General features: G+C 40.6%; 7 protein-coding genes across 16 annotated transcripts in view; 5 read left to right on the forward strand and 2 right to left on the reverse strand.

The window, feature by feature from the left end:
- The first annotated feature begins 1,193 nt into the window (after window positions 1-1,193).
- On the forward strand, window positions 1,194-11,019 carry exosc10 (exosome component 10). The gene is made up of 25 exons (XM_020089533.2): window positions 1,194-1,394; window positions 2,150-2,286; window positions 2,898-3,021; window positions 3,107-3,211; window positions 3,368-3,527; window positions 3,638-3,746; window positions 3,825-3,900; window positions 3,983-4,093; window positions 4,303-4,446; window positions 5,489-5,679; window positions 6,207-6,363; window positions 6,564-6,712; window positions 6,877-6,927; window positions 7,035-7,146; window positions 7,273-7,320; window positions 7,427-7,502; window positions 7,593-7,702; window positions 7,794-7,886; window positions 7,973-8,041; window positions 8,125-8,230; window positions 8,309-8,382; window positions 10,189-10,369; window positions 10,471-10,535; window positions 10,624-10,700; window positions 10,792-11,019. The coding sequence occupies exons 1-25, from the start codon at window positions 1,272-1,274 to the stop codon at window positions 10,820-10,822; spliced, it is 2,679 nt and encodes an 892-aa protein (XP_019945092.2). The 5' UTR covers window positions 1,194-1,271; the 3' UTR covers window positions 10,823-11,019.
- A 1,591-nt stretch (window positions 11,020-12,610) lies between these two features.
- srm (spermidine synthase) lies at window positions 12,611-18,055 on the forward strand. The gene is made up of 8 exons (XM_020089471.2): window positions 12,611-12,829; window positions 14,193-14,313; window positions 14,427-14,519; window positions 14,628-14,781; window positions 14,870-14,953; window positions 15,107-15,252; window positions 15,808-15,930; window positions 16,233-18,055. Exons 1-8 carry the CDS (start codon window positions 12,699-12,701, stop codon window positions 16,248-16,250), a joined length of 870 nt encoding a protein of 289 aa, XP_019945030.1. The 5' UTR covers window positions 12,611-12,698; the 3' UTR covers window positions 16,251-18,055.
- A 1,783-nt stretch (window positions 18,056-19,838) lies between these two features.
- Window positions 19,839-24,102, forward strand: LOC109630681 (somatostatin-1B-like). The gene is made up of 2 exons (XM_020088999.2): window positions 19,839-20,785; window positions 21,101-24,102. The coding sequence occupies exons 1-2, from the start codon at window positions 20,681-20,683 to the stop codon at window positions 21,326-21,328; spliced, it is 333 nt and encodes a 110-aa protein (XP_019944558.1). The 5' UTR covers window positions 19,839-20,680; the 3' UTR covers window positions 21,329-24,102.
- A 140-nt stretch (window positions 24,103-24,242) lies between these two features.
- On the forward strand, window positions 24,243-43,140 carry masp2 (MBL associated serine protease 2). 2 transcript variants are annotated; one of them, XM_020088977.2, is made up of 7 exons: window positions 24,243-25,119; window positions 35,863-35,953; window positions 36,027-36,249; window positions 36,336-36,513; window positions 37,253-37,384; window positions 38,449-38,645; window positions 38,891-43,140. In XM_020088977.2, the coding sequence occupies exons 2-7, from the start codon at window positions 35,946-35,948 to the stop codon at window positions 39,053-39,055; spliced, it is 903 nt and encodes a 300-aa protein (XP_019944536.2). In that variant the 5' UTR covers window positions 24,243-25,119; window positions 35,863-35,945; the 3' UTR covers window positions 39,056-43,140. The 2 variants fall into 2 exon arrangements, with proteins under 2 accessions (XP_019944536.2, XP_019944535.2); XM_020088976.2 differs by having other exon boundaries at window positions 35,867-35,953.
- dffa (DNA fragmentation factor, alpha polypeptide) lies at window positions 41,917-49,590 on the reverse strand. The gene is made up of 6 exons (XM_020089568.2): window positions 49,215-49,590; window positions 47,694-47,849; window positions 47,424-47,578; window positions 46,749-46,953; window positions 45,272-45,399; window positions 41,917-44,455 (listed from the first exon to the last, which is right to left on the reverse strand). Exons 1-6 carry the CDS (start codon window positions 49,306-49,308, stop codon window positions 44,258-44,260), a joined length of 936 nt encoding a protein of 311 aa, XP_019945127.2. The 5' UTR covers window positions 49,309-49,590; the 3' UTR covers window positions 41,917-44,257.
- A 445-nt stretch (window positions 49,591-50,035) lies between these two features.
- On the forward strand, window positions 50,036-93,387 carry pex14 (peroxisomal biogenesis factor 14). 2 transcript variants are annotated; one of them, XM_020089451.2, is made up of 10 exons: window positions 50,036-50,173; window positions 51,312-51,362; window positions 68,267-68,351; window positions 75,015-75,146; window positions 77,369-77,454; window positions 79,538-79,640; window positions 83,771-83,868; window positions 88,891-88,982; window positions 90,806-91,268; window positions 92,621-93,387. In XM_020089451.2, the coding sequence occupies exons 1-10, from the start codon at window positions 50,138-50,140 to the stop codon at window positions 92,642-92,644; spliced, it is 1,170 nt and encodes a 389-aa protein (XP_019945010.2). In that variant the 5' UTR covers window positions 50,036-50,137; the 3' UTR covers window positions 92,645-93,387. The 2 variants fall into 2 exon arrangements, with proteins under 2 accessions (XP_019945010.2, XP_069382346.1); XM_069526245.1 differs by having other exon boundaries at window positions 90,806-93,387.
- Window positions 93,388-105,730: 12,343 nt separating this feature from the next.
- The window catches only part of casz1 (castor zinc finger 1), a 163,360-nt gene continuing 132,715 nt past the window's right edge, over window positions 105,731-136,375 (reverse strand). For 3 of the 8 annotated variants that reach the window (XM_069526243.1, XM_020089429.2, XM_020089426.2), the window contains 17 exons: window positions 132,967-133,867; window positions 131,049-131,114; window positions 128,354-128,450; window positions 125,677-125,841; window positions 123,851-124,023; window positions 122,435-123,300; window positions 118,927-119,059; window positions 118,505-118,568; window positions 117,361-117,524; window positions 116,980-117,102; window positions 116,552-116,872; window positions 116,251-116,449; window positions 115,314-115,485; window positions 113,661-113,809; window positions 112,695-112,914; window positions 111,548-111,889; window positions 105,731-110,806 (listed from right to left, as the gene is read on the reverse strand). In XM_069526243.1, coding sequence (XP_069382344.1) covers window positions 109,533-110,806; window positions 111,548-111,889; window positions 112,695-112,914; window positions 113,661-113,809; window positions 115,314-115,485; window positions 116,251-116,449; window positions 116,552-116,872; window positions 116,980-117,102; window positions 117,361-117,524; window positions 118,505-118,568; window positions 118,927-119,059; window positions 122,435-123,300; window positions 123,851-124,023; window positions 125,677-125,841; window positions 128,354-128,450; window positions 131,049-131,114; window positions 132,967-133,867 — 5,429 coding nt within the window. In that variant the 3' untranslated portion in view covers window positions 105,731-109,532. The remainder of the gene's footprint in view (window positions 110,807-111,547; window positions 111,890-112,694; window positions 112,915-113,660; window positions 113,810-115,313; window positions 115,486-116,250; window positions 116,450-116,551; window positions 116,873-116,979; window positions 117,103-117,360; window positions 117,525-118,504; window positions 118,569-118,926; window positions 119,060-122,434; window positions 123,301-123,850; window positions 124,024-125,676; window positions 125,842-128,353; window positions 128,451-131,048; window positions 131,115-132,966; window positions 133,868-136,375) is intronic. The other 5 variants (XM_069526242.1, XM_020089427.2, XM_069526244.1 and 2 more) reach the window with 3 other exon arrangements.

Here is a 136,375-nt window from a genome sequence, read left to right on the forward strand (position 1 = left end):
AAATGCAAAAGAATACACTGCCTTTGCAAAATAATACTGATTCATTTCTTTGGCTAATTGGTGCATGTATTCTGCTGAACTTGAATAACATGGGAGGGTTACTGTGAAATATTGATTAAACCAGTGTTGCAGAGATGCTTTTAAGATAATAAGAGGGAGAGGACCCTGTGAGGGGATCAATAGGGAGGGGAAGTGAAGAAAAGAGAGATTTCTCCCTATACACCACAGATCATCCGTAATGAGTTGCTGTGTCAATACTTAGGCATTGGCTCTTCACATGCTATTGACCAGTCGATCACGACAGCAGACCACTGTAACTTCTCTCCACACCAAATGCACACCAAAGGGAGTATGACTAGTAAACCCACAGTGTCACATCTTTCGCCATTAACTGTAAAAAGGAAGGAGTTGAGATATTATTTAGATAGCTCTTCATACTGAGGCAGAAACTAAGGCATGACTGGTGCAGATTTCTCATCTCCTCAATGCAGTGCAAATACTGTAGCTTTGTTGATGCAGATTGCAAGTGTCAATACTGCCCCCTCATGGTGCTAGTCTTCCAGTGCAACTCTTTGGTCAGGCTGCATGGGTGAGGCACCTCAGGGGGGAGATCAGGCTGTGTCTGCAGTGTGCCTGCAATGAATGAGCACACTGATGAACAGAGCTTCATGACCTGCAGTCAACACATTAAACACAATAAATCTGGAATGGTATTGATACCTTCAATCCTGAATTTCTAAGGATGTTTCCAACCACAATATTACACATTTTACTGGATTTAAAGGTTCAGTGTGTAAGATTTAGGTGAAAGGGATCTATTGGCAGAAACTGGATATAAAATAATCCTAGTGGTGGTTTCACAATGTGTAATCATCTGAACTGTACAGATTGTTGTTTTGTTTACCCCAGAATGAGCCTTTATATTAAAATACTTTACATCGGGATAGGGTCCTCTCTGCGGAGGCCGCCATGTTTTTTACATTAGTCCAGACTGGACAAACTAAACATCTTTTGAGTTTGTGAGATGATGGGTATTCAGCTGCAACAAGCAACTTCACCACTAGATGTCACTAAATTATATTCCCTGAACCTTTAAACGTTTCCAAACAATTAAAAAAACACAATCCACTCTTTTGCCACGCGGCCTCCGGGCCATCGTGTGGCGCTGTGTCCCCCCGCAGCGTCCCTGTCTACCAGCGCAGGAGAAAGCAGAGAGTACAGCGGCTGCTTCCGGTCGCTCACATGTACACACTTATCCCCAGATTAAAATAATGTCTTCTTCAAAGACTAACGCCTCCGCAAAGAGCGACCCTCAAGACAGCAATGCAGAAAACAACGACGAGGAAAAGGACGAGCTGTGTCCCGGGTTTAAAGACGTGGACGCCTTCGTGAAAGTGGGTGAACGAAGTGGAGTTTGTAGCTCAGGCTAACAGACGGTGTAGCAACGTGGGGAGGACGAGCTGTGTTTGAGTGTCACTGTCGTGGCTCTTTTTATTTCGCTATTTGAGTTCGTGCAGATTTGTCAATATGTCGTCTTAAATGTTTATCCCGTGTTTGACTTGAGTACATTTGCACATTCGTGTATTCGTTGTTTCGTCTGTAAAATGGTCACGTTTAAATATCTCATCTAACTTAAAGCTAGCTATCTTAGCCAGCTGAAGGGGAATTCGTCAAATGGTGAAAATTAAATATTTAAATGTAAGAAGGTCAATGGTTGGGTTCATTCATTATTGGCTTTACCCAAAGTGTCCATCTTGAAGTCCTCTCCCCAAAAGGACATTATCGACACTGACAATTGCAAAGATGACTTTATAAAATATCAATCTTATCCTTGGGAAATGTTATTCTCACAAATCCAAGCACATTCAATCAAAACCAAGATTTAATGGGTTTCTGTCATTAATATAGTTAGAATATGATTTAAAAACATTTGCTTGTGATCAGCAGATTTGATCTTTGTACAAGATTAACATTATACTTCTTGTTTTGAAAACCCCAACATTAGACTAAAAAGCAAAAAAAAATATTGAACAAATGTTACATTTCACTTTGTCCCCGCTCCTGGCATTTTTTACTTGTGCTCACTCAATCATATGAAAAACTTTTATCAACGTACTGTCGAACTGCTCGTCCTCTCTCTCCTCTGCAGTATGGATTGGGTGCTGTACTATCAGCCACCAAAGCCTCCGCCGGCTTGCCTCAGACTGGAGATGACTACGATTTCTACCGGAGCTTCCCGGGCTTCCAGGAGTTCTGTGAGAGTCAAGGCGATAAGCTCCTGCAATGGTGAGTATGTTGTTGCTTCCTGTGACTCTAGGTTCAGTCAGACTTCCATCTGTCCACTAGTATTTGCTGGAACATGAACCCATTGAACTCATGTGTTTAAGTCAATGTTTACTCTTTCATCAGCAGGTTTTGGCATCCAGCACATTTGCTCTTGAGACTCTTGTCTCTCCTTTTGAAAATTAACTAAAGATTGATCCATCTACTTTGTGCAATAGTACAACAGTAGATTTCAAACTGCAATAACATTCTTGTGATGCACAAGTGGTCAGCTTTAAGCTCATCTGTTCACACCTGGCATTAACAACCATCCTGAATCTTTCTCCTGTGACCACTTGTAATTGGATCTCGCTTTCCTGCCTTATATGCGCACACATCATTTCGGATTGGAGCCAGAGGGATGAGGAAATTAATGTATATAGCTTTACAATAAAACAAGATTTTATTCATGGTGGTACCTGTACTTAGTGCTTTCCACTTGTGATTGGATCACTCGGGATGGATGTTAATACCAGGTCTGAAGGGAGCCTTAGACGTCCAAACAGAAGTGCTGGTGTCATGATGAATCTGGCTTTTGATCTGGCATAATTCTATTCTCCGTGTCCCTGTTTTAGCATGAGTCAGATAATGCAGCACCATGGCTGCAGATCTCACGTAAGAGACCAGAGCAAGCTGACAGGGCTGGAGGAGAGATTTGACTTGGTTGTGGACTCAAATGACGTCATCCTCGAAAGAGCGGTATGAGCCAGAGTTCTTGTGTTTTACACGTTTCTGAATGGAAAGGTCTTGGCAAACCAACTAACCTCTTGTATCTGATCTCCAGGGGATTCTTCTTGATGAAGCTGATGGGCTGAATAGGAGCCAGCAGCCTGTCATGCCTGCAGGGTTCCAGACTCCTAAGATTGTTGTTTCCAGCTGGAATCGCAAGGTTGGCTAATTAACCTTTTAGCTCTCGCACTGCAGATCCCAGTCTCTGTTTTGGGCTGCTTCAAGCTGAAATATTGTGTGCCAGTTCTGGTTTTTCTTATTATTTTGGGGAATGGTGCTTCACACTTTTTGGTCAACTTTGTTTTTTATTGGTTAGGGTTCAGGCTCTGGCAGTCGTTCCGAGACATTCCGACTGCTCCACGCCAAGAACGTTGCGAGGCCGCAGCTGAAATTCAAGGAAAAAGTAGATAACAGCAACACGCCATTTACTCCCAAGATCTTCATCAAGCCCAATGCAATAAAGCCCCTTCCATCTTGTAAGACACACGTCTCACTGTCATGTTCTTTGCACTTGTTGTTGTTTTTATGGTATTACTTTGACTTTTAATCTTTACTCTTATTTTACTCCCTAAATCTCCAATGGTAGATTTTACCGACAAACAAATCCAAAAAGAGAGACCTGAGGATCTTGATGTGCCAGCTGCCCTGGCTGATTTCATTCACCAGCAAAGAACTCAGAAACATGTTGAAGACATGTAAGAATTTTTTCAAGATTTTGTCTTTTCCTAGTTTCCATTGCTGTCCATCTAAATGTAAGTTTTTCATCCATACAGGTTTGCACACCCATACCAGTATGAATTGGATCACCTTACAACTCCAGAGAGCCTCCTGTCTAAGCAAGAACCACAGGCAAGTTATAGTAATCCTATAATATGATCCTCTCATTGTTGGTTAGGCCTCGACCTAATCTGTTTCTGTGGATTCTTTTTAGATGTACAAACCAATCACTGAGACCAAGTGTTCCTTCATTGACACCCTGGAGGATCTGGTGGCACTGAATGAGAAGCTGTGCAGATTGACTGAATTTGCCGTTGACCTCGAGGTACAAGGATCATATTTGTGACATAATCTAATATGAAGTGTTAGATAAAAAATGAATGTGAGGACTATAATTATAAAACAAATATTTAATTTATTGATACGGTAACTTTTTGGGCTCTTGTTTTTGTCACTGTAAACCTGTTCTGTCCTGCTCTTCTGTATAACCACGTGGATGTGGACACATTTTGTTAACACTGTTCTCTGTTGCAGCACCATTCCTACAGGAGTTTCCTCGGCCTCACCTGTCTGATGCAGATCTCCACCAGGGATGAGGATTTCATCATCGACACCTTGGAGCTCCGTGGCGAGATGTACATCCTGAACGAAGCGTTCACTGATCCGTCTATTGTCAAGGTAATGGAAGCATTTCCCATTGTCCCTGTACCCTGTTCTATAACGTAAACACCCTAAAGAGAATATGAGAGTACATGGGTCCATAGATTTGTTATTGTAATAAGCCTTTGTAATGTTTTTAATTGATGTTTCTATTCTTTTGCTTTTGTTATTCAACCTCGGTTAATCTCCAGTTTATGCAAACATTTCTGTTATTAGTGAACAATTTTCATTTAAAACTAAGGACATGGCGACTCTGCCCAAACAACTTTACAACAAAATGCAAAGAGTAACCACATTTTTAGAATTGAAGTTTTTCGTGTTGCTTTTGAAAATCCAATAGATCTCGCAGAGCTACTTCCAGATTCAACCTTGACATAAAGTGAATACAGTAGTTGTGCACACAAGTACTTTCATAATGCAATGGACAGTTATGAGAGATATTTCTTGTGCATACCTCTGGGTTTATATTAAATCATGACTAAATAGTTCAACTGGGGATATTTTGAGAATAGCTGTCTCGTTTGCTGACCTTGTGTCGCTGTGTCATCTCATTCCCAAATCTCAGCAATGAAAATGACCTCAAGGGAATATATTTTTATATTTTTAGGCACATGTATGTGAAGATGCTCAGGCAACGTTATAAACGGTTTGCAACTCTGTCACATTGATATTTGATAGAAAACCTGGGGAAGAAACTCTTCACATCATCTGTAATGTGAACTTTCTAAAGGTTTAATCTTGAAACCCCTTAGTCTGAATTTGTTTGAGGCATCTCAGAGCCCCATTGCCTTGAGAGACATTTAAAGTTGGTGTTTGTCCTGTGGAGCGTGGGAGCCACCATGACTCACACACTGTAGGACACCTGTGAAAAGAAGTGGTACGTGGGTTGAAACTACACAAAGATCCTGTGAAAATTAGCGGGATGGAAGAATGTCACATGATGTCCCCAGTTTTTTTTTCTGTTTAAATGTTTTCTGTATCTGTACTTTTTAAAAAAAATAATAAGTTGGTTCCTCGTCACATAGGTTTCATCCGAATGGGTTTTGTTTCCTGTTCTCAGGTGTTTCATGGCTCAGACTCTGACATCGACTGGCTCCAGAGAGACTTTGGCGTGTATGTTGTCAACCTTTTCGACACGCATCAGGCCAGCAGAGCTTTAAACCTGGCCAGACATTCCCTTGACCATCTGCTCAAACACTTCTGCAATGTGGACTCAGACAAACGCTACCAGCTGGCCGACTGGAGGATTCGGTATGGACACGACCAAGCCATTAGATGCTTAAAGGTCCAGTGTGTAAGATTTAGGTGAAAGGGTTCCATTGGCAGAAATTTTATGTAAAATAATCCTCATGATGTTTTCACTGGTTCATTTCATTCAAATTGTATGAATTGTAGTTTTCTTTACCCTAGAAAAAGTCCTTTATATTTACATAACATATTTATATCGAGGAGACCCTCTCTACGGAGGCCGCCAGGTTATTTTACATTAGTCCAGACTGGACAAACTAAACACCTTTTGAGTTTTTATGACAACTGAAGACTGCCAAAGGTTTTTTTTCATGTTTGGAAGGAGAAGGTGATGGGTGTTCAGCTGCAACATGCAATTTCAACACACTCGATATCACTAAATTCTACATACTGTACCTTTAATCTTAATTTTGGTTTGGCTTATCTATGATGTAGAGTTCTTTTTTTATTGGGAAAAACACTCAACACATATTTAACATTTACATTTGTCTTATAACATTGTCTTCTTTTTTTTGATCCATGACTCGTAGCCCCTTGCCAGATGAGATGGTTCAGTACGCCCGGACAGACACCCACTACCTCCTTTATATCTATGACTGTGTTAGGGCACAGCTCTTGGACTTTAACCACGGGCAGCCTGGCTTGTTGCAGAGTGTCTGGAACAAGAGCAAGGACATTTCTCTAAAGGTTTGCACAAACCTCACTTCATACACCAACCAAGATGGAATTGACACTTCAAAATCTGCCTCTATACTCCTATTAAACTACCATCTATCCAATAGTTGCACTGTTTCGTTTTTACTTTCATATTTTTAAATTTCCACACCAGAATCTCTAACATTTTCTGACATTTGTCATGGCTTGTGTGCTCCCCCTCTTCCACACAGAAATATGTGAAACCTATATTCACAGAGGAGTCGTATTTGGAGCTGCAGAGGAAGCAGAAAAAGTCGTTTAACACCCAGCAGCTCACTGCCTTCAGACTGCTTTTTGCCTGGAGGAACAAGCTGGCCAGGCAGGAAGATGAAAGCACTGGGTAGGCTGTTTGGAAATGGATGGACTCGCTGTTCTGGAAATCTGCTCGAGCTGTTATCTATTTATAGTTTCTGCCCAGCCAGATTTTGCAACCATCTTAATTTTCTCCTAGCTTACAGGTTCAGCTCCTAACATTTTTTAAACTACTGTTATTTGTGTGTTAAGATACGTCCTCCCCACCCACATGATGATCAAGATATCCGAAGAGCTGCCCAAGTAAGTTAATAAGATTTATTGGGTTGGTTCTTCTCACTTCAATGTGGATTCATTTGGTATTTTTATTGAGAACCTACAGCACAGTATTTTGTATTTTTTCTACTCAGGGAGCCCCAGGGCATCATTGCCTGTTGTAACCCTGTACCCCCAGTGGTGAGGCAGCAGATCAATGAGCTCCATTTGTTAGTGCAGCAAGCACGAGAAATGCCCCTCCTTAAGGTGAGAACTGATTGGGTGTCAGCAGTGGTTTTATAATGTGTTTTATCTTTTATGTAACTTGAGTGTTGTCAACTTACTTGTGAATTAAGATATCTGTCTTTACATTTTTTTCTACACCCCACACAGGCTGAGATTGCTGCTCAAAAGAACAAGGGACTCACACCCATAAAAAAGGTTTGTTAAGAACTGATTAAGATTGAATTTTTAAAATTTGTGTTTGATTTTTTTTGAAAAAGCCACAACTATATTAAAGTATGTGTGATCTTGTAAAAATCTCCAGTCAGAGGTCACATTGTTTGGACCCCACGATACCTCCAGGGTCTCCGAAAGCGACCTCCCCCAATTTTCTCCCAATGGTGAGCTTAATGCGTCTATGTGTTGTGCATTTTCCAAGTTGATTTCATATTTTAGCCCATTAGGCCTCAAACATTCGCATTTCTTTTCAGAACTGCCTGTTAAAAAGGGAATGCTCTTCTCAGAAGATGAGCACAAAATGGATGAGGATGATCAGAGCACATGTGGTCTCATGGCATCAGCTAAAATCACACTGTTTGAGGTAGAGCTCTTCTTCTAGCTCATTCAACCTAAGTTCATTGCTTTGTACATAATTATAGAAAATAATGTGAGGACTGTGCTTCTTTTTCAAGGAGCTGGAAACAAAGAATGACCAAGAGTCTCTTTCTGCTGCTCACGTAAAAGCCAGACGCATCATTGAGTCTTTTGAAAACCCTTTCAGAATGGTAAGAGATGACCAGTGAATAATCTTCAGTGTTATTTGTATTTTAACCAGACACACAGTGTTCATTTATCTTCTTTGGGATTTCAGTATTTACCCACCAGTGATGTGCACATCAGCAAGAATGCCAAGTTTGACCCTTCTTCAAAAATATTTGAGGTAATCGAAAAGCTCCAGACTTATCTTTTTCCTATTTACTTACATTTTTGGATGTTTAAAGCGATACCATTTCACATATCCAGATTAGTAAAAGATGGAAACTGCAGAGCATCGAACAGCAACAGAAGGAGTTGGAGGCCAAGAGGAAAGACAAGGAAGAAGCGAGGGAACATGCAAAGAAAGTGAAAGGTAATGTGGTCTAACTTTCTCCAAGTGTAAACTTAGTAAAGTAATGCTCCACACTGAATTTAATGTTTATTTCCACAGAGGAAAGGAACAAGGAGAAACAAAGCTACCAGGAGTCTCTCGCGAAAGTTGTCACTGTTCGCCAGCAAGCAGCAGTGAGTCATTTTGCTTCTGCGTCCTCACATTTCCTCTCTTCCACTTCACATGACCTTAGTTGTCAACTTCACTGTTGATGTCCCTTTGGGGTAAAGTACAAATCCATGAAAAACACGAGTTGCATTTTCTCAAGAGCCGGGCACAACCTATTAAAGATAGAGCGTTAATAGTCAGTTTAACCCTCTGCAATGCCCCCCATTTTCTCAAGAAGTGGTTGATATTTCTGCACATAAGTATGATGACTCACAAGCCAGTAACCCATCGCTGCCTTCCTGCAGCACCGGTATGTTACTGGCTTTTTAATATTTATATCTGTCCCACGATGTGTCTGGGGAAGAAGAACACAGCGTGGGCCTGGAGCATGAGAGACATGTCTTCCTCTTCTTTCCTCCCAGGGATCAACAGTAGCTGCTTTTTGCCCAAAACCCCACTTCTTGTTATCTCTGTCTCTCTGCAGAATTGTTTGGCACCCTTCTGCTTGGTTACTCATTCGTGCTCTTGCCACCATATGGTGTTTTCTGTGTTTTAAATGCTCAGTTAGATAAAACTCACAATATAGAATTACCATTTGATTCTTGTTTTTATGTCCTTTGTGGTGACACCACCTCCCCTCAGCCCTTCACTGTCAGCCTTAAGCCATCAATTTCTAGTACACACAGTAATAGCATGCACCACAGTAACCCATTATGTGATGATTGGCTTTAGTGAAAAGTTTGTTCAAGGCTGCTCCCTGCTGAAACAGCGCCTTCAAATATGCACGTTGGCAGGCATCATAGTCGTAAGTGTTGGCAGTAGCACTTGAAAGTAGCACTCGTCAACCTGCCAACTGCAGGCAAATATTGGCTGTCTGTTGGCACGCTGTTAGTTTCAGCCGGCACTTCGGCACTAAAGATTCGTTGGTTAATTTTAGTTTGAAAGAAAGTTTCATGGGTTACCTGCATTGCTATTAAAATGCATATTAAGAAAGGTGGGTGCTGTGATCAGAGTCCAGCATCTGAATAAAAATAAATTCAAATGTATTTTCAAAAGTTACAGACACTTGATGATGCTGTCCATGTCTAGCTGAGCCAATGACCAGCATTTCATTTTTAACTGAATTTAAGAGCAGGGAATTTCCAGACGTCTAGCTTTTAGCAGCAGACAAACAGACCTCTAATTTCATAATTTGAGAAAAATTGCCTGCCTAATAGGCACATACAGCTGGATATCATCAGTGTAGCAGTGAAAGTCAATTCCATGACTGCGAATAATTTGTGGCTTTATCTTAAGCCACACAGCAGCCACCTTGCATGTGTTAACTCCTTTTAATGTTGCAGAGATTGTCATTTCAGTCTCATCCCTTCTGTAAATGTCTCACGACACCACACACTGTGGTCTGTAGGATTCTGTCAACCGAAATTTCACAAGTTAGTGTTGCAGAGTATAAAGCAAAGGAAACTTAGAATTGTAGATGGCAGCAGAAGCAACATTTGAGATTGCTGCAGCACCTGTGTGTCGATATAATGTTGGCTTCAGAGGTCACGGCAATATACTTGCTTCTAGGAAATTGATCAGTTTTTGTCGATCTCTTTATAATCCACTTTAGTTCCACAAGGATCCTTTGATGAATGTTATTTTATGCAATTTAAATGTGTAGCATAGATCTAAATCTTTTAAGATATCAAAACATTATCATAACAGAGCTCTGATTACTTGTACAGCAAAACTGCTCACAAATACTGCTTGTCCATTGTATGGAACAGTAAACACTGTTCATTATTGTCAAGTATTGTCAAGAGTATAATGTTGTTGATCAATTTCATTAGGAATCCGGTAAAAGTGGCGGAAAGAAAAGAGAGAGGGTTGCCAGTGAGGTTGGACAGTCGACTCCCAGACCGACGAAGAAACTGATGAAATCTGCAGAGAAGACAGAAAAGACAGAAAAGCCTCAACAAGATGTCTTCACACCCTTCGACTACAGTCAGTCAGACCTCAAAGTCTTTGCCGGTATGTTTCTTTCATTTTGATTTTCATTAGATTAAATAAGTTACCAATTACTGCACATTCCCTTACAGTTGCAGTAACATTCAGATCCCTTTGTTTTGCAGACCCCAAATCAAAGGACAACACACAGTTTGATCCAAACCGGCAAAGCCATGATTACAAGAAAAAGGTATTGTCAAAGATTTTTTTTGATTACTTTTTATTGAACCATGTGTAATTTATTTATAAGTGATAAACTTAAATCTATTGTTCAACAGAGAACCCCCAAGGGACAAAAATCTAATTTTGGACCTGGAAACAGAAGCATGTCGTACCTGACTGGAAGATCTGAAAGGTAAACATACAATATACAGTCCAATATTGTTTTCCTCTGCAAGTTCAACCATCTCAGCATGTTACCCATTCTGTGTTTTCACTCTCTGCAGGGGATTCCGGCATAACTGGCCCAAAAGATAAGACCGTTCATGGTCTGTTTTTTTTATTTTTATTTTTTCATCCTGAGGAAACGATGACCCCACCTTGCCTTCCTGAAAATGAAATTCAGTATTTCAATATATGATGAATTTGTATTGTTTTTCCATCTTTGGAACAGTGTATCCTGTAAATATGTGGAAACACAGGCCTCTTCATTAAAGATGATTTTCGAGGAAAAAGTTCATCTTCATTTTTTAACTAAACTGTTTCATTTTGTGAGTATCAACGTATTTTTACAACCATTGCCACTGATATTAATAGTTATCAATTTAATTGTCTGTTCGAAGAACATGAAATTACCTGTATGTGACACATCAGCAACACACCCATGTGTAACAGCTTAATGTTACATTCCTGCTCCTTGAACAAGCCTCACTCTTCTCAAAAGGCTTCACACACACACCCCCACACATAAAATAATTTTATAACCTGCCCGCAGGGACCTGGCATTATTCAGTAAGTGTTGTGCCACAGGTTAGTTGGGGCCAAATCAGATTTGAAACCCAAAGCTGAAAGAATACTATTGTCTTAAATATCATTGTACGCTGTCTCATTAAGATTTGCCTTGAGCAAAGTGATCATGTCCAAACTAGAAGAAACCACCAGCATGCTGGGAACATGGGCATGTGAGACTTTTGAATGTACATTTGGGAAGTAACTGAAACTGCCCTGGCCTCGATTACCTCTGCCAAGGAGGATTTGTTTTTACCCCGTCCCTGTTAGTTGGTATGATAGGGTGTATGTAAGCAAGATAATGTCAAAATGACTGGATGGATTTCTGCAAAAGTTGGTGATAGGATGCGGTATGTGTCAGGAACAAATCCATTAAATGTTGGTGCAGATCCAGGAAGTTTTCTCTTATCATTTTGAGATGGGACATTCAACATTTTTATTCATCACAGAATAATAAATTGACCTTTCTGAAAAATCTGGATGTAATGAATTTAAATTAAACATAAGGGAGCTCTGCACTTTCCTGTTTGGTTCTGCTCTATTAGGTTATCTTCATGTTTTCTTTACAACCTACATTTGCAACCACACCCTTCACTCACACACATCCTCCACCACTGACTTTACTGACTTCCACATTTCATATGTTCACTTTTAATTTGGCTCAAGAATTTTATTTGATTTGGGTAATAAAATATATTTGTATTGGTGTACCGGTGTCTCCCTTTTGTTGGTGCCACTTGAGCCAGATCATGACAAATGTTTAAAGTCTCAATGATTGATGGGTGCACCCATACTGTTTCTATGAATTAGATATAAGTAAATAAATACATATAAAGAAGTGATGGCAGGGGTTATGCTACACGCACGCTGTAGTTGCTCTGGACTTCAAGCATGTGGCACATCCACGAGCACGTGTGTGGGGGCGCGGGTGTCAATGGTTTGCCACCAGATAATCTTTGCACGTGGCCAATGTTGTTTTAACGAGTATATTATAATCTACACCGCGATCTTTTCCCACAACCTAACCAAGTGTGCAGCAAACAGCGTGAGGACACAGTGGGGTCACACAGGCTTTGTTTCCGGGAGCAGTTACACATTCCCTCTCTGATGAAGAAGAGTCTAAACTTTCCTCTTCACATGAACACCACTCCTCTGCACGGGGCGGGGCCACGAGCCGCATCTGAGGAATCACACAAACTATCTTCGAGGCCGGCTCACGCTGCCGCCCCATTGGCTGGCGCGGTCTACGTCACTGGCATCCGCGGCTTCCCATTCGCTGCGCCCACCGAGGACAGCAAGTTTATGCGTCAGCGCACGAGCCCGACGTCACCTCCGTCACACCGACGCCGCAGAGAAACACACCGAGTGAACTGTGCAGTTGTACTTGTGGCTGTCGGCTGCGGTTATGGACCACATAAAAGATGGCTGGTTCACGGAGCTGTGCACGCTATGGCCGGGCCAAGCGATGAGCCTGCAGGTCGAGGAGGTGCTCTATCACAAGAAGTCCTCGTTTCAAGATGTTATGGTTTTCAAGAGGTGAGTGCTAACGTGGCTAGCTGTTAGCGTGTCCTGGCAGCGGAGCAGCAGCAGCAGCAGCCTGGAGCTCGTGGGTTCTGCTAAGTTTGCTCAGTGGCGGCTGCTCCAGAGTTTCTCACTTGGTCTCAACTCTCAGCTCACAGGTGCATTAGCTTGTTGGCTAACGAGGTGAGGTAGTGAGGGTGAATGTGTCTGACAGGTTTACACGAGTCACGGCAGCAGCCTTTGAATTATTCATTGAATGATCATCGTCGCGATCATGCAGGGATTTCAAGTGTGTGGGGTGGGGGTCAGAGGTCATGGTCAGCTGCTTGTGGATCATATTTTATGCAACACTATGCATTATGCAGCACCTTTAAAAATCAGGGGTCACCAAGTGCTCTGACTGACAAAGCAGACATAGATAGATAGATAGATGACTTTATTCATCCCCAAAGGGAAATTAGGATAATTAGGATACTAAGGTGTAATCTCAAACTCATTCACACTAATAAAAATCTTTTCATTGATGATATTTAATCAATCATTCAACATCCATGTCATCAGTCATTTTTATTGAAGGAAACAAATAAACGATATTAAAAGGCATCAACCTACAAAACAATCCCATTAGTAGAAAGAATAAAGATTCTAAACGGTAAAACAATCACCAACAAAGACATGTAGCAGTCCATCCAGTCACTCCACATTCTTCTACAAGACTCATGTTTGACGCCAAAGCTCATTTTTACATGTGAAAAAGGTCTTTCCAAGCTGTCTGTATTCCATGGTTACATGGTGTTACACAGGGGGTATGTAAAAGTGCAGTGAGTCAATTTGGGGTGGGACTGAGCAATAAAACCGTATCAACAACTATCAAATTATGATTTTCATGAATAACAATTAAATTGAAGTTGATCATATATCTATATAATGCTTATGCATTGTACAAGCAGAGTGAGGAGGTATGACCTCAGATTTGTAACACATTTGCAAAAATGTGTCATTAAAAAGAAATGATGTCACATTTATTGATAATTGTTTAAATTGACTCGTATGAAAAGTATATTCTTTATGTAATTCTTGGCCCAGCCTTATTGTATTTCATCACAGTCTCTAAAAAAAAAAAAAAAGTTGACATCATGGTCATTAGTTATTTCAGGACATCCTGCCTCACTGTTGACCCTGCATTGCTCCTTGTATTGTGGGGGAGCCAAAGAAAATGTGGGCTCAGGGTCAATGCCTCAACTTTTATGGAACAGATCGAGTAGCATTCATTCACTAGATTCCAGTTGTCTCCTGCACAGACTGTGTAAAAATTCCAAATTTAAGACCACACATGTCAAATGTGCCTCTCACTCCTTGTTGTCACATCATTTTTCAGTAAAACCTACGGTAACGTCTTGGTGCTGGATGGTGTGATTCAGTGCACAGAGAGAGATGAGTTTGCCTATCAAGAGATGATTGCTAACCTCCCGCTGTGCAGCCATCCTTGCCCTAAGAAGGTACCACTCAAATTAATTGTTTTTGAAATTAATGAAGCTGCTGTAAAATAACACTCGGGAGGACTCGTGCTTTTCTGTCGTGACAATTCAACGACACATTTTCTGTTTTACAGGTTCTGATTATTGGTGGTGGCGATGGCGGTGTGCTGAGAGAAGTGGTGAAGAATCCACTGGTGGAATCTGTGGTGCTGTGTGAGATAGATGAGGTGGGAACAACACAGACATGGATTTGAGCTTCTGTCAATAAAGCAATATTTAATATTTTTCCTGCTTAACACCGGCTCATATCAGTGTTGATGTTACCTCATGTGTAGGACGTCATTAACGTATCCAAGAAGTTCCTCCCGGGGATGGCCAAAGGGTTTTTCAACCCCAAGCTCACCCTTCATGTTGGAGATGGCTTTGAATTCATGAAGCAGAACCAGGATGCCTTCGACGTCATTATAACTGATTCCTCAGATCCAGTCGGTAAGTGCCACTTTTGAAGAGTTGCAAAATCGAACTTTGTCAGCTGCTGTAAGAGGCGGCCCTATCCTGAGCTGTGTTTTTGTTGCAGGACCTGCTGAGAGTTTGTTCAAGGAGTCTTACTATCAGCTGATGAAGGCAGCATTGCGAAACGGTGGAATTCTTTGCTCCCAGGGTAACAAAGCACTGTGTGATTTGTTTTTTAGTAACCCTTCCCATGCAGTTTTATTTCTGTTTATAAAGACTCTTTCAGTTATGTCAAGACAAAGCAATGCCAAAAAAAGCAGGAATGAACATGGCCTTCATTCTGCCCCTGTCATTTTCTCAGGAGAGTGTCAGTGGCTCCATTTGGAGCTGATAAAGGAGATGCAGACTTTCTGCAAGACCCTATTCCCTGTGGTGGACTATGCCTACAGCACCATCCCAACTTATCCCAGCGGCCAAATTGGATTCATGCTCTGCAGTAAAAATCCTGTAAGTGAGTTTATCACTCTACAACACACACGTGGTGCCTATAAAAGCCACTAGCTTAAAGGGATAGTTCACCTAAAAGTTTGAATTCACTCATCTACTCACCACTAGGACTATGAAGGGTGGGTGAAGTGTTTGACTCCACAAAACACTGTTGGAGTTTCAAATCCAATACAATTGAAGAAACTGGGGATCACTTCTTCAAACCAAACATAAAGTGCCTCCATGCTGCTCCTGTGGTGTCATCCAAGTGTCCATAAGCCCCGACATTCAAATTTGACTTGAGGCGGCGTCATTTACACAATGTTTTTAGCCTAAATGTTTGCTGCTATCCTCAGCCTGGAGCCGAAGCTATTGCAAGTCTCATGATACTCGTGAGCTGATGTCATCATGTGCCCCTTAGGCGAGAGCATAGAGGCCAAAGCTTGAGCGGCGTGTCTGCGTGAACTATCCCTTTAATGCAAAAAACATAGCTGCTCAATAACTTGTCAGATGTTTGTCTGGAATTGGTGATGACCATCAAATGACTGAGGCCACACTTCACTTTTTTTCAATCAGGAAACTAATTTCAAGGAACCAGTGAAAGCTCTGGCCAAAGAAGAAATGGAAAATATGAACCTTAAATATTACAACCCTGAAATTCACAAAGCATCATTCGTCCTCCCTGAGTTTGCAAGAAAGGTATGTTTTACTTTTTTTGACTTGTTAAAGTGCAGTGCCTGTTCTAAACATGCCTGTCTGGAATAATTGTCATAGCAGGTTTATCTGCAATGATGATATATTGATTTTATCTTATTTAATCTTTTTCATGAAATGCAACTGAATCTGCTTTATAACTCAGCTCACGTGTGGTTTTTATATAAGTTCGAATGATTTACTCAACTGCTGTTAATTTTTCATAAATTGCATGTCAGCTATTTCAGAGTAGAGTTAATCTGAGGACATTGCTTCATTTCACTCAGAGGCTTTTCGATGTTTGGCAGGTGCTCTGTGAAGCATGACCAGCAGTGACAGACCACCATGTTCATCCTCTACCTGGCCCTCATACGACAGATCAACAACCTTTTTCTACGGCCTCTCCACCTCCTCAACACAGTCCAGCTCCTCTGAAGCTGCCTCCTAAAAGAATTTGTGCAGTGGCGTCTCATAATCAGTGGGTGGAAACTTGTTGATTTATACAGACAAAGTTATAGTTTGTTCCCTTCCTTCCAGCACGCTCCCTGTGTTTATTTATTTTTCCTCATGTATTTGAACATTCATTTTTACTCTGTAATTGTCATATCAAAGTTTTGTGAAGAGCTATTTGATGGGCGGGGCTGAGTGGAAAGAGCATTGTCATCAAACCTGACCTCACTCTGGAACATTGTATTGTTTATTGGATTCATTGCACATATGTTATGCAAAATATTACATACCATAGAGAGTATGTACATGTAATGCATTTTTATTTGTGATATCATATTGTGCTGATAGGAAAATACAGTGACCATTTGTTACTACACTATATTCAGAATAATGTGTCCTCTACACACAATTGATCCATTTATTTGTTCGTATCATGGTCAGAATCCATCAATATTCATTTATGAGTTTAACACAAACAAATCAAGTACTTTGTACTTAACATTTTATGGAAGTATCAAAAATAGCAATGGAAAAAAACAGGTAGTGGACTGATTGAGATTTTTGGATATTCAGATCAATTCAATTTTAGGGACCAGGAAGTTGATTATTTCTTTGTATTTGATAAATGTGCAACAAATACATTTGGTTGATGGCTGCACCTAATTTACTCTAATGAATATAAGCTTAGAACAACATCGACCACTGACAAAATTGACAACACTAGATTCTACACACTGTACCTCTAAGTCACCGAAATTATTGACACAGAATACATCCTGTGTCTTGTAAACAGGAAATAATTTCACACTAGTCAAGACGTAATGATGACTTAATGACAAATGTGATGTTTGTATTGATGCTCTAACTCATTCATCAAATCAGGTACGGTCATGGCTCAAGTGTATTTGGCGCTAGTTAAATGGTGAAGTCAGTAACCTCCTGCTTGCACAAAATCAACATCTGTCCGTTCAAAGTTATTTTTGACTTGAGCATAAATTTAACAATTAAAAACAACCCATCATTGGATATTATTGTGAACCTCAGTTATTAATAAAGTAACAAACAGCATTTAGTTTTTGTCATTTCGAATGCTGGGTTGAATATGAAAAGAATGAATAATTCTCAGATTATGATCCTTCTAGTGCCTGAAAATGGTTGTTGTTGAAAACGGAATTTTTTATCCTTGTGTCTATCGTAGTGTACCAGGCAGATATTGATGAGTATTCATTCTGGACGAAAGCTCAAATGTCATGAGTTGAGAAAATTGTCTCTATAATATCATGAACTTCAAATGAGGTAAATCGAATTGATGCTCTTTGATCATTTAACATGGAATACTGTAATGTTGGTAAAAGAACATGAAATATGGTGTTGGAGCTTTGCAATGCAAGAAATATCTTTTAACGGTGATTCATTATGCAATGATAACTTGCAGTATTGGGTATTGACCACTGATGGTAAGCTTGTAAACCAATGTGTTTTACTGCAGGATGCTTTTAATTTCTCTCAATGGAAATCTCATGTCTCCGTGTGGTTTATTTGTTTGTTGAACTAATGTCAAACATCTTCACTTAATATCTGTTACTTTTAATTCCACGAGGAATGAGAAACTGGGCCATACCTGAAAAAGAGTCTGTTTTTATAATAATTATGAACTGTAATAAATTGAACATAAAATGGTTCTGTTTGTATCCATCCTCATGAGTTTACTCCGGCTTATTCATCATTACAACGAGATACAGAACTACGTTTCAGTTAATTTTGCTCTGGTTTTTAAATGTGATGCGGTTTAGAAGTTGTGATGCTTTTTATAGAGGGGAACAAAAAGTTCTGTCTCTCACTAAGGCTGCAGGAAAGCGGAAAAATGAGAATGATGTGTTCAGGGTCTCTATCCTTATAGATTTGAGTTAATCTTTACCAATTGCAGCATCACTTTTCAAACACGCGCAGGGTAATATGTGCTGTGCTGCTGCAGTTTATTGTAAATGCAAAACCCTGCAATGAACAGCACTGAGATCCAAGTGCAATGTCCATATTTAGGCACAAGATGGCACACTTTGTTCTGTTAATGTAAAAGCCGGTTTCACACAGGCAGGACGTACATTAACCAGAAGTTTGGTAGCTCCATCCGCGTCTCCCTCATTCCGCCTGCTGGATTGTCCTCGGGCAAGATACTGAACCCCAAATTGCCCCAGACGCCTGAGTATGACTGATGTATGACAGAGGAAGTGCCGCCTATAGACACACTGTGAATGTACCATTTACATTGTAGAGGTACAAGCAACTACATTGAAATAATGCTGTTCAAACTCAGCAAATTCATTCAGAGGCTTTAGTTTTCTATATCTTCAACCTTCAACCTTTGTCATAGTGTGGCTGGGCTCATTTCATGAGTGTGTTCACATTCTGTGATTAAGGAGAGAAAACAGTCCACCTTAAAATTATACTGCAGGGACTGTGAATACAAAGGATGATTTACCTACATGTGCAGATCACAAATTTGATGCACTCAACACAAAAACCTCAGATGGTCTTTGGGTCGTTGTTCCTTTGCGATCTCTGTCAGAGATTTTAAGGTGGCGCTGGAGGCCGCACTTGAAGTAATTGTAGTGAAGAGTGAGACTTCCACGCCACATTAATAATATCTGGGAGCACCTACACACCAGTCGTCACGCTGACGTCACCGTTTGAAGTCTCCTGCAGACTATTGCGGACGTTGTAGATCCTTCAAATACACATTGATGCCAGTGGGGCCATTTCAACAGTCAGCTAATCTTTGGATTGGCTCCGGGCCTTCTTCAGCTCAGCAGAGTGTGAAGAAACACCTCAGAAACTGTTTTTAAAGCACCACAAATCAATTTGAACGTAACTGGACTATGAGTACTGTATGTTCCCTGCACACTGTCTGAAGACGTCTGAACAGTAAAGCCAGTAAACTCTGTTAATTGTGCTTTTTCAGTGATGTATCCTGGAGGCTGCGGTCAGCATCTCAAACACTTGAAATAAGGATGTGTGTTTTATGCTGCTCTGTGTAATGGGCTTTGGTGAGGAGTTCACCTCAGACAGGCCAGAAAAATGAGGCTTTAAGAGTAGCTCACACAAATTTAATGATGTTATGTAGACATATAAAAAGGTCACAGTATTTAGAGCTATGATACATATGAATCTATGTAAGCTGCACCACATGGTTCTCAATAATCATATGTATTAGACCTCTGGACTGCTCGCTGCAGTTCCTCACTAGGTGAATCCAAACAGCTTAGTCTGTAATGTGAATTTAATTGAATATAAATATGTTGCACTCTCACAGTCCCTGTGTGGTTGTAATTTAAAATAAAATGGCAAATACATTTCTGCAAAATTAACCACGTAGATCAAAGTTAACCATCAGCTCCATCATGTCACACATCTGGCATGAAGACGATTTGCTGCATCTTTTTGTAATCTTTCTTCCCTTTCCTTTTTTTCCACCAGATCGGTGATGTGCATTTCCTGAAGACACCTCCTCCAGTCATCGTGAGTGTCAGACCAGTCAATTGTAATCTGCAGGTGTCAGTGAGGCACACAGAGGGACTGTGACAGGAATCAGATGTTGACATATAGTACAATCAAGTGCTCAACACTGGGATGTGCAGGTGATCAGGTCCACTTGTTTGCATTCCTATTCTTTGTTTTTTGAAAGTGTAATCTTCAGGAGTATTGAGGGGGGTTGGAGTACATCTGGTGATATCACACAGTTTGATGAGTTGTGGAATTGTCTGCCCTGCAGTCTGAAGAGGTCCTGTTTCAGACCGTCTTTTCATAATTGCCAATACATTATCCACATGATGTCAAACCCTGCATGGTTTTAGCGCGGTGACGTTGTCTGCGGCAGATGTTTTCTCCATGAATCACACCAACACGACCGACCACCTCCATTTGTTCTGTCCTGACCTCTCCATCTCCCCCTCCTCTTCCACACTCACCACCCCCTGCCCCAAAATGCACGCACACATACACCCTCCACCCTCCCGTCATACACCCACCACCGTCTACGTCAGGGGCAGAGGGGGGGGGGAGGCATTATAAAAGAGTGAGGGACTTTGGAGGATGAGGAGAAAAAACACCAGTGGTTTCCAAATCTTTGTGACCAGCTGCCTCCAACTGCACTGCACTTTCTGCACCGCTCTCCTCTGGATCTCTGACTTGCCTGAGCTGCTCACACTCTTGCTCTCAAACACAAACACACACACACACACCCTTACAAAATCTCTGTGAGGCTCTTGTGAGTGTAGCACTGGTCCGTCACCTGCACTCCGGTCACAGCATGCAGCTCCTGGTGGTGTTAGCAGCTTTCATGGGGGTTGTGTTCAGTGTAAGAGCAGCCGCTGTGCTTCCTGTAGAGGATAGAAGCCCCATCCATATGAGCAGGGTGAGTAGATTTTTATTGTTCTATTAATTTCATCTTTTATTACTGATTGACTTATATGTTTTTTTGAGAAAAATCTAATTGAATAAGTAGCATTTTTTAAAGAATATCTGAACTTATATTGAAAATTGCTTGTTTCATCAAGAGAAATGAATTCTCCTTGAATTTAAATTTGAAAGAATTTGTGCTAGAGAGTGACAACAATTTTTAATTATTCCTGTGAACTCGTGTCTAAATTGGAAAAATGAAACATAATGAAAATTTGCCACATGAATGCGTCTCAATAATATATTCTCCTCTTCTCTGATTTTTGCTCAGGAGCTGAGCAAAGAGCGCAAGGAGCTGATCCTGAAGCTGGTGTCTGGCTTGTTGGAGGGAGACCTGGACACCAACATGCTGCCCGGGGATGTGGCACCTGTGGATCTGGAGGAGCCGCTGGAGTCTCGTCTGGAGGAGAGGGCTGTCTATAACCGGCTATCACTGCCTCAGCGCGACCGCAAAGCCCCCTGCAAAAACTTCTTCTGGAAAACGTTCACCTCCTGCTAACAGTGCCCAAACAAACCCCCCAACTCACCCTCCACCAGGCTCTGCCAGCCTACCGTGCTCCTTCCCTCCACAGCTCCATATGAACTGTAGTTGACCTCAGCTGTACATATCATCTACACCCGTCCGAGACGCAGCATTGATGGACTTCACTGAGACAGTGTGTCTGTTTGAATATTAATTCGTTATTTATGTATAAAAATATCATGTATTTATGTATGTAACAATTTCTTTCAGGGTCAACAATAAAGCATGGATCAAATATTTGGGATGGTACTAACAGTTTATTGCTTTTGCAAATGCTTCAGAGAAAGGGTCGTATTTTTCCACCTGTTTCTACGTGATTATAATTGCAAAGTCAGATTTCATGCAAAAGATATGACTGCATTTTATTACAATTGGGACATTTACTGTGCTAAAATTGTTGAAATATTTTATGGTTTGCCATTATCACTCAAATTTATTTCTGCATCTGCTGAAACCAGGTCGTAAATGGCATATTTTCTCTATTGAAAGTCAACCAATCCTTTTCTTTCAGTAGGTAGGTGTTAGGAGGTAACAGAGGGTATAATTCATAACGTGTGTATCATAGTTATTCTGCTTTGTACTTGTTACAAATAAAAAATACTGAAAGGGAAAGACTTGCGTAACACGATTATTTGAGAAGGAACAAAATTAGAATTATTTTCACAATTTCTGAAAAAAGATGTCAAATGACTAAATACAAATAGTGGTGTTAGGCCTAAATGCTTTAGTAAAAGTAATTTTTATAAAAATCTGCTTGGTGGTGACAATCTGTAATGTGTACATGTTTTATTATTTGCCTTATTAATGCCTGGTCACAGGTTGATGGAGATGCTTCAGTGACTTATCACAGGCTGTTAAACCTGTCAGTATAAGGAAAATAAATAAAGTAGGAGCGCCCCAGCGTTCGCAGCATGCTGACCTTTGACAGCAGTTACGGCACATATAGCACGAAAGGTAGAACACCACTGTGTGATGAAACAGCAGAGACGATTTTAAATTGACAGGTTTAAAGATAATAAAATGTTCACCGCGTGACCCAGTCAACCCAGTTTTTGATTCTTGCAGGAAAACATGACCCTGCACAGACCACCAGTGACTTATTACTCAATCAGTCACACTGCAATTACCAAGCACTCTCACAGCTTTCCTGGCATGTTCAAAAATCTGATGTGTGTGTTTTTTTGAACCACTTACCATGGCATAGGGTGCACCAGGGGATCGCCACAGTTAAATATTGACTTTCAAGCTCAGGGCATGCCACAGTCCCTATTGGAGAGCTGACAAATTTAACAAAGTAAATTACATGCAGGGGAATATATTTCTGTATGAGTCAGTTCAATCAATTAGTGCTTTCATGAAAGAATCATACAACTGAGCAAACAAAAACCAACCCCAACTCTTAGGTTTCCTGAATAATGGAAGCAAATGTGTAACAACCACAAAAGAACTTTAACGACATTATTTACATTGAAAATAATAAAAAGTGACGTCAAGCTGTGTGTGAGAAAATTGGCAATGCAAATTGTATTCAAAGCTTTGGGGCAATCATCAAATTAAAGACTTAGAAATGTGTTAATTCTGAAATAACCTAAAAACAACCTGTCACCGGAGTCCATAGAAATCCCACACAGCAAAAGGCGAAGCTCGGAAGAGGTTTCATTACAGTCTTTTCAGCCGGGTTCGTGTCTCATCATCTTCCTGAGCTGGATGAATAGCAGATAATGATGAATGCACTTGTTTCACAGGTGCCGCAAAGACTCAAGTTAACCTCAGTTCACAGCACTGATTCAATTACAGGTGGAACATGAAAGGCCCCGGTGATGATGTTTTTTTCTTCTATTGTCATTACGTGCATGTTCAAGACAGTTTGGAGAGAAGAGCTCATCAATCGTACATAGTTTTTTATTGAAAAAGACAATCAAAAATTCCCTGAAAACAGCTCTTGATGCAGAGTTACAGTTCTATGAATTTCTAAGCGACATAATTACATGGTTTGCTGTACCGTCGCTCCCTTTAAAGATGCTGAATAAACAAAGACCCCTGTGGTCTTACTTGATTACAGGTTCCTCATGCAGCATGTGTCATTGGTGGAATAAAAATAACCGTTTTAGATATGATGCATTTCCAGGTGTACAACCTGGAATGACTAGACCGTATATGCCAGAATAAAAGACAATCATTTTTAAGAGTGAAAAAAAGAGAAATATTTCTTCTCTAACGCAGTACCTGGTAGCAATCAGTATCTCTGGAGTTGTGATAACACAACAAAACAATTTGATGTCGGCAGAGGTGCTGTCCACTCCTGACTTCATGCTCCTGGGCTCAAATGAGCATACAGAGGAGCAACATCAAAGGCAATGCCTGCAAGCGAAGCATTTTATTGGCTTTCCTTTTGATCTGAAGGAGGAGGGAAGGCAATGCTCAGGCCTAACTGTGTAATTCAAATTTAAATGTGACTTCATATGTGGCGGTGTTTAAAAATAACAAAGACTTAGGTTTTGTTGGTGCTCCTCATAGGGAAAAAAATGACTTCAAAGTGAACCCACTAACATAACATAAATGCAGAGGATAGTTGTAAACTTTATAGGATGTAAAGTACAGAGAATTAAGGTACTAGGAATCTAATCGCTAATTGTTCTGGGTTCCAGGTTTTTAATGTTTAATCTGCGATGTTATGTTTAGTTTGGTGGTACATTAGGAAATATGGTGTGTGATTTGTGGTTAATAAATGTTGGATCATTCAACTCTCAGTACAAAACAGAGTGACTACAAGTCATGAAGGGGATGCTCCAATTTAGACTCACACTTATGTATATCTACACATATCCATCCATTCATTATCTATACCACTCAGTCTTCAAGGGTTGCTGGGGGAGCTGGAGCCAATCTCAGCTGATATTGGGCAAGAAGCGGGGTACATCCTGGACAGACCAGGGCCACAGGTACAGAGACAAACAACCACTCACTCTCCATTCACACAAACAGTCAATTTAGAGTTCCCATTAATCTGTAGAAAATCTACACAGACAGGGAGAGAACATGCAAACTCCATGTAAAAAGCTGCGGCCGAACCAGGATTCAAATACATTTTATCTTTTTAAGTCCTCGTAGGCAAATCAATGTGTGCATTGTGAAAAATGTCAAATATAGAGACTGAAAATTATCATTTAAATCTGTAGAGATTTTTTGCCTACTTTAGACTAATTCTCACAATCTTGTCAACCCTGTATCTCCAGCTTATTTCTACAGTCCAAATATATAAAGAGCAATTGCAAATGGGTGTTTTTGTTTTCCAAGGGAAATCAATGATTGCAGACTAAAATACCTCAAATAAATAATCCTACAACCATTTAGAGCAACAGAGTGTGTGTTGAAGCTCAGCGCTACAGAAAAATATCTGGGAGAATTTCTGGAGGAAAATATATGGTACAATGTTTTGTTTTGTGTCTGTATTTTGCTCCTCAACATTTAGTCATATTTGATTCAGTTATTTTGTTAATTACCCTTGTGTCTCATCTCTGTGCACTTTACTTCCTGTTTTTGTCTGCTGTCCCTCCTTCACTGATCATAGACTCCGCCCTAATTAGTAACACCTGGGTCTTACTTCCAGTATTTAAATCCTGCCTTCTCGCCGGTTTGCCTTCTTTGTTTCTCAATGTGAATTCTTGTGTTTTCTTTAAGAGTTATTTTTCAAGTTTTGTTGGTGGACCTTTTCTTTTGTATTTTGTGGACAAATTCCTCTGATTTAACTGCCGACCTGTACATCTGTAAGTCAAATCAAACTCCTTGTGTGCATTTGGGTCTTCACCTGTCTCAAGCGTGACGTACAGTTTGTTTAATAGTGGCTCAATGGAGGATTCAACAGATCTCTCCATATCAGCAGCCATCTAGATTGTAAATCAAAATGTGCTCCCCTGTCAGTCATATAAAGCCCATCCACCATTTTAGATCAGATTTGTAAAGGGAGGGAGGGAGTCATGCTCAAGTGGGAATAAACTGGTGTCCAGGTTATTGTATATTTAGTTACTGTTAAACATTTAACAACATTAATAAATCTTTATTGCTCCCTAGTGGACAAGGATTGTTTACTGCAGCTTCTTTGGCCTGGTCCCAACATCATCTAAAACTGCAAAAATTCTCCTGCAGTCATTATTGTAGATTCCTGTCTTCATGAATAAACACTAACAAGGAAACAGAGCTACACAATGCTAGGTCCAAAATGGAGGAAGAAATCATAGGCTATCAGCTGTTTTTATACAACCTGTCTGTGTCAGAGTATTAACTGTATCTGTTACACAACTTCTGCTGGAACTAATTTAGTAAAGTGCACACATCTCTGAACCACTGTGGTGTGACCACATCTGTGTATCAAAGGTGTGTGAGTCTCAACATTATCTGTAATGATGTTTTCATGGTCACAGTGAAGAGAGAAGAGATTGCATCTGTCCTTGATGATTTCATCGCTTTGGTTAACACCAAGGTGATTGTTTCTGAGAGTGAACCTGAATCTTGAGTCTGACATACTGTCTCTCATTAGGATTTACTGTAAAATTACTCAATATCTTACCTTTATTATGTTGCCTAAATGCATTGATAGTTTCACTGTAATTGTAAACTGGGTTAGCCTCACGTTGTATTTGTCTCTGTATTTCACAGATGTCAGAACAAATTTCCATCCCGCAATCGTGAAGATTTAGAAATGGTTAACATCAAACGGTTCTCTAACCTGGCCTGGATCAGTCAAGACAGGCCAAATTAACACCCTGCGCTCGGCTGATGCTTCTCAGGAAAGGTGTTAACAGGCGGGTTGTGTGGCGATTCCTTGCTGAAGGAAAGGCTGTGTCCTCCTCTGTGTACAACTGATGCTATAAACAAATAATTTAAAAATAAATATAATTCTACATGAAATCAAATGTTTTAGAGATTCAAGCACCTGCAACTGATGTGTTTCATAAGATGTACTGATTCACCATGTACCAGATTAAATAGGAATAATTCTACAAACTGGAAAGTCCTTGTTATACATGTACACATTTGTACATATTTGATAGGTTATGATACAGTGGGTGAACATGTTTGTTTCAGAAACAGAGATGAAGGTTCTGTGCAGTACACATGTACTTGTACTTTATTAACCCAGCGACTGTGGATGCAGTGCCTGCAGCGGCCTTATTCATCTCTGTCAGCTGGCCTCAGTTTGTTTAGTTGTGACATTTCAGATAGGTTGTACACAGAGCACTGAGCAAAAGCATTATGGTCGACTAGCTGAGGCATTTTGAAGAAAAATAAATATATATACAAAGTAACCACCAGACAAGTTATGTGTGTGTGTGTGTGTCGAGATCATCAGAGCCTTTCAGTAGTGACTCTCCTCTATTCAGTTGAAAGTATAATGATTTCATGGCTTCCTGCTGTAGAAGTTTAGATCAAGATTCCAGCCTAAATAAGATTTTTCCATTGAAACCGACAACCAGATGTTTCAGATTAAAGAAATTATGCTTTTCAAAGGCATCGTAAAGAGCTTCATCATCTGTGATAAAGAGACATTCGCCGCTGCGTGATGCTGAGCATTGACGGAGTGCAGCATTCTGGCACACTCATGACACACAGGCTTAAGTGTCTCTGATGTATCTGTCCCAAAGAGTTCCCTTGTTTGGGAGCACAGTTAGGAATGGAGAATTTTTTTTTCTCCCCCAGCAGGGCCTAATGATGCCTGATGGCTTATTCAGTCTACTAGTGGCAGCGCTAAAAGCTGATCATTATAGGGCCCTCTGCTCTTTCAGCGCTAAAGCCGTGGCTCGGAAAATGAGCTGTCACCACAGCATGAGGAGAGGATGCAACCCACTGGTCACTATAGTGACCCTTATTCGGTCTGGGTGCCACTATTTTGAGAAGCTGGGCAGGTCTGCAGCGTGAAGTAAAACTTAAGTTTTCAAGGGTGTAGTTAATGGTGACGTTTGAGTGCTGTGGGTTTTGTTTTTTTAAACCACAGTTTATATTCATTGTTGCAAAAAGCAGCAGTCCTGTCAGTTTAATTGGAATATTTTTAATATGATGTCTACCTCTTGATTTTCTTTTTGCCTTCACAATGTAATTAGGATACCAGATAATAAATAAACAAAAATTCAATTTGACTAGATTATCCCCCATCGACTCACTCTGTGAGGCAGTTTGTAGTTTCAGCTACATTTTAATGTCATATGTTGATGTTTATAATGTTCACCATCTTACTCTAGAGAGTTAAGATTCGGACATTTGCTTATTAGCTGGATCTAAGGTCATTTTGCAGCTATGTAGTCGCACCCTCTGGAGGCCTCTTTAGAGACCGACTCCATGACAGCCTCACAATTAGGATGTCCCATTCCGAAGGTTCATTCAAATGCGGTTGAGAAATGCGTCCTTTCATTCTCAAGAGTCTGGAGCTCCAATGGGAGTCCAAAAGCATAAGCCACTCTTTGTTGATGTTGTAGCTTTTGACTCAACACTATATCTTGTATCTGATCAATATTAGCTTGACTTTAGCACAATTTGTCTTGCTGTTTTTACCCAGCAGAAGACATCAAGTTATTATGCTTCAGTTCTTCCATATGCAAACATCCATTTTAATTGAAAATTGATCCTTAATTGCTCAGCAGATGATATTTAAATTAAGCATTATAAGGCAACAGTGTGGTAAGTGTACATCCTTGGCTGGATTAAATTAGCAACATCTCCGCAGTCAATACATTTGTCAGACACAATTTTTTTTTTCATAAAATCTTTAATGATGCAGCCAAGCACAGAAATAACGTGTAGGAGAAGCAGAGGCATTGCTTTGTAGATATTTGGTTGTACCAACAGTACAAAGCATGTAAAGATGAATTGTTTGGTGCTTCGTTGAACAATTCTCTACGCTGACAACTAATCACATTGGTTCATCTGCTTTGACTCCTTCTGTGAGAACGTGTCGTCCAAGTAAATTATTGTGTCCACATGTCTCAACGTCTGGAGGAACATCCCTGAAATTCACCATCGGCCTGTGAGCCTCGAGGCCAATTTCCACTGGAGTTGTGCTGGTTGCAAAAACAAGTTGGAAAATTATATTGGATATTATCGTAGAAAAACTCAAGCAATCATGTTATATATACAATAACATAGTCTCTATCTATAATTTTCAATTGCTGAGTGCTGCTGTATTATAGTCATTAAACTTCTATCAGAGTAAATGCAATCCATCAAGATAAAGCAGCGTTCCTGTCACAGTTCATTAGGCTGGCTTTTACACTGAATGTCAGACTCATGACCAGCAGCCACTCATGTTGATGGTGTCATTAGAAGAACAGGACTACAAGGAGGTAGGGAAGCATCACAAGATGATATTGACTGTCTTGTTTAAGCACCGCAGTGTCCTCTATGAGGTGTACAATATAGGTCTCCAATCACAGGGACACACTCCTGTGATTAGCCAGCAGAGCTGTCATTGTTTGCCTCAGTCTTTTGTACCCTCAATAGTCTTGTTGCCACAGCACCAGATGAGAATCAGTTTGTAGTGCTACTTACGACTATTTTCAGGACAATTGGGCCCTTGTGGGATAGCTATACACCTGATTGCAGTTCCTCTAACAACATGAAATCCCTTTTATGTCAAATGATCTGGTTGCAATACACACACACACACACACACACATGGTGCAGGCTACCAAGATCCTAAATGTCACCACACCATTATGTATGACAGTGATGGTTTTCGTTTATTAATGGCATGAAGTCCTTGCCGCTGCCGACCAGAGTCGTGCCGTTACTCATATTGGAAATCTATGTTTAATGTTCTGGCTGACCACCATTTTTCTCAAGCCTAACAGACCCGAAAATGTTTAATCAATTATACAAGAAATAACCCCCATTAATATCCCTACCAGAGTTATTGAGTCATGGCCCGTCAGCACTGTTACATCATTTCATATCAGTGATCTGAGTGGATGTGTCTTTGACAAGGGCCCTGATGACTGGGTCAACGTGTCTCCCAAATGACAGGATGGGGAGTCTGAGGAGGGACGACCCAAGAACAGGCGACATGGTGACAAGGGGATGTCCCCAGATCCACTGAGGCATGGGCCCTACCACCTTCAGAGCTCCTGTAGGGTCCATGCTTTTGTGGATTAAGGCTCTTCTGGGGCACATGGAGAACCTACATGTTAGGAAGAAGTTATCCTGATGCTTTGGCTCATAATTTTATGTCACAAAAAATATTCACTTGCAGGCTTATCAAGAACTTAGAGAGGCGAGTCATTTTCTAAATCTGTGAAAGTCATCCTGGGTCAGCAAGTTTTTATTATTCTCCTTTGGCCGTAAATCGTCATTCAGTCGTTTTGTTGCAAAAGAGCGAATGAAGAAAAAAAAAAGCGTGGTGATGGTGAGCACATTAATGAAGGAGAGGATTTTGGGGCGAGAGCAGCACCTGTGTGTCATTTCTCATCATTGCTTCCTCGCGCCAACGTCACTGACTGCTTTACTGCCTGATGGCAGTCCACTGAATTGCCAGAGCCGGGGCCCGTTCGAATTAGCAAGGAAATGACCGTATTTGTTATCTGCAAAAAAAAAGCCATGCCAGGCCAAATTGAAAGAGTAATGGGCCTGACGTCAGGAATGAAATCTGGCACAAAAAGACTCAACATCAATTCATCAGGAGCCATTCTTGATGATTAGCATCGTGCTATGTTGGGAGCCGGGGTAAATAATGAATTATACATTGAACATCTGGGTTTAGCATTTGAGACACTTTGTAGTAAATGCACCCTGGCCCTGCTACTATGACAGGCAGTTATTACATTGGTCCTTACATGAAACAATACAACCCTTATTAATGTGTTCCCAGAGATAATTGAAAAATATAAAAAGTTTAAAAGTAAATGTTTTAACCTTGTTTCTTTTCAAGTACATGTGTAAAGATTGCACAGCCTTAACCAGCAGCAATCATCATTACAAATTATATTGTTGCAATTCTCAGAACCACAAAAGAAAATCCAAGTTAATTAAATAAATTATTCATCTGTCGAACTGATGAACAAAACAGTCAGCTTAACATTTACATGACAAAAAAATTACTTGCCAATTGGACAAGAACAATAAATTCAGCCTGTTTAACTGCCAAATATGATAATAAAGAAGAAGCCGTGGTCAGTCTGTCATGTTTTGCAATTTACTCATACAAGCACAGACCGACCGTTGACTAACTAAACTACCATTAAGATAATATTTGTTTAAAAAAGGTATATTTTTTATATTTCTAAACCCTTGTGTTTTTCAAATTGAGCACCACATCGTCATTCTGCATGATTCTTCCACTTTGACTGGTTATGTCCAACAAAATGACGGCACCAATAACATTTATTCTCTGCATTCATTTTCACATGTTCACATTCTTTAAGTGTCATTTGGCAAGAAAACAAAAATTGTTGTTCTATGCCATGCACTGTATTCTCTGCACCCACGCATGATGAGCAAGAACAATGGAGGTGTTAATGGAAATATTTAGCCAAACCTGCCACTCTCCTCACAACAAAGAACTCTGTTAATATATATTGATGGCATTCGTTTAATTCTGTTTTGTTTACTCGTGAACATCTGGCCCCGAGGCTCAAGTCAAAGCAGCTGCTGAGGGTTTTTGAAAAAGTGAGTGAGACCCTGGAACTGTCACGACACATGAAAGCTCTTCTCTTAATTCTGTGAAATACATGTGGACGTTCCCCCCAGCAGAATTTAACATTTATACATTGAACGTAGTTGATCTAACGCACTTGCAGTCAGACACTGACAAATGAGTGAATGATTATCTGACATGTGAAAGAAGCATTTCACCTATGCTGCTTTTATACTGTCCATTCCCTGCAGCAGCTCGCGAGCCACTGACGCCTAAATTCAATAGTTCTTTTTTTTGTGTAACTGCAGTGGACGAGCAAATTACAGTGGATTAACTCCACATTGTTCCTCTGTGTTCAGCCAGAGCGACACATCCCCACTTATTCAAGTCCCTAATTATAGTTTACAGCATGTGGGTGGATGAGACTGCAGCCAGTGGAAAGGAGAGAGAAGAGGAGAGTAAGGATGAAGACGGCAGAAGGCTGTCATAGTAAGAGAAAATACTCTCACAAGGTAAACTGGCACTACCGCTGTGTCTAGGCAGGATCATTTATTTCTAGTACAAGATGTTCAGGGAGTGACTGAATCAGGGAGGTTTTATCTGCAGCTTGTGGTCGCCACATGAAAAATCTGTATGTGTATTCTTAATGGCCCAAAAAAGAGCAGTGTCGAATTTGGTCCATTTTGGACATGTGATACGTTCAATATTAATAAAATCAGAATAAACAGGACACTAGTGGTCTGTAACAGTCAGTCCCCCCATTATGTGTCCCTGCAGTGTGCCCTCAGTCTGTGGACCGCGTTGAACATGTCTTGTTCTACGTCCATGGATAAACTACAGCAGCAGTGGAAAACTGGGCCAAAGTTGCTGCCAGATCATTTTGATGATTTGATCATTTTTAACCATATTATGCTGAGATAGACATTCCCAGGTGCTGATCTCTGTCATATTATCAACATTCATAGAATCACTTCCTCTTTACCAATTTTTCCTCAAAGAAAAAGCATGTGTCTTTTGTGACTAATATTTACTTAATATTAAGCTGAATTGCAGGGCTTTTATTTTGAGCAGTTGTGAATTTGAAGACAGACCTCTGAAATAGCAGATGTACGGTATAAGAAGTATAACAGCAGTTGATAAATCATTGAAATTATATAAACCACACATGTAAACAATAATAAAGCAAATTAAGTTGCATTTTATAAAAAATATCAGCCATAAAATCTCCATTTCAAATAAACCAGGTAGGATGAACAAGTTTTCTTACTTCACTCTGCACCATAGACTGTTTATAAAAACCTCTGCGAACAACATCCAGCAGACAAAGAATAAAATGTGAGAGAACATTGTAGAACTGTTTAAGGAGAACTCACTAATGACAAGGAATAATTCTGAAGTAGCTCCTGAGCATTAACACGGGCCAAGAGAACAACCCATTTCAAACCGACGGGTTTAGAACCTTTCACCTTTCATCTGATGTACCATTGATTTGAAACTCTCTCTCCTTGAATCTTCATCATGCTTTTTACATGACCCTCCAGATATCTCAGCGGCCTATTCTGTATTTAATGACCGCCTGACTTCATATGAGGAAGCACTTCATTACAGCATGGTTCAGCAAGCAGGTGAAACAATGGTGTGAGGGCAGCATCTGACTTGCAGACATGAAGACATTCAAGATTTGATCATGCTGAAATCAAAACATCCTGTGCCTGTATATTTTGAGTGCAGGCACAAAGTGTTTTTGTGTGTGTGAGCACTCTTTGCAGTAAATTCACAAACACACAAAATGCACTTCGCTTGTGACGCAAGTGTACAACAATACAAATATATTGAAATGTATCCTGAAGTAATGAATGTAACACAGGATGCATCTACATAAAGCTTTTCATATTTAGCTCCCGGGTTACTGCAATTATTTTATCTGATTGAGTTAAAACTGGGAAACAAATTGTAGTTTGGGCTCTTTTGATGCATTTTACCTTTGCAAAACATCCTCGGTGGGCCTCAAAATCCTTCCCTCCATCTCACATTAATCTGATGATGCACATACAAACTGTGACGTCTCCTTTATTACTGGAAACCAGAGTGTTTATCTCTGACTTAATGATGTCACCAGGTAGGAGGGAATCAATGACTGAGCCTGTGGACTCGTAATGTTGTTTGAGGCATTGTGTTCATTCAAGTCGAGTTTTATCTAAATAAAGTGAGCCTTTTGTATTGCTGCAAATACAAAATGTACTCATATATCGACAAATCACCACAGCTGCTATAATGATGTCGGCAGTAGCAGTTATTCTCCGTCTATAAAGCTGCTCTGGGTTTCTTCACCTCACACACATATTATCAATGTTTTCTCATGTTTGATTTATTGTATTTTATTCTTGATATCATGTTATTGTTTGTTTCCTTGGCACCTCAAACTTTTCACATTTGCAGAGCATTCAGGAATCAAATCTAATCTTTAATGTGATAATTGTGTATTATGTAACCCTGCCTCCAGTCCACAGACGGACACGGTAAGGTGAAAGGGTGTTTTTTTACACCTGAGGGTATGACTTACGGGTGTGAAAGATATGACCTTGGGTTGCGAAAAGGTTATAAAGCCGCGCAGCTGCAAAGAGCATACATCGGAAAAGATAAAAAAGGTGCCGTGCCAATAGCTCCAGGCGTTTCAGGGGGATGCTGTTGGTTTTCTGATTTCAGAACACGCTAGAGAGCCGACATTTAGAGAAAAATTATATTTGGTGTACTGTCAATAAAACAATTAAGCAGTAGATTCAGAGGAATTGACAATCTTGGAACTTCTGATTAGTGTAGATGATATGGAACTACAGTAACAGTCACTGCATTGACATTTAGAGCAGAAGCAGACCTTAAAACAAACCTTGTGATCACAAAATAAAGCATATGGCTCATTCACCATCAGTCATTCCTTTAAAATTATAACGTTTTACTTCACAAAAAAATGCTATACTTTAGAAATACAAGTATATAGTTCATAATAAATAAAATCTACTGTATCAAATCAGTCGCAGATTGGAATTAAATTATTAACTGACTCTAAACAAAGATATTGGTGTTTGTTTGTGTCATTAATACTATTGTTCTTGCTGTGGAGCTGTTATATAAGTTAAAATAAAATTATACAAAAGTACATTAAACAATATCAATTTATTTGGTGTTTGATAGTTAAAGGTGCAAGAATTTTAGTTCATGTGTAAAACACCTTTATTATCATAAGCAATAAGACATTTTTTGTTTTGTTTTTTGTGCTTAAAATGTTTGTGTGTGCATGTCTTCTATAGTTCAGGTGAAAGTACATTAACATCATTGTGGCTTTGAAGTAACTGTGGAGCTCGAATTGCTATTGGTTACTTAAAGACCTGGGTTACCTTGTTTGTTTTTTTTACCTCCTTTTTCATTTTGATAGTTTTGTACTTTGCCAGTGGTTCTTTGGATTGTTACATGTGTATTGGGGCGAGGGGAGTTGCCAGAACATCTGACTGGGGCTTCATAAAATGAAATTCAAGGATATAATAGCGATCAATACAAAGATGAAGACCCAGAGGCTTGATGTTTGTTTTTTTCTTGATTAAGTTAGGTTTCTTGTTTAGTGTCAGAAGGAGTCGTTTCTGTGGGTGCATCACACTGGAGCAGCACGATATCTGAGAGGAGGACATCTGCTGTCAGACTCCAGGCTCTCAGGTGGAAAGGTTGTGGCACCATTTAAAAAGAGTACCATCAGAGAGGTCATTAGCAAAGGGAAATCACTGTTGCTGTTTATGTTAATAATTATTGTAATTCACTTCAGTACTAGCCATTAGCGCTTTTGCATGAGGGAAAATGGGGGATTGCTATTATATGCTTATTTATCAGACAACAGTTGCTGGTTGAAAGGCCCCCGTCACTTCTGAATAGCATGAATATTCCATCAACACAGTCTCAATTTGTTATATAAGCCTTTAAAATAATGTCTGACCTAAAAGCATTTGGAACAGTGTAGAAGCAAATATGACAATAAATTAATAGAAAATGTAAAATATAAGGCAATTTGGTTTCATTCACTGGGAAATTGTTGCTGATGTGCCCTAGACTGTTTTCATCCCCAATGCTGTAATTAGGTGCAAATAAAAGGACCGGGCTGGTAAATGTTGTGGTTATAGTATATTTATGTTGTGAGGCTTTTATTTAACAGCCTCGCTGCTCAGCAATCATGAGAGCAGGGTCTGAAGTAATTAATGCCCGGTCTGATCAGCATCACTGTCTGAACAGGTTTCATGGAGCAGTGAAGTGTGATACAAACACTGGTGATCTTTGAGTTTTGTGTTTTTTTTCATTGTAAGATTATGATAATTCAAGTATGTATGTGGCACTTTCAAGGCTTCACTGAAATTGCTTTACAGTTTAAGTAACACTCACCCAATCACACACATTCATACAACACACCTTAATCCATTACTTTATTTTATCACACTTCATCATTGCCAGCACATCAGGGGCACTTAAGAGTTCAGTTTCTTGCCCAAGGATATATCGTCATACAGTGTGGAGGGGCCGAGATCAAACCACCGGCCTTCTGGTAAGAGGATAACACGCTCTACCTCCTGAGCCACACACCAATGACAAAAACATAGAAAATTGTTAAAAATGTTACTTTTTCTTAGTTTGATGATTTTGATAACCCACGTCATGCGCATCAGTCTTCTGATGAGTGCAGGAAGTTTTGAGGAGGAGGTATTATGAGGTGACAAAAGAGTTTAAGAGGAAGAATGAATATGAATTATTCTGACATTTCATCCGTCTGATAGATTTCTGTGTGACTGAGGGAGGTGGAGAATGATGACAAACTGATCATGTGCCTGTCTCACTTTGTTTACCTAAATGTCAGCCAGCCAGGACAGCTGGGTTCATTTACCCTCGGACCTGAGCCAGTGAACTTGTTCTAAAATATCTGGGGACTGTAAAGCCAACATGACCAGGTGAGTGTCACTGAGCATTTCTTTGTGTGAAATAATATTTGGATCCACTGCCAACACACCTAATTTTGCCCAGTGGGCGTTGTGTATTTGTCTTGTTCTCCCTCCTCCATGTGTCGCTGAGTGTGGAAATGACGGGGCTGTATGGCAGCTTCACCTCCCCCAACTTCCCCCAGCCATACCCTGACAACCAATACGTACTGTGGAACATCAGCGTCCCATATGGTCACAGGGTCAGAGTCTACTTCACCCACTTCAGCATGGAACCCTCCCACCAGTGTGAATACGACTACATCCAGGTACATGCTGGAGAAACCCACTCTTATCTGCACAGGAGTCTGTATTTAAAGTCTGTATTTAAAGGCCTCTGACCCTGTCACACCAGGTTTTGGCGGAGGTAAATGAAACCTTGCGATTCTGTGGTGAGGAGGAGAAGAACTACGAAAGCGCTCCGAGGAACACCGTCATCCTGTCAGCCGGAAACCTCATGTCAGTGGTCTTTAGGAGCGACTACTCTAACGAGGGCCGATTCACCGGCTTCCAAGCGTTTTACACAGCAGAAGGTGATGCAGAATAGTGACATCAGATGCCAGAAGGCAGATATGATTTTGTTGGCTGTAATTATACCGAGAGTAAAAGAGTTTACAGATAAATAATACCAGGATTAGATAGTATACTGACTATGTATTTTTTACTGATAAAGTTTTAAAATACTAATTCATTTTAGTCAGAGAGACTATAGCAGCATATACAATAAAATAATGACACAACAATAGCACACAACTTTTGATTTACATTTTACTATCCGATTGTAATAGTGCAAATACTTTAAACATAGTTTGGCAACTACTTCTCCCTTTTCGTATTTTTCATTGGGATTGCATCCTTATATAAAAAAAAAACGTGTTACTCACCTCAGCTTTCATTACAAAGTCTATTTTTTATCTTCCATTGCTTGTAGTATTCTGTAAGTGAAAAGTGAAAGTAATACTTTTCCAATTCAAACTCCTGTTTTAATTGAATGTAACGGTCACACCTCTGGAGCAGCTGCAGCACCTTTATTAAAGTGTTCTGTCAACATCTGGTCGTTGGTTAGTGTCAGACAATTTATGACACATTTTCATGAGAGATGCTGTTGAGTGGTGACCTACACTCCCCGGAAGGTTGCAAACCTCAAATGATGAGTTTTGGTACATTCAGGATAGAAGACAGATAATGAACCTTTTCCATGTGTAAAGTATGTTTATGAATGAAAATAAGTACATATTTATTGTGTATCTCTTTAACCTCTCTACTTCACAGATATCGATGAATGTCTGTCCAAGATTGATGGAGAGAAAGCGTGTGACCATTTGTGCCACAATTACATTGGTGGTTTTTACTGCACGTGCAGAGAAGGATACCTTCTACACGACAACAACAGAACCTGCACAGGTAAGAGCCATGCAGACCTGAGCAAAGTCAAAGGCTGTGTCGTGAGCTAAAGTGTTAATAGCTTGACACACACTGTTTCACTGTATATTGATCTCTGTAAATGTGGCTCCTCACGACCCCACAGCAGATGTCGATGTCCATTAGTGTGCATTGACCTGTTTGAGGCATTCGGCTATAACAATTTTCATTTCAAAAATATTTGTTGACGTCATAACTATATTAATGACACTGCTAGCACATTTGTTAATGTGCTTTTAAGTAGCTGCTAGTTTCACACTTTGCAGGAAGCATGGATGAAAATGGCATCACATTGCTGCATGGTGAACTGTGTCATTTGTCTTAAGAAATTCTCTTAAAGTATTTTCTGACATTTCGCACAGGGCACTCAGTTCAGAGAGTCCTGCAGTGGATTTTATTCGGTGCTAGCTGTCCTGTGCTGACTAATTTCGGAATGAAAAGGCAAACTGATGCATGAAGTAGTTGATCTCTGCTGGCTCGTGCAAAGCAAGGTTAATTACTGTCGATTCCTGAGGGAAAAGCAACTTCAAAATGGTGTTAAAAATTGATACCTGTGTGCGCCACTAATAGTGTACTGACACCAGGTAATTTATCACAATTACCAACTGATGTGCTTTAAATTATTATTCTTTGCCGGAGGAACAAGGGTGACAAAACAAATCATGCAATGAATGGGCAAAAAAATGATTACCTGCCTACAGTTTGTACTAATTATATGAATTACAGCAACTCAGCCTCTTTGCAATGCTCATTTGTTTTTGTCTGTAACAGCGTAACAGCATCTGCACACACTTGCCAGGGCAATAATGCAAACCTAAATGAATTAATGGTGCCAGGAAATATCTCAATTCTCATGAAAAAATTATTTTCATCAAATCAAGAAAAGCTTTTCACAGTCATGAGGCACTTGCAGGTAGAACCCATTCATCAGTTTAACAAAGTAACACGCAGGAGAAATGTGAACACTGAAAACTGAGCAAAATGTGTTAAAGATGCCGTGAAGTTACAACGTTTAAAAAGGATTTTAATGAGATTCCTCTTCAAAGTGCCATGCCACAGCCAAGTGCTGACCTCACCTTCGGGGGTCCTGACCAGTCCCGGCTACCCGAAACCTTACCCTCCCATGATTCAATGTGACCACACCATCCGTCTGCCAGAGGGCCACAGGATAATCCTGGATTTCTTGGAACCCTTTGACGTAGAGGGACACCCAGATGTCCCCTGTCCATATGATATGTTGAAGGTTAGTCATGTGACTTTAGGACCTAACAAACACACCCACCCACCCACACATACACACACAAGGTGATGATTAGCAATGTATTCTTACTCATGCTTGCGGAGGCAGTCTGTCATTGACTTGTCCTCCTCGGGTGATATACTGTGTGGCCATTCGTTTGGCTGCATATTTAAGTTTGGCTGGACATCAGTCAGGCAAACATTTAATGACAACATGCCCGTTTCTGATTTGTCATTCCTCTTTTTGAGATTTCGACAGCTGGACAGGAGTACGGACCCTTCTGCGGATCCATCGCACCAGCCCGCATTGACACAGGAAGCTACCAAGTGCATGTTAGTTTCAGATCCGATACTGGTGGCAAAAACAAGGGGTGGAAGATCAAGTACACAAGTAGGCTGAATGCCTCACATTAACTGAAGGATTGTTGCCACGAACATTGTGCATCTCATTATATACAACCTGAAAATTTTATGGTGACTTTTACGATGGAGCAACTTCACACAACCATAATTTTTGTGATGAAGTTTGGATATTGTGTTAAGGCTCACAGACATATTATCTTAAAGGAGATATATTTGCTCATATTTCAGTTGATAATTTTAATTTTTTCTTATTTAAAAAGGTTTACATACTTTTTTGTACCAGCACAATCCTTTGCAAATTGGCTACATACACAAGATAAAATATATAACACACTAGAGGAGAGAGAAAAACTGAATATAGAATAATATATCTCCTTTAAAGCTATATGACATTGTGAACTTGGCACTCAAAACACCTGCCAAATTTCAAGATCTTTCATTGTATGTATCTTGATTATATCCAATTTTATTGTTCTCTGTCTTTGATGACATCAACAATCATTTTTAACCCCTTTTTATAAGGTTTTTTTTTTTTGCTTATTTTTTTTTTACTGCAAATTAACAAGTAAGGCTAAGAAGAAACTTGTTTTAGCTGACTTTTATTGAGAGACATATCTTGGCATTATTGTATAAAACCTGTGGCTCTATGTGACCAAACAACAATTAGGATTAAAAAAACTATTCCACAAAATACCGTAGCTGAGTGTAAACAATTCTAATGCTGTATTCTCCCTTGAGACAGGGCATTTTTTAACACCCTGTCTAAAACAATAAATTAAATCCTTTTAAAATATTCTGGAACTCTGCGAGTCTCGTCTGAGAAGCGGTGAATGCTGGTCATTTAACCTTCCACACATTATGCAGCTTGTTCTCAGCAACCCCAGCTCTGCTTCTCTATCAAAACATTCATTACAGGGTTCTTTACTCCCATGAGATTGCCTCTCATTGCACACTTTCGCATTGACTGACTAACATTTCCTCCATCCGTGGCTCACAAATGGTGCAAAGGAGCATGCTTGATGTGAGGAAGAATCACACTTGTGTTGATTTATATTCACTGTTCCCGTTCTTCTAGTATCAGATTTTTCCCTTCAACATTCCTGTGATTTCTAGTCTTTTTAAAAGAAAACCTCTATATTAACATTGAATGAGCTCTTATGCTGCTACACACGGAGTGAGGCAGGGTACTGACCCATAATATACATCACCTTGGCATTTGCAACCCAACAGAATCGCAAGGTCCTCGGTGGACGTGTTCTCCGAGAGTCTTCTGACAACATTGGCATAAAGTTCATTTCCAGCACGAAATGCCCAGACAGTCCTCGGGGCAACTGGGTGCTTACAGAGCAAACCCGCAGCTGATACCTGGTCTCTGTTAACTGACAATCATCTCCACCAAGACAGTGTGACACATGACAGCACAATCGACTGACCTGGTACCACACACACTCACAGTTCAGCCTAGTTGGAGTCAATTCCACAGGAATTACGCACACCATGAAACCCATTAGCCATCTGTTGGAAAATATGTAGCAGCAGCATGCAGCCAACAGGGTTGTGGCTGGTAAAAACATCATATTTGTAGACAACCCAACTCTCATGCATGAACTAACTGTATGTGAAGAAAGACGTATAAAGGAGGTTTACTATGTCAGGTACGTATGTTTTTTTATCGCCTCTAACATTGAGGTTGTGTTTTAGCTCCTCTCTGCTGGTTTGTTGCTTGGTATTTGTTTGTCAGCAAGATTACACAAAAACTACTTCACCCATTTCCACAAAATTTAGTAGAAGGATGGGACATGAGTAATAAAAGAACCCAAATTTTGATGTGGATCCGAACCAAGGTAGAGATCCAGGAATTCTTTCAAGACACTTTTCCAGTTTTTTCTGGGAAGAATTCATGAATCTTGATGAAATCTGGCACGTGTGTGCAATTTGGTGCAGAAAGAAATAAAAGATGTAGTGGATTTAAATGTGAGGGGGATAGGCTTTTTTCCAACTGCTGTTCGTAGTAAAGCTAGAAACCTGTAACATATCACCAAGGTAGCTGAGATAATGCGGATTCAGACAAGGATCAGCAGTTAATGTATCTTCACTAGTTTTAGAATATGTCCAGACAAACATTGCAGATTACCATTATCTCTACATATAATATTTAAATTTTTATTCACATCATTAGTTTTACTGTATTTTCCCCTTGTGCTGCTACTTTCTTGTGCTACTGTGTCAATTGTGAATTTCCTCTACAGAGGATAAATAAAGGTACATCTTATCTTATCCCTCCACCTCAACATAGGCTTGTCCAGGCTGACTGCTGTAAATCCTGTAAATTTTCTCCCTGTCTCATTTGCTGTTGTGGGTCATAAAGAGGCAGCAATATTAAAATAAGACCTTTTCAGAACCAGTTAAAAACTCCTTGTAGGGGCTTTAACACTGCTGTGGGTAACATTTTTGTCATTAATGAGCATTAATTATATAATAACCTTTCAGAAGAATGTAAATCAACTTTCGACTTCTGCACTTCCTTGAGGCTCTGTTAATCTGGCCCATGATGGAAGACTTTGACCAATCACAGAGCAGTTCACAAAGTGGGCGTCCCTATTGGTTGTTCTACAAAGCAGTCATGCATCCTCATCTCTCTGGTGAAAGCCTGCCCTGAATCAGTGGGTAACACTATGGGTGCCCTTTTAGTTGTTAATGTTTCTGATCCTTTACTATTGAGCATTCGGGGTATTTAACCAGAGCTTCTAGCTTTGTGGCCAAAATCAATGTTGTGCATCACAGCTCAATGCTCAGCTTTTGAGTAAATCCTCAGTGCACAATACTACCTGCACTTCGAGACTGTGAATGTATACACTTCAAAGAAACACAGTGATTAAGTTTGAAAAAACCAAGAGGACAACAGCACTGTCAAAGGTTTGAGAGGGAGTTTATTTCAGAAAATCATTGAACAACCATTTAACATGTGCATCAAATGTACCTTATACTGTACAATCATATACAAGTTCCCATTCTAACAACTGCCGCATGTGTTTCAATTAAATACTAAATGTGAATATGTTGGAGAACTAACATGGGGAAGTTATTAGAAGCTTTAAGTATAAAACAGCAGAGTGGGACATCTTTTGATACATGAATGCACATATAGGAGATCTTTCTGAAATACAAGCTGGTGGTGACAACTCAATCTCGCCACAACACAAAAAAGATAATCGTCCCGCAAATTCAAGCCCACCATCATTTGTGTTCTTTGTTCAAGAGACAGATGATGAGATGACAGGCATGACGAAGGCTATCTTCTCCATGACCTATGAGTCAAGCGGACCTGCACACGCCGTATACACTAATGCATATCACGTAGTGACTGGACTGATACAGAACTTCCACAATAGTATATAATTGATAGTCTTAAAGAGTGCTCATCCAGAAATACAGGTTATCCATAATTCTAAGATGAAGTCTTGTCATTCAAAATGTCAGCCATAATGTGCTCAGTGAGGCTTGCATGTATGTGACATGCACCACATCTTGTCTCATACTTCACTGGTGGAATGATAAATTAGCCTGTGTGATCCATTCAAATAGATGTATTTGTATTTACTGATGCAGAGTTAGTTTTTTAACAATAATCTCTACCTGATTCAAAGATTTGCACGTGTCATAAGGATCATTCTAACGTAGTGCTGTGCAAGTTACTTTGGCATTGGGTTTTGTGTATGTTCATCTGGTTTTCTTGGCTAGCCAATGAAAATGATCCGATATGAGCCTTTCACTGACTTATTGGTATCCGCGTTTGTTTGCGGATATACACAGACTTTTATCTTACAGAATATACAATGCAGAAATGTTATTTATTTTTACATCTTCCAGAAAAAAATTTTGATTTCCTTAATTCAAGTCATATATTTTTTTGTATTCGTTTTCTTTTTATTCATAGATATTCATAAAAAAGTTTGTTTAAACTATAAAATATCAAGCCTATATATCTGTCATAAAGGTTTCATTACAACATCTTAGGAATCCCTGCCAAGTTTTTGGGGCAATTTACATCAGCCATTATTTTGGTATGGGAAATCTTTCACTCCCTAATATCAGTATTGGCATTAGCCTCCAAAAATCCATATCTGTCAGACTCTACAAAGTAGCCCATGCATGAAGACTGTGGTGAAAAATGAAAATGAAAATACCAAATTCAAGCACGTTCAATAACCACATTAGTATTTTTCATATCAATTGCTTGACATTGAGAATCTACTTGTAGAATTTGTAAGTGATTGTAATAAAAGTACAACTTTTAAAACAGAACTTTAGTGGGGTCATAACATGTCTCTTTTTGCAAGGGCCACTGGGAAGGGAGTGTTATGAGGTACAGGATCAGCCTGGTTACCAGATGATTGAAATAAGAGCACAATGCTACTTTCAACATCACCAAAGATCCCCTGAAGTCAATATGTTAATTCTGTGCTGGTGCTTTGAAATTATTTTCAACACACACAATATAGTCTGTTGTGTTGCTCACTATGAACTGGAGATCATCAGGGTGCCTTTGGATAGCTGAACGTATATTTCTTACGTATATTCAACTTAAAGTTTAAAAATGCAGTGCATAACTTCTTTCTTAATTGGCAATTATAAGGAGGAGCACAATGTAAACAGTAATACTGGGAAACTGATTCAACAATAACAGTTTTTATAAAAACTTAGTGGCGACACCATGCAACTTTTATTACCTTAAAATAGCAGCTTCAAAATTTGTCTGATAGTTTGATTTGGGATTTGGGAGAATGGTCCAGTCCCCAATGAAAAATCACTTACATGCTCAGACATGGAGCCCAACAGAAGTGTGAGAATGTGAATTAGTGATCTGAATACGTGCTGGCAGGTTAATTGTGACCTTACATGAACAGAACCAGGCTAACTTTTAAACTGCCCCCTGCTCTCAGCTTCATATTGAATTTTTGTTTTGTTTTTACATAGATATGTTAATTTTCACAACCTGGCACAAAATAAGGAGCCAATAGAAAGCTGCTTCCGGTGGTTAAAAACTCTTGAGGCAAAAGCGCTCAACTGGTTTGCAAGTTTTACAAAATGATTCAAACATCAACATTATTAGCATTCATAGATTCCAGCATTACGGATATTATCACTAACACAGGACAAATCCCATTCGACTGACCCTGAGGCAGGTAGTGTGAATTCTTATCAGTCTCTGCTCAGTGAAGTCTCGGCCTAGTCACTGCCTCTGGCTGCCGTTTATTCACCCTCCGCGCTCTTCTCCCCATCCTGCCGGCTGCTGTCCAGTTGTGTGCTGCTCCTGACGGACTGCACGGCCTGGACCTGCTGAAGACGTTTTGCCAGCTCGGCCTCGCAGGCCTTCAGCAAGTCTGACGTCCTGGATGTGTCCCAGCCCAGCACCTGCCGCATAGCTTCAACCCCTCTGCTCACAACCATCTAGGGACACATCGAAGAGCCTTCATTTCCACTGGGAACGTGAACATGTGAGATTTTATACTAACTTATGGTTTCTGGATACACATGTAGAAACAAATGCAATCCAATCAGAGAACCTTGTAATGAATACCATCCAAATCCTAATCTTTGTGGAGAATATAATGTTCAGTGTCTGTTGACAATGTGTCAGATAGATTTTGATTTGAGGTTAAGGGAGTTGTGTTGGTATACTGACTGTAGTTTCCACTCCTTGTTGTGTGTATTGAGTGTGGATACCCGACTCGAGCCTTTTGAGGACACAGCGACTCAGATAAAAGTTTTGTAGTTATTCAGGGTTGGTCTGGATCCGATCACATTGGCAGAGCTATCTCCTTGATTTTTTTTTTACACTACACATAACTGTAATTGGGGAAACATCGGGCTCTGGTCAGGTTATAGGAGAAATATAATAGAATGTCTGTCTCTGGTCTGATCTCAGGTTTAGCTAAATTAAATACCCTTTGGATTACATGAAATAATTATGTCACTATATTGACATGTGGATGTGTTGTGTCAGTTTTACAGAACTGCATAATCATTTCTACAGCTGCTACTCGAATAGGTATGTTGCAGCATAGGCCATGCAGGAATGATACAGGAAGTTGTTGTTGGATGTACATGTTGGATTCTCAGGTCTGATTAAATCCACTGTAAATCCTTCACCTTTTTAGGAAACACTGGATCTGCATTTGCTGTTATACACAGTACATTCATAAAAATCTAATTTGGGTGATTTGTATCTGCAGAGATGTTGAGCATACTGGACGATTGAACTACCTGCAGGTCTTCAGTGGAGAGCCTGGTCTCTGGGCTTGTTTTGCCTTTCAAGACCATCAGAGTCCTGGACATGAATCCAGATGCAGAGTCCACTTCCATGCCGTCTGGCATATCCACGTCTCCAGCCCCTGACATATCAAACAAGTTTTCTCTCAGGATCATTTGTTGCATAAAGACTTTATAGTTACCGATTGGGAATAACAAGCAGAGACAAGGGTTCCACCTAGTGCCCAAAATGCACAAGCACACCTTTTCCCTTATATGTAATGATAAATACTGTAAGCCAGCAGAGGAAATAGACTGATTAGTGATTTATCAGTAAGTGTTGATAGTGTTTCCATTTTTTGCAGCTGCAAAATTATTGCTGTTGCTGCATATCATGAAGATGCAATGCACGACTCCGTAGAGAGCTTCAAATAGTAAACAACAGATGGATGAGACTGGTGGCAAGACAAGAGAAAGAAGAGAAAAACAAAGAGAAGGGAGCAAGAGAGGTAGATTTAACTAGCTAACATCAACCTAGATAGATTTTTATTATCCGCATTTTTCCACCATTGTGATTCCACCACATGTTATTTTTAAAATCAAAATAACGAATTGTTTCAAGAAGAAGTCTTCCTGCAATATGTTCTGCCACTTAGCACATACAAAAACATATATGTGTATGAACATGTATCTATTTAAATATTGGCCAATTGAATACAAATTGTATTAAATAGTAATAATAATAGTTATTAAATTAAATACATGTATACGTGTTTATAAAGAGTTATTTTCACATCTCAAGATTCCTCATTCCTCATTTCTTACTGCAGCAGTCTAACATGCTGTTTAAGGGTTTGTCAAGATCCTTTATCAAAAGAATGAGCACTTTATGGGTCATTACCTTCCTGTGGGAGCGATACAATCATAGCATTGTATTGATTACTTTGTTGGATGTTGTATTCATGCTTATTGATTATAATGAGGGAAGATATATGAGCACCTCTGGCATATTAAGACTTATAGACGTGTTTATTTTACAGCAAACATATATGAAATGCCTTTGAAATCATTGTCATAAACTAATTGAATTAGATACACAGATAAAAGAAAAGAGAATATCACAGAAACAGGACATGAAAGCAGGCTCAAACCCCAGAGACGAGATTACATAACATTTTTATGTAATCAACAGGCTGGTGGATAGGGAGACTTTCTATTTAACAGACTATTGACTTCTCAGAAGGTGCTGTGATAGGTTTGCAGAGCCAATAATTGGAAGCTGATGAAATCTCTTTAAATTACTGCTGCTTTGATCTGACTGAAATACACTCACTAAAATAACTTTCTAACTTATCACGGTTTATATTGTGTCAAAAACAACAGTGTAAACAATGAAGCCTCTTTAGTGTGTAGGCAAGAATGAAATGTCCCAGATCTTTATTTGGGACAAAACATTTTAAAATGGAAAAACCACATAATGACAAAGCCATACCTCCCTGGCTGGGCTGACTCGGCTCTTCCTGCTGCTTGTCCTCTTTCTCCACAGCTTTGAGGTAGAGCTGGAGCAACTCCTTGGACTGTCTCTCCTCCTCTCTTCTGTCCAAAACCCTCTGTAGTGTCTCCTGTAGGTCCACAGCCTTCTTCTCTTGGAAGCCCAGAGCAGAGGCTAGCTCAGGACATGGGGCATCTACTAAAGTCTGGAACAACAGGAGGCACAAAAAAATACTTATACTGGACAGCTGTTTTTTTCTGTTGTTGACTAAAGCAAAATTATAGAATATTCCCAAACTTATCCTCTAACAGGAAGAATATTAAGAGTGTTTTCAACCCTGAAAGTCTAGATAGGGTCTGAACCAAGGTTCATGTCTTTGTAACATTGTTTGTATTTGATCTGGTTAGATTTGGTTTCACATTGTAATTTAGGGAGTGAACTAAAGACTTCTGTGTGACATATGTATACGACCTGTTTTCATCACTAATGTGGGCTGCATCTACCTATACTCGACGTGACGCAGAAGCATAAACTAGGCTTATTAAGTGTCTTTGAGTTTCTTGAGAAGTGCCATACAAAAAATGTATTATTATAGATTGGTTTGTAGACAGACGTGCGTCTTATGTTGGCATATTGTCAATTTGTCTGTCTCAAACAGAAGAATAATGTTGGTACCTGTAAGTCGGCCTCAGACATGAGGATGACGCTGGCCAGGTCCTGCTTCAGCTGCTGAGCCAGGTCCCACCAGGGGGCTACAGGGCCGAGGGCATCCACAGCATCATTCTCCAGAATCATAGACTCCCTGGCCATCCAGGCCGTGCCACCATCCACTACAATGAGAGGTACACTGAACACCTAAACGCACAAGGCTGAACATTTCACTGTTAAATGCTAAGAATCCCTCCAGACTGTAGCCAGATTTCTGACAGAAGCAAACCTGCTTACTCTTGCGAACTGGAGACCATGATTCTTTTTCATGCAACAGCATGAACTTTGTGTTTGGGGGTAAACACAAGAAGTAGGACTGATCCTCTACTATTGTCCCATCATCCTCTAGGACCACTGTGACCTGGTCACTGGGATGCCCGAAGAACTGAGACCCTGCAGGAGGAAAGAGAGATGAGAAAGTTACAGATCTCATGTGTGCATATCCTTTATTATCTTTGACACATTGACATCTTTGGTAATGTTGCCATGTTTCAGAGCAAAAATAAGTAGGACAACCAGTCTCAAGCTTGTATATTTCAGGCAGCCAACTCACATACCAGCTGATCGGCTGATTCAGGCAAATACCAATTACTTTGCTATGTCAAACAAGTCCGTCCATTAAAGCTGTCACCTCCTCTTTCGTCACAGCTGCTCCTCCTTGCATGCTTCAGTCCCTCTGCTTTCTTAACCCGAGGCTTCAATTTTTAAATTACGTATTCCTTATACTAATGATTAAGATATAATTGAGTAAATGTGTCTGGTGGGTTTGCTTCTCATAAATTTGTTTTTTGGTGTCTTTGATTAACTCCACCAAGGAGATTATGTTTTCACTCTTGTTTGTTCAAAAAATCAGGGGGCAAATCCAGTTTTTCAACAATACAGCCATTTTCCTGGGGAATAATTCATTGATCTTGATGAAAAATATAACAGGCACATTTAGGGGACTGATATAATTTTAACTGCTTAAATGGGAAGGTGCATATTTCAATGTAGGCCAACACCTGCAACAACACCATTGAATCATTTTTTAAAGTACATGCTTCCAGGTATTGTATTGTTACTGATTACCAAGACATTATCAATAAAAAAATACTATATCTATACATCTATAGAAAACAATGACACAAACTTGTAGTCATAGTCCTAAAGCAACACTGATGTAATATAACATACAAGCTGATTCTAATGCTTTGTGATCTTTTAATTGTTTCCAGTAGTTTTTAAAAGTAGTTGCTATTGTTAGCTATACATTTGTATTGTATAAAGCACCCCTTTAACTGTGTTTTGAAAGATTCTATATATCAAGTGTATTGGTGTCATTATTATTACTACATGTATTCCAGCTCTACTGGGCAGAAAGCTTGAGGAGAGCAGTGATGTGGGCAACGCCTGCTGACGAGCACTGAAGGAATGAGCAGCACACAGAGGAAGCTCTCTGACAATTCATGTTATTCTCCTGCAGGTTTCAACACGACCACTGACAGATTAGTGAGATTCACGTGTGCAGCAGAATACCAGCAGAATTTAACCTGTCAGTGACCAGCATCTACATTAAAACTGTTGTGTTAACAGTTTCACATCAGAGACAGACAGAATCACAGACAAGTGAGATCACAGCAGCATTTACACATCTACCCGAGGCTGAGTTTCACTTTAACGTCACGTGTTTCTGTGTCTTTTAGCATCATGTAAAGTTTGGGTTAAACATCTCCACTGTCATTCAGACACGTTTACAAGTTGAACTCATTCACAGCTCACCTCTTGTCTTCAGCTCCTCCAGGGAGGGAACCACCAGCCCGTAGGATTTCTGTCGTGAGAAGTTACACACCTTACACGGCCTAATGTCCGTCATTCTGGACCTTGTGTTCACTAATGCTCAGTGGAAATAACCACAGACTGTATACAAAGATAACACACTCCTGTCTCCGAACCAACGCGGAACTGCCGCGGTGACGCTAAGGACTCTGGGATTTGTAGTTTTATACAACGCTGAGCTCAGAGAGGCGAAAAGGGGACATAGCTGTAAATCTCCATAGTGATCAAACATAACATAACATAACATGATATACAATTATATTTATAAGACTTGTAACAAGTAAGTCACTAAAACAGTACATGTATGTGTTGCATGTGAAGTGCGTACTTTAATTTATACAATGTGCCTTTATATTTTTTATAATTTATAATTTGTGTATTTTTTCTAATTATCTTCTCTTATTTGCGAATGATTGTTTTGCAAAGAAATGACAAATCTTAATTATTAATTATTATAGTTGTTGAAGTAAACAGAGATATAATATATTCACCACCATATGAATATAATATATTATATATATATTATATATTATATATATATTGGTGCAGGGTAGTTAACTATGGTGGTTAGTGAGAAAGTAAACAGACATCAGTGGTGAATATAATATATTATATATATATTATATATATATTGGTGCAGGGTAGTTAACTATGGTGGTTAGTGAGAAAGTAAACAGATACATCAGTGGTGAATATAATATATTATATATATATATTATATAATATATTATATATATTGGTGCAGGGTAGTTAACTACGGTGGTTAGTGAGAAAGTAAACAGAGACATCAGTGGTGAATATAAACCGTCGTTGTCCTTCAAGGAAAAGCAATCGAGCGCGGCTCACCACAGCGAGGAGATAGGAAGATGGCATCCACCGAGCAACCTGATCCACCAACACAGGTCCACCTTCACACAACTAAAGCACATTCACCTGTTCGTGTCCACGCGTGACAGTGACCTCCTGCGACGTGTTTATCTTACGCTTCTCTTCAATTGCCTTAATTTCCCTTACTACTTCTATAACACCCCAGTTAGCTAGCTTTGGCTAGCATGCTTGCTTGCTAGCTAGCTAGCTAGCACGCTAGCTAGCCGCCGCAGTTCTCCAAAAGTTTCTCCTCAGACATGTTTGTGTTGTCAAGTAGACACGAAGAGCTGAGTCTCACGTCGTTGTGTTTTTACCACATGGCGCTAGCTCACCCAGGCTGCTAGCTCTTTACTTTGACTCCATGCTCGTCCTTCCACCTGACAGTGTAGCCTCGTCTCAGTCCTACAGTGAGCTTGTAAAGAAACTATGGTGGAAAGGTCATTGTTAGCCCGGACAAGCCTGGTGGTGTTTGTACTCTCCTCCTCGTCTCGTCCCCACACTGGTATCTGTCTAAAACGCTGACAGACGTATGTCGTTCAGAGAAAACTAATGGTAAACAAAGTTGTGACTCATGCATAACTCGTCTGTGGCAGCTTAGCACTTAGCTGCTGCATGTACAATGTATATTTTCAGCAAACGTTCCCACCACATGTTGTGAAAAGTCCAGAAGTTCCCTGCAGAAGTGGACTCCATGCTGACTGAATGATGAACTATATCCTAAAGTGTCTAGTCCCTTTTGTGCACATGCATCCATTTTATGTGTCACTATTTCTTTTATTGCTCAGCATTATACGAGGAAGAAGAAGGGCGCACAGATGTAATGCAAATAGCCGATTTTACTGTTTCCTTTCCATTTATATTTACAACTAGATTTTATGTGCATTCAGCTCATTATGAAGGAGCAGTCAAGTGACAGGTGTTACTCCTGCTATCTAGACTGTCAAGCTAGAGGTGGATTGGGACCATCAGTTATATGTTGTGCGAGATGTTCGTGATTGTATAACTGTAGTTACTCTTTAGTTTTTTTCTCTCAGCAGCATTAATTTGTAAGATAAATAGATTGATTCATTTCATGTATTTATTTATCTGCTTCCTCACTGATGTGGTAAACCAACATCATCTGTTCTCCAGTAGATGGCACTCTAATACAACTAAGTGTGTTTATGTTCTCAGAATGGCCTTCCACCCGGAGATAGTGGGCCAGCTCCCCCCAGAGAAGCACTGGTAAGAATATCATATTTAATATAAATTACTTCATCGATGACAGTTTCCTAGAATAATCTAAGAATCCCTATTTGATGTAAATGTGTGTTCTGTGGAAATGGCAGGATGGATCAAATGACAGTCAATTGTGATTCAGGAAACAGTGTTTCCATTATTACTTTATCATTTTCTAATATCAGTTAATAAGTTCCATGCTGTTATTCTTAGCCCTGTGCTATAAATTCATCAGAATATATAAATTCTATATCTGTTTGTACTGATTTGTGTTGTGCTCTTGTTGTGTTCTAACCGGTGAAATCAGCCTCTTTGTTATTTGGAAAACAAACACTTGTGGGAATTGATTCCACAGTGAAGGAACATTGTGCTTGTCTTTTTTCTGATCTGGTGACTTAGAGACATTTGTTTTCATCTTTTCATCAACAATCCACTTTTCCTTGGCTAATCAGATGATATTACACACGTTACCCAGTGAGATCGGGTATTAAAGGCGCCCAATTAGCAGCCAGTCATTTAGCACCACACTGATGTCCCCAAGCCCATAATGAGACTGTACTTTATGTTCCTCGGCTTTAGAGAGTAAAAAGCATGCAGAAAGCTCTGTTTGGACAATGACTGGTTCCACGGTTGCTTTAATCATGTTTAATAGAAAACTTTCACCAGATGGATTTGTTTTTCTTTAATTTAGTCCATTGTTTTTCTTCTTCAATAAAATTTCATCTCCAAGAGTTTCCTAATAGTTTGAATAATATTTGTGTCCTCTGTGAAGAAAATTTAAGAATAATGGCAGTGAAAAAGTTGCACATACTTGTTGACATTCGCAAAGCTGCTAACATTTTACTAGAATCTCAAGTCTCTGTAAAAATAAGAATATCAGTTGTTTTTCAATAATGTGTAATGAACAGTGTTTATAAGACAAGTGCTGACAATGATTATAACCGAGAGTGTCTTATTGCAAAGTGGGATGGAATACATCACAGGCACTTTCCTTGTATGGACACAGCATCCAGGTTAGAGCAGTGCTGTATTGTTCAGCCTACATGTCTCAATGTCATTCACCACCATTCACTCTTCATCCTCCCCCCATCATCCCTTCATGCCAAGGCTAATTTAATCCTGGGGTTATTGATTGTGGGAGCATTCTCCCAGGCTTTCTTTCAATTTACTTCAATTTCATCATCCCAGTGCGCTTCAAGACTGCCTACTCAAAAAGGGAAGAAATTCTTGTTATGAGGGTCCTGATTCGAGACTGGTTGACAACCTCCCCCCCTCCCCACAGACAACCACTACCACCACCACCCTCACTTCCAGCCCCTTTTCTCCTTTCTCTTTTTGATGAGCTGCTCTTTCCCAGTTAAGTGGATTATTACAGTAGGGATAATTCTTGTCACATGGCATTATTTGGATGAGGTGAATAATTGAAATTTGTGTCTGAAAGGATTTTATCTGGATGAGAGGAAAGGGAGTGCTGGCAGGGTTGGGAGGGCAGAAAGCGAGAGAGAGTGAGAGCATACACGTTTGTATAACATTTATGTGCACATGTGCATGTCAGACAAGCCAGTGTGTCAGGCTGGGGACACCAGTCATGTTAACAGGTTCTGACTCACCTCGCCCAGATCAGCAAGCCCTGGCACACTGCACGGCGTGGGCTCTTCTCTGTGGCTAGAGGGCCCAGCTCAAGGGCCAGTGCCACAGCCTCTGCCACCGTCCAGGCCAGAGGTGCAGGTCTGGACCTGCATTTGCTGTAGAGAGAGGGAGAGTGTGTGAGTATGTATTCCATGGTTGACTGGTATACAAGTCACTGCCAGCTGCTGCTGTTGCCTCTGGCGGTGTTCTCTGTTCACCCTCACCCCGTCTTGTTTCTTCTCTCTCTGTAACCCCCCTCCCCCTTCTACCTTCCACTTATCTCTGCCAGGGCCATTGCCCCTACCAGTCTCTAGCTGGCGTCTCCCTCGTTTTTGTTTTCTTTCCCTGTAGTGTTACCCTGTGCTCAGCACTAGTCTCCTCCAATCATTCTGCACAATGCTTTTAATTAATATATTTCCACCATAGTTATATGTGAACAAAGTCACTTTGATCACATTATAAAACAGATGTAGATCTGCATTCTAGTTAAGTAATTCAAATTTTATTAATTTCTTTGACTTACAAAGTTAACTTTAACTTAAAAATGAATACCTGCTTGACTATCTTAACTGCTCTATTCGTATCATTTATTTTCTCTGAATTTATACAATAGGGCTCAAACTAATTGTTTTTTAATTATTGACTAATCTGTGTCAAATGTCTTGCCTATTTACTACATTAAACTATATCAAATATCAGATTTTTGTTTTTCTTCTCAAACTCGAGAAGGAACAACTCAATAACTGAAAACCAAATCATATATGTTTGTCGGACTAACTTATCACTGAGTGTCCACGTTGTCCCTGACTTTGTGAATTTCCAGCACATTGGAAGATGCTGCTATTCTGTGAAATACTTTTATTTTATGATGAATCATATGGCTATGCAGCTAATTTTCAGCTCTCACCAAGCAAGCAGGTGGGTTATGTGTGCAGGAGGTGCATCTGTACCATTTGCACACTTCAGCTTGTGCATGTAGGCATTGTACAAACTGAGCGTGTGTATGTGTTTAGATTTGCGGGGGGGGTCAACCCAGCAAAGGGAGGATGGTAATGGGAGGGGGAAAAAGAATTGTATGAAGAACATCCCCAGTCTCACAGCAACTTCAAAAGCTCCCCTTCCCCAGGATATTAAGCGACTGTGATGAAAAATTTAGCAAGCGTTAAATAAGCCGCTTTGAAGTGATCTGTTTTGGCTCTGCAGTCTCAGAATTTCCGTAGCCGCTGTGCAATAGCCATCATACCACAGAAGGGGAGAGGGGTAAAAGGGAACAGTATGTTAAGTGTAGGAGTTGAGGGGGACCTGGCTGGTTGGTGGAGGACATGCCAGCAGGAATCGGTCCAGCCGGGCGACATGAAGGCACTGCCGCTGCTACTGTCACCTTTTGTCTCTCTCTGTTGCTCTTTTCTTCTCGCGTCACCTCTCCCTCCCCGATGGCTCTTCTGCTGAGCCCTGTGAGTCTCAGGCAAACAGATGTTGCTCATATGTTAGCTCTAAAAAGGGATTTTTTCTTCTTCACTTAGTGGGTGTAACACAAATGTAACAAAGTGGTGATACCAGGAAGTCAGAGGTTACTCTCGGGTTTAGTTTTTTTTTGTCTTTAATGACTTTCCCCATGGAACTTGTGTTTGTTCTTGTGTTCTTTCAAAACCAAACCTGCCCTCTGTGTTTGTGAATGTGTTTTTCTCTAAAAAAAACATTGAAGAAAAAATCTGAAATACAACAGAATTTAATAGTTATGTATATTTTTAAGTTTTCACCACTATAAATAATACAAATATAAAGTAATTTTTTCTTATATTTGATAATTAATATTTAAATTCACATGAATCACTTTTAAAGCCATTACTTAAAATTTTGACTCCAGGTTTCAACACACGCTTCAAATTAATTATTGGGGCAGAATAAGAAATTGGATCCAGTAATGAGTCTGGTAGGGTAACTCCATTCTGTCAAGAAACTATCCTACAATTTAGTTAGTCAAGGGAACCTTCTGAGATTTTCCTTTTTTCCTCTTTGCTCATTACTTTAATTGTAATTGTAATCCTTTATTGGAGCTGTCTGCAGTAAAGGAGAGTTATAGTCCGAGTGGGGGCGCGAGCCATAGAGATATTTCATGATTATTGGAGAAGACGGTCACTAGGTGGCAGCCACTAGTTCGGCCTTGCTGTAATTACTGGGTGGGAAGTGATGGCGTGTGTGTGTATGTATGCAACGGTGTGTGAAGAGAGATTTCTGAGACTCACTCACACTCCTTGAAAGAGAAAAGTGAAATAAATCTAATCACCTTCCATCTCAGTCAGTAGATTCTTAATCCTGTCATGTTGACTGTAAACATGCCACATGCTCCACGGACAAACAAAACAAAGGAATGTGTGGAAATCATCTTTCTCCATATCTCTGTGGTTGATTCCAAATAACTTAACTTAATTTGGAATGTTATTTGAAAACAGTTTCTCACAGTGGGAACCAGTACAAACTGATGCAAGATATGAAGATGGCAATGACACATGTAGTTTGTTCTAAATGCCCACAGATTAACAAGATAATCATTTGCCATCTGGTCTGTTTCAGTGGTCGTGGTGAAGTCGTCTCGTTTTGAAAAGCATAGAAGCTCAATTCTCTGTTTCTCAGTGCAGCATTCATGGTGCATCATATGCTGTTTGTTTCAGTGGTTAATGATACAGGAAGAGCCCTCCATTTTATTGTTGCTGTGTTGCACTTTTTCCCCTCCTCGCTCAACCCGGCAGCCAGTCTCCTTAGAGGACTCTGTATGAAATCTCACTGTCATGTCCAAGGACGAGTGGCGCAGGGTCAGCTAATTGCTTTTATGATTATGATTTCACGTCAGATTTATCGTGCATGCTCGGAGCACATCTTCCAGGTCCTGCAGACGTTGCTGGCTTGGATGGGGAAAATGAGTTTACAGCTTCTGGCTGTGACTTCTTGTTTAAGTGCAGGTCACACTTTTTGACTCATTAGAGTTGAACGTGGGGGGTGAATCACACAGGCTTTTCCTGTAAAGTTTCTGTTTTCTATGTCGGTAAATGTACTTGTTTTTCTCATATTTGGCCACAGATGAGCATATCTTCACTTTGTCTCAAACATGTGCTAAAGTTTGGAGGTCACAAGCGAGGAATGACACAGACAAGGATTTTTGGTTTTTCTGTCGTTTGAACTTTTTACGAGCAATAAATCTCTCATATTCGTTTCTGTTTGCAGATGAAATGATTGCGCTTATAGTATGCCAGAATTATCAGTCGACTTCTTTTTGATGTTGGTGACTTTTTTTCTCTGATGGATCCACCCACCACTTTGAAAATGATGAGCACAGATGAGTCCAACCCATTTTATAAATTTTATTTATTTTGTGGTTTCCTCCTCATGTGCAGAGCTGGACCAGATCTGCGCTGCCAATCGAGACAATAGCACTTTTATCTTGGTTTTTGATGAGCGCATTGAAAATCCTTTAATTCGTTGTAAAGTTCATGGTAAATGAAGAAGAAGCTGTTGTCGCTGTGTGTCAATAATGCACATATTTTATGTCGGGAGTTTCACGTCGTGACCCGTGGCTCTTGATTTGTTGCATTCATGTGACCTCGCTGTGACCTTCCTGGCTGCGATGCTGTGTGACTGATGACAGATGCAGCCTGGGAATATGGTTTAGATAGTTTTCCAATGCAGGAAGGAATGTTGAAGCTAGCTTTACGCAAAGTTCATTTTGGAGACATGTAAAGTCTGTGATTAAGCTGAATTCAATAAACCTTAATGAATACTTTGGATTTTATTTGTGGGGTTTTCGTCTCAGCAAGCATATTAATGTAAACAGCATGGTAACAAAGCTGTAATTTCCTATTCTCCCACAATTTAGTGAACTGTCATAATGTGTTTACTTAAGAAATGTTAGAAATATGACATTAGTTTAATTACAGTGCAGTCATTTTGCCTCAATATACTTGGGAAGTGGCCTTATTGAGCTGAGCTTCCTTTATACTCTATTCTGCTTTGTAATTACTTCAGCTTGATTTATCGTCTTTTCTTTGTGTTTATGGTTGTAAACTGCTCGAGTGAGTAACTTGGTCTGAGAGTGGCTTGTCTCCTTGCAGCGAGGCTGGAAATCTCCCGATGAATCTGAGATGTCTCCGCTGTCAAGACTGCTCACATCGCTCTCAGCCTCCAATGTCACTTTCAAGGCATAATTACACAAGTTGTGTTGATTAGTATGAGAAGCAATTACGCTGGCTTTCCGCTGCAAATGGAGAATGTGATGGCTCTTGATTGACAGGAAGCATCCTGGCTTTAATAAGTAAATGACTATGGTAATTCAGGTACTGAGACCCTTTGATTTGTCAGCATCTTTCTAATTTTTGCGATGTCCTCTAATTTTAATGAACATGAATTTGATTGAATCCCCCTCCAATTCCCTCTGTCCCTGCACCCATGTGTCTGCCTCTCCCCTCTCTGACCAGCCATATGATTACACTTTCACTGTTCCTGAACAATCCTGCTGCTGTCGTTGAATTATCTCTCTCTGAATGAGCCCAGTTTGTAGGAATACGAAAAATAAATAAATAAATGAGCAACATGCAATGTTGGCACGCGATTCCAAATGCTTTTTAGCACACCATGCTCTCACAAGTGTGGAAATCAGAGGAAAAATAATTTTTAATTGACACTTTGGGGAACATTTTTTCCTCTTTTTATCTGGCTTCCCAGTAAGTTATTAGCTGTTAATTTGTCGGCAAGCTCCCCTACAGCGTCAGATATTTGTTCAAATGCTGGGATCCCCTCAGTGCATTTGTAACTACACTTCTGAAAACGCTGCCTTGTCTAATTATGTAATATAATACTGCCTTTTAGGCAAGTTTATTTTAATTGAATAATATTAGTTCTTGCTAAGGGTAAGCTATTGCAACCGTAATACTTAAAATAGGTTTCTGTACTCTATACAATTCCCAGACATGTACAGTAAAATCAAGCAAAGACTCTGAGTCTGCAGTATACTCATTTTATAAAAACACAATTCTTATAGATTTAAAGCTTTTACACTAGATCAATGTATTTTAGATATTTGAATCAGGGCCAAACGTTTGAGTGATGTTGAAATCTGATTGGCCCTACCCTCAGTGTCATATTTCTTTCTTTGTTAACCACAGTTGGCCTAATCAAGTAATTCCCTGTTTGTCTTAGTAACCCCCTATAGAGTCATACATGCATAAATATAATAAAATAATTTGCTCTTGCACTCCATAGCCCAGCTGTAATTTATATGGATTGAATGAGTGCTGCATTGTGGAAAAGCACGAGTGGACCAAATGCTCGTTTGTCACCTCTAATAAATGTTGGAATGTAAATTATGAAGTTATGCTTCAGATGTAAATGCACTTTATTCCAGTCCTTTAATGTAAACAGCCCACTTCAATACATTAAGGGGGTGGTGGGAGGGCGGAGGGGGATTTGATTTGGAATTTTGACTGTTTTCGTAATCAATAATAAACACAAAAGAGCCTGGATGCGGAGTGTTATAACATATCTGAAGTTGGGTTCATAAATTATTGCATGAAAGCAGGCTTGTACACCAAAAATGTAAATACATTAATGTTATTAATAATGTAGTGACTAATAGTTCTATCAAGACGGTAATAGCAGTTTAATGGAATATGACAGCAAGAATGTATTACACTTCTTACATTAAGACGGGACCTCACATGACATTTATCAGGGATTTGTGAAAGAATTTTTTTGATTATTTTGTTAAGTTAATTGCTTCTTTTCCCCCCAACGTCTTCTCCGGGAGAGGGGCAAAAAATTGGTAATGGATATTAATTAATAAGTGTCAGTTTTGTGGGTTTGATTAAAAATAATGAAAGCACAATGCTAATGGGATTTCAGAGTTTCTCTGTGTGTGGCGCCCTGAGATTGTGGCTTTATCAGGGGAATCTGAAGAGAGGAGATAGTGGGCTACTCCAGGCTAAAATGAAAGTGAAATACAGTAAAGGAGAAATTATCTTAAAACCTGCAAAAATGGAGAACTTAAGTGAGAGTATTGCACGCTAATTAGCCTCACTAGATGTGTGATATACAAGTGTATTGGCTGTAAAGTTTTCAGTGTTTTCATGGAAAGTTGCGATTCATCTCCTCCTCTCAGAATGACTGAGACTGTGATTCTCACCTGCAGCCAAAGGATTTTTTTTCTGAATGAAAGAAACACTTGAATCATTTCTGTGAAGCTGTTGTCTTGGCATGTCTTTTTTGTGGCTTCTGTGATGTGTTTCTAATATATGGTTGTTTGCCAGCAAGGCCACGTATCGACTTGTTTTTATAAAGGTTATAGAGATTAGATGTGGCTTTTTAAAAAACTTTTCCCTCAAAATAGACGCTACTGATGCACTGTGAAAGTTTAGCCTCACTTGACTTGGCACTGATTAAAGCGGGGCGTCTATGACTTCATCCGTAGTCCACTACAGTCAGCATGGAGAAACCCTTGCCAAGACTTCTTTGTGTCTATATGCAGCCTTCAGCAGAAAGAGGACTTTTAAAAGCTATCATTAAGGTGGGGCACAAGTGTAGATCGGCAGTGAAACAGAGGCTGGCACAGTAAAAAAAAAAACTGACACAACTGACAATTATCCAACACCTGGACTGGCTCCCCTCCCTGGCATGTGCGTCGAGACTGTCGACTTCTTGTTAATGCAGTGATTAACAGGAAGATTGCGTTTGTTTTCCTGCGCAGCGCTTCTGGCAGCACTACTTTGCTTTCTTTTTGATTAAAGTAGTAGATGGATGGAAGAATTGTAGCTCTGTCACGAACTTCAAAAGGAGGGAGATGTAATAAACAGAGGAGAGAGTCAGAGGCCTTTTTGTCCCATCCACTTGATGTTTATTGTAGGATTTGGCATTTTAAGGGAGGTATTGGTGGCCTGCAATCCTGTGGAGAGAGTGAACAGTCTTTGGTGGTGCCCTAATATGACTGTATATCATATATATATTTTTTTGTACGTCTCTCCTTGTAAATCCCTGTTATTTACTGCCGCTATGTGACTGGCCCTCCTCACATCTATAGGACTACGTCATGCTGTTCTCCGCTCCCACACTGTATGGAAAGTGATTTTAGGTATCATGGGGATAAGAAAAAGAGGAAGTGAAGGGCCTTCCACCAACAGCCAGCGCTTTTGAAATGCAGAGAGTGGCATTGTCATGTGTTTTCCGTGTCAAGGTCGACAGAAAATGTCAGAACAGGTGCACGTCTGCTACTGAGCCGCTTGCCAACTCAGCCCCTTGGCTGTAACGCACCACCCCGTTTGACATTATAGTGGTTCACTCAGGGTTGTCTCTATCTTCAATCTTTTGGAGGAGTCTGGTAAAACGTGTATTTTCTGCTGTCACCACACGAGTTGATGTACAGTCGAAATGGGCGTGGACGTTTTAACTTTGACATTCCTGTCTGATTACTCCTATTTTTGTTTGAGCTCTGAATCTGATTAAAAGTTCATTTTAGGAGACATACTTTTGATGTAAAAGGAAGCCTTTGTCTTTATCATGATCATTGCAGTACATGAAGTGCCTCTTTAGAAACACTGCCAGAGAGAAATGCATTGTTTTAAACCGTGAGTAAAAACCTGAGATGTTAAGAAATATATTTTAAAGTAGATATAAGGCAGATGAATGGAGTTGTATAGGGTTAAATGTGCTGATTTTTATCAGCTTCACGTTATTTACAGACTGTATCAGAAAAACATGTTGCAAAACCTGATATTCTGTCGGGACATCTCAGGAGAGGCAGGTTATATTTAGGTGCCACATACAGACAAAATGTCACATGTGCATTTGTCACTTTGACATTTTATACACTGTGAAATCTTTTGTATCCTCAGAAAAGTTGAAATAAAAAATATTTATTCGATCTGGCGACTTGTATCCTCTCTGGCATCGGGTTAAATGAGAAGACAAAGACATTGCTGCTTCTGTGACCCTGATGACTATTGTTTTCTGACACTGTCAGCACCACATTCCTTCTGTGCTCATGCTAGTTTGGAAGTTAGATTCTTACTGGCAGCTGGAGGCCTCCAGAAAAGGAGAATTAGCCAGCAATTTTCTCTGTCACTTAGTGTGATCAGGAACAGACTCTTGTTTGCTCTCTCTCCAAAACCAGAAGAAAGGCTGACTGCTTCAAGTTTCCTTCCTCATTTGATGACGATTTCAGACCGCCTTATCTGCTGCTGTGTATGTGTGGCCCATTGTCTTGGTGAGTGTGTCTAAATGTTTGTGACAGGTCTCAGTGAGAGACAGGCCGCAAGGGTAAACCGCCAGGTTTTCCTCCCCCTTTCACTCAACCGTCCCACCCCTGACCAGTAGATGGCGATGTTAATCTTCTCTGGCTCTGCTCCTCGCATGTCTCCCTTTACCATCCCTCTCCTCTCTGTCTCTCTGTGGCACTCGCTGAGCAAAGAGGGGTCTCACCCTGTGTGGAGGGTCATGCCACCAATTCCTGGCCCCCTTTGAAGACCATGAAATTACTGATCCAAGACGCACGATTAGTGCATTCAGCCTATTGACTGGAGAGGGGTTGACGTGTGATTATAATGTCACTGGAATGTCACAATCTGTCTGGTTGTCTTTGTGGACATACTCTCATTCTGTGGCACAGTGTACCCAAGAAGGAATAATTTGATCAATAAAAGGACACTACTCTCTCTATTGTCACTGGCCTCTCTATTTTAGTTTTATTAGTTAATTTGTCAGGCTGGCAGGACTCGCACACACAACTGATGCCAACTCGTTGCATCTTCACCCCAGCTCCCTGCTTTATTTGCTAATCATAATGGTTCACTTCACGTTGCTTTGCTGTGTGTGTATTGTAGGATGTGTGTCTGTGGGTGGGTGGGTGCTGCCTCAGTGAGAGGAGCAGTTTGGATCAACAGAGGAGGATAGGCTTGTCACAGTAAGTTGCTTGTGACGGCGGCGGCTCTTCTCCTGACACCACAACACAACTTCTGTGGTGTGTCGCTTGGACACAAGCTTCACGTTGTTTGCTACTGGTGCCGCTCGCATTTTGCCTCAATCAACTAATTGAATGTGAAAGGCCAGCGGGCCTTGATGATATGAAGGACAACACACAGAGCGGTGGCAGTTTCAAGAAAAGCCTGTGTGCTTGTTTATGTGACCGTATCCGGTTGCGTCTCCAGTTTAGGGTCACAAAGGACATCTCACCAAATTCATGCAGATCATTTTATTGTGGCTAAAAACTTACATTTTACAGTTTAAATGTTTGACCATTTTTTATTTGATCAGTGCAGTTTTTCTTTATATTTTTAAAATTGGATAAAATTGTTTATTGTGTAATATGTTATCTGTTTAATTAATTTGACCAAGCAACCATTGATCAGTAATTTAAAAAAATATTTCAACAAAATGTTGGTAGCACATGCACAAACTTGTATAGCTACATATTTAGCACTTTCTACTCATCCATATTTGTACTCATTTCATATACAACTTAGCAAAAACAATAAAAATATGTTTTTTTGTGTAGTAATAAGTGAAGAAATTATTGGTTCAGTTTTTTGATTGTATTACAAATCCTTTTTGTTTTTCACAAGATGTTTCATACAAGCCACATTTTTTTAGAACTTTCCGCTGATATAAAGTTACATTGTGAGTGCTCCCGTTTGTTGATGCTCCGTCCTCTCACTGAAAAGCACATGGAGCTGCTTGTCACAGAATGTCATCGTTGACTGTACCAGAAAAAAAAAAAGAAAAGAAAAAGAAAAGCTTCAAATTACAGGAAAGAGGCACTGCATTAAAGAACAAAGGAGATCGATGGCAGTACATTAAATTTTATGCGAATGAAAAAAAAGTCAACTAATTAAAATTGATTACTCCTGCTTTGTAAATGTGTTTCTGAATTAAATTATTGTATGAAAACATTTTGACCAATCGAGGAGCTGAGGAAGTATCCATTACTGGATTGCAGCTGAGAAGGGGCTGGAATGTTTTGTGGTGGCTAAGTAGTTTGTTGTGCTCCGCTGCGACTCCCCTCTCGCACCCCCACTGCTAAAGTGCCATGGGTTAATCTCTGATGACCCTCATCTCTCAGAGCAGCTCCAGCCTCATGGTTTGGGCCTTTTACCTGAATTAAAAGGAATTTGCGGGCTATATAAGTATTTTTGTCCAAAGTAAGTGAAAGTGAGGTGTCACTGAGGGAGTCGCTGCTCTTTAGTCATCGGGGCTCTCGGGCTCTGAGGGCCCCGCTGGGGATGTCCTTATCTAAACAGTCATCTGTCTCGCTGGTGTAGCAAGGGCAACCCCAGGCAGCATGACTGACAGTTACACATTGAGAAATGTCAGACTCTGCTTTGTAACCAATCTCTCAAGCTAGTTTTGAATTGGCTGCATGCCGCATGTTTTTCTTTAGTTTCAGATCTCATAAGAAAAAGGAAATCCATCTTATTTTTAAAACACCTGGCTGTTTGCATGAACCACTGTCAGTTCTTGCTAGTCTAATGTTTTTTTGTGTGAGTTTACAGAGATCCTGAAAGAAGCTGATTTATCTTAAATTACAACCTGTAAAAACCCACAGCACCCTTTTTGCTGACCTTTTTTTTACATTTAACTTCACAAGTGAGTGAGTCTCATTACATTATCATGCATATACCCAGCATATTGAATCATAAAATATGTGGCTACATTTTTGCAATATAATTTCACACCATTGTAAAAAAATGTTCTCTGTAACTGCAGAAGAGAAGAGGGGAAGGAACAAGTCGACTTTCTCTTCCTAGACACCCTTAACATGACTCCCCAGGCTCAATAATCTGTTATCTGTACTCTGTTTTTACAATGTGATAGTGTACTTGTTGGATCAAATGTACTTTAGCCCCTTTCTTACGCGGAACCGACTCAACTTTTCCATGTTTGTGATGACGGAGCTCTGAAAGGGAAATGCTACTCAATGGAAAGTTTGCTCTGTACATACAGTGGTCTTGAAAAAAAAGCTCTATTTCCGTCCACCAACCCCCCCATTACAAAATTGCATAATGCACTTTTGATGGCATGATTGCTTTGCCCATGGCTCTAACACTGATACAGCAGTGCATGTTATTTTTAAACCTTTGCAACGGTAATGTCAATGAAGTTTTCCATGACCCTTTTTCATGTGTGGAATTGTTTTTAAATTTCAAAACTTTGGATCATTCAGTAACACTCAGAGTCAAGACTCTCTATTTAACTCTCTATTTACTCTTATACTGACGGTAGTGTTAAATATATCTAAAAGTTGGTATAAATTTTAGACTAACTTTGTTTTACAGATGTTTTTAAAACATCTGATAATTTTTCAGGAGAAGAATTTGAACACATTTCAACAGTATTTCTTTATCAGATTTTACTCATGATGAAAATTGGTTTTGGTTCAAGTTTGGTTATGGTTGTTCTTTAAATGTTCTGCTTCTCTGAAAATCACTATCCAAAACAAAGTGATGAGGGCATTAAACAAGCATCTCTTTTTGTACAGTCAGTGTCAGAATCGTTCAGCTCCAGCAGGGCCCTTTCTTCAGTGTCATGAACGATATGGAGCTTAGCTAAATGGTCCAGTCTGCACCTCACTTCCTGATGTCTCTCAGGGTCAATAATTTCCTATAGCAGCTCCCATGAGGCCTTGCTTCCCCTGCTAAAGGTCACATTGAGGCGGGAAAGATGTCACAATTAGAAGGGCTTTTAAAGCTGCTCTTTTAAAAAGATTAAAAAGCACTGTTGGCCACATCAAGCAGTCAGGCGACTAAAGGAAATACAATAATTACATTAAAACTTCATTCCTCTCTGGCAGGGCTCTGGTATCACAAAGGTATTGGGTTAAGTCATTTAAGACAGCTGCCCCTGATAGCAAATCATCCATGAAAGCACCAAATTAATATAGAGCTTCATTTTTTGCCGTCTCTCACTTTCTCTCGCTTTTGGTCAGTCAAACGTGTGTTTGGGGGGTGAAACTTGACACTGGCCTAACACAATTTTTGTTCGTGTCTATCAGTGTGTTATTATATCAGGGGCACTTCTCCACAAATGTACAGGCCGGGGCAATTTGGAATGAATTGATTCACACTGAGACTGAATCCTATACTTGCTAATGATTTCCTTTTAGCCCCTCCATTGCACCCCAACACTCTACTTCTAGTTCCATCATGTTCTCTGAATGTCTTCATCATTGAAGACAAAATGTGAACATACAACTTCCTGTGGAACAGATGACATGTGTTTAAAAGTTGCTCAGTGCCTGGCAATATTATATTCTGTAGTAAAAAATTAAAAAATATATGTGACATGCCACTTTTGAATCTATGGAGTGTTTTGTTGGAAATACAGGGTTTGGATAGAAATTAAATTCAGGTAAACTCAGGGTTGTTAAGATGTGTAGTATTTTAATTAAAGTGCACATACGTCTATTTAAAAGAGGCTCAGACGTGAACAACAAAAGAAGACTTACCATTGCAAATACTGAATTTCATCATAACTGTAGATAACCAGTGGTTTGAGTTTGTCTGGATTATTAAAACAATAATCTGGAATATTCTTTTGTGAGAGAATTTTTTCATCTCTTTTTCAAATTTTGTTTATTTCAACTAATATACTAAAACCAGCCTGAAGAATTTAAAATGAATGTCAGACAAACAGATTATTTCTATTTCAGTAGAGCAGGCCTGAATTGCCCAAATTGCTCTTATCCTGAAACAGCAGAACACATGGTCTGTGAAACATCCATAGGTTATAGTTAAGTGATATTACCAGTTAAGGCAAAAATATACAACTGGTTACATGGATTTCCTCAGGCGTCCAACCATGTGGTTCGAACATAATTTGATTTCATCTTCATTTCTCACAATTCAAGGTATCACGACTGTAATTTTCAGACAAGTGCAGCGCAAAGTCTTGTCCAATTCAAACTCAATAACACTGCTGTAATCTTGTCCTTTCATCAACTGCACTGTCTTTAAGTGTGTTGGTTAATGTTATCTCTTCCTATGATTGAGTTTTCGCCTCTTTTTCAGCTTTACCTGACACTTTATTGGTTATCTGGTTAGCAAAGATTATTGCTCTTAACATGGGGCACTTTGGTGCATTAGCAGTCAAAGCTTTACAAGTAATTTCACACAAGTGCCTAATTGTTGTTTTTAACAAAAATGGCTCACCAGATTTCGAAATGAAAGGAAATTCGCCTAATTTTAGTATTTGTTGTTTATGTGCCCCAACCCATATGTGCCTTGTACTGTTATCCATCTTACCCCCCTAAAAGCCCAGTTATAGTGTGCTACCCAACACTATAACTGGGGTGATCCATAAGTCAATAACAAGACAAGACTGAAATCTGTGCAATGTGGTTATAATTGATTGAGATGTCTGGGTGGAACTTGTGCAAAGCATCTATGTCATCTGCTAAGAAGTGCACTTTTCCTCTCCCTGAAGATCTACCACTACAGTTTTAACCAAATGGACATTTACCTCATTAGTTTGCCGCTGAGCTAGCTGCGGTCCTTACTAAGATGTCATACTTACGCCTATTAACATTGACACAATTTTCTTGTCAATATTGTGCTCCTGAAATTTTAAGGGAATGTAAACAAGGTTTGCTCAATCAGCATATTCTTCCTCTATTAGGTCATTTCCCACTCACAGGGCCTACATCACAATGTTATTTCCTGGTATAAATATTAGAATATTAGATTTTATCGTGTTCATTATCTCTGACTTTTGCCTTTTACCACAAGTAGTCTTGTAGGGTCACTTAGTTTAACAGCCAGAGCTTTGCCAAGAGCAGGGTTATTTTTGTCTTGTTATCAAAGGGATATTTTCTCTGTGTTTTGACTGTATCTTTTGGCCCAGAACATCAGTTGGTGGTTCACCATGCAAATGGTTTAATCTGCTTGTCACAATGAAGGTTCCGGGTGACTGACTTTAATAAGCCCTCAGCATATAGAGATCCAGGAAATTCCATACCCCTTGTGTAACCCCTACGTACATCAAGGTCACGGTAGTGTCACAGTGAAATGGTAGATGACTATCTAAATGAGTTGTGGCAGGATCTCTCGGGCTGAATCTGGTACATTTTGATAAAATTCACCATTGAAGTTTCATCGCTGAATTTAGTACACTACAGGAAGTCTGTGGATGCTGTGGGTCATTCCCGTATGCACCTTATTAGAATAAAAGTACTATTATGTTGTTGTTTTCAGCATATTCATAGACTACTGTACTGTTTGTTTGTCACTGAAATCTTGCTCTTCACACATCCTCCCTGCCACCCTGTAGACAAGTTTAAACTGCAATTCTTTTGGATTGAAACGGGTTCATAGTGTATGCAATGCATTACCCAAAACGAATTACCACTGGCAGGGCGCTCAATCATTTTGTATCTTTCAACACTAAGAGAAAAGAAGAGTAATCAAAACCTTTCAACCTATTAGAGGGATGACTTTTACAATTGAATCACAGGGACCACAGGTGCGATAATAAGTCATCTAAACCTCCCCTCCAGTGTGTTTCCCCTTTCTCTGTGTTCTTACATATTTATCTATTTTAGGAGGCGCCACTTCAACGTGCCCACTTCAAATTTATGTTTTAATGCCATTTGAAGAAGATTTTTTTTCTCCCTCCAATTCTTGGAAATGCATACTGGGTTGGAAAATTAAGGTGCATCTCGAAGGAAAACATAATAGAATCGATGAACGCGCTGCACTTAAAACTTCTGATGTTCTGATGCTATTTAACGTTCTAGTGCATTAACGTTTCAAGTCATTACAACATCCAGGCTTGGTGATTTGATCATGGCAGGTTTTTAACTGGAAGAATTAGAGAAGTTTTCAGCCTACGATTCTCAAGTTATTAGATACAAATGATCACCTCTGCATTAAGTATAGATTTTCTTCCACTGCGCACTTAAGAATGGAAGTTTGTCTTTAAGAGGGTAATAGCAAATTAAGCTCCATACTCCATTTGTCCAGCACTTGTGATGGGCTAATTTTATAACTGCTGATTTGGTCATTCCCCACATTTAGCTGGAAAGTGGTCAGGTGGTCTTTCTCCTCACTGCTGGGTGTGGAGGTTATAGGAGCAACTATCAAATGGAATCCATTTATGTGTTTTTGGGGGGGGGGTGTTATAATGAACCTTTTTCTTAAAGAAGATCTCGACTGTAGTTTGTACTGTTATAAGCATTACTTTCCTGTATACCTCGTCTCCTTCCTCTCACATTATCTTATTGAGAAATTAAATCACATTTTTTCTCTTTCCAGATTACCACTGCTGTAAAATTTCTGCAGAACCTCAAAGTACGTCAGAGTCCCTTGGCCACCAGAAAAGCTTTCCTGAAGAAAAAGGGTGAGAGACATTTGATTCACTCCTCTTTTGTGTAGAATGCAGTTCTGAAAACCTTGAAAAACGTAAAAACAAATATATATATTATGATCAATCTCTTTGTTTATAAAAATGTGATTGACCAGAGATGGACACGCAGTTTTTTTTTAAATTTTTCGCAAGATTATTCTGTTAGGGTCAAAGGTTGTGGCCATAGCTCTTTGCCCTGGAGGCTCTAACGGGTCGATTTGGCTTCAGAGTGCATGATTCAGGCCCTGTGAATAAATGACACACCAGTAGGGATGCTCCTTTGGGTTCAGGAAAATTAATATTGACAAACTCTCTCTGCATTTTCAATGGAATTATCAATATTGCCTCCCAGCATTTTAACCCTTTTACTTAATTTAACTGTTATCGTAAATTTGAGGCATGACGCAGGGAGGGTTTTCTAAGCAGGGATGCTGGAAATGTTTGCTGGCTCTTCAGTTTCTTTGCAATTCATTGAAATTATTTCTGACACACGGTAGAATATTGTTTGTGCAATAAAACTTGCAAATAGCTTTATTACTCTGAACTCATTTAAATCGGTTCAATATAATGCGGCGGTGGGTTTGTGCAGTTTTACGCCATGTTTTTCTTCCAGTCAGCCCATGGCTGAGCAATGAGAGTATGTGGCTTTACTTTAGTACTCTTTTTGTGATGAGTATTTTTACTTCAATTCTTTATAAAAACAGTTCAGTACTTCGGGGACTGTAGCTCTGCAGTGCTTGGTGACTTTGCCTCCAGCATTAGTGTAGCAAAACAGTGAAAAGTGAGCCTAAAAGCTCCATGACTGGGAAGGTAATCTGAAACTAAATCCATGGTTGACAGCTGTTACTACACACATCTCATCTGGCTCTAATGACTCTTTGTATCTCTTGAAATTTCTCTGTCTTTATTTCTCATTACTGACAACTAAGGCAAGTTCACTATCCACTGTTTGTTCAGAATCAGAATGTCTTTATTGTCATAGTAAGCTTTGCATACAACAAAATGAGAAGTTCTACTTCTCTTGGTGCATCACGACACAATCACACAACAGCATCAAACAAACAACTGACTTAGAATAAATATGTGTTATCTCAAATGTAATGAGGCCTCATCAAGACAAAATGATGTCATGCTACACCTCATTTTCCTCTTTCTGCTTTGTTGTAAACTCCATAGAGCTCCGTTATCCAAAATGGTATGCTCTTACTGCACTTTAAGTCCATGAAATATGTATGACGCTTTGATGCAGATTTATTTTGGAAAGTTGGATCCACTGTAGATCTAAACAAGAACTCTTGATTTGCATAAGGACATTGATCTCAGGAAGAGAGAGGGTAAAGATGATAGAAAATGGAGTAATGTAAACACTAAGCACAAAGTATGTTTGACTATCTCTCTGCAGAGAACTCTCTGACTTGAGTGGTATAGTCATGCATTAAGTGAACTTGAAGATCTCATACATTCCTACCTCAGTTTGCCTGAGTTGTTTCAGGAAAGTGCTTTACTATAACATCATACATCTTTAAATTCTTTTTTGTGATCTTTTAGTGTGTACTTCAACACGCTAATTTAGATCCTAGAGACATATTTGTATGTGTTTATTCTACAGGAAACAAACAGAAAAAAAACATTCTAAAACCTTGAACACTGTATAGTTAACATCTTGCTGTAAGTGATGTTTAATAAACAAGTAATCTAAGTTAATAGGTCGAAGTAGGTCTGGGCAATATGGGCAGGAATTAAATCAAGGTGTTTTTTTTTTATGTAGTGGACAATTTTAATAGATGTTTTTTATGGCTTCATGAATTTGAGAGAAAAACATCTCAAATAGGTTTCTTGAAACAAACACCCTGTTTATTCTTATCAAAAATCTTTTTTTCGTGGTGACACGAAACCTAGAAATGATCATTTAATTCAATGTATCTCCAGCCCTAAGTAACCCGACTCAAATTAGTAGAATGTTGTTTCTGTATAATTGAGTCTTTTCTTTGTCCTAATGATATAAACGTAATCTTTCCTCTGTCCTTAACTATGGTGTTGCAATGAATTGTACTTCTTGCTTGCAATCAAAATATAAAATGTAATAAAAATTGTAATAGAATAGGATCCTGATATTTGGAGATTATTTTCTGCCTTACCTTGGTCATAGTACTATAGTAAACGTGGTAAACTTAAGCATGGACATAACAGTTCGCCAATACTCACATTTCCCGTGTCTGTGTCACCCTCGCCTTGTGACATAGAAACTCAATCAGCCTCCTCCTCCCGCAGTCCTCACAGCAAATGTGTCAGTCTTAATTTCTAATACAGTTTAATGTCATATTTATGTAAATACTTCTGGATTTTACTCTATATTAACAGCGAGAAATGTCAAAGCACACATAAAATGAAACAATACCATCTCCTGGTAGAGTGGAATTTAAATTGGATTCCTCTTGCAGCCAGTACTTATGCTGGACAGCTGATGAAGGGGAAAATAGGGCCCACTTTGATTACATGTTGCAGAATCTTTACACAATAATCTCGGTCGTGCATATTATTTCTCCTCACATTTGTGCCCTAATCTGCGTTGAAGGATGCCTCTCTGGTTACATTTTTTTCCCCAAAGAGATCCTAATAGTGTGGTTTATTTCAATATTCATTGAAAAATATAATTTTCTGTTTGGCTTCAACTGTCAATTTCAGAATATGAATTGGCAATTATGCAGTCCAATACGTCTAGCTGCCCTTCTTGAGTCCTTGTTGAATAAAGAGGCTGAAATATTGAAACTTTGTCACTTAGATGAAATATAAATCAAGATTTAAGCCCGGAGATGTTTTCTCTTTCTTTTGCTGAGGAGTGGGGAAATGAATTGCATTTAAATGGTCTTGCAGCAATTTTGCTTGACTTGTTCCTTGCCAAGATCAAGTACATTTTATTGTGTTTGAGTGAAATATAATGTGGCACTGTCTCTTCCAGTGAATTGTGCCATCTATGTCCTCTACAATTAACAGATGTAACAACTAAGGAGTTTTGGGACCCATTTAACCAAGACAATTAGCAGTTACACACATAATTACCCAAAAATCCAGATTCTCAGGACGAAGTCGATAACACTTTCCAGCTTTCAGCATGTCACTTTGACCGTGGCCCCAAAGTGAAATCACTCAGCCGCTCCCAGATTACCAAACTGAGAGTACACATACATTGTTGCATTACAGGTAAATTCAGCATGTGGAACAGGCACAGTACACTCTCTGTCAGTGAGACATAAATGATGGCTTGACTTATTTCTTTTTTTATGCCGTCCCAGTTGTTATTGACTTGAATAAATAATGCTAATAGATTTCACCCTCAGAGGGCCACTGATCCAGGGTCATGGGGAACACAGGTAGACCATTGGTCTATTACCATACCTGGTATGAAGGTAAGGGTAAGGTTCATCATTCCAGATATTAATAGGATCCTGTTTGTAAGTGGGGTTATGTGACTCACCTCTCGGACAAAAATGACAATGACCAAGGCCTGCATAGAAGGTAAAGGGATTGATGTGGTTATAAATTACTCCACGGCGCCACCTAGCCTAGGCCTTGCCTACTTTGTCATCAGTACAAGGCGATAAAGCAGGGAAATGAGAGCAGAGTCCGCTTTTTTAATACATAAATGAATACTCTATGAGAGTGGTCATTATTTAGGGCATGCCATTTTCAAGCAGTTGTCGTGAACCAAATGACATGTAGAATCTCCGTCGCCAGCACAGCATGTGAAACCGGTTGAAGTTGCACTCGACTTCTTAATAACCCATTGACCTCCATCTATTTATGACCCCTGCCATGCATTTCTTTTTTTTCTAAATACGATATTCAAAATGTAAGTAATTTCCACTCAAGGGCAACTTCATAATTCAGGCCTTGGAGGACAGCGAAAAAGGCATTCACCTTTTACCACCCAAAATATTTTAGTAAGCAATTTTTATAATTGGCTGTCCGGCCTAGGTCTTGACCCATAAAATCCAGAAGTGCCAGAATCGGAGAATTGGATTTAATGCGGAGCCTTGCTGCCTCTTTGCCCTTAAAAAATACTCCGAGAATATGAGCCTCTGAAAATAGAGCTGTAAATAACCTGACGAGCAATGGGTTTTCCTTTAAATAAATACCGATCAGGTTTATGTTGAAAGACAATAGAAAACGTTGCCCAGATATGCAGTTTACAGTATTTATAGCTGTAATATCGAGGTGCCAGCACCGTAATTTCATGCCCCAATGAGAATGGCAAGGTCAAAGCAAATGCTTTGGCTGAGCATCTGCTAATACGGTGACTCATAAACAGGCACTGCGTGTATCAGGTGCACCAAATAATACAGTATAATGAAATACAGAATAGCTTTCCATTATTGTTCTTTTTTTATGGTGTCGTCATTAGTTGTAATTTATGTCTTAAAAATTCATCTCCACACGGGTCGATCTGAAATGGAGGTCCAGGGGTCATTCCACAGGTTTTGGAACCTATAATAAATTTCACAATCCCTTTTTGGTCTTTTCCTTTTATATGTAAAACTCACTTTCACCTTGTTCCCCTTTCTTTTGGATCTAAGGGCCCTTTCCTTTTGGTGCTGTCTTTCCCTCAAAAAAAACCCCAGATCAGAGCCTTCGACACACAACTTAGCTAGCTGTAATTTGACTAGAAAACAGCTTTAGGATTCCCCATGTATTCTATTCTAATACATGATAAAAAAAAAACACCTTTCAGTTGCTGCATATGCAACATCAAAGATGTCCACCGCCATTAAAATGTACATACATTTGCATCCTAAATGTAGATAAAAAAAAAAAATCAACTTTACATTTCAAGGTGAAATGAAAAACTAAAAGCATGTTTTTATTTCTTCTCTTTCGGTGAAACTGAGATCTTCACAAGTTTCACTCAATAGTCTGCCACCATGTAGTCTGCTGTGGTCAGATGAATCAGGAGTCCAGGGACATATTATTGCTTATTTGACAGTGCAGTCTGACTGCACAAACTCAGCACATGGTGACACCACTTCCTGGCACTCAGGACCTGCTGTAGACTACAGGCTGGCCAATATTTGCCTTCAATTATTCAACAATTTTCATGGCCATTTGAAGTCCTTGGAGCATTTAAATAAGTGGCGGCAGGGACTTCCCCTTGGCATAAGCTGCATGGTAGAGTATCAAAAAATTCCTTTATGCTTTTAGTTCTGCTGATACAGGATTAGGTTAAAGTGGGATTTCACATTAATTTTCAACCTGCTATTGAGATCTGACTCACTGCTTAAACAGAAATTCACATGTGAGGTAAAAATTTTGATATAATATCTCATTCATCTGAAGAAATATGATAAACTTTATCAACTTTATAGCACTTCTCTTAACAATGCTAAAAAGTCCTTAATAACAAGACGTTAAACCAAACAATACAAAAACTGAAAAGGCAGTTGACTAAAATGACATTGTCCACATAAGAGTTTAAGAATTAAAAAGTTCTGCTCTATATGTTTACTCAGTACAAATCATTGGAGTATGTTTCTCTTTATGTAGTCCATTCAGGAGGTCAGTATGAGAGATCTGGCTTTCTGTGGTTACTTTTAATGAAACTAAGAGCCTTCTCTTGAAACACTACAAGTGAACCCTTTCCAATTTCTCTGGATGTCTCTCAAAACACAGAGGAAGCTTATTTTGAGCTTGTGTAAATTCTCTAAATCCTGAGGGAATAGTTCAAGTACAAGGCTCTGGTACAAAGGGGATTTTCTGTCAATAAGCACAGGAAATAGCTTTCAGAAATAATGGTAAAATGTTAGAGACAACCTGCTTAACAACAATGAGCAGTATGCTACACCACTATAATGCAAACTGCTGATTTAGTTAGCACTGCTTATCAATATCTAAGAAAGGCAGCAGGTACTAATCAATTTTGATTTTTTTTTTTTACAACATTTAATTGGTTAATGTCGTATTCTATTGTATTTCATCAAAAGTTGTAATTATTTTCCTTTTGTTTAGACCAAGATGCTCATTAAAAGATGATACCCAGAGCAATGGCAGCATATGGCGTCTGAAATAAAATCCTTTCTTGCCACAAAAGGAGATGTTCATATTAGATTTTTTTTCCTCTACCCCTCTGATTCTCCATCAGGGAGCCCTTTGCAATTTAATCATCACTAAAATCATTAAAAAGATCTGAAGATTAAATTATATTGGCATTTGCAAAATTATGTAATACATTTACATTACAATGAAGAAATTAAAATAATGCATTTTCACTGTCTGGGGTGTATGAAATCTCCACATGGGAAATATAACTGGAGAAGTGGACAGACTCTTATTTTCTTTGCCTTTGGTGGCAGTTAATAGGCTAGCAGAGTTTCCGATTTCATTGTGTGAATCTGTCTTTGATAGATGTCCCTGAAACAGAGACTCTTAATGGAGAATCCCATTGAGAATCATGAAATGAAAATATAGTTTTCAGAATAGGGTAGGTAAAATTCAATAAGAGATTTGACATACTTTTTCTTAATTGTACTTAAAAGATTTGTGTGGAACCTGGGAAGAATTTAAGTTCATATTATGATAAGCAAGGAGCCATTTGGTGTTTCCCATTAACACACAGTCGTTGCAGTTCCTCTCAAATATCTTTAAAGGTGTGCTTCTTGATTTCAGGGCTGACGGACGAAGAGGTAGAGTTGGCCATCCAGCGTTCCGGTAGCACAGAAGAAGTCCTGCCCCTGAGCCCCGTGGGGCCCCCACATCTACATCCACTCCATACAACTCAGCTGGCTCCTGTAGTTCACAGTGAGTGCACAACACCTTATTCTTCCCTTTAGTACATGCTGTATATACATTAAATTAATATTTATGTTCACCATCTCACCTTGGGAAAAAGCATTTGTAGTTGAGTCCATTTAAAACTTAGACCCTTGTCCAGAGCAAGGTTGCTGTAGGATATCTTCCTTTTTGTTTTTATTAATTCAAACCCACTTAACAGGATGATTCCTCGCTCCATCTATTACAAGGATTACAGACTTGCAACATTTGACTTGAAATCAAACACAGGGAATACAATATTGCACAGCACAAGCTCATGAAGTCTCCCTTCCATTCTTTTTCAAGGGGTTCTACCCTGGCAAGACCCCACACCGCAACCTGTATCTTTATTACCTCAGGAGGTTATGAGTGCTGTCCACTGATTTACCAATGCAGAATGAAGTCCGCGTAATGCTTAACCCATATGACAATGATTCCAGATGTATTCCACCCTCATTTATTACCACACTGTCCTTGACTCCCCCGGCATCTCATGTTTTGTAATGAAAGTGATGTTGATGGGATGGCCATGTAGTTAGGGAGACTAGCGGCTCTCCGTCCATAGTGGGGGGTTTTATATCAAAACGGCTATAAGGCAGCTGCATAATGAGGTGAGAGCGGGGAGTCTTGTATGGGGGGGTCATGCCGAAAAGAGGGGGCTACCTCTCTTTGATGTCCTTGTTATGGGGACGGTGCATGGGGACCCGCATCCATCTCTGTCCAAGTAATGGATACTCTGATCTCTATTTCCACACGGTAGAAGGACAGGAAGGCCTCCACTGAACCCAATAAATTTGAGAGGAGATTGGAAAAACGGGGGATGGAGACCACAGTTCCACAGCTTAAGTGACCAAATAAAAAAAGGAAGATGGCAGAGTGGAAGTGGCAGAGGAAAAGGGAGAGACGGGAAGAATGAAAGGTCCTAAAGGGGGGGGAAAGAGCATGTGAAGACCCCTGGTGATGCAGTGAGGCTTGTTCAGGGTCAACCACCTATCCCAAGGACTCCAAGGCCTTTTAGAAGCACAGTATTCTGGGATAGGTGACAGTATATCTCAGCTATAATGTTGATGAAGACCCAAATTTATGTGGTTACCATATGGATGTTGGAGAATAATTCAAATTTTAGATAGGAAAGGTTACGGTTTCAGCCCTGAATGCTGCCGTCATGAAACGTGCCCTTGAGTAAGTTGACTAAGGAGAGTAAAATAGCATTCACCTTGAAAATGTACCCTATAGTCTAATGTCTCTCATTTTATTTGCGTGTCAAATCCCACAAGTGTTAAGGCACATGATCAATCTGGTTTATCTTAATCCTGTCAATATGTACCGCATAACCCAATAAGATATATCAGACCTGCTGCAGAATATCATGCGTGCATTTAAGTGCCTCTGCCTCAGATCATTTCCTATTCTGGCCCCACCAGAGTGAATCAAAGAAAAACTCATATATTTCCTTCAAACCTGTTTGTTGTTTAGTGACATTTTCAGTTGAATGCATCTCTTATGTGGGGAATTTCCACTTTGACAGACAGTTGCTTACTCAGATGACAGCTTGCACAATGACGCACTTTCACATTATCTGTCACTCAGCAAGACAATCAACTTTTAAACACACACACACACCTTTTTGGTCTTGGCAGTTGTTTAAACGGTTATATACATACACTGCATTTGGCCAAATCCCAAAATAAGTGGAGAGCAACGGTCTCCTTCTCCTTGAACAAGGTAGAGAATTTGCTTTTCAAACTTATGCTTTAATTGTTATGTTAAGTGTCTGAAATCCAGTATTTATGAAGGGTGGAAAATAATTACTAAAGCCAAGCACAATGTTTTCATCTGTACAACTGTACAAGTTGTTTTGTATGTTTTAGCCTATTTAATACATATTCTGTGTGTGTATACACTCTGCCAACCATTGTGCAAACCATGCTGCTGGGTGAATGATGTATTTTCGATTGCTGCGAAGAATCAATAAAATCCAACATGCATTAAAAAAATCATCTGAAAAAATGTGAATGTGGTTTGTAGTTATGAAATGAAATTCAAAAGTAGGTATGACATGCTTAAAGTTTCATGTCACACTATGTCCACAGATTAATGCACTCGGTCTGCCAAACCTGAATCAGAAGCACACATTTCAACCACCATGATATTAAAGCAAATTATTTTCCAAATCAGTATTTTACCACATGTTTTATTCTCTTCTCCAGGTCCAGCAGGCTACAGATGGAGAGACTACGGTGCCCTCACCATTATTATGGTGGGCATCGCCTTTGGCTTTCATCAACTTTACAAGGCAAGTTACACCCTGTCTCTCCTGCCCTTCAGACCACGCACTGACTTTGTTTTCACTGTTAATGTTTCTCTAAAATTTGTTATACATATTATGTTTTGCATCCTAAGATTTGTCAGTACTGCCTCTCCCTGATATTACATTTAAATTGGTGGGCTTAGCAAGTCCATCAGTTTATGATGAATTATGGTGCTAGAAGTGAACGCGCCTCTGCAGTATGTAACATCACTCTGGTCTTGTTATTAAAGCTACCCTGCTTTACGTCAAAGCATGATCTCATTTGAACCCCTTCTTTTTAACTTCACCTTCCCTCCTCCTCTCAGAATATATATATATATATATTTTTTTTTTTTTACTCTAAAAAATATAGTTGCTAACACAGCCATTTTTTGCCGTCCTACTGTCTAAAAATAATCACCTTGGTTTTTATCGGGCTTAGCAGCCCTTGAACATGAGCTCATGAGGCCCCTTGTCCCCGGTGACATTAATCCCATAGTGGTTGTTAGTAGTAGTCTGAGTGGCATGTGGAAGCCATTACTCTCGTTTTAGAGGAGGACAGGAGCTCTAGCAGTAGCTCTTGGCCTGGATGACAGGCCATTCTCCTCAGTGTCTGTAAGAGCGAGAAAGTGAGCACGTATCATGTACATGCATATGCCTACCTGACCCTGTCAGACATATTGGCTTCTCTTTAGATCCTGTTATGTCCTATTATTTCATTCTTCTTTACAGAGCCTTTCATAAGGCTGCACATGCACATTCGGGGTCTCCTGTCTCTTCTTCCTCTATCCCTGCAGTCTTTCACTGACAAAAACACACACTGTACCAGTCCACTGTTGATCCTACATGCAGCAGGCTTTGCCAGCCACTGGTCACCTGGGAGGTGGGATTCCCTGGCGGGACGGCACAGGTTGCTGTCATGTCACTGGAGCGTAGCGCCAGTCGCACCATATGTCCAGGCTTCTGCCCATACTTTATTTATGTTATAGTGCACCTTGTAAACATCACACTCCCAGCAACCCACTTATTAATTACTACGTGTTGACACTCATTTAATCTATTTCTCTAAAAAGTGTTTATTACTTGCGCTGGTGTGTCTGCTTGCCACCTGAGCTGGAGAGAAAACCTGGCTTGGCTGTGAGGGATCCTGAATAAGAGATCCTTATTCAGCCTTAAAAAAACAATGATTTTAAATGCAGTTCAGTGTCGACTATGAACTGTGGGGACACGGTTACTTGGACATTTTTATTTTGGTGAACTCAGCTCCACATGCGCTTGCACGCACGCACAGACAGACAGACAGACACACAGACACACACACACACACACACACACACACACACACACACACACAGATGCATACAAGCTGATCATCTGGGCAACACTCACACTGGATAACAAACACCCTCATTTGGCTGTCACACATACATATGATTTGGTAGAGCTCTGTTTACTCAGTGGAAGACAGATGATAAACAACGTGACATTGTTTTTGGTTTTGGAAGACTATTTTCAGTGTTCACCACCATGTTTTTCCCTGTAGACTTGTCTTCTGCTTTCACGGTGCCTTTCTGGGTTTCATTCATTTACATTGCTGGAAATGTGTTGTTAGTGTCTGTTATTTTCATTATAGATCTGTGTGATTATTTTTTGCAATATACAAATGATCAAAAAAGAGAGAAACAATTCAGAACCCAAAGTTGTATTTTCATAGGGCTGTTATTTCCAACCAAGAGTCTAAAATCCAAAGATATTTCATCTCCAATGGTATACAATAGAGAAAATCAGCAAATATTTAACAATAATTCGTAATAAATAACTTCAATAGCTAATGAGTTTATAAAAGTGTTGATTAATTTTCTAGTTGACCGATGGTTTCATCACAGTTCTGTGCACATACCTGTTTCAGCTGTTTGGACACTATTTAAATATGTAGTTAATCATGCAGCATAGACAATTAGGCATTAGTCTAATAAAACAATGCCTTTGACCCTCCAAGGCCAAGTATAGGTGGCCTTGTCTTTTTCTCATCTCTCTGCACATTCCCACTGAAGAGAAGTGTAATTTTGTGCCACGCTTTTAATTGCAGAAATACATCCTTCCCCTCATTATGGGCAGCCGAGAGGACAAGAAGCATCTGCAGAGGATGGAGAGCAACATTGCGGCAATGAGTGGCACGCTGACACAGACAGGTGAAGATTAATATCTTCATCACTTTCTCCCTCCTTAACATTTTCCCTCATTTATCTGTCGCCAAAATCGGGGGGCCCTGCACGTTTTTAACAAATGACGCTGCTGTCATTTCGCTTTAATTTGAAATTGCTTGTTTACTGTCAGGCTCGGGCTCAATTAATTACGTTTCGCTGAAAAGCTCTTAACCTCGGAATATTAATGAGGAGTTGGGAAATGACAACTTTTCTCTCCCCCACCCATCCTCTCTCACTCCCCCCCTCCCTTCTATCCGTCTCCCCCTGCACCAACTTACCACCCCATCTAAACCTCCACCACCATCATCATCATGCACCCTCTTCCCCATAGGTGGTGAGAAAGTTCAATTTAATTTTGTGTACGTGTATGTGTGTTTGCGTGAGTGTGTGTGCCGTGCGTGCAGCATGGCACTGTGTGGCGTCTGGGCTCACCACTGGCCCTAGTGTGATTAAGTGTACGGTGACAGGTGCGGCTCCCATGTTGGACAGGTGAGGAATCTCAACCTGGCTGTCAGACATGGAGTGTGGGAGAGAGAGGTAGGGAGAGAGATGCTTTCCTAGCTCTTTGTCAGTATAATTAAAAATCCAGGGAGGCGTAAATGACGGAGGCACTCTGAGAAAGTTTGCTCTTGTTAGCTGTACTGTAGAACTGGAGTGTGTTTTCACCAATCCACATTCGAGATGGATGACCTGGCAGAAAAGAATAAGCGTAATAAAATAAAATAAAATAAAATTGGATAATAGGAGTAATGAATTTATTACTAAAACAATATTAATCCAGACTCCAGAGGCCTAAAACACATTAAGAATCTAAGGTAACAAGTCATTTGCAAGCATTTTAATCTGTGAGTTTTGTGTAACTTTCATGAGATTTGCAAAGTATTTTCCAAGGACTCCACAAAAAATATAAAAACAGCAATAAAAAAAAAAAAAATAATAAAATAAAATAGTTTTAATTTAGAAGCAGTGACTGACATCTCACAGAAAAATGTATTTCAGTTTCTGGAATCAAAAGGCCACCACCAGATGATCTAAGATGGTACAAAGGCTCATTGGGAGCTAGTAATATATTTTAATACTCAGTGGTTTATTTGGGTAAAGCCTTAAAAGTCCTAAAGAACATTTTAAGATCAGCACTTTAGTGGCATATATAATAATATATATCTGAGTTTGACTTTTTTTCTTTGAAATATGAATTGTTAAATACAAAGTTATATTTTAAGCCAATGGCTTGCCTGTTATATATCATGAGTTCAAATTCATGTGTGAAATAATTGTGTCCACCTGTCTATTTGAGATGTCAAGCAAGATAAAAACTTTACCTTAGAATTTTTTCCTGCCAAGAATTTGTGTTAGTTATGCAAATGCCTCTCATTTGTCAAATGATTATGATTTGTGTTATATATTTGTTCTTGTTGAAAAACGGTATCAACTAGTAGAACACCTGTGTTTATAGGAGTTTAAAGCAGTAGAGTGTAAACAATGAGCCATACATGAATCATAAATGCAAGCCCGTGAGTTTAAGTACAGTCATCCTTTGTTTGATTTTCAATTATCTCCTAATTAAAACAAATAGTTCGATTTTACATCCCCTGTCAGACCAACGTAGTTAGATTAAAATACTGCTGTTTTCATTTTAGCCAGACACACCCATGCTATTGTTTTCTGGCTGGCAGAGGTAGGTGGAGGAGTAGAATTTGTGTGAGATTGCGTGCAAGGTGTGTCACAGTGAATCTGATTATCAAATATATGCCCCTTTATGGACATTTTCTCCCAACTATGCAAACACATGTCCTCTGATGTATTGCACTACCTGTTCTCACTCTACTTATAACTATTTGGAGATTTGCCAATATACTAACCCTGTTTTGTTTGAACATAAAGACAGGATTTCACAATAACAGTCCTCCTGGGTTTTGCAGCGAGTAGGTGAGGCTCCAGTGGGGATAAAAAAAAAAAATCATGGGTCTTTTCTTCAGCCAGTGTGGGGAACTAATTTGCTATGACTGCAGTAGCCAAGCTGCTATTGTAGTTAATGACTGTTGTAGTTAACAGTTTGGGAGAGGGGTTGCAATTACACCGAGAGTTTTCTCCCCCTGCTTTCCCTTTGTCTTCCTCTCCCTCTCGCTCCCTCTTTCCTCGCTGCACTGAGTAATAGCGGCCGACTGCCTTGCTGCTGCCAATTGCTTGAACCCCCTTTTGTTAAAGTTCATGTATTTCTCTAGTGCCGGGCGCAATGAGGTGATGTATTCTTTTGAATGGGGACTACATTAGTCTCTCTCACCAGCCCCAGCTCGAGAGTAAGGGCCTTGACTCCCATTATGATTTGCCTACAACTTCACACAGACAATTAATGAATGGATCTTGGAACTCCTTCAGCGAAGCCAGGCTGTAATGGAATTGTGCGGCTGTTTGGGCACTCTTTGTCGGTGGGAGCCATATTGGTGACCAGCTGGCCATTAAAGACAGAGACAGGCCTGGACATATGTAGTGTACATTATATTGAGGTATTTACTGAATAATTTACTGAATACACAATGTGCACCCTCCTCACAGCAGCTGCAAGCCTCACACATCATCTTGTCTCTGATTCTTTCTCATTCTGTCTCTCCTCTTTCTCTCACACACACACATCACAGCAACAGCCGCTTCTTGATTCATGCCTGGCCAAAGTCACTGACTTCATTATTTTTGGCTCCATATCTGTGGCAACTATGGATAAGAAGTTGTGCATTTTTGTCAAGTGTCTGAGCAATACAAAAGAGTCAACTTTATGGAGAGACATGAAAAGAGTTAGTCTGTGAACTGCTTGGCTGAAGTGGCTGAAAAAGCGGTGCCAATGGTAATTCAGGAGGTACGGCATTACAGGCTGGCAGACTGACCCACGCATCTGGATAAGCTGTTTTGTGGTGAGGTGGAATCGGAGAGTAATAGGGCAGCTCTTGGCTTAGCGTGCACACCCTGTCACCGTAACACCTTTTTAAGCAGGGATGGCCGCGGTATTTTAGTTTTATTGCCGTCCTCAGAAAGCTTGGTCACACTCTGGATCACAAACCGAGCAGCAAACTCTAAACTGTTTGCACATTGGTTTTTCAGCCCCAACCAACGATCCTGCTCAAACCTGTATTCTACAGGATTCTGCGAGTATGAAAAGATCAAACATTTCAGCACCCCACCTATATTGATACAACTCCACCCATTTAAACACAGGTGTCACTACAAGATATTAGTGTCTTTGAAAGATCAAATATTTTGTCTGTGTTGGTTTTTCAAAAGAAATACAGCCTGTCTCTGTCTTTTGTACTGGTTAACGTTAGAGGAGGGCTCTTTACATCCCGTCCAGCCGGCTGCAGCTCAGGCTTTTAACCATTGGCCTGACAACCTCGGTAGTGGACCGCCACAATATCTGTTGATGTTAATCCTATTAGGCTTGATTTAACACTTTACACGCCCATGATTTATATGAATGTTTATTGGTTTTCTGTAATATAATCAGCTCGGGGAAACTTAATGCATTGTTTGGTAATACACGCGTGACTGGAAGCAGGGGGCAACAAACTGTGCCTGGTGTTATTTGAAATCATACACCCACATCCAACACCAACACTTGAACTAATTCAATCTTCAAAGTCAATGGAAAAAGAACAATATTTATTAGGATTAGGGGGGACATTTTGTCTGGCAGCCTCCTCCCAAATAAGAGCCTTGTTTTTTCCTTTGTTGATCGTTTGAGGATTTAAGATGCATTAGAAGGCAGTGTCTGGGTGGATAATGGAAGGTTAGAGACTGTTATTTGATTTAAGTTCAGACACTAGAGATTAATATCTCCATCCTATGTGCCCCCCTCCCGCCCCTTCCCACCCTCCACCCTCAGCGCCTCGGACCAAAAAGCTGCGACTAAAGTTACGGGGTATTAGCTTTGATTACAATTCTTAGAGGACAGCTTTGATCAGTAACATGAGTTGAATCCTATCAGTTCTGTCATCATCTCTGGAAAGAAGATATTCAGTTTTGTGCCACCAAAACAACCTAATCACACAATCTCACTTCCTTTTTTAAAAAATAGTTTTCAAATTTGCTGAATTTACCATCTGTTCTTTTGCTTGTTTCCACAGTGAGCCAGCTGCAGCAGACTCTGCTTTCTGTCCAGGAGCTCCTGATACAGCAGCAGCAGAAAATCCAAGAGCTCTCACAGGAACTGACTTCAGCAGAGGTAGAGCAGCTACCCATCTCATCAGCAACTGGACATCCTTCACTTTTCAATTTTAACTACAACATCATCGGTTGTACTTAAAACTTTGAGACTCTACTAGTATTTCTTTCTTTATTTTACTTTCTCCTGCAAAGGGTTCAGTGGATTAAAATTACGTTTTTAGCAGTAGTTCCTTAATCAATGCAGATACTGTACAAGTTCCATTCATGTTTGTATGAAAGGCATATTCAACCGTATACGATCTGGCAGGTTATGTCTGTTTTAAAACAACATTACCATCTCACTTAATAATTTTGTTAAAATTATAAAAAATGTATTAATATATATTACTGCAGACAAACAGAAATTATATGAAACAACTTAACTAGTTTTACTTTCCTCTTCTTCAGTCGTGAAAGTTTGCAGACTGTACCTTTTTAGAGACTGTTACATTGCGATTGATGATTTGAGGGAAGCTCGACAGGCAGTAACTCTGAAATTACAGAAGAGCTCAGTAAAAGTAAAGTCTCGGGTTCAAATCTCCAGATTGATGAGGAGAGAGAAAAGGTTTCTTGACGACTCTGTGTACTAAAATCTCTTTCGCTACCCTGAGTCATAACGACCTGAGACAGACAGCCTTATTATACTGTATATCATCAGAACACAAGCTGCAAAATAGTATGGTGCATCTCATCATGGGACCATAATCTTTAACCGTATGGTCATTCCTCTTCGCCTTGATTTTTATAGACAGTGTTCATAATCTACTTAGAATTGTAAGTGTTTAGGTGAATCGAACTGAGCGATTGTTCTAAAAACTTATGTGCGAGGATGAAATGTTTCTTGCTTTTATGACACTGCTCATAAATCATTTTATGATCTCTGGGCTCTTAAAAAGTGCCTTGGAAGAGACAATCTAAGACAATATTTTATGTCCACAGCTGTTAAGCACACGGGTGTTTCACTGTAGCATCTGGATATTGCAGGAAAACATATGCAGCCACATCTGCTTCAGCACAAACGAGGAAGAAAAATATGAATCTCTTCCCCTGGACAAGCTTCATAAAAAACTGACAACTCATAGCTAATTTTGTGCTGTTTCAAGTTCTCAGCCACAAGGCCTCTCTAGTGTAAAAAGCAGTGGAAACCCTAATCCGCACATGTGAATACATGGAAGCAATGATCTGATTTGATCTCACACTGGTGTGAAACAGACCAAGCTAAGGTGTTGTCTCAGGGAGACTGAAAAGGGATGTTATTTCTTCATTCGTCATCTTCAAATCACAGATTGGATTAAAAAGTGTCTACTTCATTTGCTATGAGTGCCTAGTTGGACAGCAGTAGTGTATAAAAAGTATATTTCACATCAAAACACCCATTAAACAAATCATAAACTCTGCTTTATAGCTATAGCGTTGATCTTAAATTTTCCCTGCGAGCCGGCACAAGGCCCTCTGTTGTCTCGGGCCATGGGGGAAATTGGGAAATTGTTTTCAGGTCCGTGATATTTGATGAGAAACACATGTTGGAGCTGGCGAGCTACTTATCATTCACCGTTTGTGGCTTTCGGGGTTTGCCTCACCACGGTGCTCAAAGTGCACCATGCTTAGCAATTATACCTCTCAACACGGAAATGTGCCTTTAACCCAAAACACATGGAGACTTCTGTTTCCTCAGCTGCTAAGTAAACATTTCTCGTAGTTTGGAAACCGCTCAATTGCGGAGTGTGTTTACTGTCCCTTAACTGGGGACCTCATCATGGAAGTGAGTTCAAACTGACACACACACACACACACACACACACACACACACACACACACACACACACACAGAGCACACGCTGATGCTGCATATTTCCAGACTTAAGAGCCCAGGACAGTTTCTCTTTTTCACCATTCACTTAGGTATGACGACTCTGTCATGAAAAATGCTCCTGTTTTCTACCGCAGGTGTTAGGAGAGGTTTGCCACAGGATGATTCATCCCTGATGTTAAACAGTGAGGTCTATTTGCGCCATTATCATCACAAATCTGACTGTTAACTGTGTTTGCCCCGCTGTCTAAACTCACTGATTGTTCTTTTTATTAGTGGATACTACAGAGAAGATTAGAAACCGCCTCCTTGCTTGTGCAAGACACTCTGCCAGTGGGAAAGTGCATAAATAGAGTGAAATCAATTGCATTGTACCAGTGTTTCGACTCAAAAACTCTCCTCTGGGGACTTCCTTTTGAAACTAATTCCATCATAAATATACATGTGTTACACGAAAACACACTGTCTGCCGGCGGAGTAACTGTGAATTAATTTGCCTTCAGACTCTCTTAAACAAGGCTTGTTAAAGATCCTATCTCGTTGCTAATGGTCCACAGGCATTTATCTTCATTTATCCAGATGCGTTGCCGTCCTTGGGTGCTGCTGGAGTTGATAATCTTTTTTTCTTTGCTTGTATGTGTCTGTGTATATCTTTTTTCCCTTTTTTTTCCCTGAAGCACTTAGTTAACCAGTAGAAAGAGGCTGACCCCAATCACACCCAGGCACCCACCCGAGACATATTAGTTACAAGGCTTTGAAACCATTTAGAGGAAATCTTTAGCATGTATAGTATTTACTCAGTAAAAAAGACATACCCTGTCAGTACAATGGTGGTTGATAATGTAAGGGTTTCGGTTTGGCTTTGGTTGGTTTGCTGGTTAATGTGTTATACCTCCACCCGAATGACAGGTGTATTTGGAGGCATTTTGTTTTTGGGTTGTCAGTCCGTCTGGCCCAATTCTCACAAGCGATATCTCTGCAACGCTTAGAGGGAATCTCTTCAAATGTGGTACAAATGTTAAATTGGACTCAACGATTAACTGATTCGATTTTTGTGGTCAAAGGTAAAGATCCACTTCCATCCCATTCTTGTGAGCTTGATATATTGTGAATTCATCTTGTTTTATCACCCATTCCCATTCTCTTGTTTATTACTGATACAATTTGCGAGAATAATGACACTTAGGTTAAGGTCTGTGTTCTAAAATGATCATGGCAAATTATTCTATTTATAATCAAAGCTGCTAATTGTTTTCAGATGTTCACATTTTTGATCACTGTGTGCAGTCCACTGGATAAGCATTGCCTCCTCTTGTAAAGTCAGCATGTGTTCTTTCAATCTCTTCCCTGTCACTGATAGCCCACCACTCAGCCTCCGCCTAAGCACCTACTGCACTTAACACAAGATTCTTACACAATGTGTGTGTGTATAAACACTGACATAATGTATCTGAAAGCTGAAATTCAGTCCTGGCCCAACATTTAATTAGGTTTCCTCAGACTTAATTAGACATATGTCAGAGGTAGTGTTGTGTGACAAGCCTTGATGTGAGATATTATATGGTGCTGCTCTGTAGATAATGCACATTATGGATGTAGCTAGCGGTTAACAATTCTACTCTAGAGTCCGTTTCCTTACATTAAGTGATAGAAGAACATAGAAATCCTCACATTTCAGTCATTTGGAGAAATCTTTTTTTCCTCAGCTGATTTGTGCTTTGGAATTGTTTTAGCTCAGCCTATACAGCAATTAATTTTTTTTCGATGTAAAATTAGAGAGAAGCAGAATCCAGCGTTATTATACCGCTGCCTTGGGGAGGCAAGGGATTAAGATGGTTCTAATGAGGTGACGACTGTAATAAGAGTGTCTTCAGCTGGCCTCCAATGCACTCCCTCTAAAACAGGGCTCCTTATCAGCGAGGTTTAGGAACCGATAAGAGCCACAAAAAAACCTTCCCCTCCTCATCTCCTTTTCTGTCTCCCCCTCACTTCTCCTCCTCTTGCCTCCCTCCTTCCACTGTAAATGAGCCTGATCCCTTTCAGATGTGATTCAATTAATTTCTCTTAGATTTAATTACAAGCAAAAGAGTCCAAGTTATCCCTCTACCCTCGATAGGGGGTCCATGCTTCCTAACAAGCTTCCTCTGGTGAGTCAGGAGAGTCTTAATTACAGTTTTTACTTTTCTTTTATCCCTCTTTTTCCCCTGTCTCCATTTTTCTCCCTCTGGTCTCATCAGTCTAGCCTCCTGCTCTTGCACGTGTATGCTCTTTATTCAGGGATAAACTAAGAACAGGGAGCAATTACGTACATCACTGGCTCCCAACCATTTTGGCTCTATAGCCCAACAATGCAGAGTCATGACACTTTGTCATAGGTAGTTCAATCAATGACATTTGAATAGCTTCAAGATTTTTGAAGAAGTAAAGAAAGTCAAAAAAGGAACATGTTCATTTTGGGCCTCTAAGGTCTCCATTTTGAGTTGTTAATAATGTTGTGATCCATTAGTCAACAAGTCATTGCAGCAGTTATAGCTCAGTTTTATTGTTGCATTTATTGGCGTTGCCACATGATCTTTTTTTTTCTTTAGGCCTTTATCAAAAGTCCTCATTTTATAGCTCCCCCTGTCAAAGTCCTGCCTATCCCTAAAAAAGTGCTGCAGAGACAGATATTCAGCACCACTTTGCCATTCAAATACTTTGCTATTATACCCTGTAGCATTTCAAGCCGTGTGTGTATGTGCGTGCGCGTGCGTGCGAGTGTGATAACACATGCCTCTGATAAAAGACAAAAAGAACAAAACAAACTGCTAAGCTATGGTCTGCCTTCATGAATGTGGCCATTGTTCAAGTTAAAGTCATTATCCAAAACATTGGCCACTGGCTTAATCTTTTTTTCTAGATAGTATGGAAAATTATGTAAAAACAGCATGATTCACACACTCTGGACTTTCCGAGCTGTTGAGGCCATTGAGGTGACTGACGTCCGAATGCTTGTCTTCCTTTCTGCCATCACCAGCATTTGTCAGGTCATTGTGTTGACTACAGAAAAACATGTGGCTTTTAGCGTTAGCAGTCACCATATTTGTTTACCTTGCAGTCTATGACCTTACATTTATTACATATTGTTGGGAATAGAGGAGCATAGAGTTGTTAAAAGATGTATATTGACTCTTTGTTGTGCCACGGCACGTGACCTGAACTGTGCTTGTGTCCCTTGTGTTTTTCCTATAGACATCATCTTCAACCAACCGCATCCTGGACAACCAAACAATTGGAGAGCTGAAGCAAGAGATAGTCTCTTTGAAGGGCTTACTGCTCAGCAGGTAACAGAGTTATCCAGACCCTGTCACATGAAAGTGTGTGTGTGTTCCTGTACTTATCTTTGTGAAGACCTATTTGCGTGTGTTTTGAAGGGCCTAGAACATACTGTTTACATGCACTTTAGAGTTCCTGAATGCATTTGACAGTGTTATTCAGGATTAAAGCACAGTCAATGTGAAACATACCATGCTCTTTTACATGACTCTTGCCTTGATTTTATTTGTTGCTTGGTTTGCATATATTAATAAGATAAACATTATAAAGCCAACTATATAAAATAAACATGTCATTATGTATTATATTTCTATTATCGTAGTATATATAACAAGAGCAAAAAAAGCCAAACAGCCTGTTGTGTTGTTCCTCTTGATGACTGCATATGTTAAACATATAAGTTCCTTAAAGAACATAATTTTTCAGTGCTTTCAGTTGTGATCATACTACTGAAATACTGAGGGTTCATATACGATGAGAAAATCCTAGTCTATTTGAGGGATAGTCTTCAGTTAATTAATTAGAAGCCAATTTGATTGGTTTAAATGCTCTGGTAAAAGCCTGTAAGTTCAGCTAAGATTTTAGAATATACTGTGTATATTTTTCTTGAGCTCTGACTTAAATCTCACAAACACTGTTCAAATAGTAACTACACAACAGCCATTATGGTTGCGTAGTCACTTCTACATTACAGAATTGTTGTAGATGGCCCGAAAGTTTGTGTTTGTGTATAAATGAATAAAATAAAAGAACACGTAATGTCACATTGCTCTTCCAAATTGCACACTTAAAGCACAATCATTAATCTCGAAGAAGTTTAATCTCACAGGCACTAGAGGTTATAATACTGATTGCAGCATTTCTTTTACTTCTCAACGTGGCTCGGCCAATTAGCATACTGCAGGCATCAGCTGCTCTTCTGTGTTTTACTGCTTTTATTGGTGAGCAAGATAACCACACACACACATGTATAATTGTTCCTGTGCAACTTTCACTCATTTTATGAGACAAATATAAAACCACAACAAGAGAAATGATGTATGTGCACTCACAAATCAGCTGTTTCCTGATCAAACATAAAAACTGTTTCATTCACTTACACATTGATACAAGATGTAAGACATGGATTGTCACTAAGATCTTATTGTATAGATCTTATGCAGCTTTGTTCCTCAATCTAGTCAGGTGCAGCCTGGCTCAGCCAGGCCCATTAGCATGCATGACTATGTATCAGTGTCTGTAATGAAGTCTGAAGTTAGAGTGTACATCAGAAAACCGGCAAGGATGAAAATTGCCTCAGAACTGTCTAGTTGAGGATGTTTTGATTCCCCTCCTACATTCTAATCAGTAATAATCCCTTTGTCATTTGCTGTCTTGACTTCATCTGGATTCTCACAGTGGCAATGGCTCCAATCACAAAATTAAGTGTCAGTATCACCATCTGTCTCCAAACTCGTTCCCTTTCTGTTCAAATGATCCAAATCAGCTCCAAACGTTTTTTTTTTCCAACGACCAAGAAACACTGATCCCGTTATGACTGAACGTTGTCCTTTTCATCTCAAAAGCTTTAGTGAATGTAATTAAAAAAATCTTAGTGCATCTTTAGCAGGTGTGATGAACATCTGGCTGTTTGGAGGGGTGGAAATTCTTTGCTGTAATTATGAGAATTACATGGGATGCTTTGTGTGCGTTGGTGCATTTTAAATGTTTTATATGTAGTTGTGTGGTTGCATTCTGTCAAATCATTGGAAATGTCTTTTCACAAATTTTGATCACTTTGAGTTTTTTTTCGAAGAGGTCATGATAAGCTCTCATTTCCCTCCCCCTGCAGGAAACAATTCCCCTCCACTCCCACTATTCCTAAGATCCCCTCATGGCAAATTCCTCTGAAGCCACCTTCAGCATCCAGCCCGCCATCCATTAACCACACCAACAGCAGCAGCGACATCTCCCCTGTCAGTAATGAGTCTGCCACCTCCTCCCCTGTCAAAGATGTACATCATTGCCCTCAGGATGGACTGGGAGGCCCTGATGGAGCACATGTTATGAATGGAGATGCCTGCACCGAGGGCCAAGGCCTGGCGCTGCCTGTGGATCTAAAGGACCAGGTCCGCATGGAGGTGCAGGGGGAGGAGGAGCGGAAGGAGGAAGAGGAGGATGATGTCAGCCATGTAGTGGAGGAAGAGGAGGAGGGTCTGAGCATGCAGACAGAAGATCGGCGAGGTGGGGATGGACAGATTAATGAACAGGTGGACAAACTGAGGCGACCCGAGGGTGCCAGCAATGAGAGCGAGGTGGATTAGACAACAACACAAAAACACTCCAAACACCATTTCCTATCTCTGCCGATGTCTTTGTTTCAATCTGCTGCTCTCTGCTCACACTGGCTCTGTTTGTTTTAATTTTTTTTTTTTAATCTATCTCCACTGTCTCTTTCCACTTGTTTCTCTAACATCTTAATCTCGAGCAAAATGAGGAGTAGGCATGAACGTGAGAAGACGCAAAACGGACAAATATTGTCTAGTTGACTCGTGGCTTATCTCAATTTACTTTTCATCATGCACACGAAATGACTGCATGCCGAAGCGAGTACCATTTTGTGATGTTGTCTGGGAAATGACGGTCAATAGTCAAATCAGAGGGAGTTTAGAGGGTTCATGCAGAACTAACCATGTAACCTACTGCCTTTAATTTTCATGATTTGATCAGATAATTCACAGCTGTGTGTTGCTGTCCTTGTAATTGTACTAAGGCTTTATACAGACCAAAGAGGCGACACAGAATGTCTCTGCTGTCGAGTGTGGCTGTGGGTCAGGAGTCATATGTTGGTACTTCACTCACAGAGTTACTGTGAGCTTCCAGAGAAGCATTAGCACAGTTTGTCTCCCTGGTGATGGCAATAGGAGAGGACACGTTCTTCCAGGGCCGGAGCTTTTAGCCTCTTTTATGTGTCCTTTCGCATTGGTGTCAGTCTGTCAATAATTCACAAGGCCAGCAGGGTGGCATTTGGGTGAAATAAAAGCCCTGAAATTCGAGATTAGAATGTGATGACGGGCTTTGTTCCATGCCGGTGTCAGGGTGTTCATGGGCTCAAAGGAGGGGAAGATAAATGTTTTTTCCCCCGCTTTCCTTTTTCACTGAGGGCTGAATTGTACATCTTTCGTGAGTGTGTTTGTGCGTGGCAGGCTAGGAAAAAACCCAGGCTGTCTGCTGAGCTGTATCTGTGTCTCCAGCAGGGCAGCTGATTTGGTTTGTGAAGTATGTTAATAATCAAATGATCAACAAATAACAGATGTATTAGTTCATGCAGCTTGAAATGTCAACGAGGCTAAAACGGGAAATCTAATACAGAAAGCCCAGTTGCATTGTATTATTTTCCGTGACAAACCCTGCGGTCCAAATTATGTAGGGCCTCCTACAGTGAGTAATCTTTACAGAAAACGGCGCCAATATTTTGTAATTAAGCTGCAGTAAGACAACAAGGGCTGCCACAGATGCAAGTTGCACAACTTGTATCACTTTTTTTCTCTTGGTGTGGAGGTGGATGGGGGAAGTAAAAAAAGAAAGAAGAAGAAATTGCCCCATGATTGAAAAGGAAAGCAATAAATGAATTCTTGACTTATTGAATTACTCACTCTGTCTCCAGCTAACAAGAAGAGTCCATGAGTGAGAAGGAGGGATATCAGCTCTCGTGCCACTTCCACCTCCATCACACGGCCTGCATAGGAACACAGAAAAGGTAGAGGGACACTGAACATTTCTGTGTGAAAATGGTCCTAATCTACACATCATTTTTAGTTCTGTTGATGTAGTTTATGTCCAAAGTTTTAAATGATGAGACGATAACAACGCCGCAGTGTCCTGTACATGTTTCATTTAGTAGATTTGTGTGGATGAATAACCTTGGTTAAAAGAAGTCAAAATTCGAGTGGCTTTTTAGCACAGTGCTTTCAGTCATTGTTCCTTTCTTTTTTTTTTTTAAGTTGCGTGTTAGCCAGGAGTGTACATTGCTGTCATACATTTGGTTTATATTTATTCTAAACCAACTGAACACACATGCTACTGACAAATCTAGTATTACTGCAATTATCCTGTTTATGAAATACTTTTATTTTCATTCAGTTACTGTTGTACATCAATGCAAACTGTTTAATGTGCTCATCGTAAATCCTAACAGAGGAACATTTACCAACTTTGAATTTCCATCCATTCAATTAACATTTAATGAAAGAAAATGAACAAACACAAACTTGAACTTGTTGTTTTTGTCTTTGCTTTTAATCTCTCTGAGATGTTTGTGTAAATGTGGTTCCATATTTTCAGGGGAAGGAAAGTTTTCTGCAATATTCATATAAAGTAATTTGTACAAATTCTTGTTTCTGTTTGGCAATAATAAAATCAGACCATGGAAAACTCTGTCATATTTGTTAACCACGCTTGAGCCTTTTACATCAAGAAAAAGCAGAAATGTAAATTTGTCTTTACTGATAATTGAGTGATGTACATCCAAAGGCCTGTAAGTTCTGAAACCATGTTCAGGCCAAAAACTTCAGATAAATCTTTGTGATTCATGAGCTACAGTTTAGAGTGCTGCAGTTCTTGTGTATACACTCCTTATACACCCAGTAGTGAATTTTCAGGAAGCATGACGAGGCAGGGGCTTTTACTTTTTTTTCAGCATTCTCTCTGGAAATGAGTAAGTGACACAGTTATGCATCAAACATGTGAAGATTTGTTTATTTCTGTGGGCAGATTTTCTGTTTCTTTTGGTTTCTGTTGTGGGAGTGCTACCTTTTTGAGTAGAATTTCCAATTCCATTTTGAATACATTAAAGAAGTTAAAGACACATTATCAACTTTTGTTTTATTGTTTTTTTCTTTTAATTGCTTGGTTTTAAAACAAATTATCTTTGCCTAATCCAACAGTACAGAATTATAAGAAAAGGTAAGGCAGGCAGAAAGAAGGAAAAGAAAGAACTCCATGGAGAAGGTAAGCTATGATTGTTAACAGTAATCTGATGTCAGTATATCCTCATGGTCCTATACATAAAGCGGGACCAGTAAAAGTATCTGAAAACTACCTAATACATTTGCAACACGAAAAACTTAGAGATATTTCTAAATGTTTTTGATTTTCTTTGTTTAACCTTATTTTCATGCATAGCTTTAAAATGTCTAAGTCACTGTTCTTGCATTATCACCAATGAAGCCATGTTGTTGCCTAAATCAGAAGGTTCATCCTATTTGTCCATCTCAGTCTCAGCTTTACGTTGTCAGACAGATTAGTCCATGCTGTTCTGTAATTACTAGCTACAGCTAACATGCCACCTATGCTTGGGAGCAATAATTCAAAACTGCAGGTGAGTTTTTCTGTGCATGTGTTTTGGCATAGATTCATAGTTTCATTCATTTTGTATTGCTTTATTTAAAATAAAATAGATGTGCAGTATTGCTGTATAATTACAGGTAACTTCAAATAATGTCTATCTAATTTTCCACCAATTTTAATATTGTTCTGGTCACGATGGACACCTCAGACACTGTCCTTTTTATTCCATGTAAAAAACTGGTGCCTATGTTACCCACAGCACAGCTCAACTCTCTACCATTCGGTTGGAGATTCAAGTATGTTATGCTAGTAGCTAATGTAACCTCAAGCCACCAGCCCATAATACATTTTTTTGTGTTCTTCACAATTATATTGCTAAGAAAATCAGTGGAATTCACCTTTAGCCCATCCAATAGTCATTGAGATAATTTGTTGGACTGATAGATTGCTTATCTCTCGACCTCAAACTTGGATTAATTTCAATTTATAGCAAAGTTTATGAATGTGTCTGAGCTGGTGCCTCATTCATGTTGAGAAATGATCCTCAGAATCTCAGCCTCAGTCATTTATTGTAATTTCTTGCAACGGTTGGGTAACTGATGATTTCTTGAGACTCCCAGCATTGATAGAGCAGCTAATCACAAACTGTGACGTCTGTTTTCCTATTACGCAGTTTTCTGAGCTCTTGCCGACAATGTCCCACTTAACATCCTCATCCTAAAAAAGCTGGGCTGAAAAAAATGGTTCTTCCTCATACACAGAATTAGGAATATTACCATATATTATCAGTTGTATGAATTTAATTTATCAAGGTCTAAATGATCAATAATGTTTCACATATTGATGAGGTGTATAAACTTCTCAGAGGTTCGATAGCACATCCCTTTGTAATCCATTAACCTCTCCCTGGAGTTCAGGCCAACCTTAGATTTATAGAGACGTACTGTAATAAATCCACTTGTACATCATTTAGTGTCTATGGGGATTTGCAGTGTATTCATGTTCAGAAAGCTGCGTCTATCCTTCTCTCATATTCACTTCCACATTTTAAGTCTCTTAACAGCCTCCACTGCAGTTTGCATACCTTCTGAGAAACCTTGTGCCTGTGTGAATCCACTTCCTGGGTGGAGTTGGTAGTTTAGCCAGTGCCTCTCAGTGTGGTAGTGTCATGAGGGATTGTTTGTCCAAAGCAACACCTTGGTTTTGACACCATTTGGCTCCCCGGTTGGGAGCCTTAACCTCATCAATCTTGCTGCTAAACGGAGAGCACTCAATAGGATAGTGTATCGACGCGCTCTGAACTCCATTGTTCACTAGAACTGAGCACTCAGCAGGTTAGAGGGCTGAGTGTCTCCTTGGATCAATGCAAGGGTTGTTAGCCCATAGCAGCTAGTCAGAGGGCTACACCATGGCTCTGTCTGCACCAGAGAAACATCATCTGTACACCTTTAAATTCCTCTTTTGGTCCTTTGGGGTTAATCCCTGTCCAGCTTTTGTTTTGCAGGATCATTTAAATCGTAGCGACACAGGTGAGGTTGCTCCACCAACATGGCTTCCAGACATCTCTTTGGGGAAATGTTGTAATAGATTTGCATGGTCATGGACAATGCAGGAAAAGGAGCCCTAAGGATGACATCCTCTTCCCTGTCAGATAAGATGCATGTTGCAGGCATCTGATTTCAAACATTCATGTGTGAGTAGACCTGTAGAACATCACAGGTTTCTCTACCCATCTGGAAGTATCCTACTTACTGTACTCTGCAGGAATCCTCACTTGAACTGATTTTTATCACCATTTGCAGTTAAACTAATAACCATGTTTCAAAATGTTCTCATCAAAGTCTTACAATTTAGTTTGTGCTGTTACTCTATGTTTCATGCATTTTTCAGCAGAGCAGCTCTATACATGGTAATGTAAGTCATTGGGGATTGCCATTAAATTTCATACAGACATTCATGTTCTTTTAGTAATATTCATAGTTTCCAAATGATGCATTCATGTTTTTTTGTTTTTTTTACTTTTTCTTCACAATATGACAGTTGTGACTTTTAGTGAAATGTCACAGTATTTACTATCAGGAGTGCTGTGAAATTGAGCAAATGCTTTCATGTTCTCCTGGTTTGATCAGGATAAAACGGTTTATACTTTCACTATCAGGTCAAGATCATCCAACACTTTGATTTGTAACCAAAGACCAAAAAACTAATGACATTTTAAATTTTTGGATGATATATGATAAATGTTACAGTTGCTTAACATGGACATGTTAGCCTTGCCATTAAGAGCCTGTTAGCATGTTAATGTTAGCATTTAGCTCAAAGCACTGCTGGGCAGTACAGCTTTGCTGAGCTAGCATAGCTGTGGTCTCGGTTTTGAAGATATTTTTCTTATATTATATTTACATTATAATTCAGCGGCCTATGCTTTTCTCTGAGTGATGCCTTTCCCCACTAGACTAGTGTTTCAGCAGTGAAAGTAAGGAAGCATGGGTCACCTCCAAAAGCTCTCCACGCCTGTCTCTCTAAAAGCAGCTCACCAGCTCTGAGTAGCCGCTGAACCCTGGCTCCTTCCTGGTGAAAATGAGAACATTTGACAAGCCAAGGTCACCAGGGGGGCTTTGCCTGTATAAGGCTTCAAACGCAGGGCCCCGCGAACACTGCAAAGTCATAAAGCACTTTGTCATCACTCGCTATATAAACTCTCAACAATCAAGTGGGATCACATTCCCTCCCTTCCACTCTGTGTGGCCTGTGTCACTTGATTTTCTCCTGGCGCTGTTTCAAATCCAAATGGAGTGCGTGAATACTGGAAGGCTGTCATGAGCAGGGCTGTGGAGCCTCTTTTGAACTTGAAGCGAAGCCTTTACTCACCTTAGTGGCAGGTGAGGGAAGGCGCTGGAGACAAGCAGGGGAAAAACTGTGGCAGACCGTAAGGAAAAAAAAAAACAGGGAAGTAGTCTCTGGCTGACAGTACTTATGAATGGCCCAATAATGAGCCATCGGGAGAATGGTGGCCAAGAGAACGTGAAGGAGGACGGGAGGTAGAAAAATGACCGCCCTTGTGCTGCGCTGGTAGAGAGCAGATAGGGTATTGTGAGGAGATTGGATTATCCAAGAGAAGACCTGTCAGCGTGCTGAGGGACCACGGCTTCAGGCGGCGCAGGGGCAACAGGTGCGGCACTCGCCAGCATTTGTGCAAATTAGACTAATCACAGGGCCTGACTGTGGAACACCTGAAGCATGCTAGCAGCCAGGTGGGCTGGGTAGGGGGATGGGGAAGGGAGGAGAAAATAAAAGGGGGTTAGAGAGTTGAGTGCTTTATGGCTTTTTGTATTCACAGTTGTCCTCACATTCTGTTTACTTTACTACAATATTTCACTTGGAACTTTTATAAAAACAAGACTTCATCTGAATCCAGCCATGGTAGCAAGTCTTAGACACAGTAGTGAACTAAATGCTAATGTAAACATGCTAACAATGACAGTGCCCACATGCTGATGTATAGCCGTTAGGGTTATTAAGTTCGCCTATTTGAGTTCACCCATTTTGCATGCGAACATTTTCATATTGGCACTAAACACAACATGCAGATACAACTGTAATGGGGATATGAAGATTTACATTTCATGGCAATCCATCAAACCGCTGTAAAGACATTTCACTCAATGCCCACAGATAATCAGATTCTGTTCTTCTCAAACTTTGCTAACAACAAAATTGTTTCTGTGTAACAGTTGCGGAGAAATTTAAAAATGTTTCCTGGGTATCTGATGAGCAACAGTCCATGAAGTCTTTGCCAAGCATATAAAAATAGTGTGGTAATAAGATGAGTAAATACGATAAATATGGATCATGAAACTTTATTTTATTTTTGTATAAATATTTTTTTTTTGTATTCAAGTTTAATGTTGATCACTTTTAGTTTTCCCAACCTAAAACCTAAACATGCAAAATGAGCTTTAGCTTTCTGACTCACTGCCTCCATTTTCAAACGTTCATCCAAGTCACATGTGAAATTTAATGGGTAAAGTTGGATGGTGGGGCCACACTTTGACTGACCTTGTCCTCCAAAATTGGCTTGGATTGTCACAGCGAAATACAATCCACATTTTCATGCCTGTAGCGAGGAGGAGAGCGAGTGAAAAAAGTAATCCCAAAATCCCTCGGTGGACACCCAATGTCTTGTTTTGGAGGGTCTGCGGTACTCGCGAATTCTTCTGGTAACACAAACCCACACTGAATGATGGACATTTTCTATTATTAGCATCGGCAGAATCTTCCCAACCTTTGCTTCTTCCATGCTACAAATATCACATTGCTGATGTATTCCATATTAAATTACTGAGTTTTAACTGAGCGGGGGCTGTGCAGTGTCTGTTATCAACAACCATAATGTGGAAGATTAGCGCACACATGATGCCCACCTGTTGCCCAGCTCTGTTTTATGAAGGTCACAGCTGTGATACTGAAACCGGTCTTTTTAAAGGCTCGCGTGATGTTCATGGGCTGCTGGTGATATTTAAGTCATTCAACAGAAATAAAGCAGAATGTTAACACACATTTAACTTTAAATGTATTTCAACAGTTCTGCCGCAAAACAAACTCCTATATTTGATTCTGTTACATTTCTACCAAGTATTTTTATGAACTCTTAAAAACAAGACTCCAGCACATGCTGTCCTGCAAATGCCACAGTTGTCACATTTCTGTTCGACCTGAGCTATTTCAAGTTTGCCCTCTCTCCCACCCAGTGTCACCTTCAAAGGAGCTCTGACATTATTGCGTCTTTCGTCTCTTTCACAGTAAAAACAGTCAGCAAATTCCAAAAGAAGGTCAAAAGAAATGTTTTCATTCCATGCTGTCTCACAGTGGGTGATTATTAATTAACCGCAGCTAACTAGATTTGACAATCATTCACAATCTGCACAGTTATTTTGTCACTTAGTTATGAAAGGCAATTTTGTGGCTGATAAGTGGTACTTTAATACAAGAAAAAAGATCATTTGAAAACAGCTTGAAATGTATCAATAATTTCAGTTCATGAATTTCATAGATTATTATAAAGATGCTGATGTTTTCATTGAGGGAGTGAGTAAGTTTAAACCATTAGATTGATCATGTAATATTTGTAATTTGTACAATATTTATTTTACAAATCAGGCAGCTTCTTTATTTCAGTAACTGTCCGCTCTCTGATGGGGCAGCATTCCAGCACTGACCTGCATTCATTTAACAGAAAAAGGCATTTAGGTTTTGCTTCCACATTCGTGACCAATAATATAAGAGTAATTTATTAAAGCAGATTTATACAAGTGTGTGAGTTAGCCCTTTGCACATTCAGTAAATACAATTTTTGTACAAACACACAAACCACTTGAAGCTGCTTCAGCAGAATAATTATAATTTTTCTTCTCCACAGAAATTACAGTTGAAAGGCTTCCACAGCATTAACATAAGAATGAGTCACACGGCGCTGGTTTTACAGCTCTGTCAAACGCTGTCCGTCGTATGTTCCAGTCGTTGCCGCCGCGCAGAAACACCATGTTGAACCATTCCAGCTTATTGTCAGCCAATATGGCAGGCTTTTTCCCTGAAAGAAAATGATCCCGTTCCCCTCGGACTCACGTCAAATCAAGCAAATTTACAGCTTAGCACTTAAGAACTTCTCTGTTTGCCAAGAAATGGCAGCAGCAGCAGGCCTCACTCGCCAGTTAGTGGTGCTGCTCTGTGGCAATTGAAGTGGAATGAGAATGACTGGCTTCTTAGGGCGCTGGGCTGTTAGATGTTTTTGCTTTTGGATCAGGTTTATAAAGTGATGAAACACTCCCACTCGACTCCGGAGACCTCTGGTCCAATTCTGAAGCAAACTACTTGAAGGGTAATGGCCACGTGGCTGCGAGCCATACTGGATCAACCGTTTTGTACACTTGTTTCTGGACGCCGTCTTGCTACTAGTTGTTTGTTCTGCTGGCAATGTCGTGTTTAACCCTGGGGATGACTAATCTGTGGCGATGGGCAAACTCGAGGCAGAGTAAAACAAATAGAACACAATGTTTGGTATTTCTCGGTAAACATTTATGTAACGGGGTTGACAGGAGGCTCATTTTTCACAAGCTGTTTAAAGGGCCTCAACACTAATCTTTCTACTGGATTCTGTTTGTGTTTGTAAGATGACAACTGTGTGTTTACCAAATAACATCTGTTGTGTTACATTACAGCCCCTGCTTTTTTTTCTTTTTTTTGAAAATGTGTTCCCTTTAAACAGAGCTCATGGAAATACAGGAGCTATGTACTGTATGTTCCCAACTCAGCACAGTAACCACGTTTGTGTTTTGGGCGTGACTGCAACATCTGAGGTCCGTCCGTGTGTGTGTGTTTATTTTTTCTACGTTTTGTATATGCGGAAGACGCACATCTTTTAAAATTAGGGATCTCTCATGGCCAAAGCACCAGCATGACCGAGAAATACAAAAAATATATGTGTATTATACAGTATGTAAGATAAATGACTCCATTCAAGTGTGTAAAAATAATGACTGAAAAGCTGTCACCTTAACTAACCCTCAACACTTTCATATCATATAAAATTACAGAGATTAATATTTGCTGTTACAGATTTTCATGTTTCTCTAAGTTGCAGTGAATCTGTTTCTGCTCTCGGTCAATCCTTACCCTCTAACAAACTCTGACCTCTGTGCACGTATGGAAAAACAAAATTGAAATGAAGCTTTATCAGAGGAAAGGAATCAACCTCCTTCATTCCGCACCTAGGTGATCAGCAGTTTCCCGCACGGTGTGCTCAACTCCGTGTCTATGTGAACAGGCCAGAGTTTAATCCAGTTTTTCAGGTTTTTGAAGTTAATAACCACACCATTGTTTGTTTTCACTAACTGAATGTACCAGCAAAACTGTGAGAAGAATGCTTTGTTATCTTTATGTCCTAACAGAAAAAAAGAAACGTGTTGAAAGACAAAGATTTCTAGATACACCGCCCTCTAAAGAATGTGAGATGTGTTTATGGAAAAAGAAGAAAAAAAAAAAAGTTACCCAACCAGAAACAAAACACAGGTGTTGCACAAGAGAATAATATCTGATTCAAACCTGCTGAGCATATAGAGACGTGGAGCAGTGCATCATGTTGGCTCTTTAAAAGGTAATTACATATTCATTAATGCATGAAATCATGGAGGAAAATGAAGCTAGTACTCTGACCAACGGTTGCTATGTTGAGGAGCTCAACAACAACCTAAATGTCTTAGTGTGGTTGGATTTAAAAGTGGAACAAATCAAACAGATGGAAATCTCTCGTTTCTGCAGATCTTTGCGGAGCAGCTTCAGTGTTTGATGTGTGAAACTATCTCATGTTACAACTCAGACTTTCCTCTGGAGTGCAGGTTTTAATAGTGATTCCTCCCTGAACATGGAAATCCATGTTATTCTGGTTATTGTACTCAGAAAGTTTTCTTTTTTCATTCAGTATTTAGTCTCAAATCTAAAATGTTCCAGAACATGGGTCCTAGTCAAAATAATAGCTTTGTTTTTTATGTACAGCTCCCGTCTGTTATAGTCTTGAGATGACTGCGCACGTCACGCTGTGAACCCTAATCACAGATGCTAAGATTATCAGACCCCACTCACACACATTCAAGAAGAACAGAGGCATATCTAAACAGAGCCACACAAGGCAAAGCTGCATGTTCCTATGGCCCTGCATCCAATAAGGTCTTGTTAATGGTAAATTGGATGAGTGTGTGTCCAATTCTCCATTTCCTCAGAGGTGTCTTAACAGCAACAGCTGCTACCAATGGCAAAGCAGCTTTTTTCACACAGCCCCCTTTTCCGCCTTGTGACCGAGGTCTTTCCAAAATAAGCCCATACACATGCAAAAATAGATAAATGAACATCTATTGCAAAGGGCAGCGGATTTAAAGAGAGGTCTACCCGGGGCAGAGTGCTGAAAGACACGGGGGAAACATCTCATCCAAAAGTGTGAACTATAAATGGGCCAATGAAGCAGTAAAATGAGCAGTGCGGCCATGTCATATGTACTCATGCTACATGATATACTGTACACCTGTGAGGCGGCCTATCAACAACAAGCTGCTCTGATGATACAAAGGCAGATGATTCATTTTATGCAAAGGCTCTCTATTTGTGGCTGGTGCCTCATTTTGTGTTGTTGAGCTGCACAGTCAGGATGAGGCTCGGTTATGAAGCTTCTTGCGACGTTTTTGACAATCGTGACCTGCAGACAGAGAGATGTTTGCAACATTCTGTTTATATGTAGTCATAAAAAGACTTATTGAACATATACCAACCATCTTAAGCATTTTTCAGTTAGGATCCTCTAATTATTTTTTAAAGTGATACATGTTGTGAACAATAGATTTATGAAAAACACATTTTTCTTTTGCTCTTTCTACTTTTCATTATATTCCTATGGGATTGATTGTGGAGATCAGAGTTGGTTGTATGAGGTTGTTAAACACAGTGAATTGACATTATAGCACTTTATCTAGTAAATGTGGGTTTGATCACCCTGAACTATGGCTTTAGGCTAAGAAGAGGCACCTTATTTGTTTAACTGTGGAAAATGTGTCGGAACCTTCCGAAAAATCCAAGTTAGTTGTCATAACAACTTTAATGTTGATATGAACTGTCGTTATTAGTTAAAATTAGTAATTAGCTATTATCACCAACATCTAGTTCATCTTTGAATCTAAGTAAACATTTCTACCAAATTTGAAGAAATTCCCTCAAGCTGATCTCAAGATTTCACATTCAAGAAAAACAAAGTTCTTAACTGGAAGTCTACGTCTGTACCGGATCTTCACTTTCAGTGTCGTACTGTAAACAAGCAGATTTTTCACAATAAAATAACAAAAATACACCTCAACAGTATTAGCATTAAAATAAATTGGATTATTTACACATATTTGGTGTGGCAACCATGACCTTGACCTTTGACCACCAAATTCTAATCAGTTCATCCTTGAGCTGAGGCATTCTTGAGATAATGCGTTCACGAGAATGGGACGGACGGACAGCCCAAAAAACATAATACCGCTCACCAGTGGCTGTCGCAGACGCATAAAAATGAGATAAAATGAAATTTTTGTTTTACATTGAACATCTATAGCTCTAAAGCAACATTAAATCTACAGAAAGTTGCAAACATAAAACTGACATATTATCATCTTTTGATATAATAGTTGGAAAATTACAAGTCCAACATTTATTGAGTCGCACTAGCGATAAAAATGAGCCGTGTTTGTGTTAACCGATAAATCACTTTCCTTAAAGTTTTGTTTTGGTCTCTGCCAACAACAATAGAAAATATATTTCTATCTAGCTGCTAAATGCGCCACTTTGTTCACCAGCTTCTGTAGTTTCTGAGAACAACTGCTTATTGTGGGCAAACATAACGTTGTAGAGCTGTGGGACTAAACTAAATCAGTTCAATTGCAGCTGAAAAACCAGCTGGTAAGGTGATAATTCTAAAGCAGACTGCTTTCAGATACATTACGTTATTACAGGACCCATTGTTATTGTAACAAATGTTGTTCGTATAGTATTTTTAATATAACTGACTCTACTCATTGTTATATTAGTGGAATGATTTCTACTTCAATAACCATTTTAAGGACCTTATGTAGGATTTATGCAATCTAGTGACATAAATGTACCAATATGTATTTATGTATCTAGCTTTTCACAAGTGTATAATCACTTGAAAATAAGAATTCTTGTGGGTTTTTCAACTTTAAAGACTTTTTGTCATCCCAATGAGGAGTGGCTCCTCGACCATGTTCCTCTGCCGTCTTTTTACAGGAGCCCAGAATGTACGAACCAAACTCTGGCTGTGTAGAAGGGGAGGGTGATGTTCAGGTGGTTGGTGATCTGCAACTTCACAGTTAGATGTCACTAAATCCTACACACTGAACCTTTAATGTATCAAAAGAGCCTAGAGTTGTGTGCAGAGAAGAATCAGTAAGACTGAGGGAGTAGACAGACCAAGGGGTGAAGTCTGTTTCAGAGATATCTGCCTGGAAGCCGTTTTTACTGACAGTGGACTGAAGTGACGTCAGGCCCTGACACAGAGCGCTGGAGTCCCCCCCCCCGCTGTAAAGTACGTAGAGTCCATACAGACTTAGCCAATCAGCTTTGTGCTGATTGACTTGCTGATGTGGAGCAGTGTTTTAGTTGGCACGACAACTGTGTCATGAAATATGTTCAGAATGTAGTGACAATGAGGACAGACACACTGTAGTTGTACACGTAACCACCTTTCTCTGATGACTTTGTTCCACCCACATTTGTGGCTCATTATAAATAGAAATGTAAAGTGTACGAGAGGACATGTTTATACAAATCTGTGCAAATTTATTGTCATTGTCACGCATCAGCACCTGAATGTTGTCATGCATCAGCACCTTTATGTATAATGTATCTTTAAATTGCACATCCTCATGTCTCAAAACTTCTTTTAAATACATTGTAGATATATAAAGTTTGGCATGTTTAAACATCTCATATTTGTCTTCACACAACTGATATTCCTCATTTGTCAGTTATTACATGCACACTGATAATGTAAGATGTGCATTTATTTTGAAATACATGTTTATGATCTTGGCACACTGATTTTTGGCTCATAGTCCTAAAGCTGAGATCTCGGCTTTTTTGTCACTTGTACTAAAATGTTCCAGCATTTCATTTCTGACTTCTCTGACATTCAATTTGTTTTTATTTCTCTGCCTCTGTTTTTTTAAAACTTTTTTTGTTGTAGCAGTAACTGACTGTCCTCACAGGTATTATTATAGTTTCATCTCATCTTTTATGATAACACTTGCTGGCACATTTTCTCTCTGAGCTTTTCCAGCTCTCCCTCTCTGGCTATTACTGCGAGTTCGGGAACAGGCAGGCGGTGGCTGAGACCAGGGCGGGCAAATCTCCATAAATCCTTCCACAGTGGCTACCCTCCTCAGACTCCACTGTACAATATCTGTCTTCATCTAGGAGTGCACAGGCCCAGCCACCTGCTTTTCCTCCGTTCACCCCCCTCCCTCCACGCTTTGTGAACTTAATAAAAGCTGCCATTAAGCAGCGCTTCATCTGTTTGGGCCCTAATCTGCCTTATAGGCATCATGTGACCACATATGCAGTGCACACCTGTCGTATGTGTTCCCAGCCGCGCCTGTTGCCTCTCCACGCTGCAGACACTCTCACTCAACCTGTTCCTGGCACATCATGCGTGTCAGCGATGGCCGGCATGTATGCACCCCCTCTACACACATTGTTGGCAATGGCAATATATACACCAGCACTCTGAGATGTTTCGTGAAAAGGTAGAAAGCGTGCATCTGCTGAAAGACGTTTTGTGCTCGTCTTTTGACACTCAAAGACACATTGACACTGAGAACAGGCCTAAAGTCGTTCAGTATGTTTTTATTTCACTGAGTGAAAAGCTCAATCTTTGCATAAGACATGCAGAAACAGAGGAAAAACATAAATATAGCACAATGAAGATGAACAGTACTGTATCCAAGTGGAAATAAGCAATAGGACTAGAATGAATAGTAGCGCTGAGGGCAACAAATTCAAGTAGACTTTTTAAAAAATTGCTTCATTGTCTACTTCTCATATAAAATGTCTCATGAATCGAGCCAAATTGAATGCTAACGGGAGATGGCTTTTAGTCCAAAAGTGCAATATATTTTACAAAGTCTAAAATGTTGCTCTGTTGATCCACTACGCTGCAGTAAGCAGGCGGCTTTCATGTTACATTTTTCCAGCAGTGGAAATACATCTCAGTTTATTTCCCCAGCACTTCTTTATACCATCCTTTTTACTCTGTTAATTAAAACAGTCAAATGATCTGTCGTTTCAGCAGCAGCCTATGCAGGATTTGGAGGTCATTTCCGTCTGGTTTTTGTGTAATATAATTTTCATGTTTATTCTCTTTTTTTTCTGGTAGATTATATACAGGATGCCAGCTGGCTGACAGATGGTGATGCCTTTACTCGTGATTTTTTTTCTCGTTTTTTTTTTTTTTATTAAAAAACATCACAAGGAAGAGAAGGAGAAAGGACAGGAACAGCTGTAGACGAGGGGACAGACAGAACCGGCACGTTGGCCACTGGGTGACATCAGGGAGTGGGAGGAGAACCCCCGCACATGGCTCAAGGCAAAGAAAAAGAAAAGAAATCAAATTTAAAAAAACAAAAAAGATAAATGCATGTGTCAATGTGCCCTGTTAACACTAAACCAGACACAGAGAGCCATCTTGTTAGCAGTAGCAGGCCTCTAAATCTCCCTAACGGTCCTCAGATCCGATCTGGTTCTTGCACCAGAAAGTCAAGCATGAACAACAGGCGACCCCAACAACAAATATTGTTGATTCCTCTACCTGCATGGATGCAGATGTATGTTTTTTTTCTTTGTTTGTTTGTTATCTTCAAATTCTGTGGCCAAAAAAACTGTCCCAGTTGAATTTATAGCAGAACAAAGCAGGGAAGAGACGAACAAGGTCATGAAATATGAATCGGAGCTGTGAGCAGCTGGGACGGAGCCACAGGTCTGTGTTCTTACGGTCACAGCCTATCTGTCTCTCTCTCACACACTAACACACACACTTCAGTAGTGTCACCTACAGAAAGAAAAAGAGACAGAGATTGCCGCCGTGACCTTTTGCTCTGCTGTCGTTCAGCAGCGCCTCTTCCCTCCACACGTGACCCAAAACATCCTCAGACTGAAGCACTATCAATCACTACATGTGTATTATTATATTTATCATAGTTTCTTTATTTTCAGCTTTTTACAAATCCTGCTATTTTACACAGTCCCACACACTCATACACACAGATCACACACATACATGAACTAAATTCAAGTGCACGACGTCCCCCAGCCTCTACAGTTATCTGATGAGAAAACCAAACAAATGTTGTGACGCCTCTGCTTTGCAACAGAGTCCTGGGAGACAGTTTGAGTCTGTGAACGAGGCATGCCCACAGCAAAGTAAATATAAAGAGTTTCAATTAATGACGATAAAACAAAAAAACACTCACACAGAAAAAATGACAGTGAATAAAACAAGTCATTAAATAAAACAGAAACATGGATGAATGAATTCAAATCAGTGTATTTTAGTTTGAGCTTCTGACAGTTTAGAAAAAAAGGAAATATATACTGCAAATATCATAACGGAATCTGCCAATGTTATAGTATCAACAACCTTTTTTGCCAAAAAATCTGGGGTATTTAAAAAAGGTCACGCACACAAGCAAACTAAAATGAGGCTATTTGAATTTTTTACTTTTTATTATTCACTTCTCCTTTTTACGTTTTTCTTTTTAAATGAATCTATTCATCAAAGAGCATTTTGTTCATATATAGTTATTTTTTTACAGAGGAAAATACTGTACAACCTTTTTTTTGTCCCAAAACAATATCAGGAGGATTATAATCTACACACATTATTAATCCCTAAATAATGATCATTTATTTCCAATGCCAAGCTCACGTGATAACTCATGATCAGTGTGTCCACTCCTCGGCCGTACATATTTGCTCAATGTAAACCAGAGGGTGGCTTTGACAGATTTATAATTTAGTACTACAGTTAGAGACCATTGCCATGAACTTCTGAAGAATTAATTTAAATCACAGTCCGTGTTAGTGTTTCTCCTCAGGACACCGTTGCTCTGGTGTACCCATCTCCTTTTTTTTCTTTTTCGTCAAACTGTCCAATCACAGATGCAAAATAAAACCCAGTCTTTAAATAATCACAGAACAACAGTTCTTTGTCACACTAACATCTATTTGTGCATTAAAGCAAAAAAGTGAACTAAAACAACATCTTTAAAGCAAATTCCCTGTTAAAAGATAATATATCATTTTTTTTCAGACGGTAAAAATGAACCTAAAAAGTGCAATAACACCCTAAAAATTTCTCATTGGAAGGTCACATAAATATTAAATAAAAACCGTTACAACAGGAGCTCAACCACAGCCATAGTGAATGGAAAAAAAAAATGCCGTTGAGACATTTTTCGGTCTGTACATTTTCAACATGAAACACACTTCCTGACGCTTCCTCTGTCACACCCCCTCCCCTCGCTGCATCTGAGTGACTCATTGTTTCCTCTGGTCAGTCTCACCCCCCCACACCCCCCACCCTCCCGCCCGACTTGCCAGCCGTTAATCACGACCTCGCCTGCTAACAGATCGATATGCTTCTGACTAACAACACAACAAAAACGACACTGTAATGCAAAGATGCAAAATGGTAACAAAAATATTTTTTCTTTTTAAATATGCTTATGAGTCGTCTAGCATCGTCATCGGTGTCGTCGTGGTCAGCTCATAGAAAAGTGCACTATCCACACAAACTTGATTCCTCCACAGGGGGGGTTGAAAACCGTACGAGGGCTGAGCTTGGATTTTGGTGCTAGCGGAACATTTCTAGCAGAATGTCGAGAGAGAACTGTTGAGACCTGGCGTCTCGCCAGACGCCCCCGACTGCAGCTGAGAACAGTTACTGGTCGATTCCACATGTCATTGAGAACAAAGAAAATCACCTGAGAGAGACGGGAACAAGCAGAGCGTCACCCACTGTCTCTCTGTCTCTAACAACGATAATAATTAATAATAATATAATATCAATACAGAAAAAAAGATCAAATGTTTGCAATGAATCCTGTTTCCCCTTAGTGATTCATGTCCCTTTTTCTATGTATCCACGGCCCTGCGGTCTCATATCGCCTGTGCCAGCAATTTCCTTTTGTATATATCTTTCACACACACACTTACACACACACACACACTTACATATATAGTTATATAGAGAGATTTGTTTTTGTTTTTCTAACGTTTTTTTTCACACACAAAAAGTGAAAAAAATAAAAAATAAATTAAAGTCAAACATGCACGCACACAAAAAGACTGATGTGTAGTAAAATGCTTTACATTGCTGCCCCGAGTGTAAAACAGGGCCTAATTCTGTGTGTCTCCGTTCATATTTTTTAATGCATAATTGAATTAATAATGTTGGTCATCTTGTAAACATCATAATAAATCATTTTGGGCCGTCATTTTCACGCTGCGCTGTTGTTTTTTGTTGTCATCTGAAGTCTCTAAACATGATAAATGAGGCCACTTTCATTTTTGTTTGTTCATAGTACACAGGGTTTTCTTTCAGTTTCTGCAGTCTGTGTTAGTTTATTTTTTCATGGGACAGCGTCTTGCTTTTCCAGTTGGGAAGTATCAGTGTGGTTAATGGAAGCATCAAAACTCTCATCATTGTCCTTCTCACCATCGGGCTCTGGCATCGAATCATCATTCGAATCAGTTTTGAGATCCTCCTCTGCCTCTTCCTCCTCCTCATCCTCTTCTTCTTCATCTTCCTCCGCATGTGCCTCCTCCTCTGGCGACACGTCGTCTTCGGCCTCTCCAGACGTTCCCGTGGTGTCATCCTGAGCAGCTGGCAGTCCGTGAGGGGGGGTGGGGTTGTGGCTAGATCGAACTGCATCATGGTGAATTTTCTTGCTGAGGTCCAGTGAGTCGCTGAGACCCAGACCTATGGCGTTCTTCAGGAAGAACAGGGAGCTGCTGGTGTCTGTGCCCAGGTTGAGCGAGCCGTCCAGGCTAATGGTGGATGGTGGGTACGGGTGGTTATAGTCGGACCCCATCTCGCCCATTGTGTATAGCATGGAGGGAGCGTTGCTGTTCATGTTGTGGGACAAGCCATGGAGACCACCAGGTGAGGAAGTAGAAAGGGCCATGGAGGTTGGAGGGACCGCCAACATACCTCCTCCCAGGTGGTGAGCACTTTCCTGTTTGGGTGACACAGACGGCAGCTCACCCCGCTCCTGCTTCTCATGCTTTCTCTTGTGGGAGTCCATCTGGGACATGCCCACCACTGTGTGCTTGCACTCGGGGAAGGTGCAGTGGAAGTGTGAGCACTTGAGCTTATATTTGCAGTCGGGAACCTCGCAATCAACGCTAGAGCTGAACTGGCAGAAGCCAGCGGCGCTGATCACATCTTGCTTGCCATGGTGCTTGCGGTGAGCGGTCACCTTGGTGCTGTCGGTGCAGCGGAAGCCACAGCGCAGGCAGTGGAAGTGGGTACTGTTGCCTGAAAACTGGCAGTCGGGGAAGTTGCAGCTAAGCGAGGATTTGAAGCGCTTGAAGTCGTCTAGGACCAGGTTGTCCACGCGGTCGTGGTGCTGTGCATGCTTGTACATGTGGGTGCGGCCGCAGAACTTGTAGCCACAGTTCTCACGTGTGCAGTGGTAGTGGGTCACCTTCAGAGAAAACTGGCAACTTGAGTCCTTGCAGTTCTCGTAGAGGTCATAGCGCCGGAAGCCCTCCAGCATCATCCCCTCATCCAGCATCTTGCGTGACGATGCGGTCTTGCGGCGCTTGCCGAATGGTGACATGTCCTCGATGATCCAGAAGCGCTTTTTTGCACCGGTGGCCGTGGGAATGGAGATGGTATTGCCTGAAAAAAAAAAAATGAGGTGAGCACATTAAAGAACAATCACTTCACAGAGTAAAGTTACTACAAGTAAATTACACTGTGAGACCCTCTTCTAATATGCGACCTTACTCAGCCAGAAGTGGTTCACAGCTGAGTAAGCACAGAGAGCAACAATTTTTTTTTTTATCCCTAATTCCCAGAATGATTAAAGGAGAGGTAAAATGATAGATTGACTTTGGAACATGACACTTTTACAGGGTGTCTCCAGCCTCCAAACAGAGGCGGAGCTGTGGGTCTTAACCGACCCTCTTATCTCCATGTTGTTTTATGAGGGGCACCCACCTCTCGCAACACCCTGCGGTCACTGCTAATGATGTGATCCCTGTTCTGCAAGACAGGAAGCAGTGGGCCTCGATAAAACTTAAAGCGTGATTAAAATGCTGCTGATGCAGCCTTGTTAATGGAAGCTAAACAAGGCCCAGGCTTCATAATATGTGTGCCAAATTTACTGCTCTGTCTCTAAATCCTAGTAACACTAAGAGTGAGAGCAGACAGAGGTGTAAGTAAAGTAATTATACACACTTGTTCTGTTATTGTACCAACTCAGTAAACATGCACCTTTCATCATTTTTACATAAATGGTCTGTTTGCATGCTGGAAAGCCCCTTTTACTTCAAAGACAAGTTGGGTCACACAGTTAAATGCTGCACAGGACTCAATTCAGAGACAGCTGCAGTGTCGGTTTGCGCCGGGGATAAGTACCTGCAGCATCCTGCACTATAGGGACGTCATTTTTAACCGGAGACGGAGTGGCAATGATGGGGCTGAAAGCTGGTGTGTTGGTTGGCATGACAACACTCCGAGTGGCTCCCAGAGAGGCGCTGAGCAGAGAGTATGACAGACAGGATGGAGAGAGGAGGTATGGGAGTGAGGGGAGAGGATGTCTGAGGAGAGCAGGAGAGAGGGTTGGGACCTGGGACTGTAGACCAGGCTGAGGGGCGGAGGGAGGAGGTGGTAGAGGAGGGGAAGAAGGAGTTGCATTTTGGGTAGCGCTAGTGTCAGCAGGGGTGGTGGGAGCAGAAGAGGTGGTAGGCCAGCCTTGTCCTGGAGAGACAGGTTGACCAGGGAGTGAAGGACAGACAAGAGGGGGGAAAACACACACACACGCCCAGACAGATACACAAAAACAAGGGCCAGGTCGCACACACACGCACACACAGAGGGATGGGAGGTAAAAAGGGAAAGATAAGAGATAAGAGAATGATACAAAATGAGGCCCATTCAAGACAAGTAACCCAAACACCAGCCAAATCAACAATGATGAGTGTCATGGATAATACTGTCAACACATGGAGGAATACGAAAAATCAAAGGCAGCCTCAGACCCAGAAAAAAAGCAGAGGAAAAACCATTTTTCAGTAAGTTTGAAGAAAAAGAAGCTGTTTCTCCTTTCCTTTCTCCCACAATTCAACCCTGGAAAAGTGCTAAAGTAGACATAAAGCCACAGGGATGATCTCTGGCCAAAGGAAAATGTAATAAGCTACATACAGAGCACTAACTCAAACCACTGATGTACAAAATGGATGTTTTATGAGGATGACCACGCAAACTGCAAAAGACTTTGTCGAGGAATCAGAAACAATACAGCATTGTCATCAACCTTGTGTAATATGACTGATGTTGTTGATGTAACTCAAACTATTAAATCATAAAAAAGCAGAGTGAAGAATGAAATGAAAAGTTGCTGGTTTTCTGGGTAAATGAGTGCGGAGTAGAGTTAAGCTTTGTGTAAAATGCTGAGCATAAGAGAAGAACACATATTCTTATATTTCACCTTTCACTTTTAAACTAAACCAAAGCTCTACATACTTAAATGCCTGCCTGGTGTTTTTTTTTTACATAGTCTCACCTGCTGGCGAGCCATCGTTGCCTACTGGCGTGCTGGTGCAGCTCCGGTCCTGGTTGGAGGACTCGGAGGAGAGGCCCAGGGGGCTGCCTCCGCCTCCCATGTAGTCCATGTAGTCATCAGTCTCATCCATGACGCCAGAGGAGAAGCTGGGCTGTGTCGCCATGGATCCCATGCTGGATGCATGCTGCATGTCGTCAGCCCTATGACCGAGTGGCATCACCTAGAAAAACAAAATAATCTTCATTGTAAAAGGACATTAGAAAAGAATATCTCTGGTCACAACATGTGATTATTGCAGGTGTTGGCTCTTGGCTCACAACCAAGCATTCCTCAAAATGTCAAAAGTATTTCGAAAGAATGAAACTCTTTGCTTCTGTCATCTGTATGATGACTTCAAAACGGAAAAAATAGAACAAACAGAACTAGATGATCCACATATCTAAATCTAGGTAGGGAACATGACGAACTGCATAGGTTATGCTAGGCAATGGAAAACACTCCACTGCGATACTTTTCATTAGTAATGTCATGAGTGATTTGTCGCTTACTGGTGTGGCCGGAAGTGAGCAGTGCTCTTTTCCCAGAATCTGAGTCATTGAACTAGAAGCACAATAAGAAACCCACCAAACTAGGTGCTGTCACGAAGACAGTTGGATGCCATTTAATAATACAATATTTATTAGCTTGAATTAAAGAAAGAGAATCATTATTCTATAATTGAATAAACCTAAATCTGTGAGAAAGTTAGTTCCTTTGAGGTGTACTTGTTTGGGGGAGGGGGGGGCATTTCACTGTCATTTCTCAGGTAAAGGGAGTGTGAGGTTCTTGGCTCCGTTGGAATACGTTTCCATGAACTTCTCAACACCTGTTTTTGTTCACTGAGGTGTTCAGCCCATATTATCAGATAATTACCCTTTTCACAATGGCATGTGTTTTATGCCACAATGTGCGTGTGTGTGTCTGTACCTGGGATGGGACTCTGTCGAAGTTTTTCCCAAGCATCCGCCTCATGTGTTTGCGTGCATGTGAGGTCATCTGGTGTTTGAGCAGGAAGGAGAACTGACAGCCCTCGCGGATGCAGTGGAAATGACTGTTGACTTGGTTATACTTACAACCTGCAAAAAAAAAAAAACTGTTGTAAAGTCTCCATTTGCAGATTAATTTGTCTTTGGCTCATTGCGAGGCATCTGAGAGCAGCTCGGGCGGTAAATGCAATATTATCAGTGTGACGGTGTTGTGATTAGATCAAACACGCAGTGAAATATTTTTAGGTTTTTTTAATTTCATGATATACTGTAGCTCCGACAAAAGAGGGATCGGGTTTCAAAGTGTTTCGGAGTGCACATGTAGGAGGAATATTAGATCACTCCGGTGTCACACTGAGCAAGTCAAGGCTTCTGTTCACTAAACCTGTGGAGCTCTTTTATTACACTGACATGCTTTATTCAATTAGGAATTTACATAAATAAATTCTCATTTTCTGTGGGCCAATAATGCACACACCCCTGCAAACCAAAGTAAATATACAATTATTACCATATTAAATTCATTTTTCAAAGTATCTCCATTGTCATTTTTCCTTTTGTTCTCCATCGCACTGCCGTCTGCTTCATATTCTTCTGTTCTTTTTGTCATGTTTTGACCGCTCTGGCTCTAATTGCTTTATGATTTCAAATTAAATGAATGTTCTGTTTTGTGCCTGTTAATCAAATACCATTATATAAAAGCAGGCAGAAATAATTGAAAGAGTAACATGCTGGGCAGGTGCTAGCATGTCAGTAACCATGGCACCCGGTTTAAGAGCACAACATGTCTGCGTCATCAAATAGCTTTCGCACACAAACGCTTCAAACACGCAAAGTTGAGCAAATAACAGTAACCCCCGTGACATGAAGGGCCTTTTGTGAGACACAAACCAGGTAACATCATCAGCTGTGTTCAGTTTAATGTTGCTGCCATGGATACTGGCAACCCATCAATTCTTTATGACTGGAGTGCTAGCGATGGTAATCCTTTCTGTGTTCCTCCCCCCCCCGCAGCCCAAACAATGCAGTTGGCAGATCAGGCTGGGGACAAAAAACAGCTGTTTCGGGCCTGTTTTTGTTTGCTTTGTGTCTGCGTTCTGAAAAGCTTGTGTAACTGCCTGAAAAAAACAGATCACTTTTAATTCTTTTCTGTGCGATGGCAGCAGCGGCTGTGAGGCGCAGCTTCGGAACACAAACAGGCTAAACCAGACAAGCCAGATAATTAACAAACACAAACCTAATTGCTCATTTCTGACAGGGGCAAAAGTAAGAAGAAAACAACCTGTTTGTGATTGCCCCCTCTGACGTTGTTGCTTATATCGTACAGGCAGGACTACCTTTGGGACTTGAGGTGCCATTGTGAATATGCAAAAGACAACAACCAAGTCTATGAGGCTGTTTCATGCGAGACAACGCTGTTTACCAACAATGTTTTTCTCCCTTTGCAAACTCAGAGAATAACCTCCCCCACAAATCAATCTACCTCTTTCTCACAAAACTTTTAATCTAAACAGCTCTCCTCCCAAAGTGTTCATGCTGACATTGAGGGCGGGAAAAACAGGCAAAGGATTAAAAGGTTCATTTCATTTCTTACCCAGCCTGCCACACTCCTCTCTCTTGGTGAAATACTTGAAACCATTGGCGGCGCGGCGCTCAGCCTTCTCGTGCTTCTTGATGTGCCACGGCAGCTTGGTGGTGATGTTGGTGACAAAGTAGCAGCCGGGCCGCAGACAGTGATAGTGGCCCCTCATTCTGAACTCGCAGTGCTGTGGTGGAGACACACAGTTTCTAATTTCATGACTCAAACATAGAGAGGAATAGACATTATTTGATCTTTCTTTGTGGGAAAAGTTAAAGTGAATACTGCACAGACATTTTCCAGAAACATAATTTAGATCTCATAGTTTTCCCTCTGGTCATTTGGAACATCCCTCATTTCTAAGCATTAGTTTTTTTTACTTCTTTCTAACATGTCTGTGCACCACCATCTGCTTGTGAGGCCCGGATCCCAAAGGACGGGGCCAAATAAGATCAGCTCACTTCAGGAGACGGAGACTAAAGGGGGAAGCAGGAGGAGGAGGGGGATGGGGGGAATTTTTGTGAGAGGGGTGATTTTCGACACATTAATGAATTCATTTAAACCGTTCTCCAAATACGAGCTCATGAGAGCAGGCAGGGGCTGCCATTTAGGTTTCATTTGCGAAGCATTCCCCTGATTTTTGCCCTATTCCAGACAGCCTTGTTTACTGTGCGAGTGACAATGATTTATTGGGTAATATCAGCTAAATTGGCCTTTTCTGAGAGGAGAATGCGGCAGTCAAAATGACATCATTGACATATAAACAGGCATTACTGGGGTGAGTCGACTGTCTTTTTCAGCAGAGATGGAAGACGGCGAGCAGCGGTTGTGAAAGCCTTGAGTCAAATAACCTCAAATACTGGTCTAATAGATAGCATACTTCATGCTTAGACATTCTGGCAGATGACAGTAGGTGATTCAGCTCCTGGGTGAGTTATCAAGTCCCACTCACCTGGTTGGGACAGAGACACTGGAGGGAGTAGTAGGAGAACTGGTCGCGGACGTTGAGCAGGTTGTTGTTGGGGTTGATGTGATCCAAACAGTGGGACTCAGCCTTGCCAGAAGTCTTGCACACGTACTTGCAATTGCCAAACAAGCAGTGGAAGTGGAACTTGTTTGAGTACTTACAGTCAGTGGCCAAACATGGATCACTGGGTGAATGAAAATAGAAAATAGGGGTTAATCACAATTTGGCAAAAAGAGGAAAAGTAACTTTTGTCTGCATTGTCATGCAATAGCAATGTTTCTCTTACTTTTCCTGGAACTGCAGGAAGCCTGGTTTGACTTGTGGCTTAGCATTCTCTAAAGAGGTGGTGGCCAGAGGGGAGTTGGATGGCAGGCTGGGCATCGAGGCCGACATCTGGGGGATGCTGCCGGTCAGCTGCTTCCATGCGAGCAGGGAGGGAGGAGGCGAGCTGTAGCCGTGGGAGGAGGTGATGTGAGCCACATCAATAGAGGGAGTGTTGGCCATAGACACTGGTGCTGCGGGATGCAGGGGGGCTCCCTCATTGGAGTCCTTGCCCTCGCCGAACTGAGGCTCCGACTTCACTTTCAAGGTGGCGCGGAGGTGGAAGCTGAACAATGAGAGGGAAGCTCATTTTTATATCGATCAATAAAGCTGAAAACGAAAATGTAGAGTGTAAGGGTATATTTTCTGATCATGAACCAGTGTGACACTCACTTAGCATGTTTTATGGCCCCATCCACAGTGCTGAAGAGTGCACCACAGTCTTCAACCAGGCAGTGAAAGTGCACTTTCTGAAGGAAGTCGCACTGAGCCTCACAGAAGTCATCAGTGTCAAACCTTGAGATAGACAGATAATAAAGAGTGTAAATGCACTGCCTAACCCTAACACATGCTATAGAGGGGAAATGGTTAAACTCCTCATCTGACTAAATGTCTAAATGACGTCCATCATACTGCAAGTCATTTCTAATTCCTACGTTTCTTCACATTTCTGGGGGTTTCCAGTGACACAGTATGAGAGGAATAGTACTGACAGAAAGATCTTTCTGTTTTTCATCTATTGAATGATATGCACTTCTTATGTGTTTTTTTTACCTGCGGAGGTATGTCCTCCAGATCTCAGATGGTTTTTCTAGCAGGGGCCTCTTCAGCACTCTGTTCAGATACTGTGCAGCCTCTGACGTGTCGCTGCCCTGCCCCGCCTCCAGCTCCGTCTTCAGGTTCATGGCGTTGAAGAGGGCGGGGTTCACCTGTGACATCTACGAGACACACAGCACATAGAGACACAGCCGCTGGGTGAGCAACACAAACGTAAGCCGGGGAACTTGCTTGTATTAGTTGGAATGTGAGACTTGACACACAAAATGATTTGGCAGAGCAAAAAAAAAGCACAGCCAGATTTACACAACATCCAGGCTTATGCTTGAGCGCCGGCCAAGCGTGTTTGCCAAGCATCCTCTGGGAGCAACTATTAACCCCTTTATCTGATGTGGTGGCTTGAATCAAACTCCGAAAATCTGACATGACGTGAGGAGCTGTTGGACGACAGGTCTTCAAGCTCCTCCAGTGTCTGGTTCAATGAATCTGAGAGTGACTCCAAAGTGAACCTCTCCCAGGGAGAGACGATGTGTATGTGTGTGTGTGGAAGGGAAGCCTGAAATGGGGGGGGGGGGGGGGGGGTATCAGACCAGTTGGCAAGAATTAAATAATGGTGCCCGATCTGTCATTGCATCATCAATGCAATCGAAACCAACTGGCACATTTGTATCAGTCAAATAAGATACAGAAGTACAACACTGTCCATTTTGGCTTCAGAACAAAAAATGTCCAATTTAAATTTCCATACACTTACATTTACATGGGTAAAAAAAAAATGAAAGCAGCACCTTCCTGTTTTTTTCCCCTGACTATTTAATCAAATAATTTACAAACTCTATAAATAAATGCAGAGTGAGGCAGGGGAAGAAAAAGTATAAAGGAGGAGAAAAAATGGACGGCGAGTTCAAAACAGCTCATCAAAAAACAAACATCTCTATATATCTGGCATGGCACCCAGCTACTGCTTCATTATATTAATTTGTGAGAGGTGCAGTGAAAATTACACTGTATGAAAAATGGCTGGAAAATTTAAATGATACAAACTCATCTTATTAGCGGTGAAACATTAAAAAACAAACAGGCCCCACCGTGTCCCGCTAATTTGTCTTGGGATGAAAGGCGTTTGATGGATGGATCTTACCTTATTCATAAGCGAGGATAAAAGAGATGTATTCCCTGGTACAGGGTGTCCGTTTGATTCATTACTGGAACAAGGAAAATGAACAATGTTTAGTCAAGATTTGCATGAGAACAGTAAATATTACTATTTATCACACAAGGTGTGCCTGTATAATGAAGAAGAAAAATGCTGTCTTCTTAAAAAATAAGATCTACAGTGAGTTGGAGGGGCAGATTGGATATGACGGTTTATGTAAACACCCTTCTCACACAGAAACATATGTTGACGATTTTCTAATTGTTTGCACGTCTATAAATGAGATATTTTTGATAAATAATTATGAATGGCTGCCAAGAACATAAAACTCATAAATCAGAGAAACCATTTTTTGTTTGTGATTTATTCGTTGATTTTACAAGAAGAATTACCATTCTCCTGCGTACCTGTGGTCTTTCTTGCTCAGGTCCAGACTGTGCTCCTGCGCAGAGTCATGGGAGGCCCCAGAGCTGCCATCCACCGGCTCCTGCTTCACTTGAACCAGTTTAAACTGGCTGGCTGAAGTCGGCTGCCCGTTCCCTGAGGATCAAGCCAGAGACACAGAGGAGAGAAGAGACAACAAAGTTATTGTTGGTCAGCATTATTATCCCATGACAAGATCCAATCTGACTTCTGTCCTGGCCTGAAAAGAATACTCCGAGTGATAATTATGGCGAAATTATGTCAAGCCGTCAAGCCTTTTAAATGGTGATTGAGAGGCGGGAGATATGAGGGAAAAAGACTCCTTTTTCTGCAGCACTTGTCACAACTCATTTGCCAGGCTGCCTCTTAACTGGTCATTAAGTGAGATGCTAATGCTGAGGGAAAGTGGCAGTCTCAGATTGGCCACCCTCCCCCAGCCCCCACCCCCCCTTCCCACCTTCCCGAGCTCTGCGTTGGCCTGACAACGGGCGGCAGCCAATGCCACTGAGCATACCCACAAGGAACAGGGGTGCTATGTCGGTCAGATTGGAGCTGACAGCCAATCAAATTGGTTCAAATAGCGTGACCCCTCTTACACATTGTCGTCCAAATAGGTATTCAGTGGATGTTGTGAGTGAGGACAGGAGAGCTGAAGTGAAATAAATAAGCAAACGACGTGGGGTAAAAAAAATCCTGAGAAGTTGATTTCTGCCCCACCACCCCGATCCACAAGGGACTGAAATATTAATTTGTCCTGAGGCTATGAAGAGAAAGCTGGGCTTTTGGTAGACAATAAGTGGTGTTTTATTGTTTAAAAAAATGTGAGTGGGAGGGATGAGGCCCCCAGTATAAGATCGGAGAGCACCAGCGGCTGTGATTGGTTTGGTGAGGGATCAGTTGTTTAGGAGTAGGGGCTGGTGCTGAGGGATTGTGACAGGCAAGGTCATGGGCAACCAAGTGTGTGCCCTTGGCCCTCAGCCTGGTGGAGGCCCTTCTCCTTTTTCTTAGCTGGGGAGAAAACAAGACTACCCCATATACATGGGGGGCACCAGAGCCCCCCCCCTTCCACTACAAGATGACCCAGAGACATATCAGACAGAATAGGAGTGGAAAAGCCAGTCTTGGGCCCTGTCAGCTGAAAGCTCGGAGACGGGGAGGTATCACTGTCAGTGTCACTTCAGTTTGACAATGGCTGAGGTTGGTTGGAGGGGCTGGGGGTGGGGCTGGGGTGGGGCTCAAAGAAAAACAGCAGTCAAACAATTTTGCATCTGGTTTCAGGTCACCAAACGCTTACCGGGTCGCCGCCGCCGCGGTCCTCCCTTCCCCCAACTTGATAAGAGTACACCCAAAATTAACTAGCCTGACGAATCCTGCCTTGTCATTAACAATTACATCAACTCTCTGACCAAATGAGAACACATCATATCAGGGGCAGTCACTCACTGTGGGATCTACACATGATCACCAGGCAGAGAAATGCACTCCTTCACTCTATCAGAGGATGAATGGGACTCTATGAGGTGCGTCTGCAAAGGTCTCTGACTCTGCTGCACATCGTGAAGTTATTTTTTTTCTATCCGTTTCCCTAAGACGGAGAACAAATGAGTTTGACTCAAAGCAGCTTCTTTCTGGAAATTATCCAGGAATAATGTACCACCATGTAATTACTCCGGATAAGATACAGAGCTTGTGAAAGATCATTTGTACTGTGTATCTAATTAGTAAACCCTTCAGATGCTTGAATCTCTGGGAAAAACACTTAGGGGTAAATTAGAGCGGAACATTAATAAAAAAAAAAAAATACTGAGAAATGACTGAAAGCAGAAATAGGAAAAAAAAACGCACAGCTTACAACAGAGTTTCACAACTGCAAGATATACACGGTGTGAGAGATGGCCACAAACACTGCGACTTTTCTCACATCTTGTCAACAGAGAAGCACAAACCACTTCCTCCTAATTTTAGCCTGAAATGTCCTGTTCACACATTTTATGAAACAAATATGAGAAACCAAACCGCAGCCACCCGTCCATCCTGCAACTGCTCTGAGCTTTTACAATAAAAGATGTGAATGAGGTATATGGGGGCGCTTATTTTAAAACAGCTTTGCTATCCCACAGCAAGATCTGAGCTGCAGCCGTTCAGTGAGCCGACAAGAGGGGTGGTGAATGCACCATCTGTGGAGGCCCCACCCTCAGTGGGGGCCTTCCTGGTGTTCAGACTAACTGCTGGAAGCCCAGAGGTGGAGCTCAGCCTGACAGCCTGGGCTCAGCTTGGCTCCCCAGAGCAGCTGCCCTAGCTCTCTCCCAGGAACTGTCCTGCTCCGCGAACACCACCAGGAATTGTAATCCTTCCCCGTCCCAACATCCGGAGATGCTCCCCCTTACAGCCCCATTTACAATCCGCACCCCACCTGCTCAGGCTCAACACAGGAGGCCCCGCTGCTGCTCGAATGCAAGACTGCACTTTGCGGTGCATTATCAATTTAATACCTTAACTTCATTTTCAGACGCTTTGTTTAGAGCATTATGATAAACAGAGACAAGGCAATTACCTCCAAAAATGATGTGAATTGTGTTTATGCTAAACAGATATTGACATGTTTTTCTGGGAACAGAGGGTTTCTAGAAATTCAAAAAGTCTGTCTTTGCTGATGCATGCGAGTGTGTCTGAGTTCTTGTATCAGTGAGGAAAAAAAACTTCTTTTCAGCTCTGGTGCATTGAGTCATTTCTGCCTGAGCGATTTCCGTTTTTTTATCAGTTTGCATAGAGGATACGAAAAAAAAAAACATTTTTTTGTTCTCGCAATTTCTGAACTTAATTTCATTCCACCTCCATTTGCTTGGAACGGGCGCAGACACAGATAAGAGACCAATGATGAGGAAACATGTTCGACACAAGCCCCAGGAGCCCCCACTCTGAACATCATAAGAGACTTTTACAGGCTCTACTCTCCCCTGTCAGCGCATTTATCTCCAAATGGATTGTGGGTATCTAACAAACGATCAACACAATAACAAGCCCAGAGCAGAGGACCATGCCTCCGGTATGTCCCTGTAAGCCTGAAAACGGCACTTTTTCTGCCTTTCTCTCTGGTGTGGGATAGTGATAGAAATGACCTCTGAGTGCACGCTGTCTGCTCGGGCTGCAGTGGAGTGAGGGCCGCACACTCACAAAATGATGTGGCTTTTATTATATATGCAGTTACTCACTATACTGACTAAGTGAACTTTACAACTCAGTCTGTTAAAGTGGTTCACTTACAGTAATAAGAAGAAAAAGAATGTTATAACATGGCTGTTAATCTGTCTGATTTCTGTTGATTAGTCAATTAATAGTTCAAAACTGAAAGATATTCAATTTACAATATTATGAAACTGAATTTTAGCTATATCATTATTTGATTATCAATGTTGATATGATATGAGGCATTAATGAGCCCATATAATTGTATTGTGTTGTACAATGGTGCCTGTTTGTGCAGTAACTGACCTGTATCTGGGTTGATGGTGGGCTTCAGGGCAGCAGCTGCCAGTCTGGCCATCATGGGTGATATCAGACCTTTGCTCGCCGAGATCTTCTCCATGATGGAGGAGGTGGCATAGGAGGTCGGGGTCGACGCCATGGCTCCCTCTGCCCCCGATGTGGAGCAACCTTGGCTAAGTGAGTCGGTGGGCATGGAGTGGGCCCCAGAGGTTGCAGCTGATATCAGACTAGCGGCAGGCAGAGAGGGCTGGAGAGGCAGCCTGGGCATGAGAGGGAAGAAGGGGTTGTTGGCCATAGCGCTGTTGGAGAGAGCGAGGGCCACCGGCATGTTGCTGGGCAGGGCCTGGGACAGCAGGCTGGACATACGCTGGCCTGCGCTGGACAGCGAGGATGTCAGCTTGAGGGCGTGGCCCATTGTAGAGGAGGAGGAGACAACCGTAGTGGGTGTGGCCATCAGGTGTGGTACAGTGGTGGACTGCTGGGTTGTGGGCGAGGCACTCAGGCTTGAGTTCTTGCTGCTGATGGCGGAGAAATCCATCAGGTCATCGTTGCTCGATTCCTCTTGCTCGTCCTTTGGCGGCAGGAAGGTGGAAGAGAGGCCCATGACGCCAGAGGAGCGGATGTGCCGGCGCTCATGTTTGCGCTTGTGGGAGGTCATCTGGCTGGTGGAGGTAAAGGTGAAGCCGCAGCCTGAACGGATGCAGTGGAAGTGGTTGGTGGCTTTGCTGTACACGCAGCCTTCGTACTTGCATTCCTCGTATTTGTAGAACTTCTTGAAGCCGTCTTTGGCATAGGCATCATCCTTGATGTGATAGCTCTTGTGCTTCTCAATGTCACACTTGTTTTTGAAGGTAAAGGTGCAGCCTGGGCGCCTGAGAAAAGAACGGAAAATAAAGGGATAACATGATTAGACAAAATGCTGTGTTGCAAAGCCTCCTCAGTACCAGGTACAGTTGGGAGACGTGATTCGTATTATTTAAATACTTGGTACAATGGACAATTGATAACTGACACAGCAGCAGCTCATTGAAACATCACTACCTGTAAACTCTGCCAGAGGGAATCATTCCAGGGAGTGATTATCTATATCCATTGATAAGAAAATGTGATGTATGCTTATAAGGTGAAAACGTTTGAAGATCAATGGACTTTAATGAAAATGTCTTTGTAATTCATTTTTATATACTGACTTGTTTTCCCCTTGTTCAGAAATACTAGGCCATTAGTTGCAATTCCATGGTTCATGGTGATGTGAGACTATAACATTTAAATAAGGAATGTTGCTTGATTCCTCTTTTTCTCTTTTTTCTATATAACCTGCTAGGATATCAAGTGTTTGTTCACACATATGATAATAATTACTGTAAATTTGTCTAAAAATAATTATATATATAAAATCAAAAAAAAATCCATCACATTCACCTGCAGTGGAAGTGTGTGGTCTTCTGCCCGTAGAACTGACACTGAACTGTGCCACAGTCCTCGGTGGCCCGAAATCTCTGGAAGCCGTCGTTGATCAGCTGGGCGTTCTTTTTATGGAAGTTTTCATGGGTCATGACGTCTGAGGTGCTGGTGTACACCTTGCTGCAGCCCACCTACGAGTAGAGACAAAGCATTGTAATCGGAAACAAAGATCTGAGCCCACTGCAGATTCTCTGCAGAGAGTTTCACTCTGAAAGAAAGGCAACCTCTGAAACACAGTGCTTTAAAGAGATCTGATAGACCGTAAAAAGTCCCTGAGAAAGGAGTTCAGTGTGGTTAAGAAAATGCTAGTGGCCTAGAAATGGCTGGAAGGTTTGTTTTCTCACATTTACGATTTAATGTACTGAAACGCACACCAGCAGCAGTACAAGTGAAACTCTAGTGAATTGGAAACAGTCTTGTCATTGTGACATTTGGAAACTAAATGTGACTGAAAGTGTCAGTGGTCACAGCAGGTAGCTGAAAATACTGTACTTTCCTGGCAAAGCTGCCATTTAGAAAATGAAATTCATATTTTGTGCGTGAAAGTACATTCACACAAGTCTTTCTACACTAAGAACAGATTTTAGAGGTGGAGGGGGCAGAGGAGAGCAGACAGGAGTAAGTTGACTGTCCTGGTCTTTAGTTTAAAATGTTCTGGTACTCTGGAGACTCGGAGCCAACAGCCAAGGGAAAAAAACAGGTAATGTTTGAATTAAAAGCAGCAATTGTATATCATCCCTGGCACTTTTCATCCGCACAAACCGGGCAACTTCTCCATATTGAGTCAAACAATGAAAAAAATGCCACTCTGTTTTTTTCCCCACTAAATCATGAGAGCCGATGCCAACATCTGCAGGTTCTCAGGGACTGTTAAAACACGGCCTGAAACGTCCTAATAACAATTACGCCGTTAGAGGGGTTTAAAAAAGAATATATCTCAAGCCATCCTCCGCTGCACCGCTGCCCTTCTGGTGAGAAAGCTCTCTGCACAATGACACGTTGAAAATAAGCAGATGTAAAAAAATTAAACAAATCCAGAAGGGGGGACGATCTTCAACGGGCCGCTTGGTACTAAAAGATGAAAAATGTGTAGTTTATATAAACACCTAACTGAATTTCATCCATGCCAATTAAGGAGTGAGAGAGTGAGGAGGTGGGGGGGATGCACACGCAGCCTTACACGTGTATTCACCCTTTTTTTTCAATTTTCTTTTATTTACTTTAGGACACGTTTTGCCAAACTGCTCTTTAAAGACACTTTGGTGTAAATGGAAAAAGTGTGTGACTGTGATTCCATTTCACAGATGCAAGTAAACTGTGACGTGTGTGTGTGTGTGTGTGTGTGTGTGTGTGTGTGTGTGTGTGTGTGTGTGTGTGTGTGTGTGTGTGTGTGTGTGTGTGTGTGTGTTTACAAGTGGCCTAATTTTCCTGATCTGACCATCATTTATATCACATTGTTCTTCCATTCATTATTTACCTTTGGTTTTATGCCTAAATGTCACTGCAACAAAGAAAAGTTGTTTTAAGGCTTTTATGGAGTGTGTGATCTGGTTTGCTGTTGACTGTTTGTTGAATGGTTGTATAATGTAAATTATCAATTTTACTGTAACATTTTTAATCAGAATTGTGAGTTACAGGTTGTTTGTAGTGTACGGAATCCTTAATCAAATGCCTAATGCTCCCATATTAGCAGATGCATATCATTCTGTTTCTTTGTCTACTGTGTGTGCTTGTGGGTTTATTGTGGGCAAGTGGAAGAGGAGGTGTGCATCTGTGTAGTGTACCTGCATGCAGTGGTAATGGGTGCTTTTCCCATTGAGGTGACAGCCATGGTAGTAGACACTGCAGTCGTCCAGAGGGCTGAAGCGCATGAATCCGTGCTGCAGAGAGTTGTCCCTCTTCTTGTGCATGTTGTAGTGCCTGATTACATCCTGCTTACTGGTAAACCTCTGCAAAAGGGGAGGGGGGAAAAATGTACAGCAACAGGTTGGTGTTTATTTAAACCAGTCACAGAATCAGCAACAAGTCACTTCATCTCCGTGGAAGCAGCAGCTGCAGCATTTGGGAGCCAATAGACAGTTGGGGAGGGCTGTCCACACTGCAATGGAGAGGCCCAGGGTGTCTTTAAATATGACGTGTTCTGTAGTTATTGATGCACTTTGCATATCTGCAAGTTGTGCTCCATCCAAATGCCATACTAAAACACTCTGGGACTTTCTGAGTAAAAGATACGCCTGAAATGAAACTTGAAACAGGAGCCGCCCCCCCCCCCCATCTTTACAGGTGGACTGCCTTCCACCAAAATCATTTTTTAATTAAGATGAATCAATTGGCATGCAAGATCACAGTTCTGATGATTCTGACTCTGGAAAAATTATGTTCCATACAGATGGTTTCTCAGACGTGCACAAGGGAAAAGGGAAGACAACAGAAACAAACAAACAAGCCAACCAAAAAACGTTTTCCCTTTCAATTCACAGAGATATGATTCCGTTTTTAATTAAAGCATTAACACTCGCTTTTGGTGCAGGCTCCGTCTGTGGTGATGAGTGAATATGCTAAGAGGCCTGCCTTCTAAAATTACAGCATAAATAAATTAATAAATAAATAAATTCCTCCCACACCCGGGATTTGAGAAGGAAAAAAAAACAAAACAGAAACGTCACTCCACAGAGACCCACAGAAACCAAATCTGCTGTAATTGGACTTAAGCTGATGTTACAGAAACTGTAATGGGAGAAGCGCAAATCAATGAGACATTTCTTCAAATCCATATTTATCTCCAGTTGAGGGAAAAACATCAGAAAGAACAATTCTAAAAAGCAAATAATTGCTGTACAAAGTAGGGTAATTGCTCTGTGTCATGTGTTCCACTCGCGCACAAGTAAAAAGCGAAGATCTCACACAGCTGTTCCCCTGCTCTTGGCCCGTTTCCCACAGCATTTCCACGATGTTTGACTCTTGCTGAAGCAAACACTTCATTAGGATTTTTTAATCTAATTGATGAATGCTTTAGATTCATCACATTTTAAATAAAAAAAAATAAAAACATCCTAATCTCAGTTCTGGGCTTTGGGCTTTGATGATGACTGGAAGATAAGTTGAACTGCGGTCATGATAAATTAGATCCATCAAGCTGTCCAAAATAGGCCATGGAGAGAGCTGACTGGGAAAAAGATCTCATTTTCAGTTGAGTGGTGATGAAGGTTGGGAGCCACTTGCTACATTTATTTTAGGATTCCCACTAGTGTGGCAAGATGCACACTCTCCCTCATGTACAAGCCCATGAAAGGAGAATGTTAAGACTCAGCCAATCGCCCGGAGGCTGGCAGTGGGATAATATTCCAGGAGTGTGTGTCATGTAACATTTCATGAGTTATCGCTTCGAAAGGGGCTGCCTGTTTTTTTCAGGGTATTGACATCCCGAGAGCTGGCTTCCAGAGCATATCTGTGTTTCCACGCGACGCAAAGGCAACAGAGAAATGTGGAGCTGACCGTGGAAATTGCCATGATAACCTGAACTAACGCTTTAAATAATGACATGAAATGATTTTCCTTTGTATTCCTCTAAGAATTTGTCTCATCAGACTGTGAAGTGGGATTCATGCAGAAAATGAAAGCTTCAATATGTAATGCTTTTCACCACATAAACAATATTTATCGAGCGGTAATCTCTCTTGATCAGGGGCAGAAAAAGGAGATTACAGTTGAAGATGGCTTAATACAGAAAAACTAGAGAATAAAGGAAGGAAAACACACGGCACTGGCTGCGCATGGATTTTTGATGTCTTTGACAAATCTACCCGTGTTTGTCTAACTCTCTCAGGCCATATGCTACAGCAAACACAAGGCCCTGTAATATGATCTGCTTTGTGTGGTTTTTTTCTCCTTCCTGTGCCATACTTGACAACTCCAGGGACCAGGACAAGATTAATAATGTGAAAAGGGGATTAAAGGCAGCCCCCCAGTCATTGGCAGATGTCTTTATAAAAAAAAAGAACACAGATTAAAAAGAGCCATATTTCAAGCGTATTTACAATCAAACCTTGTGATAAAAGGGCAACTGTCAAAGACCAACTGTGTGCTGTGTGGAAAACACCTGCAAACTGAACAAGTGTAAACACCCACAGCCTGTTTGGCAGACCAAAGGCCAACAAACTTTTCATCTTCGTTAACTTTGGTTGGGTGTGACGACTAATGAAAAGATGACACATTATCCTGTTTGTCTATCCCAGGTTCACCACATCCCTTTAGTCGTGTCCTGAAAAGGAGAGGATGTTTTGCTTTAAGTCACCCAGCCTAACCTCAATATGAATAAATCATGCAATACACTACCTGGTTTCAACCTTTATTGAGATAGGCACGCAAAACAAAACTACATTTGTCCGATTTTCGCAGCATAAAGGAGCAAAAGTTAAAAGTGTGTTGAGGTGATGCTCAAAAAAGTGATAAATTACTCACGCTCACCTGGTAGTTACACTCAGGGTCCATACAGTGGTAATGCTCCCTGTACTGGTAGGCACAGTGCACGTGTCCGCAGTGTTGACTTCCAGAGAACCTGAAATCCAAGGTACAGGACACATTTCAACAGTTACATACATTTTAACGGCCAAACAGAAAGCAACATCAAGACTGCTTCAAAACCTGGTAACGCATGAGAGCTTATCGCACAGTGAGCAGAGTCACAGGGATGAAAAAGGCTGAACGATAAAGCGGCGCAGAAAGATATCAGTGTGATTCAAACATAATTGACAGAAAATGAAGAATGATTAGTGAAGAAATTATTTGAAATTCCAAAAACAGCACACAAAAAACCAAGGAGTTTTCAAAGACATTTTGCTCGTCTCACCTTCAAAGTCGCACAGCTCGCACCTTCAAAGTGACTCCTGCTTTCCACACTGCTGCAACAATTTACCCGTCTGTCACACCAATTTCAGCCAAATTAGCTCCATTTATTTCCAAAGCAGCCGTAAGAGACACTTATTACACTGAAACCTTTTCCCTTGACACACATTCACACGCCCCATAACTACTTTATTTCTCAAAGCTGAGAAAACCCTTGTCAAATCAATGCACAGTTATTTCAGGTTAACCACAGTTTCACTCTAAGAGGAAGAGAGTCAGGTATCCTGAGATGTTGGAACACCTCTGTCTACTTTTCATCCGAAACCTTTGCCAGCCTCTCACCTGGAATCTAAAAATCTGATTTTATTCTGGCGCTAGTTTAAAAAGAAAGCTGCTGCCTGCTACAGTACAACCACTTTTACGGTTGTGATAATAACTCTGATGATGATGACTGTTAAAATCCTTCAATTACCAGTGAAAACACACAAATAAACATTCGAACTGCTGTTGCCAAGAGCTCCATCTGCGAGTGGAGAAGGAGGAGAGGGGGGAAAGGAGGCTAAGTAATATTTTTTCCATCTCTCTTTCTGTTTTTCCTTGTTAGGATTATCCCAGAGCTGCATTTACAGATCACTTTGCTGAGTTCATTAAGCTAATTGAACGGTATATCCACTACACTTTTTAAGTTGGCTGTGTGCATGTGTGTGTGTGGAAAGTGATAGAAGCAGAAGGGGCTATGAAAAGGTTTGATGTATCTTTTAGAAAAGGACCAAACCAGTCAAACCAAGACGCACGTGTACTCAAACCATAAAACCAACATATGCTCACACGTAGTTTTTTCTATACGCCTCTCTATACATGCAGACACACACATTTACACTTATGAACACACAAAGTCCCCCCATCCTCCTGAGACTGTGGCCCACCCCTCTGCTCATTGCCCAGCTGTATCACTTTGCCTCTGGACAATTCCCACTTGCCGCGTCAGGGGGCCTAATGGGCCGCTGCTATTCAGCAGCAGATTAAATATTAATATCGCCACGATACAGAGATTGCAGCGCATCTCCAGTTACAATAGAGATACACAGATCAAAGTGCCGAGGCAATAGTGGGTGCATGAAAGCATTTAAAGAGTGAAAACTGCAACTAAACACTACCAGGGAAGCTCTTTAAAACATTAAACTGTAGTGTGGTGAGGAGATGAAGAACTTTTTTCTCTCTTTTCACAAGGACTAGGTGCGAACATGTTCACAAAGCTGGTTTTTAGTATTAGCGTGCACTCATTAGCCCCAGCTCCGAGGAGGACCATCCCCCGCTTCTAGCTCCCCTCTCTGCGCTACATTTGCCCTTTTTATGAGCCCTCCTTTTCCATTTTTTTTTTCCTCCCTCCTCTTCTTTCCTTTCTCTTTTTTTCCCAACCCCAACACGGAAATTGAAACTGTATCTGGGCTTATCTGCAGCCTCCCCGTGCATCAACTGCCGAGATGTTTAGACAAATTTTATGCATTATGCAGCGCAAATATCAAAACAGTTCTTGGCAGTGCCAGCAGAAGCCTCATTAAAAATTCCTTAATTAAATCTTCTTGCAAAATGTAATCAGTCCAAGGAAGAGGTTTTGTGTGTGTATGTGAGTGTGTGCGGAGAAGAGGATGTGTGTCTGTCAGTGCCAGGGCTTTGATTTGTGCCCTTCATGTTATGGCTTGGAGAAGTAATCATTAATGCCAAAGCCACTTTGGCTTTTCAAATGCTGTTTTCTTTCTTTTTAAACTGAATAAACAAACAAGTGATAATCACCTTTCTAGTGTGTGCTCAAAATGAATCCAGAATGAGGGACATTGTTCTGTGTCCATAGAAACCACAGATACCTCTCCCCCCTGAGGCTTAGGTCTCTGATGGTGTGGAAGACGGACTTTTTAGATCAGTCAGTCCCTCACGTGTTTCAACAATAAATGGCAGAACTAAAGAGGAACCTGACCTGAGCTCATATCCTCTCTGTGTCAGTCATAGCTAAAAGTACAGATTTATGTTCTCCTCGTGTTTTAGTGCTATACACACTGTGAGCATTTATTCAACCAGACACTGTACGCTGCCGTCAAACCATTTCTCTTTCATTACCTCTTATCCTTCTACTTCCTCTCAGCACATAAATTGGAGTCTTTTCTTAATTAATTTAGTGCGCACCGAACATTTTCATACCAGCCTAAGATCGAGTTACATCACTTAATAAAACACACCATCAGTACATAAAAAAAGGCCCATCTCTGTTTGGTATGTTTTTTCATTGGTGAAGCACATTGAGGGATTTGCATACCTAGCAATATATTTCTGGTAGAGGTTGATGTCTTCGCTGGCGGGTTTATCTGGTGGCAGGCCATTCCTAATGCAACAGAAAACACAAAAGAGACAGGATTAATGGTGAGGTTGGGCTGCCTGTTGTTAATAAAAACAAACTGACACACTGTTTACTTACAGGCCGCTCCCAAACTTCGGACTATCAATATACATTTTCTTGTGTCATAACAGCGTTTTCATGTGCTGTATGAATCAGGGATTTAAGGTGCACACTTTGATGCATGGTCTCCCAACCAATGAAAGGCAAAATGCAGGAGCAAAGGGACATTAATCTTTTATGGGGGTATTTTGGTGAGTGCTTGTATGCAAAACTGGATAATGGGGATGTGGAAGAAATGCTCTGAAAAGGTCTTTTCTGATATTCTCTATGGACCTTGCCTCTAGTGCTGATGTCAAGTTGTCTCCAATCAGTCTGGACTAAAGATGTAAGACAACACTAAAGCCTGAATGCATATGGATCCATCTAATTGACTCAGTACCAGTTTCAACTCGATCAAATTTGTATTAGAGAGACATGCCGGGAATTGTTGTGTGCTTTTTGTCACCTGTAATGGGACTGCCTTCATGAAGTCTGTAGCGGTACTGTCTGTATATGTCATAATACAGTTATTGGTTTTGCTTGCTCCCTCTCAGGGATGGCATTTAGCTCCATGTGAGCAGCTCCACACGAGGGATGACCTGAGGTTAATCTGGCCCAGAGGGGAGGATATGCTGCCAGACACTCTCCCTAGCCCCCCCATCTCTCCCCGTATACAAGCACCAGACTGGTTTAGTTAGCCAGGCTTGCAGCTCCATTGAGCCCCAACCTGACAAAGGCCAAAGCCTAAGGGAGAGGTGCCGGAGGGCTCTTGAACAGTGTCTTTGATAGGTCTCGACTAACTAGAGACAAGGTCAAAACCAATCAAACAGACTCTGGGAGCTGTTTCCTACTGGTAGTGCACACAACTGTAGGCTAGTTCCCCAAACCCCTCGTTTGCCTCCTTTAAAGTGCACTCGTCAGGCAGTGTTGAGTCGGCCCCTGTGACTCGCCGGGAGGTTAGTCATGGCTCCAAAGTAATTAAAGGGAGAGTTGTTACACCCTAGCCAAACGAAAGAAGTCAGTCACTTTGCGATGACTGTGCTAAATCAGTCTCCATGGAGTGCTACAGCGAGTAAACACTTCATGTGCCTTCGCAACTCATCATGTCGTGGATCTATTGGGCGCTATGCGCTATTTCACACAACGTTCCTGTTGGCTGCTGTAAAGATAGCAATTACCTTTGCGTTGGGCTAACTGACTCACAGTAGCAGTTAAGTGTATGTGAGCTTCACATTAGCTCCAAGGTGTTCCACTGAGAGACTATTGGTGTGAGGAAGACAGACCTCTGAGCTTGAAATCTTTTCAATCCACCATTAAACTTTAAATTAGAATTTTAATGGCAGGTTAAATGATTTATTATCAGATTTTAATATTTTTGTGAATAGGTAAATGGGATGCATTAAAAGGGATGCATATCATGTTCATACAAAGTATAAATATATGGTTAATGTTTTCCCTCAATTCCCTGCTCAAACATATCTGTCCATAGACCACACCCATTTTTGTGCTTTGAGAATTCCTGACATTTTTAATTTCTTTGTACAAAACACTTTTTTGACCTGTCCATCTACAAATTAAATGCAATCTGCACCATATTTGACAAATTTGAGTCCTGTGATGTAGTAGTATCAGTGACAATGTCTAAAATACTCGCTCAAAATACATGCTCAAAGGTTTACACAAGTGCACAATATTTTCTATTTGCATTTTTGATGCAGATGTATTCCAACAAAATAAAAGCATTGTCTGTGCTTTTCTAGTTTCATATGACATCAGACTTACTTTTGGTCAGACTTACTTAACAGAGGACACAGTGCCCGTGGTGATGGAGTCAGTCTTGGAAAAGCTGGACTTCAGGTAGTCGGTGGCGTTGAAGCTTATGTGTCCGGTCTGGTCCATTGTGAGCCCTGGAGTGATGCTGGCCCCGGCTGCACCTACAGTGGGAACACCAGGAGCTCCTGGGTTTCCTGGTGCTGTAGCGAGGATATTGGGCATCAGGGAGGCCTCAGGATTTCCTGGCATCAGTTTCTGAATTGTTCTGATGTCATACTTCGAGGGGCGGCCCACTTTTCCCGTTTTAAAGGCGATGGCACCGCCCATGTCAGGATTGCCCTCACCGGGCTTGAAGAGGTGCAGGAACTTGACGTTCTCCAGGTCGTACTTGGAGGGTCGCTTGTAAGCATTACCATTCTGCTGCTGCAGACTCTCACCCATCTTCAGCTTCTGAATAAAGAAGTCATACTTGGAGGCTCGGGGCGTCATGTTCTGCATGTGAGAGGAGTTGGCTGGCTGAGATGTGCCCAGTTGGAGTCCTCCTGGCTGTTTGTGATCCAGGCTGGAGGGGTAGATCTGTGCCTCTGCCCCTGGGAGGCACCCCGAGGTCTGGAGCATGGTAGCACTCTTGTCTTGGGCCATTTTTGAGTTGAGGTCGTCTGGTTTAGGTGGGGAAGCATGCACAGGCCAAGGCAAGGTCTCGCCTGCTTTTAGCTTGCGTATGTACTCTTCATACTTAGAGAAGCGAGCACGCCGTGAGGCCTCCTCACTGCTGAGGGATGAGGGGTCTGAGGTAGCAGCTTTGAGCTTCTCAAAGCTGATCTTCTTGGTCAGCTCATCCCTTACCTGCTGGTCATCATAACCGAACATTCCCAAAAACTCATTCATGGTGTTGGCTGCATAGTCTCGCAGGGCAGATGCCTCTCCTGGTGACAAAAACAGAGGATAGCTAAACTTAACTTCAATCCTGATGCACGTCAAGTTGGTTCTGTCTGCTATTACTATAATAAAATCTAATTACAATAATAAAAGCAAATTCAGCATATAAAAACATGATCTATCAAATGGTTCCCTCTTGCTACATATTTACTGATGCTGAACTCTCTACGTTTGACAGTTTGCATTTTGTTTGGCATTAGATCACATTGAAATTGATGAATCTGACAAAATCGCTTGGAAGTGTAGAATATATTTTGTCAGCATTATAAAAGAAACAACGCTATCTCACCTTACCGTTTTTGGCAAACACACAGCAACAAACAGATAATGAAGAAACTACTTAAGAACTGAAGAAAACACTTTTTTTTAATGGCTTTAAAAAAAAGACTTTCAGCACATTTTTATGTGCAGACCGATGCTGAATATTATTAAAAAGACAAAACTATCACTATCAGCAGAGACATAATGACACGTGGCAAGTGTGTTCCATTTAATCCTCCATGAAGCTTATTGTAAGGTGTTTTAAAATAATGTGATTATTGTGTCACCTTCAAAAGTGAACAGAATGAATCTTTTCCTCTTTTTACACATTTGTGAACTGAAACATCACTTTCATTTTAAGAGTCCATTAAATTGGACAACTTCCCCAAGGACATAGCGAAATACTGTATAGTCAATGTATAGTTTAATTGCATTATGTGGAGATTAATTCTGGGCCATTAACTTTCATCCAGGTTAGTGCAAGGGGTCAGAGAGTGGGGAAAAGGAAAAATGATTTGCGCTGAAAGCAGTGGAGGGACAAAGCTGTGCATAACGAAGAAGAGTGAGGAGTAAAAGGCAGAGAGAAAGGGTATATGAGAGAGGAACAAAGACAGAAAGAGACAGGGAGGACCTGTGAGGCCACTTTTCTCCAAACTGTTGGTTTGCTAATCTGACTCAATTCAAAAAATCTCTTTTAGTGTCGGTTTGCATGTTAGGTAGGATCCCAGAAAACAGACATGCTAGTAATGAAAGGAAAGATGATAGATGATAGTCATTTAAAGCCTTTGGCCATCTTAACTCATCACTGGCACAGGATCAAGGTCCAAATACTAAAATCTTATTGGTTTTTTTCATGACCACAGAACACATAAGCTGGCGAGAGGTAATATCACCAACCACCCGGGTAATTAATACACAAATATCTCTGCTCTTGTCTCAGATTTCTCAGTTATTGCTAAATCAGTCGCTGGGTCCTGCTTTTCACATCTCCTGCACAGCATGTAAAATAATCCCCAAATTTTCCATTCACTGCATTGGGGTTGCTCCTCTGCTCAGTGGATCAGTATGAAAGAGGATCTGGTGGATCGAAAGGGCATGAAAAATTTAAGAGAAATAGATAAGGTATTTGAGAGGAAGTTTGTACATGTTTTTACATGCACTGAAACCACAGAGTGACATACTGTGTATGCATATACAAGCATTTGATGCAGGGTTCACCCTATTCTAAAGTTAATGTAAAAATCTTAAACTTGTAAAATGATAAGAACACATGGCATCACATTTTGTGATAGAGATACATCTGAACATGTCCATTCAAAAGCATTCAGCTATACATTCCTCACATTTGATTTAGGTGTTGATGACTTCAGTGCTTGGTTGGAGTTTACTGCTACTACATTTATAAGGGCATCTCAGGTCACAGTATATCATATAGCTCTAAAGTTAGGGCTGAGCCACCCACACCCCTACTGAGTCAGACAGTTGAAACTACACTTTACCTAGTGAGGAATAATGATTGGAAAGAGAAAAGGTAGAATACATATTGTTGGATAGAATCACATTTCAAAATATCAAAGTAATAATATTTGGTGATCAATCCTATTACCAAAATAACAAATCTGTTATTATCATTAGATCAAAATGTGTTACAGAAAATATCTTCTGTTTTAGTTGTAGCGTCAATTGCAAATTGTTGCACAGAGATGGTGGTTTTTGTCGTGGGAGCTCTGACATCCCTTTTTTCATATTCTCTTTGCTTCGGGTTTCATCACCACCTTCTGCAAAAAAAATATCTAAGTCTCTTTATTCGTTCATGTGACATCGTGTGACAGCTATCAGTGAAAGGCAAACGATTGGACATGAAGGGATTATGACTGGGACCAACAGGAGATAACCTTTCTGAAGCACCATGCAAATGAGTTTTCTGCTCAAGCCCTTTCTGGCTGATGTCATGTGACACAGAGCAGGAAACTATAAGCAAATAAATAATAATAAAAAAATATATAAAACAGCTCATCTGACTGTGCTCTCTCTGGTGCCACTGGAAAATCTACAAACAAGTGGCTCCTAATCTCGACACTTCAGGCCAGCAAAATCCGACACACTACACAGACCTGCCTTGTCTATATTTGAGGCAATTAGGCCACATTTTCCTGCGCAGATATGATAACAGATGGGCATTATATCTCCTTTTGGCTGACCAAACATGGCCATCCACATGGCATCACTTCTCT

This window comes from Paralichthys olivaceus, chromosome 6, assembly GCF_024713975.1.
Source record: "Paralichthys olivaceus isolate ysfri-2021 chromosome 6, ASM2471397v2, whole genome shotgun sequence".
Lineage (NCBI taxonomy): Eukaryota > Metazoa > Chordata > Actinopteri > Pleuronectiformes > Paralichthyidae > Paralichthys > Paralichthys olivaceus.

Excerpts from the sequence above, each read along its gene's own strand:
- exosc10 (XM_020089533.2), top strand. The coding sequence starts at position 1,272 with ATGTCTTCTTCAAAGACTAACGCCTCCGCAAAGAGCGACCCTCAAGAC. Across the intron at positions 3,747-3,824 it reads CAGAAACATGTTGAAGACAT|GTTTGCACACCCATACCAGT; the intron begins GTAAGAATTTTT and ends TCATCCATACAG. Across the intron at positions 5,680-6,206 it reads CTGGCCGACTGGAGGATTCG|CCCCTTGCCAGATGAGATGG; the intron begins GTATGGACACGA and ends CATGACTCGTAG.
- srm (XM_020089471.2), top strand. The coding sequence starts at position 12,699 with ATGGACCACATAAAAGATGGCTGGTTCACGGAGCTGTGCACGCTATGG. Across the intron at positions 12,830-14,192 it reads GATGTTATGGTTTTCAAGAG|TAAAACCTACGGTAACGTCT; the intron begins GTGAGTGCTAAC and ends ATCATTTTTCAG. Across the intron at positions 14,520-14,627 it reads TGCTGTGTGAGATAGATGAG|GACGTCATTAACGTATCCAA; the intron begins GTGGGAACAACA and ends CCTCATGTGTAG.
- LOC109630681 (XM_020088999.2), top strand. The coding sequence starts at position 20,681 with ATGCAGCTCCTGGTGGTGTTAGCAGCTTTCATGGGGGTTGTGTTCAGT. Across the intron at positions 20,786-21,100 it reads GCCCCATCCATATGAGCAGG|GAGCTGAGCAAAGAGCGCAA; the intron begins GTGAGTAGATTT and ends ATTTTTGCTCAG.
- masp2 (XM_020088977.2), top strand. Across the intron at positions 36,250-36,335 it reads GTGAATACGACTACATCCAG|GTTTTGGCGGAGGTAAATGA; the intron begins GTACATGCTGGA and ends CTGTCACACCAG. Across the intron at positions 36,514-37,252 it reads AGCGTTTTACACAGCAGAAG|ATATCGATGAATGTCTGTCC; the intron begins GTGATGCAGAAT and ends TCTACTTCACAG.
- dffa (XM_020089568.2), bottom strand. The coding sequence starts at position 49,308 with ATGACGGACATTAGGCCGTGTAAGGTGTGTAACTTCTCACGACAGAAA. Across the intron at positions 47,850-49,214 it reads GGAGGAGCTGAAGACAAGAG|GGTCTCAGTTCTTCGGGCAT; the intron begins GTGAGCTGTGAA and ends TTCCTCCTGCAG. Across the intron at positions 44,456-45,271 it reads TCTCCACTGAAGACCTGCAG|ATGGTTGTGAGCAGAGGGGT; the intron begins GTAGTTCAATCG and ends ATGTGTCCCTAG.
- pex14 (XM_020089451.2), top strand. The coding sequence starts at position 50,138 with ATGGCATCCACCGAGCAACCTGATCCACCAACACAG. Across the intron at positions 77,455-79,537 it reads GCTTTCATCAACTTTACAAG|AAATACATCCTTCCCCTCAT; the intron begins GCAAGTTACACC and ends TTTTAATTGCAG. Across the intron at positions 83,869-88,890 it reads AGGAACTGACTTCAGCAGAG|ACATCATCTTCAACCAACCG; the intron begins GTAGAGCAGCTA and ends TTTTTCCTATAG.